The sequence below is a fragment of the Seriola aureovittata genome, chromosome 8 (assembly GCF_021018895.1).
Source record: "Seriola aureovittata isolate HTS-2021-v1 ecotype China chromosome 8, ASM2101889v1, whole genome shotgun sequence".
NCBI lineage: Eukaryota > Metazoa > Chordata > Actinopteri > Carangiformes > Carangidae > Seriola > Seriola aureovittata.
In genome coordinates this window covers 20,211,622-20,344,907 of record NC_079371.1, presented here as the reverse complement: position 1 = coordinate 20,344,907, position 133,286 = coordinate 20,211,622, and the positions used below count along the sequence as shown (strand labels likewise).

Here is a 133,286-nt window from a genome sequence, read left to right as displayed (position 1 = left end):
TTAAGTTAAAGGAAATACCTTTATTTCATATGCTCTGAGAAACAGGTTTTCATTGCACAAAGTAATTCACAGTTTACTTTCTTCTGCAACTATCTTTCATATAAATGTAAAGTACTTTAAACAGGAAAATAAATATGTTAAGCATATACAGTAAACATAGAAGAAACAATTATACTCTAATATATAAAGTTATATAAAAAAAAAGACTGAATGAGATTTGAATTAAAGAATTAATTTAAAGATTACAAAACAATACAGTTAAAGTTTAATATGCAACCATAATATGCATTTGTAAAAGCAGATGTGGAACAGTTTATGCATGAAGTCAGAGGCGCAAGAATCTATGAAGTAGATTCTGATATATTCCTGAAATTCATAATATGCTGTGGTCTGTAATATGTCTTGATACAGCTATTGGTAATACATATAGTGCTATAATATCATAGATTGCATTTCGTATTCCAACCTTAGGAACACATTAGTCCACGTTCTCCCCACCAAACAATAAATTTGGGCTTTTAGGCATTTTACGTGATCAACAAAACTAACCAGCTTAGTTCTGTGTTGGTTACTTTAATAGCAAAAGTTATTTAACTGTGTCTTCTACAATTTGCCATCATTTTTTTTTTCATTTTTTCTGCTACAGTTTTTCTTTTACTTTAGTTATATCCTGCACATGTTATTGAAATAAATATAAATGCTTGGATCAGTGTCAGCCTTAGGCCTTTATTTACCCTGAAACACAGGCAGCATGACAACCATTTACACTAAACACAGAAAGAAGGAAAGAAAGAAAGAAAGAAAGAAAGAAAGAAAGAAAGAAAGAAAGAAAGAAAGAAAGAAAGAACGAAAGAAAGAAAGAAAGAAAGAAAGAAAGAAAGAAAGAAAGAAAGAAAAAGAAAGAAAGACAGAAAGAAAGATGAAGTGGAATTTAACATCCTGGCACAAAATAAAAAGGGTATTGGTGGTTGAAGGGTAGCAGGTCAGCCTGTCAAAATTTGCATAACTGATTTCAAAACAAGTGATGAGGCTGCATTAAGACAGATCATACGTCCTGCTTTATCTGTTGTGTCAAACTTGCAAGCATATCTGATTGAACTGCCTCATACTGTGCCATAAACCTCAGAACTCATTCAGGGAATCATGACTGTGCCAAATTCATAAGCAAATAAAATATCTTTTCATGCAGATATTACACTGGGATCAGGGGCATTTGGCAAGAGACAATAAGTAAGACGCAGGAGATAAGCATGAAGAGAGAAGACAAAAGATATACAAAAAAGAAAAAGTAAAGTAAATATCGGGTTATCAGTGTCCCAACATGTTACACTTCCACCCCAAATTTTCTTGGCACTATGAAGAGTTTGTGCAGCCAGTTAGTTTGGTTTTTTTTTCCGTTTCTTGTTCAGACTTCGAGCAGGCAGGTGAAAGATGTGGCATCGAGAACAAGGGTGGCCTTTCGCCTTGTTGATCCAGAATGAGCTCTTTTTGAGTGTATCTGCCAACAGAAACAGCAACACCATTGGGCTTTTGCCTCGGAGACTTCATTAACAGAAGACGTCACCTTCTGCTGCTCTTATTCAGACAGTTTCAAATGGATGCAAATTTGTAACCGTTAATCACACCACGGATGGGGATGACAAGGTCAGGGGGGAGAATGTGGTGTTCCAGATGCAGCTTTCCAGATAAGACACTGCAAAACCTGAGGGATTTACCTTACCAACTCCCTGAAACCTAAGTCAATTAGCTTTTCTTGTAAATCAAACACAATGCACAGTTTGACATTTTGGAACTTCCCTCGTCTGTTTGTAAGTTTCTTGTAAAAATATTCTCTCCTTGGCCAGTTACCTCAACCACCAGTTTAATACATTGTCAAACTTGATATAACAGCCAGCTATTATACTTTTTTCCTCCTGGCATTTCTCCTAAGCTTCTTTCAGAAAGTAAACACAGAAGCACTTGCACTTGTCTTAAAACTGCTGTTTGATTTTGCTGCTGACTTTCCCCTTTTGAGCACTCAAAATTAAGCTGTGATCCATTGTACTGAAAACTAATATACATGTATTGTGGAACACCATAGTGTCTACATGACTGAGCGATACCCAGCACAGCATCCATCACTCACATGTTACTGTAGCTATGGACCTTTCTTGCCTCAGGCAGTAGAATTATTGCTTAACAGAATGATATGATTAAAATCTATAAGTCCTCATCTCCACCTGCCGCCTGGCTCGTGGCAGTCTTCCACACACCTGTCGACGTAACGGAATGCACCCACATACACACACACACACACACACACGCACGAACTAACACACACCCACACACACACACACACACATATATTCGTTTATATGTGTGTGTGAGTGTGTAGGTGTTGGTTCAGTGCAGGGCATACAAGTGTGTAGTGTTTATAATATAAACTCAGATAGAGGAATGATTATACCAGAGCTGCTATGGATGAGGGATTTGTGTTTGTAAGAACTGTCCTGATTATCGTGGTGTAAAAAAGATTTCACACCTCACTGTGCAGTGGATAAAGAGTTTGTAAAGTCTGTCAGCTAGTAAATCTGTTCAAGCTGATTCCTCTAAAGTGAAGGGATGCACTCCTTCACTTTGGATAACTGCTAGCTGAACGGAAAGCCAACTGTCCTTGGTACCAAATCAACCCAAAACACACACAAGGACACACGCGCCCTCTGTATTTACTAAAACAGTCATGTCCTATCAAGGCTGTTTAGTAAACGGTAGCAGAGAACATCAAGCCTGAAGACATGTCGTCATGCCCAGTGCTCCAGCGCCCCATTACCAGCTTGCTGTTATGTGTAAACACCCACACACACTCCTGACACACGCACATAGGTGATGAAAGGAATCAGGACCCTTGAAGTCATTGAACAAACTTTTCTTCTTTTTTTTTTGTACTCTGTGAAGGTCAATGGAAACTGCTAGAATTCGTACACTTTCTTAGATTATGGCTTGTATCCAAGTACTGTTGGCAGTTTAACACACATGAAATGCTCTTACTTTGAAAATTTTCCCATTGTTGAATTAGCTGTTTTTACAATCAAACGCCACGGGTCCCATTAACACTGCTCAGAAAAGTAACTCTTGTATTGCCTAAATACTCAGACACTTGTTCCCAAGTTCACATCACCAATGTCCAGCGATCTATATCCACAGAAAAAGTCCCACTTGGCCCAAATCCCATCAAAGTTTTCCATGTGAAGGTATAAAACAATGTAGCAGCTCCAGTGTCTCAGTCCAGAGAATTAAGGCAGTGAGTGATCTCCCCTTCCTAAACATGGCTTATATACACGATTTGGGGAAAAGTGAAGTTTAAAGACAAACACAGAGCACAGTGAGAGTGTGTGTATATATGAATCATTGCTATTTCACCCTAAAATATTTTCCATGTCAACATACAGTAAACATGGCGATATGAACAGGGCTTTGCTGGGAGGGAGGGAGAAGAAGGAAGAGGAAGAAGTGGGGAATAAAGTGTCTTACTGAACATGTGCTGAGCTGAATGGGGGATCTAAGGAATTGGAAATCGCTATGTAACCCTCCTCTCCTTTTTTCCCCGTTTACTGACTAAACCCACACTGAGCTTTGTGCTTTATCACAGTTTACCTGATAGGTTAGTAGGAGATAGGTCCAAGGTGTTATGCAGTCAGTGAAGATATTATTGAGAGTTACTTAGAATTAAGCACAGGCATTTAGTCATCTTCAGCCACACTACTGGCATTGCTGTAAGGATGGCATGTCAGTCGATTTGTCAGTCCAGACTGAAATATCTCAACCACTGTTATGTATTACCATGAAATTCTGTACAAACTATCATGATCCCTAGAGGATGAATCCTATAAACGTTGGTGATCCCCTGACTTTACCTGTAGTGCCACCAGCAGGTTGACATTTTTTGGATTTTAGTGGCGATGGATTGCACATCCACATGTTGAACAGGCACAAAATCCTTTAGAGACATGGTCCATGGTCCCTAGAGGATCCTAATATCCTCATGGCTTCAGACAACCCCTGACCTTTCCTCCAGCGCCACCAGCAGGTTGACATTTGTGGTTAAGAGTCAATATCTGCATGGCTGTAGTCTCTTCTGTTGAAAAAGAACATACACATGGTTGTATATTATATGCAGGTAGAAATAATCTCTTCAGTACCTAATAATGTAACAATGACTTAACAAGTCAAACGCACTACAACATTCCTGTAGAGCACAATTGTGAAGGAAAATGCTTGGAAAATTATGTAGTAAAAGCCAATGTGAAAATAAGAGGGTGTTGTTTTTTTATTATATATTTAGGTACTTCAGTTATTGCCTCTGATAAATACCTGGCTGCCGGTATAGGCAAAGTGGGAATATAATATAACAAGTGGCATTATTAATGTTCCCAGGGAGTTTTATGTAATATTACATCTTCTGGATGGAAGAAGGAATGAAATTACTTTCTATGTATAAAGCCCAGTAGATTACATTCACATCTTCTAGATGCCAGCTGAATCACACAGACTTTATGAGGTTGATTTGAGCATGCAGGACAGAGGGCTGTGTCTGTTTAGTAGGCAGTCTGTGCACTAATGAACTCAGTATGACAGAGACTCACATTTATTTCCATTAACCAGGTCTGAAACTGGACCAGACAGCATGTGTGAAATCCAAACGGTGTCCATTTTAGATGATAAATTGCCCCACAGAAAACCGAACTGAAAAAAAGAAAGAAAAACAAACAAGAATGGCTCACTTTCCAGTCTGTAAATGTGGCCATTAACCTTCAGACATGGACTCTCCTTCATTTTTGCCACAGGCAGATACAGCAAAAGAATGGGTATCCTCATATCCTTTGCTTATTATAATAGTAGTTGATTTGGTACAGACCTGACGGAAATTGTTTTTGTTAAAAACGTCACATTGCATCACTCCAGGATGATTATGCAAAGCTGTGGTGTTGGCACTGTAACCCGAACTCCACTGTTTTTAATATTTTGAGAAATGGGGGGGGGGGGTTTTGTGTTGTTCATTTTTGTATTTTGGTAAATGATCATGATTGTGGTGGACATGAAACTGGCTGGGTGAGCTGCTCTTTCTTTTGTTCAAGCATCCAGTACTGCAAACTACATACTACTTACAATTAACCAGGACATATTGATATTGAAATCATGCAATAGTTAGGCAAAGAGTTACAAAAATATTAACAGATTTATTCAAATTGAATCACAGTTACAACCCTTGTAAAAAGTTGCTTTAGTTGTAAAGGCTGCAGACATGTATGCTGAACAGGTGTTGGCACAGACTTGGGCTGCAGCATTTGCCACAGTGAGAAATCAGTAGGCAGTGAGTGTGTAGGCTCAATACATCTTTTTGAAACCACTGACACTCCATTATGTCGTAAACAAGGAGAGGAGCCGTCACTGCAGCAAATCTACACACAAGCTTTGCATCAGATTCTCCTCACCTAGAGGCTTCATATACACTTCTATAACGGAAAAGAGGGAGAAATATGTTGATTTGTGGCTGCACATCAGGAAACACTAAGCACTCCAGAAGTTGCCCCGCTATTTTTCCGAAGGTGCCAGAAACAATACATGTCACCACAAAGGGCATCGCTTCTGATCTCAAAGTCTTCACTCTGTTATCGTCAGAGCCAGAAGGTAACCTCTGATGCATTACATGTCACATCTGCCGTATGAATGACAGGAAATATCCCAACAAAACTATTGCTCCTTCATGCTTTGAAAGATCAGGCGGGCACTATATCTTAACCCTCATAACCTGTCTGTTATGACACACCGCTCTGACTCCAGGGACAAAAACAATTTCCTGACTCCACTGGTTAGATTGGTACTGCTGGGGATTTTCCAGTAGCTATATGAAGAGTAATTTGAGTAAATATGCCTTTGATACTTTAAAACTCAATAACGTTTATATAATTTCTCTTGCTCACGTTAAAATGTTTAACATCTGTCCACAGTGTAATTGAGTTTGATGCTGTAGATGCAGACTGACTGTACTTTATGAGGTCTAATGGGGTGTGAAATTATTTTATCTCTTTTTCCATGAAACTGAAAGCTGAGGATGAGTCAGCTGATCAGTCAAATCTGTCTCATGAGTCTTAGGCATACCCTAACTACCATTAGATTAGTAAATAATATACGATTGTAACATTTGCTGCTCTCAAAATTGCAGTTCATTTCCAAACTCATAATGTCATATTTTTATTTTAGTCTTTTTGGGACCCTGGTTTCAAAGACTGTATGGTGCATTTTGAGGAGGTCGATATCAGTAATCTTATCTGACAACACAAATTCATATTAGTTCTACTACCGAATGCACACAGCCACAGTTTAACACTTCCAGTGGTTTGTTTAAGTTTATTTAGGCATTAATGTGTTCAACAAAGGCCGACTCAAAACACTCCCACTCTTTCTAGATAAATTGGATACAGCTAATCCCACCAATATGCCTTTCCTTGAGTGTGTAGCTACCTGACCAGGTGTTACATGTGCAGGAACAGGTATCTTAAAAGGAAAGAGTCCACCTAGTGGTCTGTGAAAGAACTTATAAAGTTTACATATATATGACTCAAAGTTATTGCAGCTGATTGGTGTAGCATACAGATCTGCAGAGGTGCATTTGACATTTGAGTGTCTCCATGTATGTTGACCTCTGGCATTATAAACTTATATAAATGTTGCACTGCATTAAATGGGGACCATGCCACGATCCTGTAGGTCTGTCACTAAATACTTTTTTTTTTTTTTTTTTACATGTCCATCTGTTTTTTCATTACGTTGCAGATCTCTGGAGGTCAAAGTGAGAATCAATGGCAAATAATTGCCTGCTTTGTCCTCGTGAAGTTTGGGTTTCACACATGACTAAATGGCATAGATAAGCAATCCACTGGAGGAATGGACTCCCTCAACGATGGCCACTTAGTGGGTCTATAAACACACCACATACAGGAATATCAAACAATTGCAAGCATTGTGTATATTGTAGTGAGCGCTGTATATTAATGATGCACTGTGGGTGATATGATCCATACAATGGCATTTGTTCTGAGGGACTTGAGTGCTTTGGTGCAATTTCTTGATGCACGATTGAATAATTGATCACAATTTTGTCGAATGGAGATGGAGGATCTGACTTTGCGGGTGGAGTGACTGATGTTATAGTTAATTGTTTTATCATCCACAGCATGTGGCTGTATGGCTTATTGCCTCATCACATGCACATACTGTAGCCAACATGTCTACATCACTTATATATATATATAATATATATATATATATATATATATATATATATATATATATATACCTTGCCCTGAATTATTATCCTCACACTTCCATACTTACTCATTTACATATAAATAAGGCAAGCTAGAACATACAGAGAACGTTACAACATAGGTAGGCAGTTTTAGGCTCTTGGGATTTAGAGGCAAAGGATGAAGGAAATTAGGTGAGAGAGGGAGAAAGAAAGAGAAGGTAGGAGGGGGAATAACAAGTGCTGGGTGGAGGAAAGAGAATTATTCAGGAGTGTCCAATAAGGTGCAAGAAAGATGGAATAGGGGTAATAGAAAAAGAAAAACAAGGAGGAAAAGAAGAGAATTTGTGTTGGAAAAAAGCCACTGAACTATGTCCACACTCCAGGGAAACACCAGGGAGAACAAGTAGCTCCCCGAGCAGGAATAAATGAATTTACTTTCCACATGACAATCGTTAAAACAGAATATATCTTCCCGAGACGCAAGTCCATCAGAGACTCCAGTGCATACTTAAGTAGACTGCTTGCCAATATACTGTTTAAACACCACAAACACCCAAAAGTACTACTCATCAAGCCCATCACAAATCCTTATATCAGTCAATATATATGCAGCAAAGAATGTGGCTGCACCTGCCCACCACATTGTTTATTTATGTGGGATTCATTAAATCTGAGAAAATCTGTACAAAATCCTCTCATTGATCATATTTGGAAGTTTGAAAAATTACATGAGAAAATTTGTAATGTTTTTTATATTTCTCAGAAGGTTTTGCTGACACAGGTACGACAGAGTGTATGAAACAACTTGAATAAAACAGTGTGGAGTGCATGTTTTTCATTTTCAGGGTGGAAATTGTCCCAATGGAAACATGTTGTAAGAATAAATAGAATATTTAAGCAGTTCCATTTGCTGAACTACACAGAGCTTTGAAAAAATATATACGTATATAAATAGCTGTCAATGAGATAATAAGGTTGTCAAGTTAAATTCCTCAAACTGTAGCATTTTGGTCACATTGCGGGGATAATACATCACCCATATGACATAGAATTTACTGTACATATTCAGCACACTGATGCAGGAGAACTAGCAAGGGAAAATTAATTTGTTCATGTCTTCATGTCTGCATCCATTCATCATCATGTGGCTGCAAAGAGTAATAGACCCATGACAGTGGCTATAAGAATTTTAATGCCCGTTACTAGGTAATTGGCTATTTAGTTGAAATTCCCTCAGAGGTCATTACACATCCAAGAAACAACCGTGTGCCTAATTATTCTTACTGCAGTGCAACTCTAATGTCTACCCGGGCCAGACATACAGCCTTGGCCTTCTGAACCTTCATCTTCCCACCGGGCTTTTCTCCAATTCCTCAGTAAATCAACTGGTGCATACTAATTGGTGTGTCTTTATCCCTGTGGCAAAATGAGGACCAGTATGTGTGCACATGCATGATGCATGTGTGTGTGAGTGGATATGTGTGGGTGCAGGGCCTGCAGATGATCTGGGTCCTACAATTGCTGCAGGGAAAATCCCTCATTTGACAGTTCACCCATCAGTACAGTGGCTGTCCCCTTGCGCACGCGCACACACACACACACACACACACACACACACACACACACACACACACACACACACACACACACACACACACACACACACACACACATACACACAGCACTTCAGGTTTGGCCTCATATCCACACTCAGTTTTCAATAATCAAAAATGAATTTTGTTACCTTGAGTTACCTAAGCTGTTTCCCCCTGTTCCCAGCTATCTGTTAGCTTGTGCTAAGCTGAGCTAACTGGCTGCTGGCAGTAGGCTCATATTTTCTGTGCAGACACGAGAGTTGTTTCAATCTTCTCATGTAACGCCTGGCAAGAAAGTGAAAACGCATATGTCCAAAATCTATTCATTTAAACTAAAACAACTGACCTAAAACAACTAAGAAATCCTTTAACAACATCTCGTCACTTTATGATAACGAGTCACTGTAGTGTCCAGTCTGCAATGAAGAAGTAGCACTGTTCAGAGGGCATATTATAACCTTTTTTATTATAAATACAGCAATGACCGAAGTGCTTGGCAAGACTGATAAGTAAACAGCTGTTAATGCTAACGGTGAATATGTAGCAATAACAAAACTTACAAGTAGCTTCTAGAATCAGGATCAAATAGCAAAACACAGTTAGCTCACAGAAAACCCAGGGAACCGCACAGCTAGTTTACAAACATTAAAAAAGACAATTAAATCACAAAAATGGAATTTCTACATGAAAACACACACACACACACACACACACACACACACACACAAAAACACACGCTCACACAATCACACAGAATACAGGTACCCTGAGAGGCATTATTTCCCTCCTCTCCATAGCATTGGTCCACCACAGCTGGCAGGATGAAGGGGACAGAGGAACGTATTCCCCGTTCACCTCTCCTCGCTTCTGTGGAATTAAATGAGATGTCACCCAGGTCCAGACGATAAGCACTCCTGACACTCCACTCATCTGAATTTCAAGTGGAAAGGCAAGAGGGACAGGGGCAATGGGCTAGTAGGCTGACAAAGGCAAGAAATGCCATAATAAATAGAATACAGCCAAGACATTATATAAGAGAACGAGGTCAGTGTTAAGCTAATGCTATGAATACAGAGATGTACTGCAGCTCCAAAGAAAATGGAGTGAAGATGGGTAATAATGTAATAGACTTGACTTGAGTAACAATCCAATAAGCAGAATTAAACATCATCACCAAGGTCTGACAGTGCTATGTATCACAAACTGAGACTGTTTTTGTGTACTCACACCCTTGACCTGTCCTTTTCCACGGCTTTTGCCAGGGTTATGGCCGATTAGATGACCTGAATCAGCAAGAGATCCCATGGGATCTGCAGGCCTGGTTGATGGATTCACACTTCAGTTGCTCAATATAAACCGACTGGAGCACTCAGAGTGGGGGAGCAGGGGACAAAACATTTCAATTGACTGGTGCAAGAGGCGACTGACTGATGGGAGGACGGAGACAACTGAGAAAAAGAAAAAGAGATAGCGAGAGATGGAGTGAGAAAGGAAGGTTTAAAAAAAAAGAGGTGTGGAGCAAGCATGGAGCTGGGGGGCAACTATAGTGCTGTTTTTGCTACATTTCAAGCTGGATAGTGCAGGATATACAATTATTTGCTCCATACCAACTCTCATGTCTAATGACTTAGCTAGGTTCTACCTTTTCCTCCTCCCTACATCTACGTGCAGTTAACCCTCACTGCTGGCTTGTAGTTTAAAGTTTAGACATGCATTTAAAAGCATTTCCCTGCTTTGACATTTTCATCATGTTCCATTTCATTGCTTGTGGAATTATCCCATGACAGATGAGACTGTCTGATTTAAGTGAAAGATTGCAAACTCTAATTGGTGCTGAAGTGCCTCCCACTCCTAAGTGATTGGCTGGTGTGATGGCTAAGGGAATAGAGAACTCCCACAGCTGTGGCAGGGCAAGGTGAAAATTGAATATCTTATATTAGGAAGACTTTCCTTCCTGTTGGGTCTTGATACACCCTGTCCATAGAGACAAGCTTTCAGTCTTTTCTTCTGCTGACATGTCTAATAAGAGCCTAGGTGGTCCTGAGGGCACAGCAAGCAGGAGCTCTGTGGTCAGGAGAGAGTGGCTCGTACTGTTTTTCCTGCCTTGAGCTTGCACACAGAAAAAATAAACCCAATGTGTATTAATGTAATATGGTGTGAAATCCATATTTATTATTGTATAACACAAAATTTGCCTATTACAGAATGTATGAGTTTATCCCTGAGGATAAAAGGATCAATGCTAGTTTTATAAAGACAGGATTGGAGGCAGATAGCTAAGTGGCTGTTATTATCCGGAGACTAAGAGTAAGAGTCTATTAAAGTCATGCAAATTTTCTCTGCCCTGCCAGCTATATTTTAGATCAAAGAGTCTATGACTGACTCAGGTGCATGCCTGACTTTGTAGCAATTCATAATGTCAGTTTACACAATTTGGGGGGAAACAAAAGTTTGAAGCTTCCATTTCAACTGGCAGCTGGCTGAAAACAGAAAATAAGATGTTAACATCAGGGGGGTAAGAAGATTATTTCACACTGGATTATTCTATTTTCACCCCATTCAACTGACTTCCAAATCCCCAAGTCCTCATGGGAAAGTGGCAAAGCAGCTGCTCTTCTAATAAATCCAAAACGTTCATGGCGTGGCTCTGACCACTATAAGAGTTGCCTCAAATAGGATTTAGGAATAGTAAAAACAAAGTTTCCTAAGAGAGACAACATAATTCATTCTGAATTTTCCTCAGCTCTGGTGTTCATCTACACCTAAACCCACAATATTCAGTCAAATAATCCTTAGGTGTTGAGCCTAGGCTTTAATTTTTACTGCATTTTCTATGGATAAAGTCACATTCTTTTGAAGAATAAACTGTTTGACTTAAATATTTTGTGTATCACAGATTGTTTTGTAAGGAAAAATCCTAAAACACATGATAAATTAACTGAATGGTTGGGGGGAAAAAAAAGACCAGAGAAAGAAAACAAACTACTGACATTCACAGAAAATATGTTTTTGTCATTTTGTTTACGAGCAGGCGTGGTGAGCCATGAGGATCCACTGCTGAGTCACTGTCAGTGTGCTTACTATTTTAAGACCCGTACCTTTATTGGCTCATGTATTAAGTGAGGTACAAGAATGCAGACTAATGGTATAATACAAGAACTAATTTAAATGCTGATCTTTTAGCATAAAGTAGACTAATCAATTCAAATAGCCCAGAGCTGTCTGAGCCACAAGTTTCCCCTGGCCGTTATTTTGTTTCTAATCCTCTGAGAGTCTATACTTTTAATAAGGTACTTTACTGATGTGCCAAATGCAGTTGTGGTTAGTAATCCTGAAGGTTGGTTTCTGCTCCCAGTCCCAAACAGAATGCTGTGCCATGCTATATGAACACTGTCTTCAAAGCATTTTAATTATACTTTAGTGGATATATTGTTCTTGAGGGACCAGGCAGCTAATGTCACATAAGTGATCATATGCAGGAAAGGGATAAAAACACTTCAGCAAAACTTTAACAGCAAAGAGATGAAAGGAGGAATGATGCAGAAATTTAGGGGAAGATAATAAGACACTTGACTGCTTTGAAATCAACAAGCTCAGTGGCAGAAAGGGGATTTAATTTGCTTCATTCAGATACTGCCAGTCTGCTCAAAGATAATGGAGTCACATGAGAAGAACTGCCTTAAGCTTTGCCACAGGTAAGGCCAAAGGCACAAGCCAACAGAACTGGAGTGAGTATCTTCATGGAAACAATGGGTTGAGAGAAACGATAAATTACAATTTCATGTCCATTGTGTCTAAAGCAAGACAGCAGAAAACACTTTATCCCCTCCACAAGTAAACACAACAGTGACAAAGAGATATGACAGCTTGCTCAGAGCGAAGGCTAGTGCAGGGGACTCAGACTCTACGCCACATTAATTCATACATGTTGCTCCTGGACATTGCAGCCGTCACTGTTATTTAGTGGAGATTTATCTCTGTCCGTCTCATGGGCAGTCCTGTGACATTTCCATTTGTCACATGACAGCAAATCACCAGGTCAATGCGTGGGCAGTGACGTTTCCATTTTTCTAGTGCCGCTGTGGAGATGAGGAGATGAAGATTACCCGAAACATGGTGTCACCAAAATGCTTATTCACACTGATAGAGAGCGAGAGAGGAGGGAGGAAAAACAATGAATTGAGTTAAAGACAGAGTCAAAGAGTTTCAGAGAGATGAGGTTATACAACAGGGGATTGATGAGAAAGAAACCAAAGTGCACATAGAGTGTACTGTACGTTTTATGGAATTCATGGACGGATGAATGGATGGGAGAGGAAGCAACAAGCCAAGGGCTGTAAAGGTTCGGAGATGAGATATGGTTAGTGGAGATGAGTGACACATGACTACAGGTATGTGGCTGCTGAGTGCTGGTAGACAAGGTTAACAAGATTGCATCTAATATGAGAAATGATCCAAGCAAGTGGTCAACAAAGACCAGTTACTGACATGTGGGGCTTAATGAGTGAGGCTGAGACTAGAAGGCTTTTGTATCACTGACCACGTGCTTACACACACACACACACACACACACACACACACACACACACACACACACACACACACACACACACACACACACATTCACCTAAAGTAACCCCAGCATTAGATACAGAAATGTGTGTCCAAGATGATGTGGACCAGTTATTCATAAAACCTTTAAGTCCTTACGTTAACAACTACTAGCTCTTTTCAAACAAGTGATTTACTAAATTGGCTTGCCCATTAAAACTTTAAGTGGCTATAACTGATATTTATGTACTATGATATTAATTTTCCAAGAGTTATCACCTGAATCTGAGCTCTCCTGGGTTTTATGGAGCTTTGTAGTGAGTTTCATTGTTTAGCTGTCTGGTCTGTAGATTTACTGTTTTGAGTTCACTCTCACTGCTCTTATAGTGTAGTTCTCAGCAGCACAAGGCAGCTGTTTTCAGCAAAAAAGTTTTACTATACACTACCCTCTCAGCACCAAACAGCAGACAGACAATAACCAACAAGCTGGTGAACGCAGAGGAGCATTTAGCAGCCAAAGGGACAGAAATTTCCCTCAGCAGTTGGTGGAGTATAAATATGCACTATAAATACACTTGTTGCTACTGCCTCCAAGTGGCCAAAACATAGTTTTTAGCAGGTTTCAGGAATGTCTTATTTAGTTAAGATGCCATTAATACTGTTGAAAAGACAATCTTGCATTTTGAAAAATACATTAAATAGAGTACAGGGCTAGAGACAGCAGCCGGTTAGCTTAGCTTAGCATAAAATCTAGAGACATAGGGGAAACGGCTAGCCTGGCTTTGCTGCCTACCAGAACCTCTAGAGCTCACTTATAATTATATCTCATTCCTGTTTCAAGTCAGTGCTAAGCTGAGCTAAACTGAGCAACAGTATAGGCCTATTTAACATATGTTTGATGTACAAAGTTTGAAGTGGTATTGATCCTCACATCAAGCTTTCTGCTAACAAAATGTCAAACAATTTTGAACTGCCAGTCCTAAATGTGGGTGTTTTGTTTGTGGAAGTTTGGAATTGGTGGTAAATCTGATTATGTTAACAAACTGTTATTAGCTATGTCCCAATCCAGGGGGCACATCTTTCAGAGTCTGTCAGCAAACAACATGGACAGAAACCCTGAGGATTATACTTTTAAATGTAAGTATTGGGTTTCAGCTCAGTTCAATAGCTAGGACTGTTAAAGGGCCTTAAAACGTCAAGATTTTGTAAGAAAAAAAAGTTACATGTTGTGAAGGTTGCAAGGTAACAGGAGCCACACGCGAGCCAACCACGCGGGCCACACATTTTTCAACCACGTCCTCTGAAGGATGCGGATCCTGAATCTGAATGTTTGTTCATTCAGATGATATTAACATTGCATTTTGTAATTTGAGGTATATTATGTTCTATTCGTCTAATGTGACTTACACTTTTTATTTTTTACATAATTATAAACAGCATTTTAATCAAACGTCGGATCAGATGCATTGACTATATTCCATCATGTTTATTACTCTAAATTTCGATTAGCAAACTAAAGTTAGCATTCCCACTTGGTTCAGTAACACCAGTTGCATCTGGCAATTACTAATGTTTATTAACAATTACTCTATAGGTAAGAAATTTGTAATGCAACATGTTTTAATTCAATGATGCACAAATCTCTGCTTAGTAAATGTATGTACAGCTGGTGCAACATCCCCTGGACCAGAAGGCCATTTGTTTGGCTTTGAGAAACAAACTGGTGCCAGTTGTGTCCCAGCCAGGCTCAGGCTTCATCAGCTTTTGGCACATTTCTAAAGCCTGGACATTAGGTTTCAACCACAGCCACAATCAAAGTTTTAGTAGATGAAGGAGCCACAAAACAACAGAAAACTGGCAGATATATGGTGAGATAGGTCATGAAGAGGCAAAGACAGAACATCTAACAAGAAAACATGAAAAGTGAGCTAGCTAATGAAAAAACTGACAGGTGGACCGATACGGATAAACAATGATTTCATGTGCATTTAAGTAGTAGGAGAAATAAAAAGGAAAACATACTCACTCATAGGCAGAAGAGGAGGCAGGTGGACAGAGGCAGATGCTGACTAACACTGAGTTGTCTGCCACTCTGACACTGTTGCTCTGATTCTAATTATTCATTAGCCCCCTAACTCACAGATCAAACATTTACATCCTCCCCCTCAGGTGCCTCACAAACGTCTCCATTTGTCTCTTTCATTGTCAGGGACTGTGTGTGCACTCTGATTCACGCAACTCAAGCTGGATGCAAATCCTTCCCAGTGCTCCTCACTATTACCATGGTACCAAACTAAAAGACTATTTATCTCAGAATATAGCCATCACAGCATGGAATTAAGCATAAGAGAGCTTTATGAATAAAGTGTTATTGGTCTTCTAAATAAACTGGGATAGCAACATTATTAGTGACCACTTAAAATCATTAGTCAGTGCTGGGGAATGCAGACTGGGAAAACATTAGGTTGTAGCAGATCGAGCGCCTACACTGAAACCTCATAAGGCGTTATTAGGTAGCATACCCCCAAGGCTTTCTCACACATGCTGAAGCTCCTGCAGTGGGCTGTTGGAGGTCAGGCTGTACAATTAGATGTGGAATATCCGCAACTGAGCCAGAGGAGAAAGAGGAGCTAATGGAGATTAATCACACAATGTCATCGGTGCTGGAGCTGAATGATCGACCGTTTAGCACACGAAACATTTTTAGTCTTTGGGCTGCGGTTGACTTCTGAGAGTGGTTAAGTCACCATCATCACCATCATCATCATCACCATTACCAATACCATGATTCTGCTCGTGGTTATTTCCGATAATCACCATCAGCAACATCAAGAGCGATGACATATTGTGAAAGTGCAAGCTAATGTAGCTTGGGTACCACCAGGGTTAGATTTGTAATTCAAAAATTGGGGACACCCATAGAAAAGGAAAGACAAGATGACCAATCCTGGAAAAAGAATAAAAAGAAAAGCTTTCATCCCCCCTGAGAGCCACATGGGTATTTTTTAAGTTAAGATAGAGATAGGAGACACAGCTCAGAGGAAGCTAATCCAGATGATGACACTGATGCAACACAGCGGAGTTGGAGGTGAGGAGGGTGAGGGCATGAGGGAATGAGACAGAGGAGAGCTTTGAAGCCCAGAAGGAGGTGCAGTGTCGATGTAAATTGGAGGAGAAGGAGGTAGAGAGAGATTAAGGGCCAAAAGAGTGTGGGAGGAGGGGAATGAAAGAAAAAAAAGAGAGGATATGGGGGATCAGCCTGGATGGATCTGTTAATGTGTGTGTGTGTGTGTGTGTGTGCATACAGCACAGTGTGTGTGTGTGTGTGTGTCTGTGTGTATGTGTGTATGTGTGCATGTTTGTATGTGGAGGTGGGGGGAAATGAAAGAAGAAAGGAAAGATGCGGCGCAAATGAGAGGGTGAGTGGCATAAACAGAGAGGGAGAGGGAGGGAGGGGGAAGTGTGTCTGTGTCTGTGTGTGTGTGTGTATGTGTGGGGGGGGGGGTCCATAGTGGCTCTGTGGGGAGGTGTATACAGCTGTGCAGAGTCAGAGGGAGACGCACAAACAGTAAAACAACCAACAGTAGCCTTCACACCAGCATCACATAACAGAGGCAACTGTGGTTTATTGGTAGATGGAAGAAACAGTGGGATTTAATCACAAATAAAGGAAGGGGAACAATCTCAGCCAGTGGCAACATTTGTGACAGAGAAAAACAGAGGAGTGGAGGAGGAAACAAAGGAGCTGAGCCAGAAGAGGAGTGACCTGAGGTGGAGAAAGAAAACCAGGAGACTGAAACAGGTAGGAGAGAGAGAAATTTGAGGTTGAAAAAATGTGTGTGGTTTTAAGAGTAAGAAAAGATGAAATATAAATATGAATGTTTGTTTGGATGTGCATGTGCAGTCGATTCTGAGCAAAGGTAAAGAAAGGGAAACAAAGAAAAATACTAGAGACCAACGCGCTCTGTAGCATTGTCTTCTGTAGTTTGCCAATACATGGCTTAAGGGAAAAAAGTGATTGATGAAGTGTGGACTAAAAAAGGAATGAGAGCATGAAACCAGCACAAATAACCAACTGAGACTTTAGCCTAAACTGCAGAGCAGAAAACAAGGGGGGGGGGGGGACGACAGAAAAAATATGGTAGCATGAAATAATCATATGGCATGTAGAGAGAAGCAGATTGGACCAAATAATATGCTGTGGCTCCTTAACTGTCACTTCGGCCATTAAGAAAGAAAATCAGTAGTCTTCATATGGATCATACTTTATAATGGCAGTGCTGTGTAAATAATACATTGAATATTTAACGGAAATGCTTTGCAACATGTGAATATAATGTTTGCACTGGAATGCATGATAGATTGTAGGTAGATTATTTGGATGAAAGTGGGAGGTAAGGAGGGCTCAAGTGTAATTCTGACATGGAGATTTATCTGAAATAGGAGAAGGAGGAGGAGGTGAGTAACAACTAGCCAACTGGGAATCCTTGATGAGTTAGAGACAGGTTTAGTTATCAGGGAGGCTTTGTGAATAAACCATAAGGCAGTGGCCACATAAATCAGCAGGTGGCAGGCTCTACGGTACACTTGCGTGCAGGAACCGCACAAAAACAAACAAGTAAATACGAAGGTGCATTCATGTAGCCTTATCTACACACTGCCTTTATCTCTTCTGTGTAATTAAGTGTGTGTGTGTGTGTGCACAAGAGTCAAATGGGGCAGCTATTAATATATTCATGGAGACAGGGAGGTAGAGATCAATTTAAGTTTCCAGTGCATTTTACAAGCATCAGGGCAGGGAGAACATACAGTTTTATAGCATGAAAGGATGAGAGAATGGCTGTTGTGCTGCAGATTTCCCCTGAGGTTTGTGATCGCATTGGTTGAGGTGCTGCCACCCTATGGTGAAATTGTGCTATCCCATGAAGTGTAAAAGGAAAATGATTTGTGGATGTCGCTTCATGTTTTGGCCTGTGTCACATGTCCCTGAGTAGAGTTGCTGACCCCTGCCTGCTGATCCGTGATGTCTGACCGGCTGCGCACGCTACTGATCCTCTTCCTGACCTTCACACAGGGGTGAGGGACCTCAGGTCGAAAACACGCGTACAGGGTCAAAAACACATGTTCATACTGAAATTTACATTGACTGAAAACAAAGTTCATCAGCTTATGATCTGCACAAATATTTATTACTTGTTTTCCACCTCTGCCTTTTTTTTTCTTCTTTCATCTCTCTCTCTACCGTGTCAGTGCTTGTATGTTCCCTAACCATCACTGGGGTGACTGGAACGACTCTCAGCTTCAACCAACGATTCAGAAGCTGATGAAAGGATACAACCGCTACCTCAGACCTAATTTCAATGGTAGGAAGGAAAAAAAAAAGGAAGCTAATACAAAGCAGTTGTCACCTGTGTGATTGTGTGTCTCCTAATTGGAGTCGGACTTATACCCAGTCTCTCTGTCTTTGATAGAGGGTCCTGTGGTAATTGGAATGAGCCTTGATATTGCCAGTATTGATGCCATCTCCGAAATCAATATGGTACGGACTTCTTCCTACTATTTTGTGTCAGTGGGTGAATGAGGGAGTGTGGTGTGAATATGTGATTAAAAAAAAAAAAAAAGGTTCACTTTCATCTTTTCAGGACTACACTGCAACTATCTTCCTCCGTCAGCGATGGCGTGATTCCAGGCTGGTTTTCCCAGGAAATGAGAGCGTCAGTCTGGACGGAAGGCTGGTGTCACTGCTCTGGATCCCTGACACTTTCATCCCCGACTCTAAGCGCTCCTTCCTGCATGACGTCACGGTGGAAAACCGCCTCATACGCATCTTCAGCAATGGAACTGTTCTCTATGCCCTTCGGTAGATTTTTTTTTTTTTTTTAAGGTTTTTTAAGTGTATTGATTTGACATTTACTGACTGATTTGATACTCTGCTACATGTGCCACAAAATACTCTTTCAGATTCTGCTGAGCTTGTAGGAGGAAGCTGACCTAGAATAATAGAAAATGAAAGGAAGCGAAACGTTTGAAATACATTTTTCCCTCATTTTTTTTTTCTGTTTCATGTTGTGCTCATGATTGCCACACTAACCAGCTGTGAATTGGTCATGGGTTTTTACTAAAAAAAGAAGCAAAACAAAAAAACTAATGTATCATCATTCAGTAATATAACTGAAGGGAATGCCACTGAACTCCTGTAGTCTTTGTGCCCTTCAAACAGTTCAGATTGTGTTAGTGAAGATTTGCAGAGTCCCCCTTTGGGCACCGTAAAAATGTGTCCTGACGTCTTATCTGTCGTGTCACACTGATAGAGAAATTTATTATGACTGCACAGCTTTATTGAGGACAAAAAGGGCAGTTTTGTGCAGGGTACTCAAGGTATTTTTCCTTCTGCTGGAGTGCAGGAACACATTTTGATTCCCTAACTTTACGGTGTCTGATTTGGTAATGGTGGAACCTGCAAATTCCTTAAACTATTTTTTTTTTTTTGCAGTAACAACACACCAGGACACTGTGCTGCCCCTTGCAATATTTTTTAGCATTGTTAGAAATAATATATAAACAGAAGAATTTCAATTCAAATGCTCGGAGACATCGTATACAGAGATTGACACTTCAGATATGAGTCTTTGTTCTCTAGATTGTTGCTCGTGGGGGAGAGAGTTCTTTGTGCTCACTAATTATTAATTGCCCTGTTCTACATCAAAAGAGTAAAAGTCTTTTTGAAGGTTGCTAATGATCTTTACTATGAACACACAACAGAATCACAGCCACGATCGCCTGCAACATGGACCTGACCAAGTACCCCATGGACAGACAGGTGTGCACTCTGCAGCTGGAGAGCTGTAAGTAATACCTGTGAGCTCCACCTCTCCCCCTTCAGCACCCCATCAGCTCTCCATCAAGTGTGTAGATGGACATAAACCATCATCATCTCATTATCACCATTACCATTTTCATCATCAGTGGAGTGAGTATCAAACTGGAGAGACAATGTTATGCTGAACGGGTCAGACTCATCAAAAATGAACTGCTGTACCCGTATGTGGATTTCTTTGTGTGTGGGTGTGTGTGTGTGTGTATGGTCAGGGGGCTACAACCTGCAGGATGTGGTGTTCTACTGGACCAGAGGGAACGATTCAGTGAAGGGTCTTGACACGCTGCGGCTGGCTCAGTACAGTGTAGAGAGCTACTATACATCAGTGTCAGAGGCTGTGTATGAAACAGGTAAAATACTTCAGCTCCCATCAAACCCCCTCACACATGGAGTTATATAATCTTCTTTGTAGAGCACAAATGTAATTCCTGGTCTTCTAAGTCTATCTATCTTCAAAGTCTTTTTCATGTTTCCTCCCAGGACAATACCCCAAGCTGGTGCTGCATTTTGCACTGCGTAGAAACGTATTGTTCTTCATCTTGGAGACGTACGTTCCCTCCATTCTGCTGGTGGTTCTCTCCTGGGTCTCTTTCTGGATCAGCCAGTCCTCTGTGCCGGCTAGAACCTGCATTGGTTAGTGCATCCTCTTGTACTCTGACTATACTGTACGTTCATGTAATATGACTTTGGAATACTTTCCACTGTACAGTGTGGGACGTATTATGTGCTGATTCACACAGTGTCTCTCTTTGATCTTAGAAGATTCGAGAGTATGTTACAGCGTCGCATCACCTGATGTAGAATAATTATGTTTAGTCATAACTGTGTCATACATTTAAACTTAATCTTGTATAAACAGCACAAAACTTATTGTCCTCACTGAAACAGCTTCAATTTGGGTTTTTAACATACTGTATATATATCTATCCGTTCTTCCCTAATGTTCTGAATGCAGTACTTCTAATGGACTATGTTTCACTGTTGTTCTGCACACTTCTGCCGCTACCAGTGATTCAACACCTACTGCAGCCTTACATCCGCTGATTGTCCACAAAGGCAGCCAGCTGTTACCTATGCAGTTCAGTGCATTGAACTCAGAGATGTGTTCTACTATGCTACATGGACAAAGACATACATGTCAGCACATCACCATCAATGCATCGATAGTTAGGTGTTTCGCTTGTTTACCCACTGGCCAATGAGAAACAGGAGATTAGATCAGTGAGCGGCTGGGGAAATAAATAATGGAAGGAGGAAAATGTGACCTGTGAAGGATGACAGAGATGATGGATGGCTAGATGAACATGCTTGAATTGATTACCAATGGATGGATTATGTAAGGAATAAGACAGTATTGTAATGTGTGTCTCTACAGGAGTCACTACTGTCTTGACCATGACCACTCTGATGATGGGCGCCCGCACTTCTTTGCCCAATGCCAACTGCTTCATTAAGGCCATAGATGTTTACCTGGGGATCTGCTTCACCTTCATCTTTGGTGCGCTGCTGGAGTACGCCTGTGCCCACTTTTACACCATGCAGCACCAGACCATAGAGGACTTTCACAGAGTGAGCGACATGTTTGCACTTAGATATGAGATGAAAAAGCTGAATTTTCACATTAGATAATGAAGACATTTGTAAGCATCAGTCCACCTGTCTGTCTGTCTGTCTGTTAGGATCTTCTGAGGGAGTTCAATGAATCCAACGGAAACGGCTCCATCCCCATCGTCAGCTCCAGCCAGCCAAACCAGTCTGTGGAGATCGGCTCCACTGCGGAGGACCTCACGGAGCAGTCAGAGAACAGTGACACTAAGAAGCACGCTGGAGCAAAAGAGGAGACGCCAGGGCAGGGGTGCGACCTGTCTTCAGTGAAGGAAGCATGGCGCAGGGCAGCATCTGTCTTCATTGTGGAAAATCCACACAACATCGATCGTCACGCCCGCACCGTTTTCCCCACAGCATTCCTCTTTGTCAATATCCTCTACTGGCTTTACTATCTCTTTCTCTGAGCGATGGCTCCAAGCTGCTGCACAGTTAATTTCACCATCCTGAAGCTGCTCTACCTCCTCATTTGAGACCCAATACCAGTTGCCACTGCCTGGATCTAAAAAACTGACCATGTTACCTGGCTAGAGCCTTTTTGTCCCACAGATAGGGCTACAAATTTGATGAAAACCAGTTGGTTAGGATTAGGAACCAGTAAATCCTCTGTACTGAAAGCTATTGTCAGCTATGTATGAATGGGTGGCTACCTACATGTAAAAGTGATGATACATAGCCAGTATCTGTCCATCTCCTGACAAATCCATAGAACAAATGAGGATGCGATAACTGCCTGAACTGCACCACACTATACAGTGCTGCATTGAATTGCCTTCATTAAATGACTGATGTAGATGTGTTTCTTTTTCTTTTTGCTTGTTTTGGCTTTCATACACTGTTTGTATGAGACTGAGTATGATACTGTATATTTGCTTTACAGCATATCGTGAAATTAAAAGTCAGTAACTGAGAATGTGTTGCTGCATTTTAATAAGAAAAAAATTTAGTATCTGTCAAATGACAGAAGAACTAATGTTTGGGAAACAAGAAACAAATTTATTTTTCCCTTATCCAGGTAGGAGAACAGTAAAGTGCAAAAGCCAACCGCAGGTTCAGCAGAGACGTTGTTAAAATGACGTATAATGGAGATTTCCTCACTCAGAAGAGATGGTTTGTATCACTTAATAGCACCACTTTGTTAATCACTCAGTTTTCTATAGCAAGAGTATCCATCCATCCATCCATCCATTTTCTACCGCTTATCCTCTAGTAGGGTCGCGGGGGGGCTGGAGCCTATCCCAGCATCTTTTCGGGCGAGAGGCGGGGTACGCCCTGGACAGGTCGCCAGTCCATCGCAGGGCAAACACATAGAGACAGACAACCATTCACACTCACAGCCACACCTATGGTCAATTTAGAGTATCCGATTAGCCTAGTCCCCATGTTGCATGTCTTTGGACTGTGGGTGGAAGCTGGAGTACCCGGAGAGAACCCACACTGGCACGGGGAGAACATGCAAACTCCACACAGAAAGATCCCACGGCCGAGCCGGGACTCGAACCCGGAACCTCAAGAGTATCCAATAGTGTGTCAAAGGAGGTCAAGTAGAAGTAGGGTTTCGTTCCAGCCAAATAATTCAGCAGATGCTCAGTGAATAGCTTCAACCTGGGAGGAGAAGCTAATGAGTGCAGCTAAAACACAATAATACACTCAACCCATCAATGCATGGCACTCAGCTGTACACCCGTGTCAGGTACGTCTTATGATGGCGATGATGATGATAAGAAAGGAAACAGTATAAAAGTATAAAGCATACAAAACAGTAGTCATGGCTCAATATGTACAGGCAGAACAAAAATCATTATATCATATAAAAGGCACATCATGGCTTAAACTGCCTTCTATCCTCTTATTTCCAACACATCACATTTCTTAGGTTCTCCTTTCCCACGTGGCACATTCACAATTTAACCTTTCAAGTGAAGCAGCACTGGTGTCAACACAATCCTATGTTGCTTTTCTGTTACAACACTGCTTTCTACGTGCTCGCTGTGCTTTTTAATACACTTTTCTTGTGTCTTTCTTTCATACGCCCTGATTTCTCTCTCTTCTGATGAATCTGTGTCGCCACAGACAATGAAAACACTTGGATAAAGATGAAAGTCCCTAAATTCCTCACATTTGGAGAAGTCCTTTTAAGAAGACAGAAGAGTAAATATTCAGTGAGATGTACCTCCACCTAGTGGCTGCTTTCTTTGATTATAGTTTACTTCCTTGGCAGACCTCTGAAACAGGTTTGTGTTTCGGGATGTAGATGGGAGGTCATCCGTAATGGGATTAAAGTTCTCAAAAATCACATCCTGATATACAACAGTCCTTTTCATGATGCTGCTCTTAGGTTCCTTTCTTAGACTCCCATTCCTGTAGAGACAGATAAGTCAGGAGATTTAGTAAAGATGTGAAAATAAGGTCATTATTTCAAGAAAGGAAATTTCAAGCAGTTGCGTGAGTAAAAAGCTACACAAATTATAAATGGCAGCAAATCAAACAATTCCTATTATGCTAGTGTTTTGTAATAGAGAGCTGTGTCTACAAACAAGCAAATAGAAAAATACAATATAAAAACAAAGGAATCAGTGCTCATGCCTGCAGATTAAGTCAACTGGGCCCTTTTTATGTTAGTTTTGCAGCAAAATGGTAGTGCTAGACCATACTGTTATAACATAATATCTTCACTTTTCTAAGCCTTTAGGAAATGGCTTCACGAAAATGAATTTGTTAATTCGAGCAAGAAGTTAAAATGGCCCAATTTGTAATGTATTTCTAAGCTGTTAGACGAAATAAAATAGAAATGCAAATCAAGGCATCATTAAGGTTGAAATATTGTTCATCGTATTGTTAAAGCAGAAGTAGCTGAATAAAGTGATATCAAACATTTTCCGTGACAGAATCCAATTTAATCCTAATCACTGTAAATACACTCACAAGCACAGGTGGTTAACTGTGCATGTTCAAAGTGGCTGTGCCAACATATACAGACTGTCAATCTATTAGTGTGTGAATTGTGAAAAACCATTAAATGATGACACCTGCTGCTGTGATTCTCTGAACCTCCTGTGGAGTCTGACAGAGGAATCTGTGAGGAATTGTTCAGGAAGTGAGGGTGAGAGAGAAAAACTGTTAGCTCAATGTTACCTTTGCTTTCTGCATGACAGTTCCTGAAGAGGACGCATAAACAGATGGAGGTCTCCTTCGCATTTCTGAGGCACAATTCACCGGTAAGGACTCACTGTAGATGTTCTGGCTCTTTCTGTCGGAGGGCTACACACAAGAAAAAGAAAAAAGAAAAAGAAGTAAATAAGAAGCATGTTTGCAGGCAGGTGTGTCATGTAAAACAAGTCTTTCCACATAAAGCAACAGATATACCTTAACGGGTGGTTTAGCCTCGACCGGTGCCCCCAGTGCCCCACCTGCCTGGCTCTTCTTGAGGTTTTCCTTGGCCTGAGTCAGTCGGAGCTCCAGGTCCACCCTTTCTGCCTCCTTAGCCCGACAGGTTTCTTCCAGATGGGAAATGCGCTTGTTCAGGGAGGACTTTCTCTTTTCTGCTCCACAGAGACATGTTTAACACAATGAGACAAACAAAGACTACGGCAGCAGAATTGTGTTTTCATTTTCTCACTTTAGATGGTGAGTCTCAAAATACAGGATGGCTATAAAGTGGCCTATATTTACTCAAATACTGTACTTACTCTAAATAATTTTTTTTTTGGGATACTTGTCATTGACTTGATAGTTTCCATTTTTTATTTACACTTGTAGGCCACTGCGATTCAAATTCGACTGTGTTTTTTACTCTACTACAGCTACAGTTACTCATCACTTTTTATATGAAAGGTTGAGTTAAAAAATGCTAATGATTTGAAATTCGATTAATTGATTAATCACTAGAAAATAGTGAACAGTGCTTTCTACATCCCACAGTGGCCTCTTTAAATTGACTGTTCACTCTGGTCAACAGCCCAAAACCCAGTGAAACTCAATTTATAATGACATAAGAAAATGAAAAGCAGCACACACTTACAATTCAGAAACTGGAACCAGATAATGTTTGGTTAATGTTAATTGTTCAATTAATGAATTGTCTAATTTTTAATGTTAATACATCAATAATAATAATCAAAGAATGTAATGAATATTACATAATGATATAACAGCGGCAGGGGCTATTCTGCTGTTGTTACAAACATAATTAATAGAATTTTAAACTGACTTATTTGAAATGGAGTATGCAGTTTGCAATCTCGTCTGCTACTTTCACTGAAAAACTGATGCCGCTGCTGGCAGTACGCTGTGTGAAAGTAGAGGGAATTAATTAGATATAAAAGGAATTTTCACAGTCATTTAGTTTCAATAAGTAACTATTAAATGTTTTATTTAGCCCTGTAGGGAAACTCTCCTCTCACATGACCCCCTAATCATGGAGGTCAGGGTCAGATACAGAGCAGGGATGTGTGCACTTGATATGCAAGCCTTCTGGGTAATGTGCAGACTTTCTTAAATGCTAGACAATCCAGCTGTTAAAATATAATTTCCCAACTAATATACAAAGACAACAGCCAAAACATACAGTACACTGGTTCCTCTTTGGGATTTCAGAGCTATATTTTTCCTAATGAAGATCTGGTGTCGCTAGTTGTCTCTGCTTTCCAAAGGTAAAAGCTTTAACAAAGGTGCATAGATGGGTGCTCATTTTGAGACTTTAGTAACCAGCTTCATTTTTGTTGATCCTGGAAAGCCTGAATAAGGCCCAGAAATGACCAACGACAATTTGTGTAGCATCTTCTCACTGTTTTGCTTCATATCTCCTCACCAGAGGCCGTCTTTAGCTCTTCCTTCAGCTCTCTCTTCTCCTGTCGGAGGGTCACTAGTGCATTTCGTATCCCATCCCTCTCCCTCTCCAGCTCCTCTTTTTCTTTCAGGTAACGCCTGGCATCCTCTTCTGCTCGCGTTTTCCCATACCTTCCATACTGGTTGGCATCTGGATAGGAGCAAAGGTGAAAGGTCAGACGTGCAGGGGTTATGGGAAGAAGACAGCGATCTGCCTGCCCGTCCTTTTTAATGTGACGCTCTTCATGTAAAGGGGGGTGATGCCATCCCTACAAGTCATACACAACTGCAGCACACTAATTTGACCTTTTTCATAATTCAAAAAAATATTTTTTTGAGAGAACAACGATATGATGCATGAATAAAAGAGAAACACACACACACACACACACACACACACACACACACACACACACACACACACACACACACACACACACACACACACTCCAGCAGAGTGAGGAAGCTAGACAGCGGATCTAATGTGAGTGTCCAATAAATCTCAGGTTACATCCTGAAGCTCTCAACCCTGGAGAGCGCCGGCTCTTTGATGTGTCAGATCATCACAGCGAATGCCTGTGAAACAGCACAGAGAAGAGCACTGAGCCGTCCGACCACACCAATATCACTTTCCTCAACCCTGGACGCTCATCTCCTTTATTTGTATGACAGGAGCCAACTGAAATAATGGAGCAAATGGGAAAGGAGAGGGGAGAGGGAAAAGATTATAGATGGGAATTGAGAAGATGATTTGAGATGGGAGCAGTAAAAAGGGAATACTGAGCCAGATGAAAGCTCAGATTTTATGACTGTCAGTGAATTGGACTGTATCAAGAGTATAAGCTACGACAAAACTAGAGCTGTGGAATCTGTAGCTCCTGTGTGACACACAACTATATTTACAGGTGCAATCTGTAGAGCTAATTGTTTCCCTCGAAGGGCATCAGGCTGCTACCCTTGTTATCCATTTATTTGTTTTTGAGAGCGACAGATGGAAAGTGGAGAGGTGTAAAGCTGAGAAGTCACAAGAGAGAAGCTTCTTAAAAGATTTAGTTAAAGTTTACATATACATTTCAGCTGCCTGGTTGGCTGTTACTGATAATGTGAATAGATCAGATAAAAATTTGTGTGGCACTGTTTATTGATCTGTCATTATTTCTCTGATACAGCACAGATCACAATATGTTACTCAAGGGCCTTACAGATGTTGACTTCTCAAGGATCAGTTTTAGGTTCTCTTCTCTTTACAGTTAACCTAAGCCTGAATGTTGCATCGGTACGGAGATGACACCATTTAATACAATGCCATTTTAAACCATTTTAAATTAAAAATAAAAAAATTAATGAATTGCTTTTTCGAAATCTCACAATACTAATAAAGAATGCCCGTTTATCAGGACATGGATGGTTTCAAAATTGAAAAGGTTTCCATCTGCAAGTATTTTCGTCTCACACTGACAAAATGATAAAGAAGCTTGAACTAAAACTTGGTTCATTTACTAGAAGTACAAGGTCAGAAACTGGTCCAACATACATTCATTAAGCCAGGAGACGATGTTCACTGTGCCATTTGCTTCATCATTGGTGAGAGCCATAGTACCCATCATAAAAAATTTAAACTGGACATCTTTATCCCAAAGGAGTAAGAAAAATGACCTCCTTTTGATTCATAAAACATGGTTGAGTTAAAAGATACCTGCATATTTCAACAACCTTCTTCAACCCCATATGTGCACATTTCAGTCTGCTTTTAGAAATCCCTAGAATTAAGAATATACTTCTTTTAGTTTCTCTGCACTTCACACATAGAATAACTTTCCCTGGTACGATAACAGGTTTCTCACAATTCATCTCTTAAACAGGGCAGTCCTACAAAAGAGAGTTTGCTTTCAGTAAGTTTCCACTGTGTAAATTAAGGTTTTAATTAATCTATAAGTGTAATTCATGAGATTTGCCAGGGGCAAGCAATGTTACTTTGGAAAACCAACCAAACACACTTACTTGAGCCTGTTCGCTTGAGGGAAACTAATGGTTTGGTTCTGTCAGAGTCGCTGCTTGAGAAACTTGAGCGCCGCTTTCCTTGATTCCCAGACTGCTGCCTGCGGTTCTCCCCTGACTGGGTGGAGTACAGAGAGGGGGGAGAGGTGGGGGGGGGGGCATGACAGATGTGGGAGGATGCAAAAAGAAGGATGAAGACTTAGGGGAAAAAAAGGAGCCAAAGCAATAAACTAATCTTCAGATTTATTGGTGTGAGGCCACTGAGGTGTGTATGTTTGTGGCTGTAGGTGGTGAGAGGTGTGTGTTTAAGTGTATGTCAGTGGGGTTACAGAAGAGGTTTACAGGCTGTAAAACCGCCATGACCTCGTGCTTTCCTGTCACCAGTTTGATCACTTTTTCTTTTTTTTTTTTTTTCCCCTCTCCCGTGCCCACACAGTATTTTTTCTATGGCCAACAAAAGGCGGTCATTGATAGGCATCTAACAGAGCACTGTCTGTCTGTTTGGGTGACTGATATGGGGTGTCATATTCAGACAGTGACTGTCTCCAACAGCTGCACACACACAGACACACACACGCGCCTCTAATCTTGTCATATCAAAGTAAAGCATCACACATAAGGTTCAACAAAACTTTGGGAATGTGTGTGGGTCTGAGCACATGCGTCCCACCTGCATGTCCTCATTAGGGACCTCATCATATGTTCTGGAGTCTGTAGAGGTACTGCTGGAGGAGGTGGCCCACCTAGGATCAGACAGGGAGAGGACAAAATGAAGCCTGCATGAGGTCAAAACATCACTGCTCTGGTCGGTGGCCTTACACTGACCTCGTCTAAATATCCCAGCCCCCCCCCCCACTGTCTCACTCACAGGAAGGAATGCCGCGCAGCGTCGCAGATATTAGCAATGGTTTCCACGTCAACATAGTCGTAATGCAGTGACTCTGGGCCTGTCGCGGAGCCTGTTTCTGCCAAGAGGACACCAAGCCACCTTCCAAGTTCCTCAGAGCTGCTAGCCTGAAAGGAGACAGGACAAATCAGCTTAGAAATTCCTCAAATACAAACAGTTTACACTATCTACACACAACAGCAGATAACAATAATATCATTTATTGGAAATCAAGATTCTGACCACTCAAAGAATGTAAGTAAAACATTTAATTCTCTTTTAGCTCTGTTTTTGGTCTCGACCAACTCCTGAGGAAATTATCCGGCTCCTTAGCTGCTAAATGCTTCAGTTTGTTCACTTCCTGGCTGCCTGTTTCTGCTCAACAAGGCTGATCTGTGATTCATCTGTGAGAGTGAATCCATTAAATCCAAGTTAAAACATTAAAGTTGCAGCCCGTTAAACCAAAACAATTAGCTGAAAGATGCAAAAATTTTGTGGAGTGATAATTCTCTGTGCATTTGCCACTATGAGTTTCCCTTATCACATTACACATAGTCCTTTGACCCTTTGTTTATATAAAAATATTGACTAGTGCAGCTTTAAAAAAAACAGGCAAAGTATTACTACCTCCAGAGCAGCCACCTCTGTGCTGTTGCGTAGGATTCGAAACGCAAATGGGTGTTTGGGTCCGAGCCCCGGCACCACCTCACAGCTGTGGAGGGGGAGGGAAGGCAGGGAGGTCCGAGAGTCTCCTTTGTCATGGTAGAAGTGCAGGGAGCCTTTGCACACACAACACCACTGTTCCCGCCACACCTGGTTCACCAGCACTGACAGGTAGCCTGCATTGTGAAGAGGGAAAATAAAATGACGCATCTGAAAACTCGGAGACCTGAAGAGTGACAGTGAAGCAGGGTCTGACCTTGTCGAGGGTCGTTGAAGGACGTCCGGGGATCACCTGGCCGAGGGGACTTCTTCTTGGAGAAGCTGATGATTCGTGTGATTTTACGGCCTGCAGCAAAAGCTCCTCGTTTCACCTTACCTACATTAAAAATCCCATAGTTTCTTTTTATCCAAATACAGTATATCTTTGCCATGTGGAAACTTAAATTCATATAAAATATGTAAAAACCACGTGACAATAGATTTCAGTTAAAACAAAAAAAAAAGAATATCTTAACTCAAGATACACATACTGATTTTTTTTCCAAAATCCATCAACTGCATCTTGTGGTCTCCATCTGCAGATGGTCTGTTTTCATGGAGATAGCTCAGCTAACTTTGGTGTGACCTAATGCTGCATTTATGTTTCTGTAAACAACCGTCACTACAACATACAAGTTGTAATTATGACTGGGAGAGTCAGATGTTGCGGAAAACTTTCATATGTCCGACTTGGCGCTTAATAATAGAGAAGTGTCTGAAAACCAAATAAATATGGATGCCTTATGTCAGCCAGAGATTTTCTTTCAAGGTAATTAAACCCAGATTGTTAGACATTGTCAAGTGTTTTTAACACGCCTGCGCCCAACCCTGCAGTCCTACAACTGTCTTGAGTTGTCGAGTGCTGTGAACACTCACAAATTGTAAACATTAAAAAAGTATCTCATCTCAACTTGAGTGCGGCACTGTTCAAATAAAGTTGTGGTGACAACGGAGCAAACTCCATCTGCTGATGAAGACCATGAGAGAGATGCAGTTGGGGGAAAAAAAGCTAGTAAGCGGAGCCTGAGTTCACTTTTGTTTTTGTGAAAGACCTGGTGTAGTGATTAGAAGCTGTCTCACCGTTCTCTCTGCAGTTATCTCCAGTTGACACACCCACACTGTCTGAATCTGATGTGTTCCTCTCCACAGATAACCTCTGAGGAACAGGAAACAAACACAGGTTTAGACAAACAGCTGAGTCTTAGTCCTGCACTCAAACTAGAGCCAAGCCTTCTAAATTTGTCTTTGACTAAAAAGAGCTAAATGACTATACCTGACATCCCTGTTTCCATGGCTGGATTCTTTCATTCTTTTACATGCTGTCTCATAACCACAAACACATGATATGAAGAGACAGACAGAGTTATCCTCTGCCTTTTCTCCTACTAATTTAATGTTGGCCTCTCTCTCTTCAGTCTCTGCTTTTATGTCAGAGCCTTTTTGCAGTTTATGTTCTGACAGGTAGGTAACCTTGAGAGAGGATCTGCCTGTTCAAACTCTGACTCACTCACACCCCTATCATTTCTGTCTCAACACCTAATTGCACTACATATCTCCTTTTTGTTCTGCAAGCCAAATACATGTATCAGTGCGCACTGTGTCGAGCCAAACAATTGTTTAAGAAAATTGATGATGACAACACAATTGCTGGCTGCTACCGGCGGTTTCCTCACTTCGGCTGTGAGGATGAATTATTGTCTTGAGGATAAATACGACAGGAAGCTGCTCACACAAACACCCTCTCCTCTACACTTACCTTGTCAAGTTCAGTTTTTCTTGGAATGATAGGAGATGCAGATTCCTCATGCCCTGTGCTCTGGCCGCTCACCTCTCTAACAACCTGTGGGCATATTTGTGTCAGTTTCTAGCATGACTGTTGGCTGTGTTACCACTCTACCACCCTATCCCTGCATACCAAAGTATGTGGAGAGCGCAGCTTACCCTAAGCCATCTGTGGGCCTGTTCCTTGCTTTGCACTGCCAGCACCAGTGCGTCTCCATTGGGTAAAGTGAACCGGAGCTCATGGTGCTTCCTCTTGCTGTCTTTGGGTGTATAGACCACAGCGCACTGGGGCAGCAGCAGGTCCACATACGGGCACGTGTCCTTAGAACTCTTATAGCACTGCAGAAAAGAGGACACACAGGACACTGTAGGTTAAAGGAGAGAAATATGCAAGAGCGTCCTTTACTGAATATGTGAGCGTACACCCTCTCACCTGCAGTCTGTTCTCCCGTATGACAGTGAGCTGTTTGGCCCACTGGCCGAAGCGTTTCTTGCGCAGCAGGAAGGCACAGATGCGACAGTCTCTGGCAGGAGGCATGGAGCTCTCATCCGAGGGCCACTGATGGGTGAGTCGGACGCCGGGGCTCCTCTCCTCCTCATCCTCCTCATATGACTCATAGGAACTGCTCAGAGCGTCAGAATCATTGTCTAGGAGAGCAGCGACAGACAAGGTAAAGGGTGCTATATTTGTAGTAAAAAAAAAAAGTTTTTTTTTATCCTGTAATCTGGTTAGTTTGGGAATAACTTTGTTCTTAACTCACAGGAGTTTTTACGGTGTGAATTAATGCAGGTAGTGGGATAGTTGTTTTCAGCATCTTCATACCCATCTTCTATCGAGTTGGGAGGGCTGGGCCTGACTGGAAATGGAAGAAAAAAAAAAGCCTAATTAGTCCTTGTGTTTCATAATGCACTTTAATGTAACTTGTATTAGTACTACATAATTATGTGTAATTTAAGTGCTGAGAACTGACTACATAGGTTTTTACAGCAAAATGACACAAAGGGCACTGAGTTCAGCAGAGGCGGGAAGATGCTGACCTCGTGTGATGATGTACTCAGGCATCTTGCCAGGACTGAGGGGTACTGCCTCCTCATAATACTCCTCAGGAGGAGGCGTTGTGGGCAGAGGGGGAGGAGAGTCAGCTGAGTGCGTGGCTGGGGAGTCTGCACAGCTCTGCTAAAGGATTCACACAAATAACTCTCAAATTTCCCACATAACCATGAACGATTTTCCTTTCACACCCAAAGAACTGCATCATCAAAGAGATGCAGAGGATAAACCTCAAAATGATATCCATAAATTAGACACATGGGCTCTGGGCGGATCCCTGCATTTTAACTCCTCTCTTTTAACAGCTCGCAGAGCGGTGAGTGTGTGTACATGGGAAACCCCCACAACAAGGAATGCCATCTCTCTGTTTTTCTTTGCTTTTTCTCCACAAGTCATTTAGAGGTGCGATGGTTCCCTGCAAAGCTGGATTCGGATTTTGAGTGCTGAAAAGATGGACATACAACAACATACATACCGTGCATGCAGTTTCATCCTGCCTCCAGGATTTAAAGCCAATACGTCACATGTAATGGATATTTATGGAAAGGGATAGGTTAGGAGCTGAGTGTGTGTTGGCAACTTGCCTGTTTTAAAGTGTCAGTTTGGGTGTTCTTCTCCTCTTTCACATCGTCTGTAACGTCCTTTAGGTCTCCAAGCTCGCAGTCTGACAACAACATACATTTACACTCTCACTTTTAACTGTATATCTAAAGACAGCATGAAAACTGCTGCTTATGTGTTGGCACTTGTGTGTATTTTTCTCAAACTCACCAAATGTTTCAAAGAGGGACTCGACAAAGCTGGTGCCGTTTCTGTAAACCGCTGAGTTCATGTAGATGTAGTCTGTTCCTGACACTGGAAGAGAGGAAGAGGAAAACATAAAAACTTTCTGCATGGTAAGAAAAGTGCAGAAAGTTAGACAGATTTCTAACCTTCATATCCTATTAATGAGTGAGTGGATGCTGATTAATCTGAAGAATGCAATAAAAATAGTAAAGCCCAGTAAATAAACATAATTTGTGAAATATCTATCCAATAATTTGCATCTAAACTAAATAATTGATTTTATCTGGAAATCTTGAAAGTGGACTAGAATGAAACACAATTTCTGCACAATGAAATGTACAAACATTCCCTATGAACATCTGTCGGACTTAATAAGTTACTTCGTGTGTCTCTCCTCTCTCTGACCTGATGGCTGTATCTGCTGCAGGAGGTTCCACACTGAGGTCTTCTTCTCCTGGGTGGATGAGCTGAGGTTCTCCTCGTCCAGCATCTTCAGCAGTACTCCCAGCTCATTCACCAACACCTCCATCGCTGCACAGGGTGAGGGCAAAGGTCAGGGGGGCATGGGGTCAGTGTATCAGCAGAGAGGGCAAAGGTCAGGCTAACAAGTCTAAACAAACCCCAGGAGCATGTCAGGGAGGCTCTTTCTGCTTTGCTTTCCATGTGTCCTTCTTTCATTTTCTGTCACTTTGCTTCACAGTTTGTCAATATCAATCTGCCACCTTATCACAGAGTCTGCCTCCTCTCCACCTCTGTCTGTTACTAACCAGACTAAACAACAACAAGAGAGTGGAGTGAGAGGAAATATGTTTGCTAATTGCTCATTAACCCAGAAGAAAAGTGCAAATGAAGCTACCCTAACACATGAACTCTTACGCAGCATATGAACAGAACATCCTGCATAAAACGTTCTGCAGCAGCTCTGAAATGTTGCTGGCTCAAAAGACAGATGGGCACAAATCCAAATTTCAATCAACTGTCACACTCAATGCTGAGAGGGCAAATTAAAAGCGCTGCAAAGACTGTAAAAATGTTGGCAGAAACATGAGATTCTGACAAGAATAACTGAAGGGCCACTTTACAGAACCCAGAGCGGGCCAGCAAGCCGAGTTTCATTCACAGGGACATGATCTTTATCGGACAGTTGGAGATTTTAAGTCATGGACTCACAACAGCAAGGGCTGGCTGAGACCCCCAGGCCTCCAGCAATACACACTCTATTCCCAGGTTTTGCAAAACATTGAGGACTCAGCTTAAAGGAATATATGATTCACATCATGTGTTGATCTGAGAGGTGGGACAGGTCCACTCCCTGTTTTCAGAACAGAACTTAAATAAACTGTCTCCCTCCCTCTGACAGCTGCTGGAGACCCTGAGAACAGAACGGATCTGCAACCTGCTGCTGATGTGTTGAATTCCTCCTTCATCTTGTTTCATGCCAGACACAAGCAAGTGCTGCCAGTCGGTCCACATGTTCTTATGTCATGCCCCCCCACCCACCCCACACACACACACACACACACACACACACACACACACACACAGTTTTCACAGTTGAGCCACATTGGACCCACTGAACCGTGCATCTTGCTGGAGTCAACCATGGGACAGCCACTGAGCCAGAAAACTCTTTGTGTGGTGGGCGGTCATATGGCAACAAGACCAGTTACACTAACCAAACACCAGTACATGCACACACGTACACATACACATGAATCTGAAACACACAGGGAGGCTTATATGGTGTGTATTTAGTAAGGTGAGGTGTGTCAAAAGTATTCATTGGTGTACCTGGCTCGAAAAGGCCCTGTTGTGTGTGTGTGTGTGTGTGTGTGTGTATGTGTGTGTGTGTGTGTGTGTGTGTGTGTGGTGTGTGTGTGTGTGTGTGTGTGTGTGTGTGTGTGTGTGTGTGTGCAGGTTTACAGAGCATTATTAATGAGTTTCTTCATAAGTTGGACTGTTTGTTGAATCCCTCTGACACAGTGATCTTGTATGTAAGCACCACTGACAGGTTGTGCTGGAAGATGTATCTGGTCTTTGTCAGTGTGTGCTCCACATTTCAGACTGCTCCCACTCCTTGAAGACAGACATACTTTCCTGAGGTGGGTCTTCCTATGGGTTTAACAATGCCCTGCTAAGGCAACAAGAGCCTGTGCCTGTTTAACCACTTTGTCTTCTTCACCAGTGCAGTTTCCGTCCATTGTAATAACAAAATATGCCTCGCATTCCGAGAAGTGGGCATGAGGAGTTAATACATGCAGGGACCTGGAAAGTTTCCTCATTAACATCTGATTCACCCAGCGGAAATAAGGAAGTGGAGTTTGGGGAAGGAGAGGAAACTCATGAGAGTGGGATGTCTTGGCCTGGTGGATGCTGTCTCTCTGCCAGAGGTTTCAGCTGTTTAGATTCTGGCTCTGGCGCACCACTGGGCTTCCCCTAACCTAGTGCCTAGAACCTTATCCACAGCATGACTCATTCACTGCAGAGAAAATTTGAAATTCACACCACTCAGCACTAAATCAAATATAACACAGAGACCAAGGCAGTGCTTTCAAGGAGCTGGCAAAAAGTGGGACACTGCGCTCATCACACTGCTTCACTTGGACTGCTGCTCCAAAAAGCTGATGGTCTAATTTGACAAATACAGTGTTATTCTGCTTGCGCCAAAATGAGCTAAGAGGAATTATTGCGTAGTATTTGGCATGTGAGGCACATAAGGCCACCCTTAAGTCAACGGTCATGCCTTTTATAACCAACATTACACTACTCACATGGTTCTCACACATCTAAAACAGCACATGATCCTTTAAATCCCTGCTGCAACTGTTCAGAGGTACTCTGAATTCTGTGTGTGTGTGTGTGAGTGTGAGTGTGAATGTGAGTGTGTGTGTGTGTGTGTGTGTGTGTGTGATGTGTCTGATGTACTTAAAAGCCAGATAAAACAGATTTTGAGCCCAGCACCTGGGGGAAACTCCACACAAGCTCACATATGATGTTAATGCTACATAAAACAGACTGGATAAGGTTTAATCAAAGTCATACTAAGCTGAAATTGTAATATCTGCAGCTACAAACCAAGACTTTAATCTCAGGTTTTATCATTTAAGGTTCTTTTAAGCCTTAACAAAAACATTACGAGGGAATATTCCCCCTAAAAAAATGAAAAACACACACAAAAGACGGGTAGGGGAATGTGTAAAGCTATTCAAAGCTTTGGACACATTCAAACATTTACCCCCTCACACCTGCCTGACAATAGCCATTAAACACTAGACACATTCCTCACCTTGTTAATAGTGCAAGTCTCTGTAAAGTGCATCTGTGTGTGTGTATGTGTAGACTTCTGTGAAACAGAATGAGTAGTTTGTTTAACAGTGCAGACTCAGAGCTTTAAAAGAGGCTTACATTCGCAGACTTTCTGAGGGAGTGAAAGAGAGGGGGAGGTGGGGGTGAGTAATGTCAGCGAGTTGAGCACCTGTGCTAACATGTCCAACAAACCCTGATATGAAGAATAATGTGACCTCAATCGGGTGCACATATTCTTCTTTTTTTTTTTTTAACCCCCTCCTTTTCATGCCAAAGGGCTGTATTCATGCTGAGCTTACTTATCTTGCAAAACACACACACACACACACACACACACGCACACACAGCTTCCCCAGTATGTTGTAAGTGACTGAATCTGGTCATTCTGCAGAAACTCTGTTTCACAATATTGTTGCAGGCAGACATTCCAGCTAACCACACAGGAATTTGCAACCCAGGAAGAGTCTTAAGAGGCTTAAAAAATTACAATGCTGCACTATCGAGTCTTGGTGGCAAACAGTTGCTTTCTCAACAATTCAGGATTACTGCCATTCTAGGTATTTCATCAAGCTGGCATGATGCTTGAGGCTTGAGGTAAACATCACCTGATGCCTCAGTCTCATGTTTACAACACCTTTACAGCTCAACAGTTTGTGTGTCTTTACATTGTTCAGTATCTTCACAAACCCCTGCACCTTCTTCCACCTAAGTCACCACCTGCTTTAATATTCAGACAAGCTACAGACAACACTTACCCTCAACAGCAGTGGATGAGAGTCCCACCATTTTCCAAGGTTACAGAGGAGAATCGGTTCATTCATACACGGACAGATACTGTAGGAGATATTCCAGAGTCAAAGCCTCCCTGTGTGTGTGTCCTGTAAAGTCTTTGTATTGGAGGTGAGCTATAGTCTGCCTACTGCAGCACACACACACTCCCTTTACCTCTCCCTTCCTCCCTCTGATCTGTTATCTCCCTCCACCCACCTCCCTCTCTCTGTCTCCCCTCCTCTCTTTTCTTTTTGGGGGTAGGGTGATGGTGGTGCTCTCTATGTGTGTGTGTATGTAGCCCTATTGGATCCCCCTCCGCTGTAATCCCAGGGATCGTATAGCACCTGGGAGAGGCTTGCTGTGTAAACACACACATGTCGACTAATAGTTAACTCACATTCTTTATTCTTTCACATTCTTCCCCTCAGTGTATTTATTAACCTTTAACTAGCTGTACACAAAGTCTGCCATCCAGAAGATGCCAGTGAACCCATTAACATACCAGATACAGTAAGGCATTGTTAGGGCATCTTTGCCACTATAATTTACTGATAATTGGACCATTAAAATGGTTCAAGGGGTAATATCTATATTTTGAATGCACTGAAAATACAAGGTGAAGGATATAGGAGAGAGTGAGTAAAGGCTGTGGAGTGTAGGTGGAGGCAAGTTGAGACTTTTCAGTTACACGTGGATGAGTTGTTGCCTTGAGGCAGACTCATGCATCCCGACACGATGCGACATGCTGCCATCAGTCACAGTAACATTGCACAAACAAACCCTGAAGGCGCACATAGGCAATTTACAACCATGTGCACAGCAACAGACAAAAAACACGGCTTCTCCTAAGTGTAGGCTTTTACGATACATCAGTTGCAGAATGAAAACAGTGTCAGCCAGCTGTAGGGCTGGCTGATGGACAAGACTGCTCAACAATGACTGTGAAGTTACTAGATATGAGCATGTAAAATATTGGTTTTAATCCTGGTATGACCCTTTTGACCCCTCTTTGACCTCTCCTATTGAATACACATTACCGGTAGTTAAGAATATACCTTTTGGGATGATTGGCAGCACTCTTGTGTCTGTACAGTAAATAGGAGGATCAGTGTTTTTCCTGTATGTATTATAGTATTTATTGTACAGACACGAGAGTGGGATCAATTTTTTCATCTAGTGTAACTCTGGGCAACAAAGTGAGTAATGGACAACATAATATTAATGTTTAATGTAATTATCTGCATCATTTTTGTACAGACAAAATGTATTTTTGCTTCTCTATATCACTGATTCAACACCAATTCAATTTGTAGCTAGATTATGCTGATTTACTATAAGTATAGTATGTAGCTCTGATGCTCTGAATATTACCACACATTTATCCACAGTAACATCACCTTTAGCCACACTAGCAGCGTGACCAATGCTCTTATAATTGCATTGGTCCAGAGTGGGATATTTCCATTCCAACTGGATGGATTGCAATCAAATGAAAAATAGCAAAGTTGTCTCTTTTCTTCTTCCGTTGTTTTGTGCCATACTTTTATATCTCACTTTGCAAAATATAAAAACTTTTTTTTATTTCACAAATGATGCCAAAGTTGAAAAAAAAGGTGATCTTTTGAACATACTTATAGACAGTGAACGACAGACGATGAATGAGTCGCACAGAGGATTTAAAGATATACACTCCCAGGGATGTCTGTGAAGAAAATGGAAAATTAATGGCCTAATTATGTAGACAGGAAGTCCTCCTACTGTCTGTTTTCATACACAGACCAGACTTTCCCTGAGGCGTACATGATGTTTCCCAACTTTTCCAATGTCCTCTCTAGTGGTGATGCCACAGACACACCCTGCCAGGCTTGGTTATGGCCTGACAAACCTCTCACTGTGACTAAATACGACCTCTGACCATCCCCGTAAAGCTGTGATCTCACAGAGGACTGTGGATGCCAGAGGACGGATGGGAAAGCACACTAAAGCTGTGAAATACAAATCACTTTACCTCTCATTAAAACTGGGTACATAGCTGTCATGTTTGAGCAATACTGGAGTATTAAGGACAGGTGATTTCTAAAACACGGCATTTCAAACTTGACTAATCTAGAAAATCATTAACAAAACACACACTGAAATAACATAGGTACAGTATAAGCATACAGAGGTAAATCCTGTTAGACAAAGCTGCTGTGAGAACCTCAAAGGACTGTACCATCTGTGACTCCACAAGAGATCAGTATCTAATGAAAAATGCTGAGTTTTTCTTGGAAGTCTCCCCTTCCTTATTGTCTTTGGACATGTTGGATATACAGCCATTTCCCAACCTGATCTGACATGAAAGAGCACTGCAGGTTGAAGACTTTGAGGTGTCCAGAAACCCAGTGTGGGAGTCTTTCTTTGTCTCATCACTGAAGCCAGTTGAACAATATGACCCAGTAACTTTCTCATCATGTTAAGCGAGTCACAGGAGAGGTTTGAATGTTATCTTTCATACCGTGTGAGGGTTATCTAAATACCACCATCCAACTCATCAAAGCTGGGACATGTGTGTTTAGAGAAAATAGCTGAATCATAGCATTAAGAGACGCAGATGAGAACAGAGATGTCATATCTCCCTTTCAAAGGCCGCAGGCTTTAATCGCACCCCTTGGGGTGTGTGTAGCCTGCAATCTAACAAAGGCAAGGTAAACCAGCTGGCCAGAGGTTTTTAATTACATTAAGTGCTGTGCCAACACTCACCAGCCTCTGCCCTATCATAATGACATCCCCTCCCACTTTATTCCTCAGATTGCAGGCATTTCCCAAGTGTGACGGTTTTTCTCTCCCCAGCACAAAACATGTCTGGGCATTCACAAACTGATAACTGCGGAGCCCACAACAGGTAAACAGATACTTCTGATTCAGTGGTAAGATGATACTAATCGGCATGATGACTGCATCTGTGACTTAACTTTCAGAGTAGTCATCATTTTAGGCTGGATGTGAGCTGGATGATGAGAGCCATATTAACATTTATGAATTATTCAGATTTCTTAAAGCGACAATGTTCACTATTTTTATTAAACAAAAGATGAAATGACGAAGTGTATGTGAAAGGGCTTGCTGGCAGTGATAAACATAGAAATATCTATGTTCTACAGAGCATTTTTCAGTCCTTCAGCTCACTGTTTTGACTTTTGGACCCTCAGATTTTCTGTTTTGGTTCGCGGTCACAGCTCTAAGCAGCACTGTTTTAGCATTTTGCAGCTAATGAGTCAGATATTTCCCTAAAAAGTTGGTTGACAACAAAACAGAGCTTAAAGGAGAGTGAATATTGGACTGACATCCATTAGGTGGACAGAGATATAACTCTCTGTGAATGCTAATGTTGCTCCATATCTGCTCAATGATAAACTGTTAGCTAACAGCTTTGCTACATCAATTTAAAAGTTAAAAGTATGTCAGGATTGTGTTTGCAGCTTGCTTCCATTGACCCCAAACAATCAGTTAATAATGGTTTAAGTACTTCTTATTATATGTTATTATTATGGGCACTTTGCCTATCTATTTAATTTTCTTTAAACATTTTAGGGTCCAGGAAATTGCAGTAGATTCCCAGGAGAAGTATGAAAATGGAGGCACATCAGGAAATGGCCAACAAATGTGGTAGAGACCCTGTTGGCAGGTAGTGTAAAGCCTTGTAAAACTATGTAAAATATACAGAGATAAGGCTGAAAATCATCAAAGTGGACATTTAAAGGTCATGCTAGCTATGATAGGCTAACGACTGAAGACCCTTAGAGACGGATTTTGATCTCATTCTGCTTGCTGCCAACAAAACACTTTTCCTGTCCTACATAAGTTAATGGGCTGAGCAAGTGTATTGCGATGCCCCATATGCCCCCTATAGAGATGGCTTCCTCCCTCCATTGATGACATCACCTATCACCTCCGGCCTTCTGTTTCCTCTTCCTGTCAGCTGACTCACTCCCAATTTTACTGTACTGTCTCTGGTGACCCCATTCTCAACGCACTGTCTAGATCCTACACTAGATAGAATTGAATTTCAAAGGTATGACAATATGATGGAGCTTGAAATCCACTACTATTACAAACCTTTATTTAGCTGCTGCAGGTAGTCCTCCAAGAAAAAGGGGATTTCTCATAGCTTTGACATGGACATTTATTATGTGGGTGGACAGTTTAGACAAACATGCAGTATTCAACACACATAGCAAATGCACATTGCAAGACATGCTGGAGTTGAGCAGCAGGTGAGGGGCAAATGTGGAAAAACTTATTTGGTTTGGAGGAGTCGTAAAGGTACACAAATTAAGGAGAGAGGGGAAAAAACATGTTCTGCCCACTGTTTTTATTGTACATGGTAAGATGCTTCAGGTTATCATAAAACACAGCACAGATCCCACACTCCATGAAACTCAACGAGTGTGTGCACCAGTACAGTAATACACTAGAGATCGCAACTGTCCAGGGATATGGATGCCTTGATTGCTTTGTGGATACAGTAGGTAGTATTCTGTCCTAGTTTTTTACTTCAGAACCAAATAATTGGCTGGTGAACCAACATACAGAGTAACACTTTGGCTGACTGCTTACTTGAAAACATTAATTTTGTGATATCGAATCAGGCAAAACCTTAAGTATTTGGAGTGTGCATTTCACAGCACTATTACTTTTCAGTTGTATATCTTTAGTTTAAATTTCCCTTAAAAAGAACAAAGCTTGATTAAATTCATCCCATCTTAGCAAATATTTATATACATCATTCAAATGGGCTGCAGTCAACGACGTCTATAACAAATTTCTATCTTGAACGTGCATCCAAACTCCTTCTAATTAGGCCACTCTAACAAGCCTGTCACAGAGGGAAATAAATCTACTCAAAGTCATTAGGCCTCTTAAGCTTAGGATGTTTCCATGGTGACAGAGAGGGAGAATTATGGGTCTGTGTACTCCCGCTTTTGATGTTCAGACACACAGGTACATACGCGCAAGCGCAAACACACACACACACACACACACACACACACACACACACACACAGCTCCCCATGGCTTCACTGCAGTTGAGTAATCTGGGAAGCAGTGGTGATAGCAGGGAGCTGCTATCTCAGCAGTGAGGCAGAGTCAATGGCCCCAGTTACAGGTCAGGTTAGTAAAGCATTGCTCATTTTCCTGCCTAGTGTTACCATGTTTCTTCATTGTTTTGCATTGCTGTAGTGATCTTTATCCCTTGGATGATATTACATGGTATCAGCCCAATCAGCGCCAAAAACAAAGAAACATGCCATGGAAATGAATCACTGTGTATAGTAGGACATGGTAGAAAACAGGCAGCAAGGAGTCTTTAATACCTCCTGATACCCTAAAAGAAAGACTTTGTGTAAGAATGAGTTTTCCATTCTTGTGACAGTGCTCCCTGCTCCTCCCACAAAACTGTTTATACCATCAGATTCATACTTCCTGTAATCCTTCACTTCCTGCCTTATTGTGTCATTAGCTGATCATCAAGTGTGACAATTTAGTGCTGTGCTTGACTGAGAAAGTCTCCAGGGAACTTCTTTTTCTTTCCCCAGTTCATCATGGGATATGCTGATCTTCCCAGCAACCCTAAAACAGCAGGTAAAAAATGGTCAGATTGGTCGAGGTTGTCTGATAATGGAATAATAGCACTGACCAGGTGGCAACAGTTGCATTTGGGTATTTCTCAATATGGCCTCAGGTCAAAGGTTAGAGGTCACATGATGTAGGCGATGTCTGTCTGCTAAGCTTCTTTTCCTTCATTCTCATTTTTCATCTTTTGCTCTCTGAGTTATTCAAGTCCGGGATGGCACAGAGGGCTTGACTCAGCCTGCTGACAGACAAAGGCCCTACAGTATTTTTCAGATCCCATATCTGCCCTGAGTCCTATGAGATCACCACAATGCTATGTCTCCCTCACAGAAAAGTATTCACACACTGAGAAAGATGCTATTCTGCAAGTGGAAGCACTGCTTTACTGATGCTGCACAGACTAGGGTAATATACACAGAACACACAAACAGGCCTGCAAACACACACTCACACACAGTCACACAAGCACAAAGGGAGAAAAGGGGCCGCTTTGTCTCCATTTGGGATTTTTTGTGTTAATTTGATTCTGACCGGAGAACTGTCTTTTTCAGTTTCTCACTACAGAACTAGGACACTCTCTCAACCTCTTACTGCTGTTGTCTGGATCTTTTTTATCATGTTATGTACGAATTCTCCCTGAAGATGAGCTGGGGTGTTTTTTGCATTTCTCTCGTTGTTCAGAAGTTTAAGAGGAATCTATAAGAAGGGAAACCTCAATCATATGAACGAGTACAAACTGACTGTGTTCCACATTACTGCTCCAGTTTATTGTGTAATGGTATCATACGTCTTGATTAAACACAATGTTTGGGTGTACTGTTTATCTGAAAACTAAACAGTCATTCATAATCATTACTAAATCACCACTAAATGACCATTGTTTAGCTGTAGCTGCTTTAGGATGAATGTAGCAGGATTTAGGCCACACATAATATCATCCAGTATTTTTGTTAATGAGTTGATGCAGTATTTCCAGAATCAATCACCACTTACACAGTCAGTTTTGAAACCACAGTGTCAAAGGAGGAAAAGGATCTTAAATTAAAGAGTCACTCAGTTGCACATACGAAGAAAAGGTACGTTGTATTTCGTTGTAAAGTTACACAATTGTTACGAAACATCACAAATACAACCTCAAAAATGAACACTGAATTCGCTCAACACAGTTTCAATAAGAAACACATGAGCTGCAGAAAGCAAGTATTTATGGTAAAGTTGCCATTAAGAAATAATCAATATTAACACTAAATGATACATTATTTGTTGGACTGCGGAGCAAGCAGGATCAAGAGGGATACCTGCAAAGGAACAGTCCCGTACATTCACTGAAATTTGTGCAACAGAATTGGCGGAGGGACTGAAACAAAAAGGCAAAGAGCAAGCGTAGACCATGTAAGGTCAAGGGCCTGGGGCCGACCATGTGTCTGTGTCAGTTTTTCATTTTAAGTAATCTCTGCCTTAGAAATGAACACAAGACATTAACTACATCTTTAACTTCTTGTTGGCGCATACCAACACCAAAGTGTCTGTGGGATAAAGTGACTGTGTATTTTAGATAGCTTTCCAGGAAGAGTGTTTAAAGTCTTTTCTTAGTACATACCAGAAACACACTTGTCAGTACCATCTGTACACTACACTGTTTGAACTGCTCACCTGGATTTATCCCTAAGGTCAAAAAAAAAATTTCGACACCTGTATAATAACACGAATCATACATCAGTGCTGAATTATGGCTGTTCTCAAGTAACATATCGTAAACCTAACTGATAACAGGTTGGACAAGTCTTATTCTATCTAAGACTCTTATATTCTGCCAAGTTTCTACAATAAATCTGAATTAGGCCTCTGAATTTAGTGCTTGTACGTACCTGTGTGCTTATAAACCCCGGGCAGAGTCACTTTTCACCCTCTGCAACAGAAGAAAGCACCACATTTCCAAGTGTCATATACACTCTGTAGTCCCCTGCTGCAATGTTGTGCACCATATCTCCATGGATACCCCATAAACAGCTGTGCAGAGAATGACCATTGCTTATACACAATGCACACGTGCACGACCACACACGCACACACACAGACACAAATACCCTGCACACATCCGAGCCATATGAATCATAGTGATCTCCTCATTTCACTGGGGTTAAAGAGGGGAATTCCACTTCTTATAGGGCTGGTCCACAGTCGTGCATGATTTACAGCTCATGCATTATGAGGCATATATGAATATACCATACTGTATATAATATAAGGTACTGTTTGTGTGACCGTTGGCATGTCTGTACACTTATTTTATGTCTAAGCATTTCTGATAAAGTTGATTGAGCAAACAGAACTTAAATAACAAAACCACAAGGGTGATCCCCTGTCTTTACATCCTGGGTCTTATTATTGTAGCCGATGTTCTAATTGGTTACAATAACACTGTATACACCAGGCCATTGTAAAGATAGTGGATGTGAGTGCTCCACTGGAGACAGCTTTCCTTTGTAATGTAAAGCTATTTGCTGGTATGGTCTGCAACAGAATGTGAAACAGACACATGAAATTAAATTTTAAAAAATGTATTAAGATCAAAATAAAACAGATGATGAATTCTTAAAGTTGTGTAGGCTCCATGGTCTCACTGGGTTGCATTAGAGAGCTGCTTATCACTGGGCACTTCTGTCCACAATCTGAATAATCACACCACTGCATTATAGTTACATTAGCTAAAACTATCACAGTAAGACTCAGGCTGTAATGTACTTGAATAGCCTTTTAAGGATGATATAAACATTGAAGTCAAGCTATTTCCACAGACACCGCTTTTGTTACGTGAACATGCAGATTACAGCATACATAATGAGAAATATGGCATAAAGGCTCACACAGTGAGGTCAGTGACCAACGGCTTGATGACGACAGCAGACTGCATTTTAATGGTGCTCATTTGCCCTGCTAACCTAAACCAACTGAAAACACGTTTTAGTTCAAATGCCATTAGTTGAAATCTTTGTGCACTCTCAAAGAAGTTCTCAGACTCTGCTTTGTGCCAAATAAAACTGAATTGTTTATTTAAAACTTCACAATGCACAAACGCACGCACACAGTTTTTTTTTTTCACATATTTCTCAGAGGAATGTTGATATGTGGAGCACTCCAACAATCTCATCAGAGGAAAGCATGTAGAAGATTTGTGCTTACATGAGCAGTATTTTTCATTCATGTATCATTGTAGAGTCCACAGCAGATCACTGTTTTGTCCACAAGTTCTTCCATATGCTCCAAAACATCCTGACAATAGCCACAATTCATCATATCTGCGGGGCTAAATCACAGACAATCCCACCACCGCAATGCAACTCTGCGGGGACAGCCTCTCCCCTCTCACACCCACCTGACGCTCTGCTTCTCACAGAGGTAACTGTGGACACAAAACCTTTTATTACACTGCTGCTCCAGCTGGCTTGGACAATGCATATTAAGTAGCTCCCACCATTCAAGCTCATACCTGCTTCTCATCAATTTCAAACAAAGCTTGATATCTAAAGTCACGCGACTCCACACAGCTTTTAGCAACACAAAAGACTGGGAGACTGAAACTGTGCTGATTAAAGAATGTTTATCAACAACAACTTTGGTACCACTTTAAAATAAGACTACCCTTTTATTAATTCGGTTATTAACACTTTATAAATCATAAATAAACAGTTATGAACAAGTTATAACACAGTCAGCATAGTGACAGTATAACACATCATACATTGATGCAGGCTCACTATTTGGCAAGATCAAGTTAATGCTTAAAACTCATTGATCTTACTAATGAGCTAGTATTATTTATAACTGGTAAAAGGAGCCTTGTCAATGTATGAAAACTGTGTTATAACTTGTTTATAATAGTTTATTTATGATTCGTAAAGTGTTAATAACCGAATTTATAACCTAATTATACCCCATTAATAAATCATTTATAAGGGTAGTATTTATTGTAAAGTGGTACCACAATTTGAAACAATTTTTGAGTCAGACGATTCATTTATATATTCATTGATAACTGGAATAATCATTACTCGCTGTCTTATTTAAAACAAACCAAGGCAAAGTTATTTAGCAGGAGCCAATCAGATCATTTAAAGACCAAATAAACAGTAGGGTTCTCCTCAGGGATCTCAAGCCATCACCATTTGTTTTCTCCTGTGGTGTTTACGCAAAAACACAAAGCTCAAACAGAAAGTCACTCAAGCTAAATTCCTGTGTGTGTTTGTGTGTGTGTGTGTGTGTGTGTGTGTGTGTGTGTGCTGAGAGAGATGGGAGGGACAGATGAGGGTTTGTCCCAACCTGGACAACACCTAAAGACACTTCCTCCTTTAGGTACTTTGTGTACACACCAAACGCACTGGCAACATCCACATAATCCACATTGACTGACAAGCTGAGGAAGGATGGAAAATAGCTAAATCATGGACAGGAAAGACAGAAGTGATTTAAAAATAGTCTTTACTTTTTTCTTGTAGGAGATGAGACTGTAAAAAGGTGAATAAGAGAAGAGAGAAGATAAAGTACCATATGCAGTATATCCCATTTCCTTTCACCTGTAGTCATTAGAGTTTAAATGTCCATAAAGTTGGTCCTTCTAATCACTATCACATGTTTACCTGCCTGGCGGCTCATAGCAGGTCTGTGAAAAGCACTCAAGTCTTTCCAGGTCTATAAGCAGTAACATGATAGCAACAGCTGAAGTGTAAAAACAGATCAAACAACTTAAATCAACTTTAAGCTGAAATCACAACTTCATGTTTCTTCAAATGTTGCTCTGGGTCACACCTTGCCCTGGTAATGCTGTCACTTCTGACCTCACTCCAAAGCCCACAAGGGGGGCAAGTGTATTTGTTTTTTTTTACAATGTGGAAAAATGTTGTACTGTCATGGGGGGGGGGGGGGGGGGGGGGGGGGGGCAGCTGCACCCCTCCCAGAAAAAAAAACACATGGGCCGAAAACACTTTTTGTATTTCCAGCTATTTCAACACAAAAGCACTGTAGATCTCCAGGGGTCTTTATGAAGAATTCTCTACAAGTGGTTTCTAGTATCAAACAATGATTACCATGACCACCTAATCTCCAAATATCTCATCTCTCCACATCCAGATATCTGACTGGACTCAGGATGAGTGGGATTCACTTTCTAGAACAACAATCAGACTGTGGATCAGGACTTGGTTTTCTGCCTCTCCAAGCAGCTGTGGGGAGACTGAAGCAACATTATTTATGTTTTTAAAGTGCACTACCATTGTGTTATCTTACAAGCACAAGACAACAGGAGGGAGAATTACAGGGGGAAAGGAAGTGTCATAGCACTTTCATGGGTATTCTCAGACAAGTGGTAACTGAGTCAGACTGCGAATTACTTTGCAGCAAATTGTGCAATTAAGGCATGGATTTGGAAATATTTAATGTTTAAGTAGCCTACATATATTCCCAGCAACATTCCACTTGTTTCCAGTAAAACCAGTGAAAGGTAGGGAGCCTTCTTGAGGGTGCAGCAGTAAGAGGTGTGTGAGGAAAGAAACACACACAGTGGGCGTGTGAGAGGGTCTGTTTTTAAGTGACCCATTAACACATAAAGCAAACATACCAGTCATATCTAAATCCACCTCACCAAACTGCACAGAGAGACATAAAACAGTCAACAGTCACTTATCAGTAAACCTCTTTTGCAGTAGTGTTTCAGGATCAGAAAAAGTAGACTTACATTTGGTGCCCTTTGTGTCCATTCTGCTGGTGATGCTGTCCATGTGAGCTGTTGAAATTCAGTGCAGGCCCATGAGTGAGAGAGAGTGGGACAGTGTGTGGACGAGCTACTGCTGACAGGGACAGTGGGTAGGAAACATTACAGATCCACGGGTAGGGAACTGGAAGAGGCTGCTTCTCTGCTGGGTCCTAAAGTCAGTCCCACCATAGAGCTGCAGCTGCAGGTAGAGCTGAGCAAGGCAATGCTACGTATAGTGATTCTTGATCATAAATCAAGAGTTTGACATGTTGGGAGGGAATTTGCAACTTAGTTAGCAGAAGCCAATGTAACCACACTCAGCTGTACTTAACTGTAACTGGCGGGTTCAGGCAATCCCTTGACTCTGCCTTTGTATGCAGTCATTTATTGTGTCAGTCATACAGATGGCTCTCACACAGCACTCTTAGGTAGATCTCTCATGAAATGGCAATGCCTCACAACCAGAACATACAACACATACAATACAATAAAAATATGTACCTGAACAGGAACAGAATATGTACAGGTCAGTCATACAGGTGGCTCTCACATATGGAGTCATAGGAGTCCCTTAAAAAAGAATAAATCTGTAAAAGAAGAATGTGAAGATTACGAGAACACCCATGAAAAAAACAGACCACTGCTATATAATGTATATACTTTTTCAAGTCTGTGTCATATTCACAGCCTACACAAACTATAGTGAAAGGTGCAAATTTCATGTAATGTTGCTGATATGATGTCACTTTTCACCAGCTTGCTTGGAACCGCACGCATCTTGTATGAAAAATAGGCCACACAGCCAGCGTCACCCAGCCTCGATGACTGTGTTGCGTGTGCATGACAGCTGCCGTTGCTGAGCTGCTGCATGTCTGCTGTGTTGCTGCTTCTGCCAACTTTATCTCTCTACGTAGACTTTGCAGGCTATTTGAAAGGATTTATATTAATTTTAAATTATTTTCTGAATTATTTATGACAGAAAACATCACTTAAGTGCCACTGTCTCCACATGCTGCTGCTAAAATAGTTTAAAAAATATATTCACATATACACGTCTGTTGTATATTCAGATTCAGCCTAGACACTGACAGCTATAGTGGAAGGTATCAATTTTATGTAATGTTGCCACTATGATCAACAGATCTTTTCTCAGTCTATTTCTACTGGGAGTTGTGTGCATCATGCATGGAAAAATCTCTAGATCATGTGATGCAGACATGTGATCAGGAAGTGTGTTCACTCTTACCCGTTAACATGGGTGCCGAAATGAAAACCAAGATGTTTCACAGCCGCCACGCACACACCATGCATCCAGTGTGTTCCTGGCCTAAGGGCCCTCACTTCATATAGCAACCTTGACATCTCCCCATCTCTCAGTGGGAGATTAAACTGTGCTAACTGAATAGGCTGGTTGTGGTGCAAGTGTGACAGCACCTGAGGGAGAAACGCTGTATTTGCACACAAAGTGATCCTGAGCTTTCTGGATTCCACCATAGACATTTCATGGCCTACACACCAGTCAGAAATGAGTTTCCACCTGGCGTCATACTGTAAGCAGGTGGATGGTGCTCTGGTATTAAGAATTGTCTTTCTGGCTGCCTCCACACACCTGCTCAGTAAAGGCTTGGGCCCTCCAGGAGCCAACTTGCTGGCCAAAAGGGAGCCACCAGCAGAGGTCTGCGACACTGTTTGAAGGACTCTCTGTAGCGTAGGTAATATTGGAGGAACTGCTGAGAAGGGGGCAGTGGGTCAGTGCCTCTGAGGCAAAGACATCCACCTTTGCCCTGCCTGAGAGGCCCCAGATGGTGTGTGCTACCTCTGGGTGGAGTCACCACCCCCCTGGTGGAGGCTTGTCCACAGCCTGGTTCCTCTCTCCCAGTAAACACATTGCCCCCAAGCTGGTCAGCCTGTTTATGTCAGCAAGCCCTCAGTAGCCCGTGTGTTAATAGTTAATATTTTTTCTGTATTGTACCTTTTACCAGAGCAAACTGAAAGATGGTGAATTCTTCAAAGAGATTTCAAATTCACAGACTCTAATTCACTCTAGCGCACATGAGAATGTCAGCACCACGAGACTTGGTCCTGCTGTGAATCAAACTCTGTGCCAACCCCCTCAACCCACACACAGACTTTTCCAACAAACTGCAAGAATTCTCCCACATTTCTTGTTAGTGTTACATTCAGAGATGAACCAAAAGTATAAGTATTTTTCTTTTTCTTTTTTTAAAAGGTGGTGTCGTGAAAGCTACAGTCCAGTAGCCACTATTCTTTACAGTCTGACATTTGGGGCAACACCACTTCTTGCCTGCTGGCTAGCTTCTGGAGATATTTGGTACCCAGATATGTGCTGAACTGTCAATCAGCATAAAGATGACATTTAGAATATGCTGATATAGTTGCAGTATATGTCTTCTGAATTGCATTGACTGTAGAAAGATTTGGATGGAGATGGACTTCACAGAGGTAGTGTGCTGAGCAGATTTCTGTATTTTTAGAAATTAGTGTAAAATAATAACTCTGAAGCAGACGCTATCTTTTCCCTGCTAATTCATTGAAATTTTCTTAATATTTGATCCTATTCTGAAGCAAGACTCTGCATGCATTTGCAAAAATACATATAATAAAGTCGGCCTTCACATTTGTGTTATAAGATCAAAGTCGTATTGAATGAATAATGAATGATAAATATTCATGAATAACATTTAATTAAATTTTTGTGTGAGAAGAGCCACACTTCCTTTTACTCTCCCACCTCCTCTCCTTTCTTCTCCTTTTTACTGTTTCTTTTCATTACATTTTCTCCGCTCTTCTTTTTTCGTCTCTTCGGTCTCTTCTTTAATCATGACGTCTTCTCTCCTTTCTAAAAAAAAGGATAAATGCAGACAATGGAGATTAATACTTAAATCTTCACAGAATAACAATGAACAGATGAAGTATTAAAGTGATCGTTTATATAATATAAATTGAAGATATTTATTTACCTCTTTGAAGGAGTGGTTTCACTCTTCATATTGTCCCCTTTCTGGTGTCTTGTCTTCTCTTTCACATATTTTCTCCTCTCTACTGTAAGACTTCTCTAATTCAAATAGTAAGAGGCATAGTTCCATTACTTTTTCTTTCCCAGTTTGACCCCCATAACCATGTTGTTAGTGCTACTGTCTCAGCTTCTCTGACTACAACCACTTATCACTACCTCCTTTTTCTACATACTGTGGACCCCTGCACTGAGGTCCTTGTCACTGAGGACTCCTTTTGTTCTAGGGTGGGCATCGACAGACATATGAACCTCCTTAGCATGGTGTCACCATTCTTTTCTTTCTCTTTTACAAAAGAGCTTCCCTGGGGGAAGTTGGAGGTTCACCATAACCTCCCCCCCAGATTACACTTGATCTGTGCAGACAACCGGTCTGAGTCACGGTGCAGCAACAAGAACACAAATCTCACCAGAGCACATTAATCAAATGCAATATTACATCATTCAGTTTCATTATTATCAATTAATTTAACTCAATTCAAATAATTTAAATTCAAATCAATTCAAATCAATTAAGAAAACTGAATTAAAATCAGGTTGAGGGACAAAAGTACCTTACCTTAAAGTTCGGCCCTTTTTCAGAGATTTCAGCGGCTCTCTTGTGCCCCCATCTGTCGTAATGTAATCTCCTTTCCATCACAAACCCCACGTTCTTTGCCCAGTCTGACTCAGGGCAGCTCCCAAACATCCCAGGCTCAGTGGGTGTCTGAGATGCTACAGGAAGGCACACGTCCGTATTGGATGACTGAGGTACTTCAGCAGGGCACGCTTCCACAGGATGTCTGGGTGTCTGAGGTTGGTTGGAGGAACTTGCTCTTGGCAGCTTTCACAAGATGACCCTTATAGGATGTTCTGATGCCACAAGGGTCAGTAAGAGGGGCAAGAGGAAGAAGTAGAGTGAGAGGTGGAGCTACAGGAAAGGCAAGGGAAAGATGAGGGTGGGTTGCCAAATGGGGATCCAGCCTGGTATCCAGGTGAGGAGTCACTCTGGGAGAGCTCAAGCCCATATTTAACTGAAAATGACTTTACAGTGTGGCTGTCAAACAGCTACAGTGTAGCTGTGGAGTAAAAAGTACAAAATTTCTCTCTGAATAAAGTGGCACAAAATTTAAATATTTAAGAAAGTACAAGTATGTCAAATGGTTACTGTGTGAAATACACCCTGAGATCCTAGGATCGAAGCCCGCTCCTTCCGAACTCATTGTGATCATGTCTTCCAGTAAATATTTAGGGAAGCAGCTAAGTTATTAATAACTTAATAATTAATTTGTAAATAGACGCTGTAGTGCCTGAACCCAATCATTTTAAACAACACACACGGTCAAACATCATGTTTTTATATGAAACAACAGCTTCATCACTGTTTCTTTAGCCTCTTATTTTGATAGAAACCCCTCAGAAACCAGTGCTCTATGTTGGTCCTACACCGCCTCCACCTGGAGTAGAGGAGCAATGACCATCAATCTCACCAGTCAATGCAACACAAATAAAGTAAACTCAGGTTTTTCTGAATTCGTTTTAGGGAACTAGATTAAGTGGAAAGCAATTCCAAACCATAACCTGCAGATCTCATGTTTCATTTTTCAAATGAAGTAACTGTAACCACAATAGAGCAGACTCTACAATCCATCTGCTTTTGCCAGGTCTGCTGATATTGAACTGCTTGTGTAGTAAACTTTCCGAACACGCCTCTCTTTGCACATCACATCAACCACACCAGCTGAATATCTGCTGTGTGCAATCATGTGACGTGCAACATTTTGGGACTAGTTCAACACCATGAAAAACAAAGAAAAAGAAACAACAAAAAAAAAGATTTGAGGTTTGTGTGTCCCAGACTGTAAAATGGCAACCAATAGTTAACAAACGGAAGAAATTTTGTGAACTTTTTAGACTTTCTCATACCTATAAAAAAATATAATGTGGTATACACCGATCTGACAGGTAAGGAAGGAAAGTAAGGACAACAGCTCAAATGTAGCTCACAATAGTTCACGACCATAAACAAAAGAGAGAAGAGGAAAGCAGATTTTGATTTGAAGTTTAATTTTTAGTGACAAAATCAAAAATAACAGTATTCAAGGAAGTAAAGTCTTCAACAACCCTGGATCTTTGTCAGTGTGTTAAATACCTTGCAGAGCGCTTCATTGTGTGTGAATATAATCTCTGTAGCTACAAAATTATTGGATTATCATTCTAAAAGAATATAAATAATAGTGAATGTAAATGTATGGATGACTATCGCCCTCACCCCTAAACATTTAGTCATCACTGTATTGCAATGAGCTGGAAAATGTGGAACAGGAGGACTGAATTGGTGTTTGCTTTATCTATTAAATCTACTCGATTGCACATTCTTTTAGATTACCATACAGCTGCACAGTGAACTGCATCTATTGATGACCCTTTACTATTTAACCATAACATTACATGGAAGTGATCTGCTAATCTGTATATTTGCATTCTCACTTTGGTTTTCGTTTTCACACAAATCTATGCAAGTCACACATACATTTGAAAAAAAAGTTGTGTCCACCTCAGATTGCTTCATGTTTGTTTCTGTATCAATTAGTGTAAACCAGAGGGACACAGCATTTAATGTGAAAGAGCAAAATATGCGAAATAGGTAAACAAAATGCATCCTTATAAATCAAAGCAAAGTGATGCTGTATGCTCACACACTCATTCTTCTCATCTAATCGTTCACACTGATAAAGTGTCATAAATGATATACTGTACCTACATTCTACTCATTCAGATTGCTGGTGCTGCACACTCATAACTAAGAGAGCATAACAAATAAGGCAAAGCCAAAATTCTCCTCAATATGTTTTAGTACTGCGGCTCTGGTCACAGACATCCCCTTGTGTGGACTCATAGGGGCCTTCCTCCATTCTTCAGGCTTAAGAAAAGCACAACACTACTGTACTACAGTCTCTATTGCATACACTTCACTCCAGCACATGGCCACAGTTACACTGGAAAACCATGTAACAGTTTGTCAGTCCATCTGTGCATAATGTCTCTGTGGCCTTTCCCCGGCGTCCCAGAAGTCCGCGCTGGTGTGACCAGAATTTGGTTCGTCTTAAGAGGAGGTCTAGAACAGGATCTCAGCCATGGCAGTGAAACTGAGTAGAAGTTGTCCTCACATTCTCTTTCGTTCCTACAGTCAGTCAAGTCTCCGGCTCTGCTTATGGCAGTATTTGACGGACGTCCATACATTACTAAAAGAGTCGTGCCTGTTTCTTTAGCTCATTCCTCTTCCACAGAGCCAGCCGGTCAAAGTCCTCCACTGTCATACCAAACACTTGGACAAACTCCTCTGGAGACAGGTGACGCTGAGAACACGGGGATGACATAGTTATCACATTAAAACTCACACGTCTGTAGGTACCACTGAGAACTCCAAGGTCATATCCTTGATAAAATTTCTCCTACTTTAGAGGATTTTAAATGACATGTTTTTAATGATGCTGTATTATTAATTAAATACATTAAATGAAAATAAAAAAGAATTTAGTATTGTCCACCAGCATTACAGACCTCATACAGACATCAGATCATAGTGTAAGGAAATAAAATGTACAGAAATATAAAAGTTTAACAGTTGAGTGTAAGTATTTTTCTTTTTATACTCTGAAAATTTGAGAGAATTTGGTTGGTGGCCAGTCAGAAGTTTCTTATGTAGGTGTGTTTCTGCTGGGAGACTTTCAGCCTTAGTATCTCTAAAACCTTGGAAAATTGCACTACTTTTTAATTGGACTAGGGCCAACGACCTCTCAGCACAGTTAGCCCACAGTCAACCTAACGACTCTTTCACAACTTACCTCCAGTCTTGCTCTGTCTACATCCTTAGGCAGCCTGTTGCGCCCTCTGGTGGTGACAATGAGTGCTTCATAAGGGTAAACCTGCAGGGAAGGAGGAGAGCCAGCCATGCTTTGTCAGACTTCAGAGGCATGGTTACAATAACACTTGGGGATTATTCAACATATAGGCTAACATGCTTGCATGGAATATATTAATTAAGTGATTATGTTAAAACCTTACCTTGTACTCAGCTGGGAGAAAAGAGAAACAGAACCAAGTCAGCACAATAGAAAGAAAAAGCATTGAATTAATTGCTTCAGTCTAATAAGGGGTAGGTTTTTTAAATTCATATTAAATTACCTCTGCTTCCCCAGTTGACCTCGTTGCCACTGTCGTACTGGTACTGGTAGCAGTCTGCACTCTGAGGCTGCAGGGACAAAAAGGGATGATGAGTTAAACACGAATAACCAGATATATTTCTTCGACTAAAATATTCTGTAATAAGTCCCAAAGCATGTATGACAAGTAAACAGCTAATCATGATGTCATGCTATGTGTTGTTCACTGTGGTCTCACCCTCTGGATGCCATTGCGTCCATATCCTGGTAGTGAAGCGGACTTGCAAACAAAATCTATAATATAGAAAACAGTAGTAAAATACTGTCTCAGTCAAGCCAGCACATTTCATGCAGTTGGGCACATATAGAGATGAGATCAGTGTTAGGTAAATTCCAGAAGATGGCGCTCACGACTAAACAAAAAAGTTCCAGATGTGTGCACATAACACTGGAGCTTTGTGATGTAAATTAATTGAATCCAGCACAAGCCCGTCACTTAATGAACTAATGCCAGCCTCCATTCAAAGAATACACTTAAAAAACATCACTAGAATATTTGTGAAACATAAATGATAAACTCACCACTATCAGTGCTGTACTGAGATCGTGGAGCTGTGAAATCAAGAAGTCAAAGAGTTAAATGGCATTTTCCTGACTGGGGAAAAAAAAAAAAACACAAATTCTGCAGTATTTTTAATCTGCCTTGCTCTAAATTTTGATTCAATTTCTTGTATGTATTAAATGTATTCATAAAATTGCTGATGAGGTTTGACAGCCATCTGTTTAGTCAGAAGCCTAACAAAGAATCAGAAAAGGAGCAAGTTGGGTACCCCGTCAAGCCCTGGGAGGAAAACAAAACATCAAAGGGGCAATAAGGCAGAAAGAGGCCAGGCGAGACTGGTTCAGGGAGGAAGGGAAGAAAAAAACAAAAACGGAAAAACATACAATCACACCAGCACAAAAACACACCGCACACTCCGCCATCTAATCGCACAGCACAGCTTGTATGGTTACAAGCCTTTGTTGCCTTTCAACCATAGCCAACACAGCCCTGTTCAGTTGTGTCCCCTCCCATCTGAGGAACAGCTTTAATGAGAGATCTTACAGCTCATAAATAAAACAGGATATGGGACACCAGCTGTGAGAGCGCGAGAGTGAGATAGATACACAGATAGATGGACAGATAGATAGAGAGTTAACAGAGTAGAATATGGAGAGCGATGTCAGCAGAGGGAGAAGGAGAAAAAAAGCTGGAATAAGCATGTGAGATGGGGAGAGCGACGGAGCAAGGAAGTGAAAAGAAGTATCTAAAGGGGGGACAATTGGATGGAGATGAAGACAGGCTGGTGTCTGAATGTCAGGGGCTCAAATAACTCTCCCAGTGCACTGCGCGACCAGTGAAGCTTGGCCCTTACAAACAGAAACAACTCTGGTTGGTTCAGGTCCAGTTTATCACATCTGGCACGACTGCACACCTGGTTGAACACTCTGTTTTCTGTAGCTTGAAATGTTCAGAATCACTGTGATCAGATATCCCCAAAACAATGACAGGCCACATCTGGTGTTGCTGCTGCTGTTGCTACTGCTGGTCTACCAGAGGTCCGGCAGCAGCTGTTCTCCCCTCTCAACATCTTTCCACCTCAATAAACCACAGAGCCTGCAGCAGCCATGACCCTGCCTGACCTGCATCCACAACCTCACTGCCCTCGCCCCAAACCCCAATGACAGTGTATATCGAGGCTCATAAAAAGCCCCTGTGGAGTCATATGTGATTACAAAGGGAGGGACATGGCTGCACAGAAAAACATTTGGAGGCGGTGCTCATGAACTTGCAGAAAGAGAAAGAACAAGAGACAAAAGAGGGAGATGCATAGGGGGCAGGGTGGAGCCTTACAGCCGTTGACAGTGTTGTTGTACGCTGTGGTGCCATAGCCTGTAGTGTTGAGTGTTTCCTTGCTCCCACTACGAGAATTCCTCGCACTGCCCCAGGGGTCGTTGTCATAGGAACCAGATCTGGCTTTCATCTCCTCCTTTAGGATCATCCTCCCGATGCCACTCCCAATCTGGGAGGAAAGAGAGCATGGAAAGATGCAGACGGGAGGGGGGGTGGAAAGATACATTAGGGAAAACTGCTAATTTAATGTACAGTGATTGCAAAGATGGTGTGAGAAGCAAATAAAGAAAAGGAGGGTAGTTTAAATGCCATACCATAACAAGTGCATTATTTATGGGTGTTACTGGGGAGGGGACTTTGTTCAAACCGATGTTGAAGAAAGTGAGGAGAGAAAATAATGAAGCTCTTACTCTTTGAAGACTGTGACTCCAACTCTCTTCATCTCCTCCTGTCGAGAAGCGTCTTCTCGGCACCCGATAGGCTGAGAGAGAGGAGAGATGAAAGAGATTCCCTTGTATGAACGTAGAGCTCAGAGTGGAAGGCAGTAACAGAGTGGCTGAGTGAATAAATATGACAACAGAGGCTTACAAAATGAACTGTACTCCTATGTCTGCTTTTGGACCAGTGGAAAATGAAAAAATTGAGTTTACTATAAAGCCTGCCACTCTAAACTTTTTCCTACCCCTGGGAGAGCTGGTGTACGGGTAGTAGTCAGACTCTGACTGGGTGTATGGCTCGGGAGAGTAGGTAGACAGTCTGGAGGATCTGAGGATGTCCTCGCTGGTCCTGCTTTTGGTGGCTGCATCCACGTGATTGTCTGTGAAGAAGGGGACGGAGTTAGGTACGATCAGAAAAACAGACAGAACCGAAGCAACTGGTAATTCTGTTTGAAGAAGAGTTTGGCATTTTGGGAAATATGCTTATTCAATTTCTTGCCGGGAGTTTGTTGGTTCAATATGAAGCTGGAGGAGGGAGATAGTTACTGTAGCTTAGCATACACACTGGAAATGGGGAAACAGCTATCCTGCTGCTGTGAAGGCTAAAAGTAATCAGCCAACCTGCACCTCTTAAGCTCAATAAATAACACAATATCTTGTTTGTTTAATTGTTAAAAAGTTGAGAGTCTCAGACTACTGCTCGGCTTGGAGCAGCGACTTCTCTGCTAGCTGACTGACAACCTGACAGTGACAAGACTACTTGAAATCACTGTGTACAGATGAAACAAATAAAATACATTGTGCTAACCAGTGAACTTTAAGAGGTGACGGTGGGAAGATTTTAATAACTTTGGACAAAGACAAGTTAGTTGTTTTCCCACCCTCCAGTTTTCATGTAAGGCTAAGCTAACGGTCTCGTGGCTCAAGCTTCATATTGAACAGACAGATACGAGACTCATATCGATCTTCTCATCTAACTCTCAAAGAACATTATATCCTGTTTGTTTAATCTGTACAAAAAACAGAGTGTAAAAACAAAAAAAGATACAGTTTCACTAGTGGTTATGTGCCAGACTATTTCTTGGCTAGGAGCAGTGACTCTCCAGTAATCCTGGTTTTTGTATGGGTTAAACAAACGAGATACAACATATTAATTAGTGAGCATTATAGATGCTGATACGCTGATTTTGTTACTTTTTTACAAAGCCATGCTAGCTTTCTGCTAACCTAAACTCAACTGTCTCTGCTAACAACATGAGAGTGGAATCGATCTTCTCACGTAGCTCTCAACAAAAAAGTGAACCAGTGTATTTCCCAAAAAGGCGGTGCACTGTAGTGTACTAAGTAAGAGAATGTGTTAATGAACATCACAAAGATCTACAGCGAGAGAGTACATTTATTTATTTAAATCCAGTCATCGTCCCACCATTGCTGTCAGAGAGGATCGATATTTCAGCCAACAGCATGAAAATAGCCAGCATTAAAGTGAGTTCAGTTACAGCGCCCTGAGGCACAGTCATTTCATGAGTGGTGTGAGGCGATGATATTGATGCCACTCTGCACTAAAGCACAGTCAATGGATGTCAATGGGGGTGACATGCAGTGTAATGTCAGATAGATCGCTCTTCACTCTGTTAGCCATTAGCCATGCCAGCCCCAATCCATGATCCATTGAATTCCTATATACATGATGCATGACACCAATGGCAGACATTCTCATCTTTGGGACACACACTGTCAGCTCAGCAGCAGGGCGAGCCACACACACACACACGCACACGCACTTACACACAAGCACGCATTCAGAGCAAAGTTTGACAGCAGACTGAAACTTCTGTCACTTGAAGTATGTTTATACGGTATTGATGTGGGAACACAAACACAGGAAGAAAGACACATACGGTACACACACCCAGGCAGACGTGAAATATCTATCTACCGACAGTGAGTGAAACAGCGAGGAGGAGGGAGATACTTACAGTGGCAAGGTCACCGGGTAAAGTGGAGCAGAAGGTGGAGGGAAGTGAATAAAAGTGATTGGATGCAATAAAAAAGAGGTGAAAAGAAAAGGGAAACATTATTGGAGCGTCCCAGAGGGAGACGTGACAATATGAGAACTTTGCTACCCGTACGGAGCACGAGGACAAACTGAAAAGTAAAACGCGGTTTGATACAGCCTCTTTTCTATACAGGTAGCAAACTTGTTAACTGATTAGTACATAACGGGCCTTTGATGACACACAGCGCAATGCACAAGAAGCACAGCGACTCCACATGTGTCTGTTGTGGCTTTGAATTTACACCAGTCATGTTTAGTGCTGAAACAAGAGGAAATAATGATTAACAGCTGCTCAGGAAACATAAAGTACCAGAAGGGATCAATGTGACTGATGTAGAAATGTGCACTGAATATTTTTGAACTTGCTTTATAGAGCAGATACTGTAATGTTGAGTACTTTCTTCTTCACATATGCAAAAATGTGGAACATTATGGCCAGTGATGTACTAATTATAGCTGAGTAACACAGCAGGGCGAAAGTGTCTATTCACAGGTCGACACAGTTCACTAACTATCCCACAAATACCAACACATATGATACAGACAAACATGCAGGACAACAACAAAGATAAAGTCTCCTCCATTAAGAGATCTTAGGTCTTGTGACTCAGCTGAAAAGCCTTTTCCATTGTAATGCGATAAGGAGATAGTGAATCTTTTCCTTATGAATGTTTATGCTCAAGCACACTATCCAGACGGCTGAACTGCATATAAGTTTAATGACTTGTGAAAAAAACAAGAGGCAAAAATAGCAGCTTGCGTTAACTGCGCTGCCACGCCATCTGACTGAACGACAACATAAATCCACACAATTAAGAAATCAGACTTCCCCTCCCGCACACTCTGTCTGTTTTCTACAAAAGTGAGCACATCTGTCTCCAGACGCTGCCATTTTCTTTAAAAAAAAAAAAAACCAAAACAAAATGACAGTATCTGTGAAATCACACGCTGACCGCTGGCTAACAAGTGCTGGGCTGAGAAAATAAAAAGACGTCTACACAGCAAATAAAAAATTCCAGTTAAAATGCAGTTTTCCACTGTGCTTTGTTCCACTGTTCTGCTCTATTCCCCTAAATTGTGTGTCCTCGGAGTCCCATGTACTCAACACTTGCCACGCCTGAGCAACCTTCCCTTCATTCGTGGCCTATTCCAGCCCTGTCTGCTGACAAGAACCTGTCGTGCTGCGGGGCACTGCACACAGAAACAGGCATGTGCATGTGCATGTGGCATGCACACTAAACATAGGTCCTTTACACAGCTAGTGCAATAAGTCTGATTGATCCTTATCCTCAATTTTGAAACAAGTCCTACAAGTCGAACTCTGTTTCCTTTGTGCATTTCCCAAGTACAGCATCCATCCTTCATTCATCAGGTTTTGTCCGTGATGGCTTCGATTTCAATGATAACTGGGACGTCAATACGAATCAATGCTAAATCACAAGGGGCTGCTGGAGAACGTCGATAGGTCAGTAACAACATCTACATCGAGTACTCAAACACAGCATGACTAAACTGACAGGAGGACAGGCAGGCTAAGGCGGGGCTAACTGCACTGTACCAGTTCTCTTATAGATGGGAGGCTTCCTGTAGATGTTGGGGTCCCCTGTGGCTGAGGAGAGAAAGAGGAGATGGAGAGGTGAAACATGGAGGTGTAAAAGGAGGAGAAGATGTGAGTTTGTGCTGGGGTGATGGGTTGGAGGAGGAGGTGGAGGTGGAGGTGGAGGTAGGAGGGGTGGTCATACAGGAAGGTAAAAGAAGGTAAAGATGAAGTATGAAGGGGAAAAATATTCCAGAACAATTATGTGCGGTATAAAAATATGACTTAGTCACATTTGCACATCCTCTCATTCCCACTGTAAAACTGTTAAGTGGCCTCTCTGAATGATTTGCATTAGTGGGTAATGGCAGATGAAATCTTCCCACCCAGAAAAAAAAAAGAAATGAAAAAATTCTATGAAATTGTGAGTAGGGCGATGAGGAGATGAGGAATCCTACCTGGTACATGAAAATGTTTAGGGGGCTGGTTTGTGGTGGGTGTGCTTGACCGCCCCTCTTGGCCGTAATAAGGTGAACTCCTGCCACTCTCAGAGCCTGCAGCCAGCCACAGCCAATCACAGCAAAGGAAACATGAGCATGAAAGGAAGGCCTCAACACATGCGGATGAAAACTAAACAGCCTAAACATCCATTCAAATTACAAAGTGACATCAGATAACGTTTCCACTTGTGTAATGACAAAGGCTATCGACTTGCCTGTGGTTATTATTACAGTGTCAATGCACATGTGTTAAGCGTTAAATGAAATGACAGCCAGGGAGCAACTGCAGCGTATGAGATAGCCAAAGAAAGTATTTTGAAGTGAAGTGAAAGACATTCTGCGTTAATGCGGGGAATCTTTTGTCAACACTGACATTATATGAAGCCACATTTGTTGTATACATATATATAATAATGGTGATGACAAACAGATGGAAATGACAAGCAGTTCGAGCTCCATTAAAGGAACAGTTTGTTATTTTGGGAAATATTTGAGTGGTAATATACGAGTGGTATCAATCTTCTCATCTAATTCTCATCAAGAAAGTAAATAAGTGTGTTTCCCAAAAAGTAATCCTTTAAATGACTTCACTGAAATGAAATAATTCCAAAAACTCAAAAGAAATTCTTCAGTTCAGAAATTTCATAAGTACTTGGTTAAAAGTACAATTGACATTAAGTACAACATGATCGACTTCATTTAGTATTTTTTTTTTCAACAGGCTGATACTAAGTTCAGAGGTTACAGGCAGACAACTAGGAGTAAATGCTACTTGACTCACCAGGGTAGCCGTAGTGCTGCGGAGAGCGAGGCATGATGGGTGACATGCCTTGACGACTATATGTCGGCGAGTCTATATAACCTGGACTGGAGCACCGCCTCTGCCTCATATCCAGGCTGTCGTAGTCCTAGAAGGACAAAGGAGATGTGTGAGAAGTGAAAGAAGAGCAGCATGGAGACAAATAGCTCAGTGACAGGACAAAGTGACAACAGCTCACATGTTTAAACTCGTCCTAAGTGCTTTGCCACTTACACTGGGAGGAAGAATGCTTACCTGAGAATAGGGAGAGAGCGTCCCAAGTGACTGGAGAATCAGTAGAGAGAAAAGAATTATTATAAAAAACTATATAACATATATAATTTTTATTGACAGGACCACAAGGAAAGACCAGCCTTTTCAAATTCAATCTATGCTTTTTGCTGCATCGAATGACGTGATGTTAAATGACTAGTTTGACAGTTTGGGAAATAAGCTTATTTGTTTTATTGCCTATAATTGGATGAGAAGGTGGATACCACTCAGGTCCGTCTGAAGTTCAATAATTAACATGTTATATATCCATTTTGTTTTTAATCCCTACATAAACCAACATGTAAAAACATCAACTTGAATGTTAGGTGGTGAACTATTTCTTGATTTGGACAGGACAGAGCCAGCTGTTTACTCCTGATTTAAGTCTGTCAGATACAAGTGTGGTATTGATCTTTTTATATGAAGAAGTGTATTTCCTGAAATATCAAATTATTCCATTTGTTATAAACCATTTACCAGAAACTAAACTGAATCGTCTGTGTATGGGCAGCAAAGTCCACCATTTTTCATTTTGAATTCATGTCCCCATGCATGTAAAACATTATGTTTACTACAGCAGAATGTTCTCCATGTTTTACAGTAAACAAGATCCTCTTGCTAAGTTGACAGGTGAGTAAATGCTTTCAGTAACTGACAGCAAAGAGAAAAAGGGGGAAGCTCCTGATCAAGACCAGACTCCCTAGCTGTAACTAAGAAAATAAAAAATAAGAAATTACTACCTCAGCTAATGGTATTTTTAAATGCCATTTTCCATCCAAATAATAATAATAATAATAATAATAATAATAATAATAATAATAATAATAATAATAATAATAATAATAATGATAAAAAATCCATCTTTCATGAAAACAATGAGTCCAACAAATACTACATGACGGAGGTGTTATTAAGACAGACACTTCTTTTTCATGTATATACTAAACAAAGTGTTTCTTTTGAAAACAGATGAGTGATGAGACCAATGCTAGTTTGTCCTGGAGTGTGTAGCAGTAGTACCTCCCCATAGCTGTAAGTTTCTAGCCTGTCATCAGAGGTGTATCTGTGGTAGGGCTGGTATGAGGAGGATATGAGGTCTGGCTGCTGGACCTCATATATGGCCTTGACCTTTGGCAGGGCAGCTAGGTCCTTATAAGCTAGGATCTCATTCTCCACTCTGGCCTGGAGAGAGGACACACACATACACCCACCAAAGACAGAGACAACAGCAACAAGACCCAACGTCAACCACATGGACGATGAACAGTAACAAAGCAGAATGGAAACTCCACCAGTGACTGTGAGCAGGTCATGCAGCGGTGAGCGGCTTGAGAAAGAGCTGATGATGCACACACACGGCTGCACATGCACATACAGTACGTGCGTGTGTGTGTGTGTGCACGCGCGCGCTCATCAAAAGTACACATGTACGCGGCAGAACCTGACAGCAGTGTAAAGTTGTTGACCTTCAGGAGCTCAGCATGTGTGTAGAGCAGAGGAAGCAAAGACAGCTAGAGAGAGAGAAGGAGAGGGAGAGGAGACAGTGTGGACAACAAGCGTGCTTACACTGCATTTCTCCCTCATCCATCACCTTAAACAGAAAGGTCATTGATTATGAGACGAGAGCAGGGTGGGGCTGAGCAGAGAGCAGTGACTCCTGCTTGCATGCAGACGCCCCTTGACATGCTAATACTGCCGACATGCAGCAGCAGCACTCAGCAGACTGCCAAGCAGCGCGGTTGGACCCGGTTCCACATCAGGCTGAAGCTTTGTTTTGAAATGGAACTGGTCCAACTCTGGAGTGCACAGAGTGAAAGCCTACACATAAACCTGGCACATTCACCAACTAGCTTCCCATCTTTCACTCACACACACACACACACACACACACACACACACACACACACACACACACACACACACACACACACACACACACACACACACACACACACACACACACACACACACACACACACACACACACACACACACACACACACACACACACACACACACACACCAATTTGTTGATTTGCATGTCAAAACATGAGCAGGTTAAAACTGGGATAAATTGTGTTGAAAGTTTAGGTTACATGTAATCATTTCTTTTATTTTCTAAAATTCAAGTCACCTTGATAAAAAAACTAAAAAATAAAAGCCTTTAATATTGTGGCTTCATGATTAAAAACAATGCCAATGTGTATACAGCACATAGACATTTCCTAAGAACTTCAAACCTAAGAAAAACTAATTAAAGTAAAAAGCTTGGGGCTTTGAGGAAGATCAGACAGACTACAGGAAAAGTGCCTTGGTCTTGGAAAGTAAAAATTTCTTTTGCACTTATTGAAGCAAGTTAGTGTGACTCTTTCTGATTTAATTCCTTTTCTTATGGACATTATTTAGCCTACGAGTGCATTACGAGTACCTTCTTTTCCAACGGGATGCGTGACACCTTACACCTGCTGGTGGCACTAATTGCAAAGTCAAGGGATCACCAAAACATTAGGAGTCATCCTCTGGAGACAATGAATGTCTGTATAACATTTTATGGCAATCCACCCAGTGGTTAATGAGAATTTTCAGACTGGACAACAGTGGTGGACCAACTGATATTTCTATCCCTTGAGCCATGCTCTTAGCTTTCATCCAGATTTAGCCCAGATTTAATCTACACATCTAAATGTTTTCTGATTTGCAAATCACCATATGAGTGCTCTGTGGGCAGTGATGACTGAAGATGGTCATAATAGACATTGTATAACACGGAAATATTGTGTTAATCTTCAGTTTCGTGATGAGAAAAAATGAGAAATAGAAGGAGATCAATATGTGTGTTGGTGTAATTTCTTGTTGAAACAGTCGACAACAAGATACTTTATATTTTCTCACATATGTTGAACTCCTGCCACATGACTAATGACAACAGAGCAGGTAGGACACAGACAAGTGAACAGGCCAAGGGAGTGAGCAGCCTCTCGGGTTGGTGCTTAACCATTCAAGCCTATGGGAAGTGCTTGTGTTTCTGGTGTAACGATTGTGCTTTTAGGGGAAGCTCGGTGGCAGTGGCAGCTAAAAGGGACTAGACACATCATTTACTTACACATATAACCCTGCTGGGAGAGCCTACTGAGGAGCCTGGTGGAGAGATGGAGGTCTCTGACAGGCGTCTGTGCTGTGAGGCAGAAACAGACAGAAGAACAGTAGAGAGGGGAGGGAGAACACGGTGAGGAAATTAGTTTCTGTTTTATTTTAGCATTTACACTTTGAGCTCTGTCTCACCCTGAGCCTCCTCTCTGCCCTCGCTGCCTGCTTGCATAATGGGTGCCACACCTCACATCCTGAAGAAGAGCGAGAGACAAGACAGATTCTTGTTGGGTGTTCCCTCATGCCATGCATTTGTCTATATACACTATGGTATGTGTGCGTGTGTGAATGTATTGACGTCAGGTTTCACCTGTCAGGTACATTTCCTCTCCCTCTTTGAACATCATGTTACAGCGGGCACATCGGGCACAGGTTGGATGGTAGTGTTTCCCTCCCGCCTGAGAGGAGAGGAGAGAAGAGACTCAATGCGCATTATCATTATGAACAGAGTGAAATATTAATCTACAAATTGTGCCCCCACCTTGTGCAGGCCATCGTATCCATGTTTTCTACTGTATATCACCCGACCACCAATGGCCTCATGATGTATTGAGACATCATTGCATAGCCTATAGCCTGTTTCATCAGCATGCAGCAATCACATGATAGCAGACACCACCTATTCTCCCCCATGCCATAATTAGAGCAAAGATCCCTGTAGGTCAGTCACATGAAGAAAAATTGTTGGCGTGTGCATGTGTGTGTGCGCGTGTGTGTGTCTGTGTTTGCTACAGAGAGAAAAAGGGAAGTGGGTGTCCATGTAAGTGAAGGACACAAGTGTGCGATACATGTCCTTGGACACTCAGAGCATCCCGAGGGAACACAACACAACACACACGGCGCAGGTGAAATGGACACATGAAATGATGCAGTGTGATGTCACTGAACCGGGCCCGTCCATCAATCCAGTCCAGTTCCTGGCTGTTATGTTTCTCACATGCGTCTCCACAGGGGGCTGATGACTGAGGCGTGGCCCCATCACCTCTGCCTTCCCCTTAGTGAATTTCTATTTATAGAAGCGCTGCTGACATGTGGCCCGTGTCAAGTAGACTTGAACTGTTTCATCTGAACACGCCCAGCATGTGTGTGTGGTGGGTATTATGTCATATTACACTGCCCTGACTTTTCCCGCTTTTCATAAAACTGATACCTTTATGTGATCTGCAGGAAATCAGGCCTCTTTGTCGATTGTACTCTCTCCAGGAACTACTACCAGTGTACGCTTCTTAATTGTATCTGAGCTGCATTTTAACCAGTCCCTGCGCACTCTGTCTGTCTCAGCTTACTCTGAAAGGAAAGCCAGGAGAGGATGCAGGGTTTCCGTTGCCTGTTCTCTGAGCAGCAGTGCGTTTACCGACTGTGGTCATAAGGTATCAGCTCAGCAACTGCTGTTACCATTTTGTAATGAGGCCCCCATTCTCTCCGGTGTCGTCAATAGGCTGCTATATATATTGGCAAACTAAGACACTGAGGAAGTATGGAGAAGAGGAGAAGTGAAACTGATGAAAGGAAAGTTTTATGCTCCTCTGTCTTCTGTTTCCTCTCGTTTTGTTTCCATTTTCTCTAAAACTACTAATTAAACTAACAACCTTTGGCTCTGGAAAGTTGGATTGAAGTGGGAGTGTGGAACTGGCCTATTGACAACACAAAGACAGACAGATTAGTCTTGGTTTTCAATGTAGGGGAGAAGAGACATTCATTGGTGTATGTAACTAAACACTTTCACTCAACTACTGTACTTGAGTACAAAATTGGGAATTTAAGTAGTTACTGTACATATTAAGATTTTTGAAAACAAAGCATATGATGCTATGCTATGAATCAAACTCCTAACAACATATACGAATGGGGCTGAATGATTTATTGATCAGGCGATTATTGCTGTGCAGATTAAGTGATATTTTAAAACAGATGAATAGACTTATTGGCTACTTGCTGTGATGGAAAATATTTTTTGACTTTTTCACAAAAAAAAAAAAAAAAAAAAAAATACAGTAGCCATAAACTAAACAGAGAAGTATGATTCAATATATTACATGTTTAATCAACAAATAAGATGAAACAATAACTTGAAAAACAGATGAATGGACAAATTACGGTTTCTTATTATAACCTACGTGCTTCTGTGAAATCACATTTCTGCAACCTCCTGATTAATAAAACATTATTCTCTGTTGCTACAAAATATTTTTTCATAGAAACTGATTTAAGTGCTTGACCTGTTGCAGCATCTTGCCTTCTGTAACGTCATGTCTCTGCCAGACATGTTAGTTAATATTAACGGGTCCTTGAATGAAAAATGTAAAAGATTTGTGGAAATCTTGTGGGAGTTTTACTGGAAACTAGCAAGAAGTGGCGATAAGGAGCTGGGACAAACTCTGAAAACACACAAAGGTAACAACTTTCATGAAAAGGTAATATCATCAAGGGTGTAATGACGGATGTAACGAGAATGACACCAGGTAAATGACACAACAAAGACGAGACAGATTTTTACTGTTGGAAACGAGACTAAAATGTTTATAGTTAAAATGTGACTAAAACATTTTCATGAAAAAACTAAAAGCTAAATTTAAATCAACTGTCAAAACTATATGTCTGTGAAAGTGCCCAGTTGTAATTTATGTGTTATTCTTATCCTAAATGTAAACTGTATGTCTGAGGAGTTACGTCCTCTGGATCAGACTTCCTGTCTGTCAAATCAGTTGCGTGCAGCATCTTAAAGAAGTGCATCATTATTTGACAGGAGAAAAGAGACACACACACGTTCAGGGAGCAAGCGAGAGAGAGAGAGAGAGAGAGAGAGAGAGAGAGAGAGAGAAAGAGAAAGAGAGAGAGAGAGAGAGAGAGAGAGAGAGAGAGAGACTCGCAGATAAAGGCTGATATGTTCCCATGTCTATAAATAGTCCAGAGAGGCTGACAGTCAGGAACAAGGCACTTTACACCAACCATTCTGACAAGCAAAGGAGCACAGGGACAACAAGACCCTGTGTGTGTGTGTGTGTGTGTGTGTGTGTGTGTGTGTGTGTGTGCGTGTGTGTGCGTGTGTGTCTGGCAAAGTTTTACTATGTCCGCTCCCTTTCTCCACATCCCAGATGACAAGAGACACCCTCCAGAGACTCTTCCAAAACATTTAATTAGCATCTGCACTTTATCACTCTCCTCATTATTATCCCTTCACTTCCTCCTACGTCCATCTCTCAGCCTCGTCTCCGCTGCTCTCCTTCTTCCATCTCTTTTTAAAAATACTTCAGCGTAAGAGCACGCAAAGCACAAATGTGCATTTTTATCACTGCAGAGTTTGTTTTCTCTGTCTCCCCTCCTTCCATCTTTTCCCCTTCACTCTTTACTCTCTGATCTTTTTATAACTCCCTTTTCCTCTCAACTCCTCACATGTCGTAATGATTCGATCCATCTTTTTGCTTCCTCTTATTGGAGATAGGCCTGAGTTCTGCTCAACTGTGGTGTTAGAAGAATTAGTAAAGTGGCAGATATGGATGTGAGTTTGACCATACTAACACACTGCAGCTGAAGTTGTTTTGGCTTAGTAAAGCAGGACAAAATTTTTACTGCCACCCCCTCTCAACAATTTTAAGTCGCTCACTCCCTAAAGCGCAGCGGGGCTTAAACTGAGCTGTGGATAAAATGCAACTGCTCATTTCTGATAACGCTGATTACACTCAGTTGCCAGAGTCAACTTGCAATTTGGATTTCAGTACTGCCGCGGTATTTCTGTGCAGCCAAATCTCTGTTAGCATCATCTCATGTTGAAATCTGGTCCCGTCCTCACCTCCAGAACCCTTCCACTGATGTATCTGCTGCAGGTCTCACATTTCACCCCGTACTGGGCGTGGTAATCTGCCTCACAGTATGGCACTCCATCCCTGTAATATAGAACATATAAATAAAGCTGCAGTGGAACGCACAGTTTACCCTGAAAGTTCCTTTCATCAAAAACAAACACTGCAGGACATCTTTTCAATTTGTATGTCTTTTCTGAGTGAGACATGCTTTGAAACGTTGTGTTTCTCTTTATGGTTTTTTCCCCTTTTCACACTCACTTGCTGATGTATTCTCCAGTGAGGACCATGTTGCAGGTCCGACATCTGAAGCAGCTGACGTGCCACTGTTTCTCCAACGCCAGGAGGGACTGTCCCTGTTTGATCTCGGCTCCACATCCGGCACAGTCTGGAGACAGAAAAAGAGCATGCGAGAAAAAGGAGCAAGACCAAGAGATGAAGGGGTAAAGAGACGGAAAGGGGAAGGATGCAGAGACAGAAAGAGAGAAAAAGGGGAAATATAGGAGAGGTAGAAGCACAGGCAAAGAGAAATGGAGTGAGCTAAGGTGTGTTTGAACATCTTTAAACACCTACTGTGTTTCAAGTGTAGTTTTCTACCCCTTTGGCACAACCACCTCCTTAATCAATAGCCGGTCTAACGCAGGATATTGTAGAGCTGGGAGTCCTCTCAACTGTAAGCACTGTTAAACATGACTGAGAGCAGGCAGGAAGCAAATATCACTGTAATAGCCCCAGTGCTAAAACTGTTAAAATCACCCTCATATGAAACAAGTATGAATCTCTCTTTTTTTTCTCACTCACACACTGTACATTCCATTTCCCTCAGACGGACGCCCCAGCAAATGTTACTGACCACCGAAAGAAGCGCAGAGGCTGCAAATGATGCATGGTTGCAGAGTCTCAAGCTGCTGCACAAAGGTCAGCGCTCCATTTGTTTCCATTTGGAAGATGTTCGGCCCTGTCAGCCAATACAAACTGTTTCACAGTAAAAAAAAAAAAAAAACTGCAGTGTATTGAGTTGGGTTGCAGTCTAAATAAATCTTAACTGTCATTCGGTGGTGAGAGTGCTGAGTCGATGGAGCCGGGATCTCAGCTCCAGACTGTTACTGTGCACAGCTGATTTTCTACTGAGTCATGATAAAGATCCCGTTTTAGCAATCGAATGTAATGGGAATTAGATCATCAACCATTACGTAACGCAGCTTGTGGCTAGACATTTTATGTATTGGACATAAAAATTCACCATGAAGGAGAGAGGACAGAAAACTCCCTCTGCATTGTTGCTGCATTTCTGGTTGCACTCTTATCTGTGAAGATACAGCATGTGTTTTTTTTTGTCAGAAGCAAAGTATTACATCACTAAATGGAGGTGGGGCCAGATGTGGAACCTGTTTTAACCTGTAGCACTAACTTCTTGCTTTTTCTGCTTTATTCTTTAATGAACAGTTTGACTTATGGGAGAAGATGCTAATACGTTTCGTTGACGAGAGTTAGATGGGAAGCTCAACACCACTGTTGCATCTGCCCTTTAAATATGAAGCTACAGCCTGCAGCTGGTTAGCTTAGCTTAGCATAAAGACCGGAAATAATGTGAAACAGCTGGCCCAATTCAACGAGTCTGCTTCGTAGCTAACAAAAAATCTGTTTCATGAAATATTCACACACTACCTCTCGCAAAACCACACATTTTTATACATCAGGTTTTCAGTGGATAAAACATGTACAGCATGTTAATTATTGAGCTTTAGAGGTGCTGTTTGGCAAGTTTTATTATCTTTGGACAGAGCATTCAAACATGTTGCGGTTTACGCGGCACACACCGAGCCCTTAGGACACTCCGATGCCCCGATATAAAATTTATGATGTGGAATGAGAAGTACTCATCTGTAGTCAGCTGAGCTTGGTAAGACTAGACGTCGTACGTTGCAGATTTACTACACTCAGCAAGTTATTTATTCATATTGAATAATTGCACATATATTTTTTAGTTCTCATTGAGATGGAGGTCATCCATGATAAGAAGACACGATCAATGATGATGATGATGATGAAACTTAAACTTGATTAAGGGTAGAAAGTTAAATTTCTCATGTTCATCGGTGCATAAATTATCAAACTTCAATTAATAATGTTTTCTACCACGTTATTTTAGTACCTGCTCCTAGCCTTCAAATCCGCTTAAATAATAATTTTGTCCTTGGCAAATGTATTTCCACCACTTTTCCACACCGAGAAAATTAAATTTGCATTCTTAAAAATTCAGCTTGTTTCAAAAAAAAAAAAAAGAGAAGAGGAACAGGCTGTAACAGCCAGTGCATTACATTTAGTGCCTGCACTCTGTGTCCCGTCTTGTAGACTGCCTGCTCATAAGATGGAGTGATGAACACGTACCTGGGGAGCCGTTTGGATTTTATTCTCCTGAATGGAGCGATCTGGGGCGGACATTTATTCACTGCCTCTCTACCATCTGTTATTACTGCACAGCCAGTGAGCAGCAGCCTGCTGTCTGTGTGTCACACTCAACAAATGATTCACTATCAATCACTGTTGCTCTGTTGTGAGATAATAATTTGTAATTTTCCTGCTTTACGCTGAAAAGGAGAGGGCTGCGCTGCGCATACCTATATAATAACATAATATATTTACTTAATTATGTAAAGGAGGATGAGACCAGATGTGCAGTGAATACATCGCATCCTCTATTCTCTGCATGTTAAGTGTTGACAGTAATGAATGAATGATGTGTCTGTTTGTGTTGCATAATTCTCAGCTGGCAGATCAGCTCGACAGGTCAGACGACCGATTTGACAGACTCTCGATTAGCTAAATGAGCTAAATGGGCCTCATGGACACATCGCGTTAGCCTCAGTGCTCTGTAACGCCGGGTGGCCCTAAACAGAACGGACAGAGCGAGGCGGACGCTGGACTTACGGCTGGGCCCGTGGATCTTGATCGGTTCATTTGACTTGACGAGTGTGTGCGAGCACTGCTGGCACACGCAGTCCTTTCCACTGAACGTCACTCTGTCTCCGATGGGGAAGGGTTTACTGAGGAGGAAAAAGGAAATAGACAGAGAGAGAGAGAGAGAGAGAATTAGAAAAACGGGAAACAAGCACACAATAGGAGATAAAATGCCTGCAGTGATTCTGTGTGTTTACATTACATCCAAGTCTACACATGGAATAACAAATGGGTGCTGGCAGGAACATGACTATGTGACAGACAGGCTGAAATCAGCTTGTCAGCAGGATTATGGCCTGACATCCTCTATGAACCTGAAAATACATTTGCAAACAGTTGAGCCGACGGGTTAATGGGATGTTGATTGTTGCAGGAGCACCTGGCTGCTCTGTGATTAAAGAGCCGATAATGTGACGCTGCCACGGGCTTCTGAAGGGAAAACTGGCTCTCTCAGTGAGAATGAAAACTTATTACGGAGACTGTGTGGAGTGCATACTGATCCTAACTGCCTCTTTCTCGCTCAGTCTGCCCGCCCAGTTCGCTCCCATGTCTCACTCGCTCCCTACACAGCTGGTACCATCAGGTCACCGTTTTCCTCATCGTTTCAAAACCACGCTACTGTAAAGAAGAGTAAATATACAGGCGGACAAAAACATAATTAAATTTACACTGTTTTGTCTCTCTCTCCTCTGCTTTTCAAGGAGACAGATTGATTTCCTTATGACTGGGGAGGATGTGAGAATGAATGGAGAGCTAAAAGGCTTAGGGAAGGCTGTTTAAAAGACATAGACAGCAGTAATCCTTTTACTCCCCCGCCGAGGCCTGGAGCCGGAGCCAAGACCCAGAGGGAGGCTAGAGTCTCCAGCAGGGCTCACAGTCAGCACACAGGAGCGCAGCGCATCCTTGTACACACTTAGAGTATACAGAGGTGACCATGGATATGGGCTTATGCATTATATACAGTTCATGGCAGCTGTGGAGGCCCAAAAAGTGTGGTTTCTAAGGAGCTGGAGGTATTTTACAACTGTTTCTGTTAAATATGTGGGCGAACTGGCACATACAGTATTCTAGGTTTGCTCCTTTGTGCTTTTATATTATTCAAAGAAAGACAACATCCATACATAAAACAAAAAGGACAAACAAGTGAGCGGAACAGAAGAGCCAGCAGAGACATTTCAGCACACAAATTATTCAGCAAAGGCCCTGGTAAACACTGAAACACAAGTCAATGAAAACTGATAAAGCCTGTTATTCATTAAGGCTTATCTTTAAATTCACCATTCAGTTGGTCCCAAGGTTAACCATCTGTTCGTAAACTCAGACAGTGTTTGATGAGCTGTACTGGGCAAAAGGCTAAACACAGAAAGCGAGCGCAGTCTGATTTTGAGACGTGACGCTGGTTTTCGAGGGTTTGTGTTTATGTTCCGCTTCCAAGCATGGCAGGCTAAATCTTTTACATGTATAAGTGCCTGATCATAGCTACCGCAGTCTATAGGCCAGTCTAAGTGCACAAAATGCTGTGCTGGTGCAGAAAAGTGTGCTCGTCTGTGTTTGACCTTGTCTTTACCTGTGTGTTGCTCTCACTCCCTCAAGACACTCTTGCCTTGTCAGCCTTTCTCAGCGCTTTAAAAATTTACTGTTTACATATTTAATGCATGTTTCTTTTTTTTCTTTTTTTTCTTTTAAACTGGCCACAGAAGTAAAGCTATTTCTGGCTTTAGAAATGTGCCCTCTGGCTTTGATCTCCACCGCTTCTTGAAAAACAAAAAAGAAGTGAAACTTGCAGTCTGCCTTCATTAGAGCCGAGGCCGCCATGACAAAGAGAAAGAGGGACGATCATGAAGACATAAAGGAAGACGATGGCATGTGGATGATGATTAAGAGCAGGAAGATGATGGAGGGAATAATGAGGATGATGAAGAGGGAGAGGGGCAGTGCAGGGAGGGCAGGAGGGGAGGATGAGAAAAAAAGAGGCGGTACAAGAAAGGACTGTGAGCAATGTGACAGGGGGCAGACGGAGCAGGAAAGAGGAGATTCACCCTTCGGCTTCTCGCTGTCTCTTCCACATAAGCTGACATCACACACACAGACACATGCACGCACACGCACACACACAAACACACTCACACACATGCACATGCAGACACACGCAGACATCCATGTCAGTGCCAGGACTGCTCCCCTGACTGTCTCCGGCCAGTTGGTGTCAGTTCGTTTTTTTTGCCCACGGCTGCTGGCCAATGGCCGCCTGTTTATCAGCCAATGTCAAGCAGATACACAACAACATACAAAACCACTCTCCTGGAGGGAGGGAGGGAGGGAGGGAGGGAGGGAGGAAAGATCGCTTTTATGTAAACCTTGTAACCCGACCAGGCCGACAGGCAGGGAGAGCAACATGCATGTACATGCTAAAGAAACAGAGAAATTTGCCTTTTTTTTTTCTTCTTTTTTTTTAGCATGAAACATGAAAGAGAGAGAGAGAGCGAAAGGGAGAGTGAAATGATGAAATAGAAAGAGGAGCCAAACGGGATGCTGACTCACTGTTAGTTCGTTCAGGAGGTGCTTAGCATGAGCACTGATGGAGGTCAGAGGAGAGATGGCCTACTTCTACTGAATCTAACAGCGTGAAACACCAGGTCAGCTCTCTTCATGGAATCGTGTCTCGACTAACCAAAAACGACAGGCTGCTCGAGCTTCCCAATCACACTGTTCTCTAACAGGCCGCTTCCACTAATGAATCCTCACGCCTGCGCCTCCTCGCAGTACAGAGCTGATACAGAACAGTGCAGATAAAGAAGCGATGAATCATTGTGTACAGCGCATACATACTATATGTGGACTGCTACGCTTGAAGAGCAGGGCGGGCAATATGGTTAAAATCCTCTATTACAGTATATGTAATTTTATATTGCATTATCAATACCTACTGTATATCATGATGAACTAATTTAATAATTAATTTCTGGAAAATCAGTTGAGAGGCTGTTTATTGAAAAAATAAACAAAACTGAAATTTCTATTTTGGCCTGTTACTATATATTAAAGCTGCTCTAATTCATATTTTAATATTAACGATGCATTAAATGACGATGTCTAATGTGAAATGGGTTGCATGTTGTGACATCCGACTGCAGTTCCTCTCAGCTCTATAAAGCACTCTGGTGTCTTTCAGCTCTTTGCTTTGCTTTTATGAACGCAACTCTAATGTTTTGTTTGAGTCTCACGGCACTCATCAACCGTGTCTCCAGCTGCAGCTGCTCAGCTGGAGTTTGTGGAGACCAAAAGCAGAGCTAAAAGGAGAGGGAATACTGGATTTAAATTCACCATTTGGCCAGAAATGCAAATCAAAATAAATGCTATGTTTGTCTTTGCTACCTGTGTAAATAGGCAACTGTTTGCTCAAATGCTCAACATATCAAATTTATAAACTGATACTGTACCCAAATACACTGATACAAAAAAAAAATAAAAATCTATTCTTACCACGAGGCAGTCCTACTTATTGATTTGTGGCAACAAATTTGTATTTGCCAGACATACAGGAAGCATATATCACAGAATAAAGGATGTAGCAATTGGATAAATTTCGATATCTCACAGCGTAGAGTTTCATACTGTATGTCATATGCCAAAGAGGAGAAAAGTTAGTGACTAGCTGGTAAACATATTGGAACATTTAGTAGCTAAAAAGAACATCTGACTTTCATTTGCTTGATTGCAAAACAGAACTCTAAATTAATGCTCATGTTGCCCTTGTGTTGTCCAACCATATGTGCTACTCTAACCTTGCACTTGGGAGATTGTGTGTCTGTTTGTTTGTGTGTGTGTGTGTGTGGATTTATACCTGCAAACACTGCAGACAAAGCACTTGGGGTGGTACGTGCGTCCCAGAGCGGAGACCACCTCTCCTGTAATGAAGCTGTCACAGCGGTCGCAGCGTGTACCATACAGACGCTGATAGTCTGCTGTGCAGATGTACTCGCCCTTCTTCTGGAAGAAGCCAGATCGTGCAAGATCACAGTTACACACTGTGGAGAGAACAGGGGGAAAGAACGTGAGAGAGTAGGATACTTCAAACAGTAAAGTACATGGAATAATCTGTGGAAAAAGAAATGCTATTTTTGGCTCTCCATTCTCAGAAAACATATCAAGGTTTTCTGTCATGTGCTCTTAAAATCAAATTCAACAACACAACACTCAGCAGTATTTTACAAGTCGTATTTTTTGTTTTCTTTATTGGGTTGTGTTTTTTTCAGTCTGAGCACCTTCCTTTTTACCTGGTTGTGTGTGCATTGGTGCTTGTTTGTGCTGTGTGTATGTGTGTCTTCACACATGGCTGCTGGGGAAGTTATTCGGCTCCAGACAGAGGTGAGCCAATTTGCTCAGATGGGAATATAATGATATAATCAGTGGAAAAGTCATTTTGTGCTAAACAATGTGAAGAAGGTGAGAAGCAACAAACTGCAAGTTCCCGGCACCATCAGAACATCGACTACAGTCTCATTGGATACCGACGGAGAAGACATTGAAATCATTTACCGTGTATGTGCAAGGTTGTGTACTTGTGTGTCTCTATATTGTATAGCCTGAGCAGACAATTTGTGCTACAGCACTTTGCCATGTAACAGAGAGTGAATTCCAGTGCGTGTAACAGTATAGCTAAGAGGCGTTTTCACGGCTCAGTGGCCAGTACGGTTGCTAGTCTCTGGTTTCTACCCAGTCTCTGCGGTTTACCGACAGGAAGAGTCGACAGTTATTGTAACCTCCGGCTGGAAAAAATGCTGTGACCTGACACACATGGCACTGATGAAGGTCACATGCTGTGCAAAACAAATTCAGCTTTCCACACGTGTTCATGTATGAACAGTCATGGTTCTTTTAAAAGTGTTTAAAGCCACTGAGAATATCTTGAAACCAGCATCAAGAGAACGTAAACCTTCACCACCGCTGAACTTGACACGCTACTTGGACATTATAGTATTGCTACTCAGCCAGGACCAGATACCAGGAGCGACTCCAGTCTTTATGCTAGGCTAAGCTAACTGACTGCTAAATCTATTGAGTCAGTCTTTTCATTTAAAGTAGCATATTATCCAAAATCTCAAGCTATTTCATTAATACCCATTTCTTTGTCAAGATTTAATGCTACTACAGGGCAATAAAAGAAAAATATGCACCGCCAACCGCAGAAAGTGGTCCAACAGAATAATCTGCACTGAGCATACAGACTCTTGTCTTAATGATTCCTAAAAGCTTAACAGACATGTGCTCTCCTTTAGGCATGAAGAGCAGATTCTAGCTGTAAAAAACCCTCAGATCCTCCTGATAAGCCCGCAGCTCAGGTGAAACAGGAAGTCATGGAAAAGAAGAAAGATCAGTGGCTTTAAAAAAAAAAACAGCTCCTGGTAGACAGAACAGACACCCAAGATGTTAGAAGACAGCAGAGAATCAAATAATCAGACCACAGTTTGCACTACTAGGAAACACAACTCAATATTCTGCACATTCTTGTCCCTGGCAACAAAAGATAATATGTTTATTGTAACACAACTGATTTAATCAACTTTTCCTAAAATATTCCTCAAATCACTTATAGGAACAATTACCCCTGAAAACATGTTTCTGTACTGAATCCAAACCATGACCATTATCACAGCATGAAAAAATAGAAATATAATCTACATCATGTGGTTAACAATATCAGGTCTTACAATAAGGCTCTGAACACACTGCAAGTAAATGAAATGAGTAAATAAACCAGTAAACACAACAAATCATCATTCTGCTAGAGGTGGAATGAAGCGCCTCGAATAATAACTGACTCCATACTGCTCATGTTATACAGACTGCAGCTACTGCTACAGGCTATACTTGGCTCCCTATAGCCACCAGATTTCAGTGTTTGCTGGCAGGCTGAGAGTTCAAAGACACACAGACACAGACAGACACACACACACATGCACATAAACCCTTCAAAGGGCCTCATTTAATCTCAAGCTGTTTATGAGTGGAGCATATTGACTTAATGGTGTAATAAAAGATCAATGGGCCCTCACTTAAAAACAAAACAATCTCAGCTCCCACAGGAGGATGGAAACACATAAATCCATCCCCGATGAGATGGCACCGCGCATACGCAGTGATAGGATGATGAAATGGGACAGCGTGCATGGTGAGATATGATGATGGATCTTTATCATTACGACAGGTCATTGGCATCAAGGCGAGGCGGCAGAAGAGCAGAAGTAGGGAGCAATGGGAAGAAGGAGGAAAAGGGGATGGACTAAAATATCCTGTTTATAAAACTGTGTGTATGTATGTGCATGCGTGAGTGTGTGCATGTGCCAACCACATTTCCAGAGCTGCTGAACAATGGCACAGAGCTTCAGAAAGTGTCCCCGCTGCAGTTTGGACCAGACTAACTAAGGCTCTTACCAAAAACCCAAATCACAGGCTATCTGATGCCTTCATGGAAAATGGGAAATGGAGGGAAAATATTTCCACATCTACTAAGCTCTTCACCATGGAAAAAAAAATCATTGTGTATTGAAATGGTCCATAACATTAATCTAATGGAAACAATGGTTTTTAACCTTTGAAAACAAAATTGAAGTAAATTTACCGCTATCATTTTTTTCTGGTTCTCTTTTTTTGTCTTTTCCTTCTCCCTTGCTCCATCTCATCTCTCTCTCTCTCTCTCTCTCTCTCTTAAAATTACTTGCTTTTCAATCTGCTCCCAGATTGATTTTCAAATGACTGGAATCTGCTCAATTAGCCTAATGCACTGCATTAGCATACGGACGCCAAATCACAGCCCGGCTGACTGGACCTGCTCAGGCTGGATTGGATGGGCCGGCTGGATGGTTCACCTGTTCTGGCTAATCACACTGTTTTCTTCTGACTGGACGATTGGCTAGATGCAGTGCAAAGGACGTCCCCCTTCCTCAGTTGCCATAGGAGACATAAACCTTCCACAGTTGCCCTAGAGACAGCTAGGTCCCAGTATGAATGATGTGATGGTGGTGGCACATGTGGTGGTGGTCTGATTGGATTGGTGGCTGTAAATACGAAATGTTATGTGGGATGATAACTAGCAAAATAACAAAAGTCTAAGCACTACAGTGAAGTTTTCACTTAAATTAAGCAAAAACTAATATGTAATTTATATCTTGATTGTTCTCACTTTGCCAGAAATAATGTGGGAGGAACCCTATAAAAAATTTCCCAAATATCATTAAAGGCATCATCAGAAAATAACAAGTCCCTATGAAATATATGAATATGTGCTGAATATATGTGAGGTACAGTGAGTTATAGATGAGAAATAAAACAATCATTTTGTGTGGGTTTTCAGTTAATTGAAAATATAGCTTAAAAATCAAAATATGGATGAAATAAATAAAATAAAAATAAAAATATCTTAAAGTTCCACAAGTGAACACAAACCATGTATTTCCAAATTTGGTGATTTTGAATATTCCAGAGAAATGAAAGGATTAGGCTTAGCTTTATTGGTTCAGAATATTTGCTCAAAATGAATTATGCATTATGTAGGTCATGAAATGTTGACACTTTGGAGATACATGGTATTCAAAAAATAGTGATTTTTTTTATAAGTACAAATACTGATGTTGTGCTACTGAATCAGAGTGAATCATTTTCCACATAACCACAAAGTTACTTATTGCATACTTTATATTTTGTTGTGCACAAGCATAAGTGACAATTGCGGTGAATTGTATTAAACTGAATGATTACAAAGTCAATGTTAATACATTAAACTATGTGTGTCCAAACAAAAAAAAATTGTGCAAGAAAAATGCCAAAAATGAATTAAAGAATCTATGTTTGCACCTGTTCAAATGAACCTTTATGGTCCAAAGGTAAAAGCAACTTTACATTCTTCAAACCTCCCTAAAAGAGCCTCCTCTTTTTTCAGCCTACTTGCAGCCATACCCGCTACTTTTCAAGTTCTCTCATTTCAGCACTAACCACCAAGCGAAGCCTTTAAACTTTCCCTCCACATGTTGTAGTTGCCAGCGCGGTGGGTGGAGCTGGGTTAGAGCTCGGTGTCTCCGCTGCTGTGGAGACGTGGTTTAGCTTGGCTCCCAGAAGAAAGGTTTTGGTTACGGCCGCACAACCACCACCACATGATGCGGACACCCAGCCATAAAAACAGCAGCCCAATACAACTGACGCAGAACCAGACTGGTCTGTTTCACTGTCTGATGAATGGCCTTCGGGGATTTATACTGTAGCTCATGACTCATGGGAAAGTGCACGCAAATCATAGAAATGAAAAGCGTTTGCTGTTTGTATGAGAAATGTGTATTATTTTATGGAGACACATCATCAATTATCAATCATAATCAGGTTTGCAAGACTAAACTACATTAAAAGACTATCATCTATTTGCTAATTTTATGATCTTTGCCTGAATGGCACTCTAATGAGAGAAACTAAAAGATGGTGCGAGTCTCCTTTATATTGCTCTTTTTTGGCATTGCAGGAAGTTAACATCTAGAGATTATAAGTCCAGTGATTAGAGGTTAGCATGTAGGCTGGTGTCTGCAGCTGTGGTCATTAGAACTACACTGATTAGACACCCACAGGGGGTCTGCATGATTGGGTATTTATCTCCAGCCAACAGACGCAATTAAAATTCCCTTCTCAAAGTCGGCCCGGGCCGGAACCCCAAAATAGTCCTGACACCCCCGCCCCCGCCCCCTCCTCCCCTTCTCTTTCTCTGTCTTTCCGTTTCAAGACTGCTTCCAAATCTTTGTGGCTCTTAGCACAAGGTCTCCACTTTATCTCAATTTGCACCTTCTTTTCTCACTACTACAGACCATAACTCCATGCAACCTTCCCTTTCTTTCAGTCTCCCCTCCCTCCCCCAGCTCATTATGCAACTGTTAGGTCTCCATAATGTGCTATTAAGTAAACAGACATGCTTTGTACAGTACATCAAAGTAGCCCTGCAGCATATTCTAATTGTTTTAGTGCTGCTGTCAACATTATGCAAATTTTCAAGGCTTTTTTTTTTTTTAACTTAATAATAGAGGCAGCTACAGATATTTCAGTTAAGAGGCATGTATGTAGCAGGGCAGTGACAAGTTTCAGCAGGGGAGGTACTCACCTATTCACCCTCACATCTGCGCTACCAACGTGGGGCCCAGGCTCCTCTGCCCTCCCCCTGTCCCCCGGATCTGAGCCCCTCTGACAGGAGGAAACACTTCAAGAGTAAATAATGTGTTTTCTCAAGTTGTGCCAAATCGCAGGGTGGGAGAAGAAGTGGTCAGACAGACAGGAAGAGGAGAGAGACAAAAGTCTACAGTCCACACTAGCAGCTCTGTGAAGCTGTACTGAGGCACTCTGCTTTGAACTAAATACCAATGACAGTATGCTTACATGCTCACAATGACAATACCAACATGTTGATATTTATCATGTCGCTATTTCAGTTTTAGCATGCTATCATTTGATTATAAGCAGTAAACAAAGTAGAACTGCGACAGATCTAAATGTCTAAATTAGTTTTGCAGACACCAAATTGAAAGGTATCATCGAGTTATAACAGTTCATCCTGTGGGAACATGAATATGTTTGTCAAATTTCATGGCAATCCATCCAGTAGTTGTTGATCCATTTCACTTTGAACCAAAAATGTCAACTTGCTGGTGGTGCTAGAGGAAAACTCAGGGGATCACTAAAGTTGTTGAATTCATCCTCAGAGGAACATGAATGCCTGACCCATCGTGACAATCCATCCAACAGTTTTTAAAGACATTTTGCTCTGAACTAAAACCTCCTGGTGGTGCCATAGGAAAAGTTAAAGAATCAATAGAGTCAGTGGGATACATTGTCTGGGGACCATGAATGAAAATGAAAATTTTGTGTCAGTCCATAGAGTAGATGTCAAGTTATTTTACTGAATAATTGGAAAAACGGCAAATGTCAGGGGCTCAACAAAGTCCTTAGGATTCATCCTCAGGGGAAGATGAATGTGTGTACCCAATGTCATGGCAACCCAACCTTACAGCTGTCAAGATATTTCATTCAAAACCAAAAATGTGAATGTCGTGGTTACACTAGGTGGTGTGGATCACCAAATTAAATAGAATTCATTTCTGGGGACCATGAATGTCTGTGCAAATTATGAAGAAATCCTTCCAATGGTTGTTCAGATATTTCACGCTGGACCAAAGATGTGGACTGACACTACCATCCCTAGAGCCATGCCACTATAGAATGGAAAAAAGAAAAAGAGTAACAGAAAACGGAGACGTGGTCAGAGAAAAGGGCAGAAGGGGAGGGAGCGCGAGAGCGAGAGCGAGGCAGCTAAAGGCTAAAGCAGAGAGAAATAGTGCATGAGTGACAGGGTTCCCCTAGCATTTGGCTGCAGTAGCTGATGGAGACAGATGGTTGCCCAGTGGAGTCCCCTCATACCAGCAGACCAGCCCTGCTGCTGAGGCCTTCAGCTTTTAACCCTCTGAGGGCCGATAAGAGACTCAGCTGAGGGGAAAATAGGCGTGAATGAGATCACACACACACACACAGACGACCAAACTGCTAGAGATGGGGCCTTGTAATACACAATAAAAATACTCCACAGCTCCAGCACTGTGTACAGATCTGCTGGTTTAGTGTGTGCATGTGTGTGTTTGTTCAACACAGCAGGGTTTGTTGCTTAATGATCCTCTTTATCATTCAGAAATCACTCCTTCACTGAGCCAGACACTTGCACACTTAAGCGTCTCCAACTCACCATGGCATAAACACACACACACACACACACACACACACACACACACACACACACACACACACACACACACACACACACACACACACACACACACACACACACACACACACACAAAGACAATAGGCAGGGCATCAGCGTGTGAAAATCCCTCAGGACAGTGACGCTTGAGAGAGACAAGCGGAGGAATAATCCCTGTCATCTATCCTGGATCCTGGAGAGTTGTCGGGGAAGAGCGCCGCTGCCTGCCGCGCTCCCCTCTCTCTCCGCCGGAATCTCTCCCTAGCAACCAGGCACTGGCGTGGTGATTGGACCAGCGTACCAGTGGTTGCTATAGCTACAGGAAGCTCCCCTTCCCTGTAACCCCCACTTTTTTTCTGTGCTGTGTCTTTCTTTCTGTTTCTCCTCATAACCTTTCTTTCTTTCTTTTTCTCTCTATTCTTCGTACTATTTATCTTTTCCCCTCCCTTCCTCCCACTAGCTTTCTCTCTAGTCTTTCCCTTGCCTTCAGAGAGCAAAAGAGAGGCACAGTACAGTAGGTTGATGTTATTAACACCGAGGTTGAGTGATGGGGGCTAATGGCATCCAAAGGGAGGCTGGACTGACTGTATCAGGTCCGCAGAGAAAGAGACAAAGATGCTGCAATTTTACAAGAGCCCTGGTGAGAATACCAGCTAAAAATGGAGCATTAGCAGAGCAGTCAAGTATTTATCTGACCTGTCTGTGTAAATCTGCTTTTCCCTTTAGCACTGTTTTATGAGAGAGATCTGTTTTGTCTCTGAAAATAAATAACTACTGGGAGCAGCTTAGCAGTTTATGTGCGAATGTGTCTGTGTTTGCATCCGTCTCTGCTTGTATATTTGTTTCTCTGCCTCTGTGTTTTCTTTTTTGTTAGCATGTGAGCTGACTTTCACAGGAAACACATGTCTATTTTGCCCTTGATTTATGTCTGTTAGCTTTGCGCTCGTGCCACTGACAGGCCTCGCTGTTTCTGCTGGAATCTAAGAGTGCCAATTATGCCTCAGAGGCGGGGTGAATGTGGTCACTATGTCATTAGGCCAGTATGCACGAGTCAGTCCGTCTGCCGGTAATACAACACCACATCGTCCACACACTACAGCCCGCCGTTTCACTGAGAAGTGCTACGGGATCTACATAATCCACAAATACACCCCCACTGCCTTCTCTGTGTCTGGAGTTGATGCATCAAGCTGTGAGCTGGCTTCTGTCTTCAGCATTTTCCACAGACTCCTTTCTCGAGTTGATTGCGTGGCGGCTTTTTCATGCTATAATCAGCTGCTGTATAATAGGTTAAACGCACATGATTGGTGATCTGTTCCTCTGACTAATGCATGACAGAGGAATTATGATAATGTGGTATTCGCAAGGTAATGTGACTTGAGAGAGTGTGGACAGGACAGATGAATGTATTTCTACATGCTAAGTGAATGTGTGTGCTCACAGTGTCTCTGAGTGTGTCTCCATTTAGGGCTGAGTGATCACATTCTGGTCAGTGGGGCATAGTCAGCCCTTTTGAGAAAAAAGGAGACAGAAATAAAAGAGAAAAAGAGGAGAAATCGGGAAAATAACCAAGATTTTATGTCATGGTTTTTCAGTGGAAATGATTGAACTGTGGTGGACACAATATCATTGGTCAAGGTCAATAACCTGGGTAAACACGCTGATCCTCTGAAAAAAAAATTGCCCCGCAAAGAACGAAATCAAATGTTGAAACACACCCCAATCACAGAGTTTATAAACATGTCTGACAGATAAGGCAATTGGCTGGTGGCAGTGGATTGTCACTCTGGTACAATGGTATAATACAGTTTAGCCATTAGCCTCCAAATCGCATGCCCTGCATGCCAATGTCATCCTGTCCCAAGATGAGAAATTGATTTCATGCTTGGGTGACTGTCATCAGGAAAAAAAGAGTGGAAAGCAAGAGAAAGAAACAGAGGGAGAGGGAGAAAAACTAAAAGAAAAGCAATAGCGAGATGGAAAAATATAGAAATTCAATCTTACGTCCTGTTATTTCATTCAGAGCTATTCAGCCTCAGAAAATATAGAGGGGGACTAATGAGAAGCACACAATAGCAACAGAGACAATATAGAGTAGATGGAGTTTATGAAGTTCAAAACAACATACAACATGTTTGTGTGTGAGGAGGGGGGTTTACACACCGAACAATAAAAGCTTTAGAAAAGTGCCGGCTGTGCAGAGGCCCATACAGGAGAGCATATTACGGGCAGGGATGTGGCAGAGCCTGGCCGCACAATAGTGCCCCACTGCCTCATGGGATGAGGAGAACTCTCTGGAAGATGAGAAGGGAGGGCTGTCTGATAGGTGTATTTAACATGATGCTCATCGCTGACAGCTTTCCATTACTTTAACGCTGCTGTGAGAGAAGTGGTTGAGAGGGAAAGGAAGAAGAGAATCAGACTGGTATTACACTCAAGTGATGATGTAATGTTTAGGCGACAAACAGTACCCCCATCCCCCCTCTTCTTCTCTTGTCTGCCGGCTTCCTGTGTTCACCCCCTGTTTTCTCTGGGGCACAGAATAGAGCCTTCCGATTGGTTAATAGCACCATAGAGATGCTGAGAATATCCACCAACCAGGGCCCGGGTGCCCCTTCACACCGTTACCACAGCAACCCCTCACAACTCACATAGTGAGCGTGCGTGCATGTATGGATGCGCACGCTCGTATGCACGAGTGCGTGTGTGTATGTGTGCACTATAAGCTTGTGTGTGACGGCTACACATAGGAAACGTAGCAACAACCCTCCAATGAATAGCCTTCAGTGAGTTTATCTACTGTAGAACGGCTTTATGTGCAACAACAGTGTAGTGCAGCTCATACAATAACAACCACAACTCACTCAGCTTCCTCTCCTCGCTCTGAAAACAGCTGCTGAAGACATGACTTACATAAAAACCCAGCTTTGAAAGATTGCCCAGGATGACTGAGTCCTTTGAAGCATTAACTATAAAAAGTTTTTCTTTAAAGTGTATATGGGCCTACATGTGTTAAGATGCTCAATTAAATGAAATGAAGCTGGTATAAAGACATAAGTAACAGTATCACTCAGTCTAATGAAAAACAAATTGAAAGAATAAATCTTAAAAATTGTTTTTTTTTGCCTCCTCTGTATTGAACTGAAATTATTTAAATAAATATAGTTTGATGCAAAAGGGAAGTTTCTAGCATTATGATACTATATATATTACAATTTAAATATTAAATATTGGATCCTTAATTTCCCGGGAAAAGGCAGGACACATTTCTCGAGTGCATTTGAAGGAGCCTTGAAATGGGACAGCCTTGTCGCCTAGCTGTAACACAATCAGTCTTCAAGCCTTCGAAGGATGCAGCCCCTGAATTGAGACGAACCCACAGTGTACTTACATCAGAGAACCATAAAATGCTTTGGCCTTCAATTATACAACTCTGCCAGTGTGACATCATGTCAACATAATTCAGTTGAGCCCATGAGAGATGATGATGAGTGATGAACAAAGTGGAGGAAAGATTTATCTAAAATTATGTTAGATAAGTTCCTCATTATGCAATAAATGCCTGTGATTAGATGACTGTTGAGTACACATTTCCTCTTAATTTTGCTTAATGTTGCTTTTTTTCAGAGTCATCTGCAAATGACTGAAGAGTAACCCATGACTGACTGTCTTTGCTTCAGAAATAGCACTATTAACATAAAACTGAGAACACTTGCTCCAGGCCGTACAGCAGCATGACAAATAACATTTGTCGGTTCTTTGATTTCTAATTTGCATATGCACAGATACTCGACTGACATAAGCCCCTTTCAGACCTGCACTTAACTCTGCAAATGTCTGCAATTTTACATGTCAGCTCGCTGCCTGAAAAGGACCCTTTTTCCAGACAACTTTTTCCTGCGGTCTTGCTCAGCCAAATAAAAAAGAGCATCCTATTCATCAGATCATCAGCTTCCTAAATTTGACTCTTTTATTGATACAGCTTGCACCATGAAACTCCAGCAAAACGTTTTGCCCACAAATGAGAGCTAAACAGAGCAAAAATTTAATGTAAAAATATATTTTTTTGCCGACTTCCTAACAACCTATATTTGATCTATATTCGCAAAGTAAGACTTTCACTAGTTTCTTGGGTGGACATGTATTTCCCACCACCTCGAACTATTTAATCAGATATATAAACCCAGAAATCTCACAAATACTGTACATCCCACACTATTCCTGCTGTAAGGGGATGTGCAATTATGTCAGCGCTGTATGTGCTGTAGGTCACCAGTGCGCACCTGTAGCTCTGCAAAGCTGGTTAAGACAGTCTCATTAGACCACAGCATACAACGAGAGAAAATCCCCTCCAAGTTGGCAGCGCAATAACAAGCTACTTTAGCAGGAGCCTAAGCCCCCTGCAAGGCACCTCTGATCCGTTCCAATCCTCACTGTGGGCTAATAGTAGCACTCAGCATGTACACCGGGAGGTAGATGAATGAGCGAATACAGAGTATATCTGTCAATGTGTGCATGTGGGAGTGTGTGTAGGAAGGGTAAGGATGTGACCATGATAGATGTCTAGTTTCTGCTCTACCACTGGAATCTGAGTCCCACTTATATAACTTTAACAACATTTATGAGCAGGGCCATCCAGGCCCAGGGACTTTGCAAGACAACACCTGTTTGTCTGATCACTTCAGCCGTTTGTCTGCTCTAGTGCTTGCTGTGTTGTGTTGTTCCGGATCAAGTTCCCATTTCTTACCGGTGCAGGTGAAACACTTGACGTGAAAGTGGGTGTCTTGTACTCGTACCACCTCTCCTTTGCAGACTTCACGACATCGCTGGCACCGGATTGGTCCAGAACTCCGCTCACCACCCATCGAGCCTGTGTGATAAGACAAAAAGACACATTTAAAATTCTATTTCAATGTTCAATTTAAGCAGACTTTCATGCATTTGAAGAGTGATTGCTCCAAAAGGTGTCTCCTCCATGGCCCAACCTATCCCAAGATTCATTGCCAGCAGTAATGAAAATAATATAACAGCAAACTGAGGATTACACTTTTAAATGTAAGTACTGGGTTTCAGCTTAGGTGCTTTGTGACGCATCGGTAAGGGGAGGCTTTTGTGGCCGTTGCAGACCGCGAATGCCGAACTGAACCGAGACGATCATCTGAAGGATTCGGTCCGTGAATTGGAACATAGCTTCTGTCTGTCAAACTTTTCATTCTTGCACAATACATATTCAGTGTATAATGAGAACAATGGAAGATGTACTACAAGAAATTCTTTGTAATTTGGAAAACAATAGGTCCTTGATTTCAGAGAGTGGTAGACAAAAACAGGCTTCTCAATTCTTGCCACAAACCATCTGAAATGACAACTGCTATATCAGACACAACAATCAAGCTAATTAAGCTTTACATTAGCTTTACTGTTTGGTTGAAACTGGTTATAAATGCTCTCTCCAGCTTACTTGTAGTTGACTTGTTTGTCTTAAACATGTACTTGATAATTATGTAAATTATGAGGAGTTTTTTTTTGCTTACTTTTATTGACATAACCTATAACTTGAAAAAAATATTATAGTTTGAAAAGTCCCTGGCCTAGAAAGTGTTACTTACCCATTTTATATTTTTGGTTTTGGAAAGGGTTACAAATAAATAACAACATGGAGAAACCCAAAGCTCGACAGGCCTGTTATGCCTAGTTAAAGTTGTCAGCTATGATTGGACAATTGTTCGTAGGAGCGATTTAGCAAACGGTAAATTATGTAACTTTCTTTAACACAAATAGTTTTACCTCCCAGTTATTGGTATACAATAAAAACATAATTGGCCAATCATGTAGTCTTAAATCTTATATTGTATTACTTAATAATTAAGTTATATCGGCACTGTCGATCACACACATGCAAAGCTGACAAACCACCATTTTTCAGTAGCACAGAAAGGAGAGCGTTTCCAACCACAGCAAACACAATGGAAATAACAAAACATCGTATTGATTATAAATTAGAACAGATTTCATCATCATGACGTTCATATTCCAACATTTCTCCATTGTTGGCAGCAATGCATTCCTGTAACTGGGGCCCTGTGCACACTATAGACTGTGTGCAGTTCGCACAATAAGATCAGAGTGTTGCTCTGTCAACACTTGTTCTGAAGCTGTGAGGTCTGACACCTATGTAAGATGGGTAAGCTCCAGGCTTTCTCTCCCAGTATCTCTATTTTTCACACACTCATATGGGCTGACACAAATACACACATACACAAGCACACTGCCGCATGAGGTTAGAAAGTGGCTGGATCCTCTTACCTTATTATGCATTAGCCTACATGTCAGACTCCTGCAAGCCTGATAGCTATATTTCACATTGTCAGGAAGGCAAGTTCTCACTTACAGCCTTAGCAGTAATGGGATAAATGCTATCACAAGCAAAAAGGTCAAAATGATAGATTAATTTGATCTTAAATGAGTGGGGGAAATTAATTTATCTAAGACCTCTTAGCTTATTAGAGGCTCTTTAAAGGTCCATCTTCATCCTTAAGGCAGTAAACAGATTCTCTTGCATACACAAGCAGAGACAACCAGCCTCCCAATACTCTGGGAGTCTGTGCCAGAACAGCTGGGTTCACTGTCTCTTATTTAGCTCCCATCTTCTTTAAGGAGCATCTGAGTGGTCCTACACTCGGTGGAAGGGGTATAATGGCAGAGCAACCAGCTTCATCCAGCTACTGATTCCATTTCACTGGATGAATCTCGAAGGACTCTCAGCACTTAAAAAAGTCTAACAGCCTTGCATGCCTCACAGCCTGAGCTCCCTTTGCATGCTCCGAGCTTGACAGCAGTATATGCGTGGGGCAGGCTGAGCGTGAGGACATACATCCATGGGTGCAAGAGAAAATGTATGCATGAGTGTAGTTGTTTACTTTTCTGTACAAGACAGAACTGTGGGCAATGGAAAATATGCAAGCATGATTTATTCCCACTCCCAGTCTCCCACACTCTCTGTTAGTTCATTGTTTCCCCCACAATGCTGGCAGCACCACTGGGACCGAATACCCTGCCTGATAAGTGCCCAGCCACTGGTTCAAATAATGACACTCCCTTGAAAATGTGTTTGTGAGACCAGGCAAAAGGAAGGCAGTCTTGTGGTAAAACCAAATTGGAGCAACACTGATCCCATCAGGTGTGAATGAGAGATAATGGGAACTAATGGCAGTACATGCAACAGTGCCAACACCTACTGGAAACACACAGGACATGTATTTATAATGCTGACCTTCTGAAAGTGGGCCAAAACAAACCTCTGGCATAGTATAACATCCTCTGCTCTCACAGCCCAGCCAGGCAAAGTTGTATAAAGGGAATAACATACATCAAAACTGAGCAAAGTGCTGAAAGAAAATTATCAGCACATACTGAAATTATACAGGAATGCAGAGGCACGGTAAAGAGCAAGCATTCTTGGTATTTTTCAACAAGTGTGTGTGAATTAATGAGATGCTTATGTAACTTGTTGAATGTTGATGACAAAAAGCCACACCTCAGCAGAGAGTCCAGGTACACAATCAGCTCAGAGGCTGTGGAATTACGTAACTCTATCTAATTGTGTCAGTGCGGCCATTCTCATTGAACGCAGCCAAGCTCTCCCCATCTAAACTCATTAAAGAGCTCTCAAACAACCCTCCGTCCTCTCCCATGCTGAGGTGTTGAGTCATTCTTCTAATGATAGCCACCCAACTGCAGGTGTAATCCACTGACTCCGAATCAGCGGCAAGTGCCCTGGGAGAATACAGCCTCCGGCAGACAGGTGATAAGAACAGGGCCAGGGTCAGAGAGCCCGACAGCATCCCCAGGGACTGAGAGGCTGCTGCTATTTCTGCCCCTGACCTGACAGCCCCAGGGAAGAACATGCTGGGAACTGAGTCACAGGGGATGCTGGGAGATTGGTGGTGACGAGGGAGACGAGTGAAGAGCAGGGCAAAGAATCAAAGAGAAGCAAATACAAAGACCGTGTAGACGAATTATTAAAAGGAAAAATATGTTGATTTGCAAGTCTGCTTTCCAAAGCTTTGTGTAGTTTTTACTCACATGCTCACTCCTCATCAGTTATATTATTTCACTGTATGAATTTTGGACACAGGGACAACTTTGGATCAGCATCTGTCATGCAGACAGACCACAGGCCTAAGCCAGGTTTAAAACAAGTCTACTTCAACTCAGTCACAGTATCTAAGCCACCTATTTGGGTGGGATAAATAACTTAAATTTTCATAAGCTAATAACAACAATCCAAAGCAAAGTAATTCTGCCTGGAATGGCTTCTTATTAACAGGTGGATTACAAATGGTTTATTATGATGTAAAAATGGATGTAAAAACTCTACTCCTTTTAGCAATAGTGCAGTGGTTCTTGGTAAGCAAACAGTTTCATGTACAAACACACAAGCTGTACACATCTCAGTCACGACTGCTAGCACACATTATTCTGTGCTAAAAGAAAGTTGGTAGCAATACCTCAGTAGAAAACCACTGAGGGATTTCTGTTGAGTTTTTTAAATTCAAGATTAATCCAATTATAAAACGCTGACATTTTTAGATGATGACAGACATTTCTAATCAGCCCAGTCTCCTAGAAATTACGTTCATAAACTGTTTGAATATAATGTTTGAATTACTTTTTGTTTGTTTTTTTGTTTGTTTTATGAATGAATAAATGAATTTATTGAGGGCAGCAAAGTCATCAGCAGGTGGTTGGGATGAATGGATGACGTACAAGGCACACAAGTCTGCGGTCAGGATTAGGCAACAAAGCCACTTCGGTTAAAGTCAGCGAGAGATCATGGTCCGGGTTAAATGTAAATAAACACTTTGTGTCTGAAGTCACTGTGAACTTTTTTCTGTATTAAAGCAGACCATGATCTTTCCCTACATTTCATGTGTTGTGTAATCATTATTATGTAATCATGTGTTGTTTCATTAAGAACTGCACAATTACCTCATCCACCCAGAGTCCATGCCATTTTCAGAGATTTAGCTTTGTCTACACAGCCCGCAAAGTGAAAGTAGCATGTTAGAGCAGCAGCAACAGCATCCCCAGTTCTCCATTTGTGTCTGCACAGGATGCGTTCACTGACAGTACTGTTGTTTTGGCAGTGTTCAGAGCCCAATCACCATTGCTGTACGCATAAAATGGACTAAAGAAGACTTAATTATGGTTGTGTGTGTAAGGTACAAGTACACAAGCAGATTGTGTAGACCGCTCCATTGATTAAAATAGAAACGCATTTGATCTGTTAGATGTGCGAGATGGACATCTAAAACAACAAAAACAACCTCCTGTGTAGACAAGCCTTAAGGTTTATCGCCTCCGGTAACTAAGAGAGATGCGATAAGCAGTAAACCCAAACATAAGCTTCACAGCATCCCCTCTGAGGGGGTCTATTGGGCTAAGACAAACATGTTTTTTTTTTTTTTTTTTTTTAGGTGAACATACACTTAATATGAGCTCATTGAAAATTAGTCACATGCTAGCAAGCAGCATAAAACAGCAAAGTATGAAATCTGGTATACTGTCTATTTTCACAACATGTCTTCCTTGTCTGTGATCTAACACAGCCAGTGATCAGGTCACTCCCCGCCTTCCCCCATTCCCTCTCTTTATCTCCCTTCGTCTCTGTCAGGACCTTGGGCAGGAGCATTCATCAGAGCGATGGTAGTGTCCAGCGGTATCACAAACATACTGTCACTCTACAGAGAGAGAGAAGGGTCAGACTGCTACTGACAGTCTGAATGATCGCTCAATCCTACCAGAAGCCAAGGTCACGGAGAGAGCAACCTAGAGGACACGCCGAACAATGTAACTGCAATGGTTTGTCTATGAGCTGAATGAGTTTACAGATTAAACGGCAACCGAATGTTATTTCCATGCAGTCTCCAAATTTTCTTTTCCATTAGGGTTGTGCAAAAATCCAACTGGACACCAGTTTAGTAACCACAATAACTGTAGCTGTAACTGATTTTATGCTGGCCTGTAAATACATACCAGTTATACATGGCTACATGAATATTCATCTGTGCATCCCAGCATCTGTGTTTGCATCTGTGCATCTTTGTCTCCTACCTTTGTTCTCTGTGTTATTGAACTAAAGCATCTGGCAGGAGGAGTGATAAATGGTGCTTGGCTCTGGTTTGGATTGTTCACCAGATGAGGCGGAAGAGCAGGAATCATATATGATGCAGCTCCCCTCCCTGTCTACCCTCACTGCAGCTGATACTTCCCATAAAACAAGAAAAGCACAATTTACATGGAACCGGTGCAGCAAATATACATAATTTAATCTAGTGCTAAGTCCTGTGTATTAATATATTTAGTTATTTTTTCCCATCTCACGCATGTTAGTCAGTGGGTCATTGGATCATGCTGACTATTCATACACTTTGGCCCTGACCAAGATGTTGTATCTTGATACTATACTGGCCGGATTTAAAATGAATATTCATGGCTCCCTGAGGGACCATTTCTTTTGATTTTGTGGACTCCCTGACATTTTGTCCAGCAGCATCATAAAATTATAATATTACCTTGATGAAGACTTTGGTCTGTGACAAGGCATCAGGAAAACTAAAGGCCGGATTTCCATGAACTTTCTATTTGTATATCTATTGTCGAGAGAATTGTTGCGCTCTTGGTGACCCGAAACACTTTCTTTTGTCGCCAACAGGTCAGCGTAATCTTTTAAAGAATTATCAAAACAATTTCAGTGAGTCACTGATGCTAAAGCTCACGCTGGTGCAGACTAAATCAAGTTTAAAGGAAATCAGATTGTTTCAAGACCTTTCTTGAACAAACTGCCAGTTCTTGGAAGTAGATCAATCAGTTTGATTCAACTGTGCTTTAAATTATTGACACATCTCTGGAAACTTCTTAAAAACAGGTGAAATTACATTTAATTAATTTAAAATGTATTCTTTTTACTTAATTTACCATTGTTCACAGGCACAATGGTGCTTTAATCTAACTGCTAATATCAGCATCATTATGTTAACATGCTGATATTTTGCAGGTAAGGTTTACCATGTTTACTATTTTAGCTTAGTGTGCTAACATTTGCTAATTAGCTCTAAACACAAAGTAGTACAGCTCAGGCTGATGGGATTAGTTTTGCAGGTAATTGGTCATTAGCCAGCATTGGACAAATTACATTTTGACCTCAGTGTGACACTTAATGAAAAGTCAGGGAGTCACTAAAGTCATTGGGTTATATTGTCTTGGAACCACTAATGTCTATAAGTCAATCCACCTGGGTAGATTATGAGATATTTTACTGGATAGATGGAAACTTTGATGAAATGGTGGTGCTATGATGAAAAGTCAGGGGACCACCAAACTCATAAGGACTCATCCTCTTGGGACCATCATTATTTGCGGCAGATTTTATTGCAATCCATCCACCCGATGTTCAGATATTTCAGTGTGGTGGACCGACTGGCCAACAAACCAACACCGCTATCCACGGAGCAAAACTGCTAGTGTGGCTAAATAGACTTAACATGAGACTAAATATCTTAGCAAAATGGACAATACTTCAATAGAAGCATGGCAACTATATTTACTGTCGATTTCCATACTTAATATGCATTCAAACAAAATGTATTAATCATTAGATTGCCTGTGACGCACAATGTCTTTTTAAAGTTAAGACAGCCACATGGGAATATTATGTGAAAGAACATTTACAGTCCCAAGTTGCAGCACTGAATTTCTCCATGACTTGAGAACTCTGTGCTGCACAGCGAGAAGCAGAGAGAAGGAGAGAGGTGTCAGTGCTGCCTGTGATGTATGGCTCTGCAGTTCCCTTCAAGTCCCTGAGCTCAATGATCAGTATATTGATCAACATGTGTTTTATCGCTCCCCTGAAACACACATACTGTATGTACGCTGTGTCTCAGAAATGCTCCGATTTATCAGTCAGGCCAAAATTTGCAAAACTGTGTCTTTACTCTTATTTCTCAGTGAGTGAATATCTGAGTATGATAAACCAAGGTCCTTTCCACCAGAAACTAACCTTCTACACCCCCAGTCCTGTCTTGTCTGCCAGCCAGGCAGAAAATAAGAGTCTGACCAGACACACACACACACACACAAAACCCAGTGAACAGGAGAGATAGAAGGCCCAGAAGATGAAGACAGACAGTCAGAGCTGTGTGTAATTACGCTGTGTGTGTCGATGGCCTCTGGACTAACACACCCAATGCAGCGGAAAACACTGCACACACTACAGCCTAACAGGCCCATTCGTGTCCAAACCTTGAGAGCGTTGAGAGCGGAGGGGAACATATGTTTGACTGACTGGAGGGAGAGGAGAGGAGATGTTCTTTCCTCAGCTGTGTTTTTATGCCTAAAGCCAGTGTACAGACACATGTCACACCACCATCTGCCTGCTGTGACACACACACACACACACACACACACACACACACACACACGGTTAAATGCAAACCACAGGTTGATGTGTTGTTGATGTGTGTGTTTGTGTGGATTCCTGTTTGAGCACATGCTTTTCAATCACAAAAAGGCTTGTGACAGCTCTCCACATGCTGGCCGCATGTGCTCCTCCCCCTCTGCGTGTCAGCTGAGAAAAGCATTTTGAAGCTTAACAAAAGAATTCTACATATTTTCTCAGGGATCCAGGAGCTGCGACACCACTCCCGGCACGCACGGCACGAGAACTGCCCGTCAGGCAAGGCTCGGTACCAGTGGGTTAAGAGCAGTGGATGAATAATGTAGTGCCACACAATGACAGGCTGGATTATGAATGATGCAGTAATACCCGGTTCACTCCTGTAGACACGGAGGACAGAGGAGGGAGGACAGGAAGTGCCTGACACCGTCAGCACCTGGCGCACATTAACTTCAACTGGCATTACTGACAGCTAAGGGACCAGGGGGGTGTGGTGGGTGGGGTGCAAGATCTAAGAATACTTAGATCGTGCAAGATCTAAATCTGCCTCATCAACCATTGATAACTTGTAAACACAACAAAGTGGAGGCGAGAATATAAACTCACATATACACACACACACACACACACACACACACACACACACACACACACACACACACACACACACACACACACACACACAGCTGACCCAGCCAGCCCTACAGGGAAAGTCCTGATTCAGCTGACAGAGGATCAGGATCACAGTCAGCTGATACAAGGTCAGCTTAGCATCACTGCAGCCACCCCCCCCCCCAGGCCGGTCTAGGATAAGTATGACAGGAGCCTTCAGGCTGTCAGAGTTATTCGTCATGTGCTGCATCACACATAATGAAACTCCATGAGACCAACAGCGGTCAGGTCAGAAACCTCCAGCTGAAGGCTTTCCCGACCCTGCATGTGTTGGAGGACAGGTGGACTTTTATGAAGAGGCAACAGCTGAAAGCCTAGGCGGTCTCCACAAGAGAGGTCAAATGCACTATAGGCTACTACTGGTGTTGAGGAGGACAAGGAAGGAGAGGAGAAGATGAAGGAGAAGTGATGGAGGGGAGAAGCAGACATTGGGAGGGTCCAAGCAACAGCTGTTATGTAGATGAAGAATCCCAAAAATGCTTCTCTTATCTGAACTCTGGGCAAATGCTACTTTGACCTCCAGATATACTTAGCTCTCCTATCCTCTCTAAACCTGCTCCAAGTCTATTATACAGGTTTGGCACATATCAGCCTGTTTGTGGGGGCATTTCTCACATCAGCCCCACATATTTGTTTTTGGATAAACAGGAAAAAAAATTAAAAGACTGTGAAATGTAATATTCTTGTATAGGTGAAGGAAGATTGTTGACTTAAACGTTTGTTTTAAAATGTTTATTACCTGTAACCTCTTCTAGCAGATACGATATAGGCTTCTATTGTTCTATAGTAGTTCTCTCTGCTCTCATCTATAGGTATTGTCCTTGCGCTTCAAGTGAAGAGATAAAGCGCGCAAGAATGGACTTACCACTGGAACTCATGATGCCCAATGTGTTCTTATCTGAAACAACGCGGCTCCGTCGAAAATAATCCCATAAAGCAAGAGCAGATCTTCACGGAGCACTTTGCTCCCTGCAAATTGTGCAACTATAAAGAAATATCCACTAAACGTAAAGGATGCTCCACACTCTCCGTAACACAGCTTCCAGTCAATTTGTGAGAAGGTGCACACTGGCAGTAAGAGGGGGTTCAAAAAAAATATAGAAGAAAAGAAAAATGAGCGAGGATATTTCCACTGATGATAAAAATCCAAATAAAGCTGCTGTTGTTGCTGTGTGGGAGTGTCGGCTGTGTTTCGTTCCGAGAAACAGACGCCGGTTACAACACAATGCTGCTCAGTCCGATTCCACCTTCACATTTTCGCTCCCGGCTCATTGCAGCTCCGCCGCGCTCTCCCTGGCGGTGTGCTGCTGCTGTCACCGCGCGCCTCTCACACACTGTCCACACACTCACAGGAAACACTGTGTCCTCCGCTTTCAAAATAAAATGAGCGAAGTCTGCCCTGAAATACCAACACCTTAATCTAAATCACAGTTTTAGGTATGCTTGCCACAGATCCCCAATTTGTAGCCCTACATTATTTTGTAAGGGCAAAAAATAAATTTAAGGGGTGCATTACTTTTCCTTAATTTACACATTAATTCGAAATATTGTTATTATGGTGAGCCCAATATAGTACAGGAGTCGTCAAAACACCAAAACTAAACCCCTTGAAAACACCTTATTTACAAAATCTCTTAAATTATAAAAATCTTAAGTAGATTTTAAGCATTAGCCTAAATTTTTCACCTTACACATTAACTTGAAACATATGGTCATCCATTCAATATTAATTTATAAAAAGGTTTAGCACCTAGGCTTTACTAGAACCTGTCTCACAGCACACTTGCACTTGTCATGAAATATGTCCTCACATAAAAGTGAAACCAGCCTATTTGATGTCAATTGGATCAGGAAGCCAAGCAACTATATAAAAAAATATGATTTTATTGTAAAAGCAAAGTTGCCTTATTTCCTGTATTGCTGTGGCTGTCTATGGATGACTTGACTACTCTCTCTTTTTATCCTGGGTTAGCGACGTCACTCTGGGCTGCTGTGGAGGCTTTGGGGACACTGTGGCCTACATCACACTGCAAAAAGTGTTAAGTGTTCAAAAGTCATTAGTCTTAGTCTTTAATTCACTTTTCACACGAGGTGAGGCCTCACCTTGTCTGAAGCATTTTAAATGAATTTAAGAATTAGTCAAACCAGCGTCATTTGATGCTGGACAGAACAATACGGGTGACAGGAGCAAAAAAAAAAAAAACAATCAAAAAAAAAAAACAATCAAAAAACAAAAACAACAAAGAGTAGGACACTTGAAACAAATTGAGAGAATCTGGAGAAGCCCTCTCAGGCGACTTGTTGGTGTTTTCGCAGGGCTGGGCTTGTTGCTAAAACTGTTATGACACCGCCCTCTTCTGGAAAATCGGCGTAAGCAAATTAGTTAATTGGATTATTTCCGGTGGAGCTGCTGACGGACAGGCCCCACAGTGTCTGATTGTGGCGTCACAGACACACGTCGACTGTATGATAAACAGCAGACTTGTCGTGCTTTCAAGGATCAGCCTTTCGTTTGCATCGAATCGGCTCAGTGCGGAAAGATCTCCATCTAATGGTCAAACAACCAGGCCCATGTTTCCCCAGGCAGTCTCAGCCAGTTGTCAATTCAAATCACGTTTAAAAACAACTGAAGTTGATCTAATGCAACTGAAAGTCAATGACCTGACAAATGACAAGACTTAAAGACTGAAGAGAAAATGAGAGAGAACCTGGAAACAGAAAAATAAATATTAAAAGGAAGACGAGGAGCAAAAATAAGCATTTGGAAAATGATGTGTGACAGAAAAAACATAAACACATACAAAACATAAAGACAACATTGTGTAATTTTTGTAAGTATAAACTTATGTATTTATTTACAATGTATATAAATATTAAGATAATGATAAGCACTTTTGTAGCCTGTATCCAATGCCTGCCACAACGTTACTGTAAGCTGCAAATCAAATTTAAAAAAAGAAGAGAATTTGCACTTAATGTGTATGTGTGCTGATTTATTAAGCTGTATGTGTGTGCTGTTTTTATTAAACTAACCCAATGCCTTGCCCCATGTCCTGAGGAAGCCCTGGTTCTGAAGCTTGGAGGAAGCTGGACAATGGCGGGATGTGAGAGGCGCCTCACTCTCTCCTTCTCTCTCTCTCTTTCTCCCTCTCTCTCTCTATCTCTGCTGCCATTCACAGTCTCACCTCCTCGGTTCTGGAGCTCAGTGCTTGTACAAGATGTTCTCTCTGTGTTCTTTAATCTGCTTTACTCCCTCACACAGTTTTGTGCTCCATTTTAACAGGCAGCTTTGTTAAACTGTGGAGTGGATTTTGCATTGAAAAAGACACTGATTGCATTTGATAAAAGCTGATTTATAAATCCCTTCATCATGGGGTGTCAGACAGGAATAGTGTTTATCCAAGAACATCAAGTCGCCACTCTCTCACCTATTCCCTGTCCAGTTAACAAAGTATGGGAGAAGAATCTTCAGCTTAAGGTTGCTTATAATAGGATTTGTGTTTTTTCTATAAACAACTGATAATGTCACTTAAATGAAAAATTCCTGCTGGATGTTTGCGAAGGTGTGCTTACTGACGGTGCCCCAGTCAAAGCTGATTATGATCAGTATGGATAATGATTGACTGAAAAACTATCTTCATCAGGGTGTGTTTATGCGTGTGTGTGTGTGTGTGTGTGTGTGTGTGTGTGTCGGTATATAGGTGGGTGCCCTGTGGGCCTGACGTGTGCCGGGTGCTGATTGTGCTCCTGTGTCAATCCTGTGTTATGCTTTTGTCCTCCAAACTGATGGGGCAGAAAAACAGGAAGCTGGCCTTCCTGTGAACTGAAGCCAGTGGGGCAAGAGGCCGTCAGTGTTGTCACTGTCCGCAAAGGCGCCAGTGCCCCCTAATCGACAACGAAGGCAAACATCCCCTGATAAGTGTTATTACTGGAATAAACTCGCACACTCTTGACATCACTCTTCTCCTTCCAATGGAAACTGTTGTGTTCAGCACACCAGGCGGCAGAAAACAGCAACACTGAGCACAAACTGTGTCTTTTGGGAATAGCTGAACACATGACATGATCATGTTTTGTTGCAGGCACCGATGTGTTGCCGCACTGTGCTGCCTGATCATCCTCTCAGTGTTTTTCAATTGGTGGTAATGTGTCTTTTGTTTGTCAATCACACTCAGGCCATGTGTCCACTATCAGTAGCACTGATCAGCAATATGCTGCATTCTTCGCTAACCCTCTCAATCCTTGCCCTTTGTCCAAACACATGGCCTGGGGAAAGTATACACACACACACACACACACACACACACACACACACACACACACACACACACACACACACACACACACACACACACACACACCCTGTAATGCTACGCTGCTATCTCCCCCCATCCCTGTCTATTTGTAATTTGTTGCCATTTAATACACCCACATTCCCCCTCCGCCTCACACAAACATACATGCGCGCGCACACAGACACACACTTTTGCAAACAGAGCAGAATAAATGGTCTGTGTCCTGCAGCCTTGCATAGCCAATTGCACGATCACATGTTCAGTGCAGGGCTGATATTCTGTGTTCAGGGTGACTTTGTCATGGTGCACTGGGGGCTGGGGATACACAATCAGTTCCAGAGTTTATATTTAACTAAGCAGGCAAAAAAAAAAAAAAAAACAACAACACAAGAAACCAAAGCACTGCTGGTCTGGGGATTATTATCTCCCCTCACACAGATAGGGATGGACATGACCCAGAAAGTGAAAGAGTGTCAAAGATGAAAAGAGGTCACTGCTCTATCCCTTGGTTTTGTGCTGTCACGTTACACACAAGGGTAAATACTTCACATTTCCAGGCCCTCAGTGTGCTGTTTCTTCATTGGAATGCAGGTTTTGTGTGTGTGTGTGTGTGTTTGTGTGTAACCCGATAGGCAGGACACTACACCTGTGGAATGAAGACGAGCGATTTCTCAGGTATGGACCGAACAATTGTATAAACCAGCTGATTGCGACTTTAATCTCCTGTCCTCTTCCGATTGCGGGTGTGTCAAACCAAACTGGTGTGACTGGTGTTGTAGAATGAGGAACTGCACTGTTATTATTGTGCTTTTACAACTCTAAATGGGGAGAGGTGTCACATAATTGCCTCGGTTTAATAGCTCAAGAAAGATTAAAGCGTAATTATAACCTGACCTCTTCCACTGCTTCAGTCCTGTTGTAGACTCATATGTTTCCAAATTTTGACAGGGGAGGAGGAGGAGTGTGTGTATGTGTGTGTGTGCGTGGGGATAGGGGTGAGTGAGAAGAAGAGAGAGAGAGAGAGAGAGGGAGTGAAGGGGGAGGCTGTACCCTCGTCCCAAAGAAATGATGGGAGGAGTTAACAGCAAAGAAAACTTCCTCAGTCAGTGACATGCCGCCTGGGATAGCCTGTGTAGCGCTCAAACGCACGCACAAACACAAACACACACACACACACACACACACACACACTCTTTCACTCATTGACTTACACTTTTTTTTTCTGTTTTTCCTCTCGTGCTTTTTTGGGGGGTTGACAGCGGAGAACGGCAGCAGGTTTCAGCAGCTGTCATGAGATGCATTTCACCAGTTAAACGGTGAAACAGAACACACACACAAACACACACACATGACCACATACACAGAGATACAGAGATACACACATTCTGCCACGCACTTGAGGAAAGACTTGCGAAGGGAGAGCTGGCGTCAACACAGAGGTAAGAGATGTTTGTTTTTTTCTTTACTTTTAGTGCGTGATTTTCACTGCGTCATGAACTTTCTTCTATTTAGCACGTTCACCACAGCTGTACTTTGTACTTAGCCACATAACCATAAAGTTGATGTCAGTCAGCAGGTTATAGCATGGAATGCAAAGCTTTAAATGGGCAGTGATTGTCATGAAGTCATTGCACTTCCTTCACAAGTGGCTTGATTATTTGTGTAAAGTCTCCTGAAGGGCAGAAAAGCAGACTTGTGCATGACCATCTAAAGTCTTCTCATGTCTCTACTCTATTTCTAATGAATGAAAGAATGTTAGAGTGTGGGAATAAAACTGATCTGTCTACAAAGCCTGATGAATTTGTAATCGTGGTGCCACAATGTGTGTTTCAGTGTTGTACAAATGCCACAATGCAACAGTGTAGGAATCTCCCTGCAGGGAGCTTTGCCTGAAACACACAGGCATGTGAGTGAGCTAACAGGGGGTTAGTCTAAACTTAGAGTCCCACACCCCCGTCTCACATTACTCTCCACTAACTCCTCTGCCACATATTCCAAATCTACTAACCCATAATGTACACACACACACACATACACACACATACACACACACATACAGTCACAAACACCTCAAATCACCCCATGCGTGGCATGTATTTGAACACAGCCAGACACTGCTGACACCACATGTTTCTTATTAGAGTTAAAATGTTATTGTCATGGACAGCCGAGTGTCACAATTCCAGCGCAGGCTTTTGCTGTGGTTTCAGACTGTGCGGAGGCTATAAGGCCGTTTATGGTATGCGGTCACTGGGGCTCGTCAAACCCCTATCGCACTGTGTTTGTGGATTAACATGTCTGTAAACATATGTATTGTTTATGCGAGACTTCACCCGAGCAGTGGTGCTGGAGAGGAAGGGTTTTACGCTCCAGCTGCACTGAAACAATAGCTGGAGCCACAGGTGTTCAGTAAATGGGGCACCGAGACTTATACAGCATCACCAGAAATCAGATCGCATTGCTTTCTCAACAATCTCTGTATGTTTTAAAGTGGTTGTCACTGGAGACAATCGCTGCCCCTTGTGCAGCTTTTGGTGCTAACAAAGGTCCTAGCATGTGACCACAGATATCAGCCTTGAGCAGTCTGTGTTTATTAGATTAGACAGAATCTGTTGCACTCTGAGAAACTAGCTGGGGAGTACAGAAGAGTATCAGGATATGCCACGACACGCCTCCAGCCTGTTTACTGCTTTCTGCCTCACACAATGCACACACACACACACACACACACACACACACATTCACCCATGACCATTCAGCCGCCACATAAACAAGACGAAGAGACTGGTGTCAGACAGGGATACCAGCCTCTCTGTCTCCAGTGTACTAAAGCAGCAGAACGATCAGGGCACAAAGGAGGATGACATTTTATGCATTTCCTTCCATAAACAGTGATTACAAGCAACGACAGCTGAAAGAAGTCACATAATGCATGAGGGACAGAGCATCTATGTTTCCGTCTTGAACTACGTTGTTTCCATAACCACATCAGATCAATTGATTTGCCCCTCTTTATTAGTTATTTGATATAGTTTTAATGTGCAGTACGTGTTCATGTGTTCGACCTAAAAACTGCTGCAAACTTGGGGTGTGAAGTTTGAAAGATGTGGCCACTCTTTAGGCAGTAAGGTTCTAATGAAAGCTGTTATAAAAGGGGCATTATAGGAAGTGTAGCATCCAGTGTTTTTGGAAGTCAAAATATCTCAGCCTCTCCTAGTTCAATTCAAAATGTCAATTTTCTTTTTTTTTTTTTTTTATATGTTTTTCACGAACCCCTTTAAAGTTTTTCGGATCAGTAAAGTATTAGTTCACTAATGAGAACCACAGCCATCACGGAAAACAGTTAAATCTGAACCCTGTAAGTTCACATTTAGCTGAAAATACAGCTCTTGAGCAGAAATCTGTAGGGAAACACTGAGACAACGTCCTAAAATTAAAGAAATAAAGTCTTCTTTACTTTAAAACTAGCGGATCAACAGTTTTTAAAAATCGCTTATTCGTGCAATGTCAGCTTCTTCTTACATCTGAAAGAATAAAGCTCGAAATTCAATATTGATTTCTGTGTGCAGGGCAGTGGGAGATGTGTTTTCTAATACAGATAGAAAAATACAGTTTTAATCAATATGAAGATGTAGAGGCCCTCTTTCCATTATTTCTTTATCCTTCTTATTTCTTATAAGTATATTAACTTCACTTGATAGTCTACTGGTTCAGTTTGAGAGTCAGGTGCAAGAATTATGGTTGAGGGAAACAACTTTATGGGAAAAAGTAGTGTAATATTTCATAAAAAGTATTTCTTCTGGAACACTTTTCATCTAGTTTACCATTTAGTTTCTATACAGACTTAGGATCTATCTGGCAAATGTCAGTGACATTATAATCTGAATCATAACATCACTATATTTTAAAAATAATCCCATATTAAAGCCACTGTGTATAGCCTATAGCCTATTAGTATTAATATTTATGCCTCATAATTTTCAGTAGCTTTACTTTTCTTTAATTCTCCGCTTATAAAAGACACATGTAATCATTGTCACCTGATTCAAGAGGATCAAGAGGATCTTTAAAGTGACTGTAATCAACATTTTTGTAATAATCAGGTATCAAACAGCCAAGTGAAAACAATGTGTCAATGTGAAAGGGGTCACTCCTTGTGATCAACCTAGAGATCTTATCATCTGAATCTCCATGTCCCCTCGGCTTTATGAAGCTTTAGCTAGTTTTAGCTTGTTTAGCTGTCTTGACTGTTTGGGTTCATTCCCTCCGCTCTCACAGTGTTGCTTTCGGCTGCAGCACGCAACTATTTGCAGTGGTAAAAAATGCACGGTGCACAATTGGTTCAGCACCAGACAGCAGACTGATAAATTTCGCAACAAGCTAGTGAACATAGTGGTGTATTGCGCAGCTAAAGAGCTAGATAGTTGGTAGGGACCAAAAGCTGAGCTACAAGAGACTGAATATTGGACTACCATTAGCTAAGTGGTCACAAACATGGCTTAAAATGAATGATAATGTTGCTCTATGTCTGCAGATGTGTGTAAATAAGCAACTGTTTGCTAATAAGTTCACCATATCAACTTATAAGGTGATGATGTGTCAATGTAGTGTTCACAAAAATCAGTTATCAGCAGTTTAAAAGAAAATGGGGAATACATATATTTTCCAGTTGACTGCTACAGGTTGTAATCTGTAGCAGTCGACTAGAAAATATGTATTCCCCATTTTTAAAAAATATATAATATATAAGTTAAAGTAATATATTATCATGACACACACAGATGATGGGACACCGCTCCTAATGTCACGTTAAATGCTTGCATTAACTAGGCGATCTGTTACTGCCTGAGTGAACGTATTGTACTGGAGCATTACCCGCCAATTACGCTGGTGTACCACTGTCGAACTAAAGGCCTCTGTCTACACTCTGTATTGAAGAGAACACCATAATATCAGCTTTTTAAAATTCCTCTTTTAAACAATACCAATACATTCACACTCTGAAGGGAAACGTTGCTGCTTTATGAGGTATTTCCTTCTTAGATAGTAAAAGGTAACATAAGGGCAGTGATTCTGATCTTACCATGACAGCACATTTTGTAGTTTACACACCCCTCTTTAATGTCAACATCTTAATGGAGCCTTGAATAGTCATAAACGTCCATGGCGCCCTCGCCATGCGATCTCGAGAGTCTATATTGGAGCGCCATACTTTTCTTCACGGACCTCACAGTGTAGGATGTAGGATTTGCTGATGTGTTGTCATGTGTCTGTCTCATACCCATCTGATGGCAGGGAGCGTGTTGTGAGAGAGTTGTGTTGAACTGTATGATGTGGATAAACTGATCCTTGATCTATGCTACCAGTCGTCTCTCACCCCCCCTTGCTGTGACCTTACAGCCTGTGCCTGTGTGGCATTGCCTTACAGTGGGTCAGCAATACATTCTCCCAGCAAGAGACTCACACATTGTCTTTGTGACACACATTCTGCACATATTTTCACTGACCCGGGCACATACACAACACACAGGGAAACTCTCAATGAGGCCTGCCCCCCACACACTCATACCAATCGCAGTGAGTGCTTTGTGCATTCACTTACTAACTGGGCAGCTACTGAAGAGAGAGATGCTGGTGGGAGGAGGGAGATGCAGACAGAGAGAGGGACAGACGGATTACAAAGAGAAGCAGAACCAGGCAGATACAGGAGGAGAAGAGGAGATAAGGCTTTCAGAAAGGGACAGAAGAGACACATCCAGTAAACACTAACTGGTGTGAAAGACAGAGTGAACAGGGCAGGAAAGGGAATACAGAAATAGGAAGGGAAGCAGGGGCTTGTCCAACAGAGAGGAAGAGAGTGAGTTGTTGTTAAAGAGGCTGGGGGGGAATGATGGGATGGCATTGATCTCTGGGAGCTGCCGGCTCTTGGGCCAGATGGCGTCTTGTTGCTGCAGACCGCTGCTCAACTCCTCCTGCTGTGGACCGCTCATCAAAGTCTGCCTCTCCTCCTTCACAGGTCGGTCCCAGCCTGCTCTCTGTGCTACTACTGTACCGTCATGAGACGGGCTGCTGCATTCAGATAGACAGGAGCATAGGCTTATATACAACATGGGTAACACATTTAGCCAAGAAGGTAAAAGGGGCATGGTGTGTGTCTGTACTCTAGCAGCATGACTGTGCTTGTGTTGACTCAAGCAGTCCTGTTGGTGCTAACTGTGCTCTGTGTAGTAGGATGGAAAAGAATAGGCTGTTGTCCCCTTCAGCCTAATGTCATGTTGCATTGTGTTGCTAAATTGTGCGCCCCATTGTCTTGTTGTGAACGCTTTAATACTGTTCTGTTGTGTTTTTGCACTGACAAAGCATGTTGTAAATGAAGAAAAGTGGCAGTTAAATTAAAATTGTTTCCATTTTTGTCACTGTTTGGTTGCCAGCGTCTTCCCTTTTCATTTTAAAAAAATGGTGTCTGACTGTATGTCTGAAAACATGTGACTGTGCTGACATAAAGAGTGTTCTCAGAAGTCAGGGGCAGGGCAGTTGTTTGAGCCTGGAGGTTTTTCTGATGTCAGTGCAGCTGTGTGTTTGTGCTGGGCCTGTGTGTGTGTGTGTTCAGCCAACATCATTGTCGTCGTCCCCCCCCCCCCCCCCCCCCCCCACCGACCCACCCACACCCCAATAACTCCTCACACTAACCAGTGGCTCAGACTTGGCGTTTCCAATATAAACTGCTGCACCCGTCTCCCCCAGTGACATTAACTCTCTCCCCTACCTACAAGCATATTTTCTTTAAAAGAACAGTTCAATATTTTCAGAAATAAACACTTTCTTTCCAACATGAGGAGATCAATAAAACTCTCAGACCTGCAGGGTGAAGCTACAACCAGGAGCTTTACTTTGGATCAGTTTGCGTAGTTTAGCTAAAGACAGCTAGCTTGACTACAACCACTACTAGCACCTTAAAGCTTTTTAATTAACACATTATATCTTCTTTGTTTAATCTGTACAAAAAACTAGGTATAAAAATGACGGTTTCTAATTTTACAGGGGCTTATGTGCTAGAGAATTTCTTAGTTGTAACTTTCTGGAGTCTCTGCTGTGTGCCTGGAAATTTTGCTTCCCTGCTGTTACCTACTGTAACGCATGAGCTTCTGAGGCGCGGTTACCTTTGAACCGAGGTTCCTTTTGAGCCTTTATGTTCAGTACAGCGGCTGGTATCAATGTCCTCATCTAACTCTCATCAAGAAAGCAAATGTGCTTATTTCCCAAAATATTGAACTATTCCTTTAAGATACTAATGATAATAGTACTTGTGATTCATTGATTAAAAAGGGAGTAAATATGTTCCTTATGTTCAGGCCCAACTCTGATTTGCTTCCCCTTCCACAGACATCTCCCCTGCTGAGCTGGATGCTCTTTGGAGGGAACCACCATACACTCTTGGGGGAACAAATGAACACTTCTCAAGAAATGACATCATGACTCAAGGTAGAGTATGTTGCAAGGCAGGGTTGTTGTAGAAGCTGCCTGTCAGTTTGAAATCATGCTGTGACTTACTACTCTACTACATTAGTTTGGAGCACAAACAATATAGTGAGGTTCACTTAGGAAGGAGCTGTGGTGCGGTCACAAACTGAGGAAGTGTTTGGGACATCCTCCCTGCACAATGGAACAAACCAGGGGAAACACATCGCCGCTTTACTGCTATAGCCAGCAATTACATCTGGCCGATATTTTTAGGGTTTCAAAACTATTAAGATCCTGTTTATGTGCCAAGGTAAAGCTTAACAGTAATGGCTAATACTTATACCAAGCTCAAAGTCATGGATAAGTGCCTCTAGCCTCTGCAACTCCAAGAGATTGTACTGATACAAACTTGCCCAAACCAAAACCAAGTGACAGATTAGTTGCATAAATGTAGCAATATCCACTGTATACAATTAATACTGTTAAATAAGATCCAGTTTAAAAAGAAATGAGAATTTTAGGGATAAATGAAAGAGAAAAAGGTGTCGGTGAAAGAATATTTCACCGACATCAGACAAAAGGTTAGGAACCACTGCTCTAACTCATATGTTCAACCTGTACCATATGACTAAATATTGACCACAGATACGTACGTTTTCTTAAATGGCAAAATAGTGATTGGCATCTTGTATCATCTGGTAACATTTCCAGTTAAATCTCCACGCCGGTCTGGGACTTGCATTGTGATTGCAGTCTACTTTAAACAACCCCTGTGATGACCACTTTGATATAATTGTTTCCACACACCACACACCTGTCTTTATCAAACAGAAAACCCGGAATACAATTTGCTGTTTAGGAAACACTGGCTTAACCAACGTTGGATTTGGTTTTCTACCTCAGCGTGCACAACAAAAAGTTCACGTCCTTGGACTGACTCAGAAAAGATGACAATCTTAACTTGATCCACCAGCTTTTTTTTTCTTTTTTTTTTTTTGCTTTTATGATTTTGTTCCCTCCTCCAGGTGCAGGTGAGGAGGAGGATGGTCCAGTGGTGGAGTCAGGTGAAGGAGGGGTGGAGCCTGACAGCTACTGGAAGAGGAAAGAAACCTTCCTTAGAGGAAGTACTGTGTCGCTGGGAGAGAAATTCTCCTCAGGTACATTTAATGATGCTTTCGCCATAGTCCATTACCTGACTAGCTTTTACATCAGCCAGACTAAACTAGTTATATTTCATGCACAGAAGTATTCCCCATGCATATTACATTTATGCATAATGATCAAGAACATTTCCCTGTCCACTAATGTTTTACTCACTCAGCAGTTTAGCTCCATCCATCACATTCCCCCAGGTTCTTCCTCTAAAATGGATTTAAATGGCCACACTAAGAGTCCAGTCAGAAGCCTAATAGCTATGATATTCCTCGGGGGACTAGCTCACAGAACATCTCACAGAAATATGAGCTCTCGTAGAATATCTTTAATGAACTCTTGAAAGTTTTGTCCCTCTTGTTTGTTTGTTATTCTCAGTGATTTCACACAGAACAAGTCATCAAACTATTTGTACAAGTGTGATGAACTAATTTAACTAACAAAAGGATTATAAGGATTACAAATCCCCTTTCTTTTGTTTATTCTCTTACTGGTTACTCTTACTGGCCCTCTCTCTCAATCTCTAAGATGATTTTTTATTTGCATTGGATTTGGTTGTATACCACACTAATCCACCAGGTGAAAATATTTAATCTTAGTCTGATTAATCGCTGAATTCATCTTTCCCGTCAGAAATTGTGCTGTTGTTCACTGGGCGGAGGCGCTCCAGTGTGGATCCTGACCGAACCCTGCAGGAGGCGCTGCGCACACGACTTCGAGTGGTGGAAAGCAACAGCCAGGATGTCATCCAGCTCTTTAAAGTGAGTCACACCTGACAATGCAGACATTACACAGACTTTACTGTACCACTCCATCTGATATTATAATGTAGAATAAGGTGCATAATGATAAGAGTCTATATAATGCAATGTGATATATTATATTATGTATGAGTTGTGCATTTTATGGAGATGGATCGGTGTTCTGTTAATGAAACAAGATTTTGTTTCTGCAGGACTTGTCTGCACGCCTGGTGTCTGTCCACGCTGAGAAGGACAGCTTTGTACTCACATTCAAGACTGTGGAGGAAATTTGGAAGTTTTCTACTTATCTAGCATTGGGTATGAATTCTAATTTTCTTAAAAGGCCATGAAGGAACACATCACTTTCTTCCTTAAAACGTTCTTGGTTATTTCACAAGAGAGTTTTTGTGTTTGTGCTCTGTCTGTGCTCCTCTCTAAGATTTGAAGTGGGTTGGAAAATGCTGATGTACATTTGGCACCAATCAGGATTGGGCAACATTTGAAATCAGAATCTGAAGACAGTCGTGGAGTTGTTTGATTATGTTCCCAGCCCAAGTCACTCAAATCAATTCACACCAAATCAGTCCTTAAGAAGCAGACTGGCTGAGGTCTTGAGTATTAAGCTCAAACACTTTGATTTTTGCTTGTTTAGTCATTAATACATTTAATGTTGTAAATAAAAGCATAGAATTTGGAGCCAAGTTTTCATGGGCTTTAAGGGCTGCAAACTGCACTAATTTGCATTACTGCACTATGTTTAACATATCAATCATCATGGTTGTGTAACAAGGTTTTGTTGTTAGGGATGCGGTGTATTATTAGTATTTAAATTAGACTTGCGTGTGCTCTGTCTCAGGCTATGTGGCTCGCTGCTTGGAGAACTTCCTGTGTGATCAGTCCTTCTGGCTGGACCCAGAGCTGCTCAGTGACCTGGAGATCAATGTCAGCGTGGATGAGGAACATCTGGCCACCCTCTACCTGGGACTTCTACTCCAGGAAGGTCTGTAATGCTGTGTTGTGACATTGGTCAAGTAATGGAAGCTTGGTGAGGTTGAGAGAGTGAAAAGGGTCATCTGTAAAATTACCGATCCTCTTCTAAAGAGTAGCTGAGATCCAGTCAATGAATCCCTGATCCAAAATTTCTAAACATTTAGCTCTTCCCGACTCTAAACTGAACAGTGTCTTATCTTCTGATTTTGTTTTAAAATGCACACAACTATTGACGACAGTGACAATGTAGCACATAGACTTTATACATACATACTGTACTAAATATTGTTAAAATTAAAATGTGTTTTTTTTTCTCCAAAAACATTCTAAAAGTAAGAAATAGTTATGTTCAGACACATCTTAAATCTGGTAACTTTAATTATAGAGTGACTGATTGCTGCTGACATTTGATCCCATTACTTTTAATCCATTTTTCGCTAACCCCAATTAACACTAAGAAAGACCCACTGGATAAACTGCTGTACATGACTTTCAGCATATTATAGAAATGCACGCCCTATAGTCAGTTGCGAGAGCTTTACTGTGCCTTACTGTACTGTACTTACAAGTAAGCAACACCATTTATATTTTTATGACCAAAAACGGTCTTTGAATTGTATAACTGATTTGTGATCAGTTATCATTAAATGTTAGAAATTTCTTCTGTTTTTCCAGCTATAAAATTGGTCATTGTTCTGCTAAAGCAAAACTATTATACAACTATAGATTTCATCCTGCCTGGTCTACACAGACATCACTTATTCCTCCTGAACATTTCCGCCAGACAAAAAGCCTCACGGACACATGCAATAGGACTGCAGTGCTGGCAAATAGTGATGGGAATTACATTAGTGGGGTAATAAAACATCCATCATTTGCCATTGACTGAATGAGGGCGAAGTAGCAGTAGCAGTTCTGCTGATCTTTGACTTAAGTGTGGTGGATTTTATCAACACGAAGCCACTTTCTGAAAAAACACTTAAGGTGTCTGGTTTTCTACATGCTTGCTTGCAATGTGTGTGTACGTGTGGTGGAAGGAGCTGTATCTCTCTACTTATGCCTGTTTACACACATCTCTTTGCAGGATCCTTCTTTGCGAAGGCGCTATTTACAAGAAGTGAGCAGGATGAGGAAGAAGAAGAACAGCTGTCATTCAAAAAGAACGACTTGCTGATGGTGAGGGACACAGGGCAGGACAACATGTGGGAGGGCACCATGCTCTCCACAGGAAACCATGGCCTGGTGCCAGTCAACGCAATGCAGCCACTGCCCTACCCCTTCTATCAGTGAGTCACTCTGTGTTCCTCAAATGAGCCATGTCAGTTAGAAACTGCTTGATTTAGAAACAGTGAGATTAAAACGTTCTCTTGTCAAAACATTTGGTTGAATGAGCAGTACAGGTGATAGACATTTGTACACATTAATGGTTATAATCTTGTTAAACTGTACTTCCTGTTTGGTCAGGTGGTTCCTGAGGAAGTACCCAGACCATGCTGGATGCTCGCCACCAGAAAAGGAACCATTTGAACATCCAATTGGTAATGTCGTACACACATATACAGTCCCATATGTTCAAAACACACAAGATGCTACAAACACATTCAATGCTTACTTTAAAGTTGCACCAATCATGATATCATATTCATATTTCAATCATATTTTAACAATGGATCAAATGTGTAATGGGAAAGGTTAATAGTGGCTAGTAGTTAATAGTAGTAGTTAATGGCTCATAGTGACCAACCAAGCCTAACTCCAGGGCCAAAAAATGAAGCAAACACGAAATGCCAAAAGCTGCAGTTCTTCCAATGGCCACTTCGGACTGGCTCCAAACACAACTCAATCCCCATAGACTACCATGTTAAAATGCCCAACTTTAGAGCAGAAATAAACATGTTTACAACCTGGTACAAAAACGGTTTTGGTCTCTATAGCTAATTTCCTCCTTCATGACAACTGTATTGGGGGGTGATTTTTTTATATAGCTCACCTATTTAAATTTTTATTAAGGCTTAAAATTATGTATAATTGAGGGTGTGCTGCTTCGATTGGCAGATGGGTGAGTGTATGCTTGCCACAAGCCGACATACACCAAAGTCTCAGCTCCCCTTAGCCCTACAGAGAATTTTAGCCTTAAGCTCTTTGCTTTGGTTTTACGGCCCACAACTTTATTGCATCGGCTCACTTTTACTGCTCTTCTCAAAGCTGTTTCCTGTCACAACAAGCATCTCTTTTCAGCTAATAAGTTTAACTTTTTTATATTTTTATAGCCTGTCGGTTCCTAAATCCTGTTCTCCTCACCAAACATCTCAGTCACAGGTTCCTGTGTAGCAGTGGTTGACTACAGTCCAGTGGGACCGGATGAGCTCCAGCTGAGCCAAGGCGACATTGTGGAGATTCAGGGTCTGCTAGTCCGAGGCCTGGGCATCTTCATAGGAACACACACATCCACGGGACACACTGGTTTTATACACAAGGCCCATGTCAAACCTCTGGACACCATGCCCCTGTGAGAAGTTTGTTTTTCTAGTTGTATAATACATGCCATGGCCTGAACTTTTTGATCTGATGATGTTGTGCGTCATTTCAACTTTAAAGCCCTTTATCTTGATTAAATCCACATTAGCTGCTTCTTGTTTATAATTTTCCACAAATTTTTAATGAAATCTTATTTAGTGTATCTGCGGTGTGGACACGGTGGATCCGGTGAGACAGTCGAGATGACAATGCTGCCTTTGTTTCTCCTGCACAGAGACAAACAATTGGTCTTTCTGACTGAGGAGGAGAGGGCCAGCCTGGCTCAGGTTCACCCGTGTAGCTCTGAGCCAAGTGATAGCGGCCTGCTGGAAAGACTCTTCTCATCTGACATCAGCTCTGTGTACAGGCTAGGTAAACGAGCGACTGGGCTGATCAAGAGATATACTTTTTTGTCGGGTAGGGGAAAGGAAGGGGTTGCGCCAGAGCCGTAACTGAAATATAGGTCATGTCTGATTTGAAGTGCAGCTCATGTTTGTTTCCTAAATAGTGGTACTGTTTCATTCATTTTAGGAAAAAAAAATGTTTCCATCTCTTCTCCCAACTGGAAAACTGAGGCTTTAATTGATTTACCTTGTGTGTTTCCAGACAGACTGGATGAGACTGACTTCATGTACATCAGGAATCGGCCAAAACATGGTACCGCTTTATAATTTATTGCTGAGATCAGCTGTTTGTGAGCTTAATGTATTCTGATAGCCTTAAAATTAAACCTCAATCCACGTCTTTGCTCCGCGCTGATGTATCTGTTTTCTTCCCACAGACCATAAGGTTCCTTCAAGCGCACGTCAGAGTGTCATGTCAGAGAAAAGTGGAGGGACACCCCCATACCACTCCTCCCCACGGCCCTCTCTCTCTCACTCCTCTCCCCGTCTGTCCCTCTATCACTCCCATAATCCTCTGCCACGCGAGGGAGAGCGCCTGTCCTTCACTCTGGACGACACATTCAGGGAGTTGGACGAGTTCCAGGAAGATCCACCTCTCTTCTTGGAGGAGAACAGCTGGGAGGGGGAGGAGTCCGAGCTCAGTGACCCCACACTGACCCTGCTCAACCAGGAACACTTCCATGTCAGTAGAGTCTCAGTTCAACAATTCATTTATTTGTGGGGCCGAAAGCCAAACCAACAGATTGTTCAGTAGGCTCTCTTTTCTTCCTCTTTCTTTTTCTTTTTTCTGTCTGGCAGCCTGGATTTGATAGCAAATGAAGATGATGAATATCAAGTGAACAGCTTCTCTGTATCGCATGATCAAAATTAGTTTTTAGTAAATAAAGCTGTGTGCACATTTGCAACAGTCCTTCCAGGACTACCCTCATTCTTATTTTGAACCCACTCATAATCTTCTTGGCCTGTAACTATCGAACCTTTTCATCTATGAATAATCTTTTTTTCTCTCTAAGTTCTTTGGCTCATAAGAGGTTTAAAAATATTATATAGTCAATTTAAGTGAATTAATTTAGCTTCTGTACTCCAAAGCTGTTCTGTCACGAAAACCTAAAGGACAAACTGGAATTACCACAATATGTAATTTAATTATGTAGTGCAAAAATGCAAAAAAGCTCTGCATTGTCTTGACCATTCATGATCAAAATTTCTCAGCAGATACACCTCTTTTTATCTTTCCAGCGATTTTATGTTACTTTATGTTATTAATATGTTACTCTTAACAAATAAGATTTTAATCTTTTCAGGAAAAAAGAATCTACATTAATTTCATCGACAAAATCAACAACCATTTCTGCTTTTGTCAAAAACACATTTCCAGTTAACCCAGTCTTTACTGCGTGTGTCAGGAAGCACCTTTGGGAGGATTTTATGGGATAGGGATCATTACACTTTTGTTAGGCCCATTAACTCTATTCTTACCAAACGCTAAAATATTTTGTTTGTTATTTTTTCCAGGAGGACTTCCTGCCCCTGTACGACCTGCAGTATTCCTTCCTGTGGGTGACCTTCAGTGGTAAGACTGAGGACGAGCTCTTAGGGCACCTCGAGAGTGTCAGGGAGTGCGCCAAGCGGATGGGCATGCACTGGGCACGACGCCGTGCATGCTTTCTGCTGGGAAGACTCTGTGCCAGGAAGCTAAAACTCTCCCAGGTTTGGACTTCATTTCTAGAATTAATATGCATGCAGTGTCTATAGTTAGATGCTTTATTCCTCTCTAAAGAAACAAGAGAAGACATCGTGATATAAAGTGCATTGCCATTCATATCACAATAAGGTAATAGTAATAAAATGGATGCCTGCTGTGTTTTTAATGGCTACCGCAGGGCGACTTTCCCTTCAAGGGACAATAAAGTGAAATGAACATAAATGTGAAGTCTTTGAATCTTCATCACAATCTACATCTGTTTGTAATCAGCTCCCACATGCTGTATACATCTCCTCTTTTCCTCAGGCACGGGTGTACTATGAGGAGGCTCTGAGTGTTTGTGTCGACAGTTTCTCTGACACGCCACTCCTCGTCGCTCTCTTCACAAACCTCACCGCCGTCTACCTGAAGCAGCGTATGACAGACAAACTGCCCCAGACTCTGGAGAAGGCCAGTGCTCTGCTCCTCTGTCTCCCGAGCCACACCTTCACCTCCACCGACGAGGTAGAACTGCTGAAGCTGATCCTGAGGAGATCGGTGGTGATGGGGGACAAAAGCCTGGAGTCTCGTGTGTGCTACCTCATCTCCAGCCTCTTCCTGCTTCTCAAGAAGACCGATGACGCTCTTCCCTTTGTTGAGCGCCTACAGTTTCTCTCGGTGTCTCTCTCTGCCGCTGAGGGTCAACCCATAGCTCCTTTGGACCTCAACTGGCTCTTGAGCTGGCTCTATCATCGCAAGTACATGCCTTACTTAGCACTGGCCTCTCTGAGCCTGGACTCAAGACAAGACCACTCCCTCCGCGACGCTTTCCAAAGGATTGAGTTGTTTATCAGGAACTCTGTTCGCCTGAACCCGTGCTGGAAGGAAGGAACCTCCTTGCTCCCGGCCCAGATTGTGGTTTACCTTCAGCAAGCCCTGGCCATAGCTGAGCAGGGCGAGGACATGAAGACCCAAAGGGATCTGTGTTTGGGCTTGGCCTCAGTCTACCAGCAGTATGATGCCTTAGACAAAGCAGTGCACTGTGCTCAACAAGCTGTGGAGACAGGAGACCACATCAACGAGGAGGAGGGCTTCGAGGCGTCGGTGTTGCTCGGGTGGCTGCTGGTGTTGACGGGACAGGCCGAGAGGGCCCAGAGTGTCCTGCAGCCACTGCTCACATCACTTCAGGTACAGCAACTGATGTTATTCATCACAAACATTTGTAGAAGCTAAAATGTAGATTCTACCTGTTCCTTTATATGAATATCATGTGTAATCTGTGCCTCTGTGTGTACGTCTCTCTCCAGGGTACAGACAGTCCCACGCAGCAAGGAGTGATCCACAACCTCTTGGCTTCGTGTCTGAGGCGGCAGGGTCGTGTCCCAGAGGCAGGCCGGCATCTCCACTCAGCCTTGGTAATCTCCAGGGAGAGTGGTAACCAGAGGAACCAAGCCCTGGCGCTGGCCAACCTCGGCTGCCTGGCACTGGATGTGGGGGCATCTTGGGTAGCAGAACGCTTCCTAGTCAGGTCAGATATCTGTCTTACTGCATCTTTACCAAGTTGTACAACAGAGAAGCTCCAAGGAAATTTACTGTGATGGTAATTGTATTACCAGATCACTGCACCTTTTTCTGGAGCTTTGGGAAAGCCCCACAGACGAGGAGCACGTTCAGACCTACCTATGGCTGGGGCGGAGCTACAAAGACAGGGGGAGGAGTCAGGACATCAGGGCATCTTATGAAATGGGGCTACTAATTGCACTAAATGCCAGAAATTTGCACAGTAAGTATTGTTCAATTAGGTCAAATTTAAAATGAGACAGGCAAAATCTTCTGTCTCTCTGTACATTATTATGTTATCCCTTATATGTGATATCAGGTGTCAGATCTGTACTGAGCAACAGGACACGGATGAAAAATGTACTTGTCAGTGCTCTTTGGTGGACAAACTGCGACACTGCTTCTAAACTCTCGTGTATAATTTTTGTGCTGCAATTTCATTTTGAGCACATAGTCAGCTAATGAAGTAGCGACAGCAAAATCTCCCTCCTTGTTAATTATTGGCCGACATCCCATCAATGCTGATATAAAGTATATGTGATAAGCTAAAATTGGCCTTTACCATGTATATGTCTGGATAAACTATTTTACCTCAGGAGCAACTGGTAACATTTCTAAGTATTATCTAAGTATAAGCTGTATTTCTCATAGGTCAGATGGTGGTGGCCAAGGTGCTGAGTCGGCTGTATGCTGACATGCTGCTGTATGGTCAGAGTATCGTCTACTATGAGCACTGTGTGTCAGTATCCAGAGAGCTTAAGGACAAGAGACTGGAGGGAGAATACCTGGAAATCCTCAGCAGCCTCTACCTGTCACTCAACACTGAGAGGTGATTTTTTTTTCCCCACTCTCCCACACTGTTTTTGATTTAATCTTAATTAATTTGATTTAATGTTGTACTGTGTGGTGCAGATCATCGCGCAAGTCTCTGGACTACACCAAGCAGAGCCTGAGGATTTCTATTGATTTGGGCAAGAGAGAGGAGGAGTCAGAGACCTGGCTGCAGGTGGGACGTATATATTACCTCATCCAAGAGGACGAGCTGGCTGACATGTACCTGCAGGTGAGGAGGAGGAGGGAATATATGAATGATAGTGTAAGGTGGAGTGGTTACATGAGGGATGGGAGCATTTTTCAACTGGCATTCATTGTGTGTGGGCAATCCTCCTTCCTGAGCAGCAATGACTATAGACTAAAGTCAATAATAATAATGTCAGATCAATCAATATTGATTGACAGGCAGCAGTGAAGACAGCCCTGAGGATGAATGATCCTCACTTTGCCATGAGCATCTATGAGGAGGCAGGAGACGTCTACTTTAAAGGCCACAAAAACCGGATGGCCTCACTGCCTTTCTTCAGGGTAAGGGGACACGACATAAAACATATTTGATGTATCTGAAAGCTACAGTGTCCCGAGTAAGATTCATATGGGATTCCATGAAATGATCTTGACACCACTGACCTAATTAAACAAATTATTCATATATTATTCAGGATGGCAGTCTGCCCTTTGCACGCAGCATCAAGGACATCCATTCAGAGTTTCGCTTGTTGAGTAAACTGACAGAGCTGCTGATGAACCAGGGAGAGCAGGAGGAGGCTCTGCAGTACGCAACACTGGCTGTTCAGATCGCCGGCAAAACAGGTACAGATGCCTTGTTAGTTGACGGACCAGTGTGTCGGATTTAGGCTGATCTATTGGCAGATATCCATCCATCCATCCATTATCCATACCGCTTATCCTTGGAGGGCCGCGGGGGGCTGGAGCCGATCCCAGCTGACATTGGGTGACAGGTTATTGGCAGATATGAAATACAGAATTCATAAATATGTTTTCATTAGTGTACAATTACCTGAAACTAAAAATAATTGTGTTTTCATTAGCTTAGAATGAGCCCTTCATATCTACATAGGGAGCAGGTCCTTTTCATCATGGCCCATCATGTTTCTAGAGTAGCCTAGAGTGGACAAACCAAAGACTGGGTGTAGAGAGCGCCTTTTGTGTTTTTACATTGCCTGAAGGCCACAGTATGTTCTTCTACATACTTGGAAAGGGAGGGGTGAGGGAGGGAGTATTCAGTTGGTTGCAATCTGCAACCTAACCGCTAGATGCCACTAAATCCTACACACTGAGCCTTTAACCATTAATGAAAATGTAAACCCACAATAACCACAGCTGATATAGACCTACGCTGTGAGCAGACACCACTGTTGTTTTTCCTCAGGTGTACGTGTGAATGAGAGAACAGCCTACCACCGGCTGGCGACAGTTTACTACAGCCTGCAGCAGTATGAGATGGCAGAAAACTACTACCTCAAGTCCCTCTCCCTCTGCCCCCCGGTCCTGCAGGACCCTGCGGAGGCTCGCTACTACACTAAGGTCTACAGCAGACTGGGAAATTTCACTCTACACAAACTGAAGGTACAGGAAACGAATATATTTCTGTGCTGAATGAGCAAACAGTATACTGTATGTGCAGTGCATTCCTCAAATTAACACCCTCCACCTTAAAGACACAATCTGAAACACAAATGTAAACAAAAGTTTTTCCCCCACCACCAAGATTCAAAACACAAGACTTGAGAAATCAACTGAATCTTATTTATCTCAAACAACCCTTTAAAGAATAGTTTCGAACACTGTTTAAGTATCAGTAAAACCGAATCACATTTTCAATTATGATCAGATGTGAAACACAAAATGTATTTTTTTTTTTTAAGTCAAACTTTTTCAGTTAAACTCTGTGACTAAAAATACATATATTTTGTTTAATAACTAAATGATAAAATACCTCAATTATAATTTATAACTAAATTCTTTTTTTATTATCAAAATGCAAAACCATGAATAAATAAATACATTCTTATTAATTAACTCGCCAATATTTATACTACCTACTTCTCCAATACTAATTTTCGTTGTTGATGAATTCATGAATGTTCCTGTATTTGGCAAATACAGGAACATAATAAAAAGCTTTAGATCTTCTGCCAAAACAACAGTGACCTTGTTTTTACCGTTATCTGATGTCCTTACAACAGTAAATGGTGGGGATCAGACACCAGCCTTCAAATGTGAAGATTTGTGTTTAATTTCAATGAGACCTGTTCTGACCTCTGCACTGTACACTCTTGTCCAGGATGCTTTTGATGCAGTGGGCTACTTCCAGTTGGCTCTGGCAGCAGCCCTGGAGGACCAAGCTAACACTGAGGCTCTGTATGTGGTGTACATGAAGCTGGCAGAGATCCACGGCAACCACATGCCCGACGCTCAGCTGTGCCAACTTTACAGAGACAGAGCCCGCGGTCTGAAGAGAGTTCTGGCAGGAGAGGAAGGCACTGCTGCTGGAGAGGACAGCATGGACTACACAGGCACAGCGCCTGAGCAAAAGAAGGAAAATGACTCAGATGGTGGTGTGGAACATACAGAAGGTTTGTTTAAAAGGAACAGTACCTTGGATTCCATACCTGAAGAGGAAAAGTATGAAGACGCCTTAGATCCAATAAATTGCATGAGTGATGTGGACACAGAGCATATAGACAGTAATCTTGGTGATGCACATGGAGAAGAAGATCTCAATCACCAACTTCCAGATACAGACGGCCCTTCTGTGAACGGGTCTGAGACAGACACAATTGCCAGTCAATCGTACAGTGACAGTATTCTCACCGAGTCCTTTGATACAGCTAAGGAGCAGATCTCAGACTCCAGCAGCTCCACTGACACTTTACAAACCTACCAGAATCCAACAGATGGGAAAGACCCAGACTTGGATCCTGACCACAGCACGCCCAGTCAAATACCTGTTAACCACACAAGTGACATAACAGGACACACAGATGCCAGAGGCCCTGATTCTGATGCTCAGGATGAACAAAACACCCTCACTAAAGAAACAGATGCTCGTGCAGATTCTGTCCATAAAGACATCAGTCTGGAGGGCCCTCACCCTGACACTGACCACACAGAGACTGTTAGCATCAATCCAGATGAGGCTGTAAGTGTGGACAACTCTTGTGACTGCACAGAGAAAGATGACTCTTAGACTGCTGAAACGAGCGGTGAACACGTGGACATAGATGACATCTGCATTAAGTGTCACTTTATGTTCTTCACTGACATTTCCTGTCTGGTCACATGTCTCCTGACCATCAAACTGACTGCAACGTTCCAGCCACATGGCACTTAATCTAGGAAAGATGATGTCAATACTGTACAATTGTCAGAGATTTTGTAAATTCAAAGCATGTGCCTTTTGTATGAAATATACTGTGGTTATTACAGTGCACTGTGCTTGTAATATATGTTTTCTAAATGTCTTGTATCTCTGGGAGATATGACTCAAACATAAAGAATTATTATTTTGTTTTCCGAGTGGTTTTTTTGTGCTTTTGTGCATTCAAATATGAGCAAAACATGGTGGCCTTGACAAAACACATGAGCCACACAGTGAAAAAAACATTAGAGAAAACACGCAAGTGTCTCTGTTTGCAAATTATATATTTTATATTATTCAATATTAAAAAAGACTGAAATAAAAGTACTTAATTCGTATTTAAACATAAAGTTTACAGGTATGTTGTTTCTTTCTAAAACAAAAAAAAAAACACTATGCCATGAGCAAGACACATTATGCAGTGGCCATTAAATACAATTTCTATTATGAAACTCCCAGATGTGACTGTTTTTAAACTGAGTGTGAAGCAGACATTATTTAAAAAAAAAAAAAAAAAGCATATACAGTCTCAATACTTTGAGTTACAGAAGTCATGGCTTTAGATTTGTCTGACATGGGGTTTTAGGCAGCATGTAGTTAATCTGGCCATGTCTTCAAAGTACCACAAGAGAGAGCCATCATATTGATTTTGTGCTTTGCTGTTAAAGCTATCATGATGGTGTTGTTCCTCACTTTAGCCAGAGGTGGGCAGTAAAAGGCAGTCTAGCTGCAGCCTCTGCTGCATAAACTGCAGAAGCAACTTACAACAGGTGAGAGAGGGAGAGAGAGGAGCACAGAGAAAAATATTTCCGTCATCTGCCTGGCAATGGCAGCAATCCAGGCTGAGCATAATGGAAAGTGTCCTCTCAGTCACATTTTGGGGCTTGGGTTCACATAAAGTCCAATAATGACATCCATTCATGCAGGAAGCTGCTTGTATGACACTGTGAGTAAGAAGCAGGTGTGGGTTTCTATTAAAATACTTAATTTCCTGACAGGATGAGTTTAAAATACAGATAATAACAGTACATTCGGTGCTGCTTCATTTAATAATACGCCTAACATTATTTCATAAATTAGAGTAATAACATATTGACTAGCACTACATTTTATGGTACTGGCACAATAGAAAATGGCAGAGAAAAGCAAGTAAGAGTGAGAGTTCAGGCAAGAGCAAACGAAGAGAAAGTGCTAATGATTGGACTGTTGTAATGCAATGAGCCAAAGGAAGGAATGTTTAAATACATGATCTGCATGTTGAATGATGCTGCAGGGCTTCTTCCTTCCCCCCACGGACATGAGTTTAGCACAAGTTGAAAACAAGTCCATTTGTGCCAAAACAAGCATTGAATTGTTCTTCCTTTTTAAGTAACCCTGGGGTTACTTTCAAATGATCTTCAGAGACTTTTGATAACAAGTTTACGCTCTGCATAATACTTATGTGGAACTACAGAAGCTCATTAAGCACAACAGCAGAAAAACACAAGTTTGAGTTTTCTCTTGTGACCTCAAAGCTCCACAGATAAACAATATATGAAACCCTTAGTGCATAAAATGTGATTCTTATTGTCTAATTTCTTTGACATATAAGACAGTGCAAAGGTTCAAAAAAGCCGAGTAGTAGTTGGTAGGTTAAACAACACTTTATGAATAGCCTCTTTTATGAAATACTTTTTCTGATGACGTCCCTCTAAAACAAGGGGATTGTCAGGGCCTTTATGTCCCAGACGACTTTCTCAGATTGAGAGATAATGGTTTCAAAAAACAGCACTACCTGTGAAACCGAAAGAGTTATAAATTCATATGTGATACACAACCCCCACATCTCCTATTCAGTAAACATTACTGAGTGTGGAGCATGTAGGGTCAAAAAGATTTTTATATCTCAATAAAGTCATAACAAAATGTGCTTTCCTTTCTTTTCCTGTCCCTTCTGAACTAAGAATGTCTCAAACTCTTGTGACAACTTTGAAATGCCAAAGTGAAGACAGATACTGTCCAAAGTGTACAAAGTGCCCTTTTGTCAAGGCCCATATTGGTTTTTTTTTTGCTTTATATCAAAAGGAACATTTAATGATTAATCATTTTTAGTCTAGCTATGAATAAAATCTGTCAGTCAGTTTACATGTATGTGTGTGTGTGGTGCAGTGCTCTGCACTCTTTTTTGATTTTTTTCCATTACAAAGCAGTCACCTTCAAATTGTGACAGCAGTTGTTTTGGTTCTGGTAAATAGCTGTAAATTGTGGACAATAGTTCTTCTGTTGTTTTGTTAGTTTGGAGGAGAGAAAAAGAACCAATTCCATCCACTTATTGGTAAGATTAATGCTACTCTGTGATGTTTAATAGGTAATACTCAGTGTTATGGTATAATGCAGTTTGTTTTAAAATTCTATTTTACATTATGTTTGAATATGAATTGTTTTAATCCAACAGGTTACGCTGTCAATTTTGTTGGTGCATGGTGTTTGAAAATATAGTTCCACGTGCCCATTTTAACTTTGAGCACCTGCTTCTTTAAAGAGGACCTATTATGCTTTTCTGAGTTTTCCCTTCCCTATAGTGCGTTACTGAATGAAATGACCCGGAAGTAGACTCTTAGTGGCAGCCATGATGAGAGCTGGTCGAATTTTGTAATTGATAAGAAAAAGCTTCAGTGCTTCCTATCTTATCACTGGACCTTCCTTTTCAGAAAGGAAGGAGAAAATGCCATCCCACAATTCCTTGCCACAGCAACATTTAAAGCAACGCTCCATTGTAGTTTTACTACGACAGACCCATGTAAATGTAGAAACAACAGAGCCCCTATGTTTGTGACATCGAAAACTGATGGAAATCCTTGCATGATCAACTGAGCTCCAAATCCATAAACAGGCCTTAGTTCTTAGACCTATTGACGTCAGTGCGTCCCTCAGCGCTGCCCATCTGCGAGTTGGACCAAAGATGGCTGGACACTCCCTGCTAGTTTGGCATGCTAATCTCTTCCATTCCTCCCTGGTTATTCCCCCTACCAAGTGTTGACCTCAATATACAGAAAGAATTGGAAAATAAATTAGACTTCCCGTATGGTACATAGTCCAGAAATATTCCCATAAGCATTACTCAGACTCTTTGTTTATATTCAGAGATGGTTCCAAAGATCCTTGTGCAAGTGCAGCATTATATATCACAGTGACTTGGTCAAAAGAGTGACAGATCATGTATCAGTTTATATGACAGAGCTATTGGAAATATTATGAGCCCTGCAGTGGATAGTGGAAAAGGAGATAAATAACACTGATTGCATCCGATAGCTATTCTGCACTTAAAAAAATAAAAGCAAACACATCAATTAGAACGGATGTCATCAATGAAATGTTTCTTATTATGTAAACAATGAAAATGAAGGGTATATCTACACGCATCCTTTGGGTTCCTGCTCATGTTGGTGTAGAGGGAAATGAAGAAGCGGATATTCTGGCTAAACAAACACTCAGAATTAAGCATGTAAACCTACATGTGCTGAAGCCAAAACCTATTGAAAAATGCACACATTGTAACCAACCAGAAACAGTCGAATATGTACTGCTTCATTGTAAGGAATACAATCTTAAGAGGAATCACCTTTCTCAGTCACTAAGGAGGGCAAATCTATGAGCTTTCATTGTCAGGTCTTTTGAGGAAATCAGCAAGCAAGGGACATGGTGACATTATTTAGTTTATAAATGTAAATATAAAACTGGTTTGGCTAAAATAACTATTTTTCTACTGCATAATCGAACAGTCAATGGCAGTTTGCCAACCAGCAATTAACACAGAAGAAGAAGAAGAAGAAGAAGAAGAAGAAGAAGTAGAAGTAGAAGTAGTAGTTTGGGCAAGCACAGCACATAACAACTTAAAATGGAGGCCAGGAAACGATTTTATTTTTATTTTGTAGCCATGCCGAAAAGACATCTTGTTCTCAATTGCCTGGAGAAATCTACTCAGTGGCGCGACTTCATTTTAACCAGGTTCCAAACACTTTACTTTGTTCCTGGCCCTTCAAAGAGGACTGCCTTAAAAAAACGCGCACAGTTGTCGCTGGAGTTTCGCAATGGATATTTTTCCGAAGGATTTAGGAGTTCCCACTTTATGTCGCCAGACAGGAGACTCAGGCTCATAATCTGTAAATTTACAATATTATTTGTGAATTTGTGATGTTTAAACAGGTCATCGGCGACCGGTTGATATTAGTACAATCAGCATAGCAACATGCACAAAGATAAAACTGTAAACATTAACGCTTAAACGTTTTCCAATATTGACATGCTACACCCGGTCAGCTCGGATAACTGATCCACGATTTAGTCATTCACTTCCTTTTTTCAGTAACTATGAGCACAAAAGTATAATTACTTGAAATTTACCAACATCAAAAACCAGTAAAAGGGCAAAATGGTGGCGACTCCTTACCTCTGCAGTCCGATTATGTGTCCATCCCTCGATTAAGGTATATTCCTTTAGTCCATAGGTGTCCACAGATTAAAAAATCCAAAAATCAAAAGGGTTATTCATAAAATTATTTCCAAGTGGTGAATATTGTCATGTGAAGTCCATTGCAGGGCAGCGACTCAGCGACTTTTATTTGTAGCACTTCTTCTTCTCTCCCAACATATTTCTGCCACTTCCCTCCTTCTGACTGCCTGGCAGTGGATGCTCTTGTTCTCCTGCTCCAGTCCAGCTTGCTAGGGTGGATCGGGTCTAGCATGTCCTTGCTCAAAATCGGACTCAAACGGATACGGCCACAAGCGTTTGTTTACAGCTGCCAGAGAAGCGCAGAATTTGTAGTTGTGGCAAGCTGACCAATCAGAGTTTACTGGGCTCTGATTGGTTAGCTACAGGGGGGCGGGGGACCTTAAAAAGCTCTGAGCTCTAACAAAGCCTTTCAGACAGTTGTTGAATACAGTTTACATACCAAGAAAAAAAATGGAGTGTGTGAGGAAGAGCAAAATCAAATACAGAAAAGAAATCAACTGAACAAAAAACAATAATTGTAGTTTTATTATTAATTATTAATGTGCAGCTAAATAACAAACATTGGATTTAGTTAAACGAAAACAGTGCGCTAACGATGGATTACTCTGAAAAACATACAGGTAAAAGTATCAATAATATCTTGAATCCCAAGGGAGCACAATGCCTCTCGGACCTATTCATCATTTCTGGAGTATTATTTTTGTGGTATTTCTGCATTATCAGTTTACAAAAATAACCAGAAAAGATGTGTGAGAGAGCACTTGAGCCAACTGAGCCTTGAGGACAACCACGTAGTTGCCCTTTTAGGGAACGTTGGCCCTGCTTCTGTCACAGTCATGGTCACACCACTGCACACAGTCAAACCTTCCAGAGTTGTATAGGGAATAATTAGAATAGCCAAACAGAGTGCTAAGTCAAAAAACCCATACACACAGAATTCAATTTGAGGGTCATGTGGTTTGTTAACAAAGTGTGTAACGTTTGTTAAACCTACACTTTTGCACGGCAGATCTGTAGTGGACTTCACATTGATGATTATTGATGAAATTACATCATACAAGAAGTAACTTTTTCAGTTCTCTCTTTCACATCCTTCCCTCCACAGTCAATAATTACTCAGGTATTGTTTGATAAACATCTTCCAAAGATGCAGAGATGACTATCATTCCTCTTGTCAGACACCAAAAAAGAGGTTCAAAAACTCCCACAGTATCTCTGCAGACCCCTAATTACATTACACAGTCACAAGGTAACACATTGATGTTAATCTAAGCAGAGTTGTTCACTTACTTCTCAGTGCTTATTTAATAATCATGACAAAAAAAAAAAAAAAAAAGACTGAATGCTTTGCAGTGCGGTTTAGGACACACATAAACTCACTCAGCCACACTTTTCTACTCTGCCCTGTCCTTCTCCATCACGCCTCTCGTTCCCTGCAGATAATAACTCACTTCTCTGGCTATATTATCCTTCACTGTGTTAATACATGAATGATTTATCACATCCACCACAACAAACACACACACTGCATCATTTTTCAGTTTGTTCTATTATGGGTGATTGGACAGTGTGCACGCTGTAATAGTAAGGAAAAATTAAGGTTGGCTGCTCCTCAGAAGACAAGCAAACATTATCTATGCTGTCAGAGCCCTCGTTTAACCTCCACAATGTCAGGGTGAATAACTAGAGCAGCCTGTGATGAAAGTTTGGCCAGCAGGATTAACTCTGGTTTCACTCCATCTGTGCAGATTTTCATTAAAAGGGGTTCAAGTTGACAGTATCTGTTTCTGCTCACTGGCCTTGAACTACATATGAAGTTGTTAATGTCTGGGATGTTGAATGGTTTTGATAATGTTTTCTGCATTTGAACTGGTTTGAACAGTTTAGTAGAACTTGCATTTTTCATCTTCAAACTCTCTCAGGTTTTTCTTCATTTCTATATTAAGCTAGTTTTAACAATCCTATTCAAAAACATGGGACCTTGCAACAATAATGCAGTTTGTCTCGTTTTCTAATGAAACACAAAATTTAATTAATGGTGGAATTTTATTTTATTTTTTTACATTTTTTTACTTTCTTTTGCCATGACAAGCATTGGGAAACACTCAATAGTAAATGAAGTAGTGTGTGTCCGTTTGCCTGATAAAGCGGCAGCTGCTGACATGAGTCTGATGGAATGCATTGTCCATGCTACAGTACGTACTTACTGTTGGCCCAAGATGTGTTTTAAATACAATTCATAGCTTCCATTTCACATGCTGTTCTCCTCCTGTGAGTTAGGACTTAGCGTTGGATGCTTCTTTTCTTACCGGACATTAACCATAAGCCCATAAGACCACACACACACATATACACACACACACACACACACACACACACACACACACACACACACACACACACACACTTGTAGGTTTCCTCTGCTGTCACCTCACATTATATCCATATCTGCAGCACCATATCAGGCTTCCGTTTACTTAACTGACAAGCATCTCTGCCTCATATTTAGTAAACACTGGGAGCATGTCAGAGAATCGTGGGGGAGATCACCGCAGTGTCAAAGAGATAAAAAGAGATAAAGAGCATTTACATAGAGACTAGTACCGACGAGGCCTGACAAGCCTGGCTGTGATGGGTCAGAATGAGGAATTTCCACTCTTGTTAGGATGCTACAAAAATTTAACAGTCATTCCTCTCTGTGTTTGTACCTGTAACTTTTAAATGATTTCAAACCTGTGGGATTTCCAGTTACTTAAAAAGGGGAACATTTTCTAATGGAACTGACCTATTTACGCACATTTAACATTAAGTGACTGCCCAATTTTCGTGAGACCGTTTCCATAGTAGTCTTGCAGTCTTTTGAGTTGTGATAACACAGAGGAGCATTGTTAATGTAAGCTTTCTATTTTAAAAGTTCTGTTGATGACAGTACTATACAACAGGGATGGTGCAGGTTGATAAATACATTCCTGAAAAGTCGATTCCTGCAGCTTTGTTCACAATATGCATCACTGTGTAAATTCACCCTCCTTCAGGACTTTGTTTTAAACCAAACAGACATATATTGTAGCGTTACATAAGGCACTGGGTTGGCTTTAGAAAGGTGGTAAAACTGATACTTGACAAAGCCACCAACAAATGAAATTGCTTACAATTAAGAATACGATGCACTGGAGCTGGCTCAGAGTCAAATTGATTACATGGAGGCAAATCATGAAAGTTTTTTGTCAGATAATTGATCCATTAGGATAGAAAGAAAACGACAGAGTTTAAGCACATTTTAAATGGTATTATTATGTTGCATCCTCTTTGGCCTGTGTCAATGTGCCGATTTATTCAAGTTTAATCCAAAAGTCATCCACTGACAGCAGCAACATGAAGACAAAGATTAATACAATTAGAAATATGAAGTGACCACCCATACACTACGTTAAAAAAAACCTTCCTGACCTCCTTTAAACCAAAGCCAAGATGCGTTTTTCATCATACAAAACCACAAACAGATGTATGTAGTTGTGAGTGTGACTCTGTTCAAAGTAGACAGTTTGTCTTATCTTCCTTTGGTCTCTGGGAGAAAAAACATCAGGAGCCACTTCAACCTCATAGTCATTAATTTACAAAAAACAGCAGGCGCAAGTAGGTATGAGACAAGTAAACAAAACCAGGAGATTTAAGGCACTGCACCAGCACCAGCATTCAAAATGGCAAAGTTCATGATGAAATGAAATAATCTTTCTGGAATCATTACAATCAGTGAATTCACATAAATCTCTCTTGTCGAGTTCAACTTTGACAATCATGCAAAATCACACCGCTGTCCAATAGTAAGCTTTCTTGTCAGTAGTGACCTCTGAGGGAATGTAGAGTAAAGAAGGGACAAAGCTGTGTTACACCGTTCACTTTTATTTAACCTCCTCTACTGGAGCATAGAGCGCTCCACAAAAGAGGAATGGTTTGCAGACACTTATGAAACAGGAGCTGACAATACAAATATCTAACACAAAATGTGTTTTGAATAAACTCTGTGAACTACTGTCCCATCAGGGACTGAGTCAACAAGCTTGCGAACTGTCAAGGCAGTCCATAAATTACGACCCCATAGTTTCTATTGTGCAAGAAGTTTATGACGACCCATAGTTAAGTTTTACTGTTAAATCACATCTACGTCTTGTTTGAGACATAATCAGCCCTTTTAGCAAATACCCCAAAACGCCATGTTTACGTTCAAGTGACAAAGCCCTCTAGTGGCTGTAGTAATTCTGACCGGAGGAGAGGAGGAAGTCAGGTGACATTGTTATATAACAACAAAGTCCGCATAGGGAGGAGGTCAGGGTGGATGGATGTGTTGACATCATGATGGACTTTAACAAGGGAGACCGCTGTTCATTTCCTGTTTCCAACCACGATCGTCCAACCACGATCGTTATATAATCTTACCCACGTTTTTATTATCGTAACCATGACGATGAAGGTCATTGAATTAAATGATCCTGAAATGAATCCTGAGAACACAATTCCAGCGGTGAAAAAGGGCACAGTGTAGAGAAGAGCGAGAGAGAGGCTCAGACCTATTGTGCCTGACTAAGTGCTAGCATCTTCCCACCTTGCTAGCATGCGAGGTGTTAGCTTGGAAGCTAGAGTTTCTAGACCAGTGAGTAACGCCATTATGTTATCAGCAGTAAGCCTAAAGCACTGCCTATGTCATGAAGAATCGGATGAATTTTACTGTGCCACTCACTGGTGTGACTGAGGCTTAGGAGAAAGTAAAGGAAATGGAAAAAATAAGGAACATGTGTGGGTTGTATTTTTGCCCATGTATCCCAGAGAGCTTTTGAGGCATCACTCATTATGTGATTAGCCCTTGACCGCTGTTTCCCATATTGAGTTCACATCACTAATGTCACATCTATTTCATTGATATCTTGGTATTTTGCCAATTGATTTGCACTGCACATCATGAACATGGATTTGTTTCTTTAACTATAATGTATCTCATTGCCAAAGGCTCCATTATTTTACGAAGGGACTCAGGGAAAAGAGCTGACACTACACAATCCAGTCTCCAGCTTCAAGGTTTAAGTCTTACACAACAGAGCATAAATCAACTGTCAAGGGCAATATACTCTTATTTTCTGAGCTTACATATGGCTGACTGCAGACAGGAGACAATTAGCTTGACGCAGTGACGAATTAGATCTACGGGATAACTGCGCTCAATTTATGGCAGTGACAAATAGAATCTATGTAACGCGTTTGAGAAGTAAAATATTTTTGAAGACGTGTTTTATTGCATTTTCTTTGGCCTTGAAAACCAAATGAAGCACATCTTTTGAGTTCATATTTGCTTTTATAACCTCAGGTCAGGTGGAGCTAGTTTTTCAGAGGGGGACAAGCTATGATTTGAGATGCGCCTATGCCTGCGCATGTATCCCCACACACATGCTAGTAAGGCCCTTGGGAGTAAGGACTGCAGACATTGTGGTGCCTTGGTCACTGTAGTCACCAAAGTGCCAGGGGACTTATCGATCTATCAGAGTCAACATTTTCACATGCTCACACCCTGTATGCAGTATGTCACTGCTATGATTAACATATCTGAGAAAATAGTCATCCTGTACCAAAACAAGTCCCTTCTTTCCAGAGAACTTTCCCTCTTTGGTGCTTAAAATTTTAACTGTGACTCAGACAACACGTTAGGTCTAGCTTTGGGAAAAAATTGCCTTTTTATCATGCTCTTAAAAATCTGAGTCTTTGAAGCCTAATGATAGATATTACCATGCAAGGGCTTATTTGAAGGCCTCAGCAGACTGTTCACAAAATAAGCTGAGTATGATATCTCAAAAGTTTTTTCTGTCAGTATTGAAAATTGGCCATCACGCTCC

At 41.6% G+C, this 133,286-nt stretch overlaps 4 protein-coding genes across 14 annotated transcripts; 2 read left to right on the top strand and 2 right to left on the bottom strand.

Annotated features, from left to right (window-relative positions):
- The first annotated feature begins 16,941 nt into the window (after positions 1-16,941).
- On the top strand, positions 16,942-22,829 carry gabrp (gamma-aminobutyric acid type A receptor subunit pi). Its single transcript, XM_056383338.1, has 10 exons — positions 16,942-17,236; positions 18,429-18,510; positions 18,685-18,797; positions 18,906-18,973; positions 19,077-19,294; positions 20,197-20,279; positions 20,524-20,661; positions 20,792-20,944; positions 21,687-21,880; positions 21,991-22,829. The coding sequence occupies exons 2-10, from the start codon at positions 18,458-18,460 to the stop codon at positions 22,321-22,323; spliced, it is 1,353 nt and encodes a 450-aa protein (XP_056239313.1). The 5' UTR covers positions 16,942-17,236; positions 18,429-18,457; the 3' UTR covers positions 22,324-22,829.
- On the bottom strand, positions 22,830-49,484 carry afap1l1a (actin filament associated protein 1-like 1a). Of its 4 annotated transcripts, XM_056383337.1 has the most exons (20): positions 49,372-49,462; positions 45,509-45,549; positions 34,354-34,479; positions 33,934-34,017; positions 33,747-33,826; positions 33,150-33,288; positions 32,873-32,968; positions 32,545-32,759; positions 32,271-32,450; positions 32,086-32,169; positions 31,410-31,485; positions 30,547-30,666; positions 30,255-30,466; positions 29,610-29,755; positions 29,412-29,484; positions 28,745-28,859; positions 26,727-26,894; positions 25,283-25,458; positions 25,052-25,177; positions 22,830-24,277 (listed from the first exon to the last, which is right to left on the bottom strand). In XM_056383337.1, exons 3-20 carry the CDS (start codon positions 34,475-34,477, stop codon positions 24,251-24,253), a joined length of 2,241 nt encoding a protein of 746 aa, XP_056239312.1. In that variant the 5' UTR covers positions 34,478-34,479; positions 45,509-45,549; positions 49,372-49,462; the 3' UTR covers positions 22,830-24,250. The 4 variants fall into 4 exon arrangements, with proteins under 4 accessions (XP_056239312.1, XP_056239309.1, XP_056239310.1 ...); XM_056383334.1 differs by lacking the exon at positions 45,509-45,549 and having other exon boundaries at positions 22,887-24,277; positions 49,372-49,484; XM_056383335.1 differs by lacking the exon at positions 45,509-45,549 and having other exon boundaries at positions 22,887-24,277; positions 33,150-33,285; positions 49,372-49,484.
- Positions 49,485-54,448: 4,964 nt separating this feature from the next.
- On the bottom strand, positions 54,449-99,208 carry ablim3 (actin binding LIM protein family, member 3). 6 transcript variants are annotated; one of them, XM_056383484.1, is made up of 23 exons: positions 98,753-99,208; positions 89,506-89,628; positions 77,820-78,003; positions 73,946-74,061; positions 71,276-71,402; positions 71,005-71,098; positions 67,525-67,612; positions 67,350-67,408; positions 67,171-67,242; positions 65,088-65,249; positions 64,050-64,079; positions 63,777-63,903; positions 62,954-63,049; positions 62,517-62,567; positions 59,145-59,261; positions 58,873-58,943; positions 58,463-58,631; positions 57,151-57,180; positions 56,807-56,862; positions 56,591-56,657; positions 56,471-56,481; positions 56,251-56,331; positions 54,449-55,761 (listed from the first exon to the last, which is right to left on the bottom strand). In XM_056383484.1, exons 1-23 carry the CDS (start codon positions 98,763-98,765, stop codon positions 55,648-55,650), a joined length of 2,058 nt encoding a protein of 685 aa, XP_056239459.1. In that variant the 5' UTR covers positions 98,766-99,208; the 3' UTR covers positions 54,449-55,647. The 6 variants fall into 6 exon arrangements, with proteins under 6 accessions (XP_056239459.1, XP_056239460.1, XP_056239461.1 ...); XM_056383485.1 differs by lacking the exon at positions 62,517-62,567 and having other exon boundaries at positions 59,145-59,279; XM_056383486.1 differs by lacking the exon at positions 62,517-62,567.
- Positions 99,209-103,282: 4,074 nt separating this feature from the next.
- sh3tc2 (SH3 domain and tetratricopeptide repeats 2) lies at positions 103,283-123,062 on the top strand. 3 transcript variants are annotated; one of them, XM_056383473.1, is made up of 23 exons: positions 103,283-103,621; positions 108,199-108,315; positions 109,566-109,664; positions 110,669-110,800; positions 111,429-111,556; positions 111,751-111,856; positions 112,395-112,538; positions 113,613-113,814; positions 113,993-114,066; positions 114,842-115,037; positions 115,281-115,417; positions 115,652-115,702; positions 115,827-116,131; positions 116,965-117,159; positions 117,461-118,321; positions 118,441-118,661; positions 118,750-118,916; positions 119,345-119,522; positions 119,606-119,756; positions 119,933-120,055; positions 120,190-120,340; positions 120,921-121,117; positions 121,836-123,062. In XM_056383473.1, the coding sequence occupies exons 2-23, from the start codon at positions 108,291-108,293 to the stop codon at positions 122,739-122,741; spliced, it is 4,749 nt and encodes a 1,582-aa protein (XP_056239448.1). In that variant the 5' UTR covers positions 103,283-103,621; positions 108,199-108,290; the 3' UTR covers positions 122,742-123,062. The 3 variants fall into 3 exon arrangements, with proteins under 3 accessions (XP_056239448.1, XP_056239447.1, XP_056239446.1); XM_056383472.1 differs by lacking the exon at positions 108,199-108,315; XM_056383471.1 differs by lacking the exons at positions 103,283-103,621; positions 108,199-108,315 and adding an exon at positions 107,823-108,198.
- Positions 123,063-133,286: the final 10,224 nt, after the last annotated feature.

Coding starts and splice junctions, on each gene's coding strand:
- gabrp (XM_056383338.1), top strand. CDS start 18,458: ATGTCTGACCGGCTGCGCACGCTACTGATCCTCTTCCTGACCTTCACA. Junction 18,798..18,905: donor CCTCAGACCTAATTTCAATG/GTAGGAAGGAAA, acceptor TGTCTTTGATAG/AGGGTCCTGTGGTAATTGGA. Junction 20,945..21,686: donor GCCGGCTAGAACCTGCATTG/GTTAGTGCATCC, acceptor GTGTCTCTACAG/GAGTCACTACTGTCTTGACC.
- afap1l1a (XM_056383334.1), bottom strand. CDS start 49,414: ATGGACAGCATCACCAGCAGAATGGACACAAAGGGCACCAAAT. Junction 30,467..30,546: donor CTTCAACGACCCTCGACAAG/GTCAGACCCTGC, acceptor TTCACAATGCAG/GCTACCTGTCAGTGCTGGTG. Junction 28,860..29,411: donor TCCCTAATGAGGACATGCAG/GTGGGACGCATG, acceptor TACTCCACCCAG/TCAGGGGAGAACCGCAGGCA.
- ablim3 (XM_056383484.1), bottom strand. Junction 58,632..58,872: donor GGAGTCACAGTCTTCAAAGA/GTAAGAGCTTCA, acceptor CTTTCCTCCCAG/ATTGGGAGTGGCATCGGGAG. Junction 55,762..56,250: donor TAGACAGAGCAAGACTGGAG/GTAAGTTGTGAA, acceptor CCGTGTTCTCAG/CGTCACCTGTCTCCAGAGGA.
- sh3tc2 (XM_056383471.1), top strand. CDS start 108,078: ATGGCATTGATCTCTGGGAGCTGCCGGCTCTTGGGCCAGATGGCGTCT. Junction 108,199..109,565: donor CTGCCTCTCCTCCTTCACAG/GTCGGTCCCAGC, acceptor CCCCTTCCACAG/ACATCTCCCCTGCTGAGCTG. Junction 118,662..118,749: donor GCAGAACGCTTCCTAGTCAG/GTCAGATATCTG, acceptor TTGTATTACCAG/ATCACTGCACCTTTTTCTGG.